This window comes from Leopardus geoffroyi, chromosome C1 (genome assembly GCF_018350155.1).
Source record: "Leopardus geoffroyi isolate Oge1 chromosome C1, O.geoffroyi_Oge1_pat1.0, whole genome shotgun sequence".
In the NCBI taxonomy this organism is placed as follows: domain Eukaryota; kingdom Metazoa; phylum Chordata; class Mammalia; order Carnivora; family Felidae; genus Leopardus; species Leopardus geoffroyi.
The window spans coordinates 164515875-164648791 of NC_059328.1; the positions used below are offsets into that span (position 1 = coordinate 164515875).

A 132917-nucleotide genomic window follows, 5' to 3' on the forward strand; every position below is an offset into this window, starting at 1 on the left:
GGGCTGAGGCGAGCCGGGTGCTGCGAATTTTCCAGGGCCTCGAGCACAGCATTGCCAGCCGAATCGGATAAATTGGAGAACCGCTTGCCGGTCGTGGGGCTGTGCAGCCCCCTCTCCATCAGAATCATCTCTTTTCTTATTCTTTCCATCATCTCAGCTTTCTAAAAAATGTCACAGTGGCCCGGCTGTCCCGTCCTAATGATGGGCTGCGCCTAGGGCTAATTCTCATTCAGCCCCAGCGAGCGCCTCTAAATATTATTATCTCTTTTGGAGGGAGGCGGAAAAATTGTGGGATGCCAGAGCGAGGGAATGACTGGTCAAAATGACCCATACATCCTTCCGAGCCCGAGATGTCATTCATCAAAAAGTAGCGCTCGCTCGTCATTAAGGTACGAATGACGCCGTTCGAATAATCATTTATTGTAACAGGTTTATAAGCAAATAAATACACGCTCCTGTCAGTGGGTAATGAAGGCAGCTTCGGAGCAGACAAATAGATCCAGGTAGGAGGCGAGAAGAGACAAGAAGTGAGGAGGAAGGCTCCGGTCCTTTGCCCGCTCAGAGCCGGTTCTGTTCGCCCGGGGGTTTGGCCTCGGGGGTGAAATTGACAGTCTGATTAATAGAGCGCGCCGCGGCACATTTCCCCCTTCATTTAGGGGCATCATTACGCTCTCAGTTTGCTGGGTTGCCCCTTAGGTCCTAATCATGCAGCGCCTTCCTCATTTTTCCTCGAACACAGATACGTGTTAAATAATAGATAATGCTTTGATTTTCCAGAGTAGATCGTCGGGAAGGTTTTTTTTTTTTTTTTTTTTTTTTTAACATTTACAAGCGGGAGGGGGTAAGGGAGGGGACAAGAGGGAGGATGTAGAAGAGTTGCGTAAGGAGAAGACCTTGCGCTCCTGTCTGGATTACTTATCTTTCGAATTTTAGAATCAAATATGTATTTTATTTAACAAATAGGATGCCTAATTTTCTCTCTCCCCACTGCTTCGCCTCATCGTGGCTGTTCTCCTCCCACCCCAGCTGAGAGAGAGAGAGAGAGAGAGAGAGAGAGAGAGAGACTGAGAGAGAGACAGAGAAAGGGAAAGGAAATATCATAGAGTTTTGAAAGCACTTTAGTGCTACGTGGCTGGGGAGGTGCGTTGGGCCCGCGCCTCCAAACGGAAATCATTAGGTCCTCTCTGATTTTTTAACACCGTTTGCAGAGTGAGTACTGAACTTGAAGTCCTGGGTTTTTTACTTTTATAACCCTGCTGATGGATAGGCTTCTCGCCTACGCATTTTCCCTGGGGGAAATGAACTCGGCTGGACGATTTCATAGTAGAATTCGACAGCTAACTTTAAACACAGTCGCGATTTACAACGCCATATGGGCCGCCCCAGATCCACTTTTTGCGTTGCCAACTTTCCCCCTCCCTCCTCAAATCGAATTATTTGTGGCAAAGTTGCCGAATTTCTAGGTCAAAGGGGGAAAGAAGGGACTTAGCCTCCTTCCCCTACCATCCCGCTATCCTCCCTTCTCCACTGCTCTTTCTTCTCTCCTTCCTCTCCTCCCCCAACCAGGCCTCTTACCTGTGGCCCTGAGTATTCCCGGTGCTGAGCCCGGGCGCGGAGAGTCGCGGACCAGCCTTGCTGCTGCTTCTTGCGGCCTGAGCTTGGCGGCTGAGCCTCTTGGCGATAACTTTGATGGTCATAATGACGCCGGTGGCAACCATTTTAACGAAGATCAATCTTCACTCAAGGCCCTTGCACATCTCCTCCTGCGCTTGCGCCCCACCCTGTCCGGACCCCCAATGCGTGCGGGTCTGCCAGCCAGCAGCAAAAGAGGAGAATCCGCGGCCACAGGCGGGAACGAGAAGATAGGGACAGGACACAGAGGTCGCCTGCAAGCTTCCGAAGCGGCCGAGAGACCCTGGCAATCTGGGCGCCCCGCGCGGGTCTTGCATCTTCGCCTCGGCGCCAATTCAGACCCCAACCCAGCCCCCCTTCTTCCTCCGTGCCGCCACACCCAGCACATTGGGGTGTGTTAGGGGCAAACCCAGAATCTATTTGCCCATCTCTCCGTTGGCGCTTTCCTTTTAACCTTGAACCCGTTGGGGGCGCGTCAGGAATGTAAGGGGAGACGAGGTGTTAAATATATTTATATACATTTATACACATAGTCAATGCCAAAAGTTTCTCTCCTGTTCCCCTCGGCGCCAACTTACTTCAACAACGCGAGCTTTGCTTAGAAAATCAATTCCACCTCTTTAGGTAATAAACGGAATTCTCCCCCAAGGTGAGAAATGGAAAGCTGGATAGGCACGCGGTGGCTACAGAGTTGGGGGGTGGGGCGCGGAGGGGGCGTCGGGAACCCAGAACATGACTTGACTCAGCGTCCGCCTCCCACCCTATCCTCGAGGCCACACGACTCCGAGCACTATGACCCCTCCTCGAGCCAGCTTTCTGGCCATTAACGCGGTCAAAGATTAGTCTTGTGGACACCCCCACCTCTCCCTCCTTGCTCCACAGTCCAGGCCCCCAGTTCTGCCACCTCTGGTAGGGTGCTCCTGGCAAAAAGAAGTCGCTGTCCCAGGAACCTGGGAAGGGTACCCTCTCCCTAGTCCCACTTGCTTAGGGAAATGAATGGGACATTTCGGTCCAGGCTTGGGTCCGTGGGTGGCCAAGGCCCTGGCGGGGGGGGGGGGGGGGGGGGGTGATCTGCGGAGGCGCGACCCGGGCGGAAGTCGCAGATGCCTTTATTGCTGTCGTTTGGCGCCCCCGTCTGTTTTATTCGCGGTTTCGGCAGCTGCGAGCTGCTTTCAATCGCAGAAGCCGCCGCTGGGGGCTGGGGTGCGGACGGCAACCCCTTCCTCCTTCGCTCAAGGCTTCTTCCCTTCCTCTGGGACCTCACGCCTCTGGTCCCAAAGCCTTCGCCAAACCGGACCTCAGGCTGTTGAAAAGGTAAAACACCGTTTCTAGGCGACACCTTCATTCATTAGTGGGTTTGAAAACTATTTTGCACCTTTTAAATAAAAGTAATATTTCATATTCTAGCACGTTTATTATAAAAGGTACACTGGAGACCATGTCAGAGAAACTATTCACAGTAAAAGACACATAATTTTCCCCTAAACCGTGTTTAGCAATGTTTCACGGGAGACAGTGAGCACTCCGTTACAATATTTAATGTTCCTTAATTTATTTAGATTCCATACCTACTAGTATAGTAATATTGGGCAATTCATTTATAGCTTTTGCACTCAAATTACACGTGCTTTTTACATATATTATCTCCTCTAAAGCTCACAGCAACTCTCCAGATCCACTCTATTACCCTTTTACTGAGATGAGAAACTTTCCACACAGAGAGGTTGAAGGACTTGCTGATTTAAACTTTTCTCTGATAATATCCAAGTTATATATCCAAGTTTAAAAGCTTTGGGGCAGCATTTTTGGTTGATTTTTTTTTTCATTTTACATATTTCTTCTTTAAATACAGGCCCATCTCAAAAGCATTGAGCGTGTATAGAGGGTAGTGAGAAGATTAACATTTGTTGATGTTTGTTAATGAAATGCCCAAACCTTGGACCTCTCTCCAGATTGCAGAGGTTGAAACTGAGAATGGGCCTCTCAAGTGTTCCTAGTTTTTAGACGTAGAGTCCGGGCTATATCAAGGCCTCCTACCTACTACCAAGGTACAGGACTCACTCAATAAAACAAGACAGGAACCCAACCCATGCCCCCGTGGTTTGGCAAGAATTTTTAAGGTGCACTGGGGGTGGGGTGGGGGGGGGGGAGAGGAGGGCCTGGGAAGGGCTTTCTCCAAATGGACTGAAAAAGCACTTTTTGGTCGAAAGGAGGAATTACATGAAAGAGATCTAATTTGTGTGTGTGTGTTAGGCTTCCAGACTAAATATTTGTTTCTTGAGCAGCAGCAGGTCCTCCGAGGTGAAGTGGTAAACACTTTTGGCCTTCGACTGAAGGTAATAAAAATTTGTCCAGGCTGCCCCAAGGGAGGGCGCCGGTAAAACCGGAGTTGTAACGGGAGCCCCGCGTCCGCCCGGGCCTGGCTTCGGTCTTCCGCACGGTAGGCTCCCGGCCAAGAGGGCCCAAAACCCGCGGGCCCGCAAGAGGACGCAAGCTCGTTCGGGGGCTGGGACCGCCTGGGTGTGGTGGGACCTCAGAACCGCTAAAGCCTGGGCTTCGAACCACTGGTACATTTTCTTTCGGGTAAATGCAGTCCCCGCGGCTTAAGGCTTGGAGGTTTCGGTTTATAAGGGAAGGAGCCTCGGCTTCGGCGACTCCAGGTCAGACTCCTTAGTGGCAACTTTTTGCTGCCATCCCTCGGCAGGTCGTCCTCACGTTGTCTCTTATAGGTCTCTCTGGCTGCTTCTGGTTGTCCTCTTCCCGCTACAATTGCGCACCCTACCAGGGATGACCAGGGAGTGGAGGTAGGGTACTTTCTCCCTGGACTCTGGGGCTGGCCGCCTGAAGCTTGTGCGCCCTCGGACGCGACAGGAAAACTTGCAGGGACATCTAGCGCCAGGCCTGAGGAACTGCGAGCTGCCCGGCCGGGAAACTAAGCCTGACCACTTGCCCCTCCCCCTCCCTCCCTGCGCCCCCCCCCCCCCAACCTTCGTAGTTAGGCATTTCCCTAACCTTCATCCCTTCTCCCTGCTGGTGACCACACGTGGATTCCTCATAGAGACCGCGGGCTCTGCGTAATAGACACACACACACACACACACACACACACACACACACAGAGACGGTGGGGAGAAAGAGAGAGAAACATTTATTTTCTTTCATCTCCAAAGGCCCACAGAGTGAGCACTTACAGGACTTTAGTTAACAATGACATTGCTAGAGAAGTGTATCCCTAGAACAATCCCACACCTTGAGATACAGGACAAAACAGCAGAAGATTGCAGTCCCAGCTTTTGTATTGTGGAAAAAAGCAGCAAGTCACCAGTATCCTCGAGCTCTGGGCCCACCCTCCAATGCCCTCTTCTCCAGGAGATTAGTGTTTCTCTAAGAGGGAAGACTCTTGCTGTGTTTAATTTTTGCCAGGGCTGAAGGTGTTCTCTTCATCCCAAACAAGGGCCCACTACCCTGTGGGAGGCAGACCTGGGTTCATCAAATAGCGCTTCAGGTTTAGAGAGCGTTCTGTTGTCGCTGTTGCAGACAACTTACATTTAATATAGACTGATTGTATTGTCAAATTCAAATGGAATACATCTCAGACATAGAAAGTGCCCAAACTGAGGATTCCACTGTCTGGCTTTTGCTAGAAACCCCTTTCTTTACCCTAGATTTGTTGTTTAAAATTAAAAAAATTATATATCCAACCCGAATGAAACTGGGTATTGCCTACAGAGAGAAAATTCACTTCAAAGTTGGCAGGGTACAGACTTGGTTGAGAGTTAGGACATTCTCCAGCCAGTTCCGCTGGATTTAAGACTTTATTTTGGAATTAAGACTTTATTTCTACACTGAATTGTTGGCTTCTTACGAGTTAATTAGGAAGGTGTCCTGCCTTTCCCGGTGTGACCATCAAGGAAAACACTTTCAAAGGAATTTCCAGCACCCCGCTCTGATGGGACTTGGTAATTGTTATCCTACCCTAATGGTCAGGATTATGTGGTTAATTGAGCTCACTGCTGTCTTGGCTAACAGAGGAACTTATGTTCATCAATAAATCTAAATCGCAGCCTTCACCCACCCATTCCCCAACCCAGGACAAGGACATGATTTGAAAGATCGTCTACAAGGAGGACAAGGGAGGATGTAACTTTCAGAACATTATTAATTCCCAAAAAGGGTGCCTATGGAAAGAGAGGAGAGAGAAAAGCAAGTGATGGGAAAGGAAGGCAGAGCTGACCTCTCTCTCCCTCTCTCCCTCTCCCTGCTGCTCCCTTCCCTCAGTGGGACCTTGGGCAATGAAGCGTTTCTCACTCAAATCGGGAAATGTGACAAAACTGGTTTCATTGAGTAACACATCAGTGTTTGGAGACATTTCTGTCTGGTGGCAAAGGATTTTCATTTAACAAAGATTATGCCTGTTGTTAAAGCCCCAACACGATGCACCTCCACACAGACACAGGGTTCAGTCTGTGCTCCTGGCCAGTAAAGAAAATTATTCCCATTAGGTTTAAACCTAAGATCAGCTCGGACACAAGGGTACACAAGCTAAATGAAATGTTTCCACAAATTCAGCCTCAAAATTCCTCCACTACCTAGCACCCCTGGCTTGTAACCTATGTGTCTTATTAGTTCATAAACACAGCAGCCCTGACTTTGCTTGGTACTCAACCACAGCCCTATGATCCAATAGTAGCAGCTGCCCTGGGGTGCTGGGTCCAGTCTGAACCTCTTTCCTAAGGGGAATCCCAGTAGGGTCCAGTCTGAACCTCTTTCCTAAGGGGAACTGGCTCCCCCAATGCCGCGACTTCGAAGGCTGTACTGGAAACAGGTTCAGCGGCAGGGTAGCAAGAGCCAAAGCTCCTTGTTGTTCAAAACCTCCGTCATCCCTGAACATCCGCTAGGATGGGCAGAAAAAACCCCAAATCCTGTGAAAGTCCCCCAGGGCAATTGGAGGCAGGGCCATCATTGAGAAGCCTCTTTCAATTAGAGCATTAATGTCTTTCAAAAAGAGCATGAAATGGGACTTTACTCCCAGTCCTGCACAATTTAATTTGCTGCATGGAAAATCAAACCAAAATTGAAGGGCTGTCTCAAATCAGCAAAACTTGACAAATTCTTCCTTCCTAGCTTAATTTCATTTTCTTCATTTTTTTGGCGTATAATCGGCTAATAAAGTGTATCAGATAGAATATGGCATAGAGGTCCCGGTGTGCAAAATCACAGGGATATTTAGTTTTAAAAGACTGAAAGTTCATTGGTGCCTGTTATGTCTTAGAAATTATTTCAACAACTTTGCTTTTTGAGGTCACAGGGGAAAAAAAAGCTTTTAAAGATGCCTGTATTTTCTCTCTCTGAGAAAAAGCAAGGAAGACAAAGGAAAAATAAGTGTTTCAGGGCAGCATTCCATGACTGGTTTGGTACCAAAATTGTTGGGTAAAGACGACCCAGCCAAACTCTTTCAAAAAGTCCGCAACTCTGTCACCTGGCCCCGCTGGTGTTTTAAAAACGCCAATTCAGCTTCCGTTACTAACTTTTGCCTCCTTGTTTCGAGTAACCAAAATTGCTCTCACCAGCAAACTTCTATTCCCTATGACTTTCTAAAAAGGTTCAGCCCCCTCTGACTCAAATTTGATCATGAACACATCTAGGACTTCAAAAAGGTCAAATTCCCCTGCTTTTCCTTTCCAGCGCCCCTCTCATAACTTTCCCCTTTATTTGAGCCTTTTATGGTTACTGCGTTTTGCGTGTCAACACTCCCAACACCAGCAGCCCACCCTGCAATGCCAGGCCAGGCCCAGGAGGGCCTCTTTGGCGTTTTTACTTGCCCCATCCAGTCATGTCTTGGGTCCAGGAATGGCAGGGCTGGGTGACAAGCTGGCTTCACCAATCAAGGCTCAGGGGAACAATTTTCTTGGAGATGGGCTGACCTGGGGAGTTGATGCTACAGAACCAAATGGGCTCACTCTGAGGGCTTCTGAACCCCACCCAGCACCTTCAACTCCTCAAATGAAACGTTGCTCCTAAGGTGTAGCCTTAAGTCTACAGCCGGACACATACCAGCTCCCCATTAATGGCTAAGATGGGGGGGGTGCGGTGCTGGGGCTCTGTGTCTGAGAAATGGCACGAAGGGATGAATCCGGTCAGGGCTGTGATGCTTGTCACAGGAGCCCACTTTATCCCGGGAGACCAGACCCAGTTGCTCTGGCTGCTCCTATCGGGAGCCCCAACTTTGCTCGCGGGGGAAAAAAAACTACCTTCCTAATTTGCCCCTCTCAGTTCTCTGCAGTTGGCAGCTTGGAAAAGAAAGCGAAACAAAGGTCCCTGGGAAAGTGAAGTTTTCAATTAATTGGTGTGAGTAATGGGCGGGGGCGGGTGGTGGCTGCAAAATGCAAGAGGCAGTTGGGCTGCAGGGGAGGCGCAGAAGTTTCGTGGCGGGCAGCAGAGTGGCTTTCTCCAAGAGCTTTCCACAGGGTCTTGCTGCTGGCCAGGGGAATCTGAGCAAGGGCCGGGGAGCCCAGTTCGGGAGGCGACTCCCGGCAGGCCTGAGTGTAGAGGCGAATAGTGTGGACCAGGCATCCGTCCTTTTCTCCCTGGGGCAGATCGTCACGTTCGCCGCGTCAAGGCCGAGTCTTTTCGTCCGCTTGACTTACTTGTAAGTCTCTGTCCCGGCACCAAGGGCGCTTCGTGGGCATTTTCCTGGTGGACGGGGTGTGTGTGTGTGTGTGTGTGTGTGTGTGTGTGTGTGTGTGTGTAGGGAGGGTCTGCTCCAATTGGTCTTAATTCGGAGGATCCTTTATGAGAACATGCGTGAAATGCCTTTGCCCGGTAGCAATGCTTAACGTAGGGAAAATTAGCTCCCTCGGGTTTGGGGTCTAGGTCAGCTAATCCAAGGGATTAAGCAACAGGGTCAAAAATCAGGCTGTTTTCACATCATTCTGACCATCTCTGTCCTTCGCCTTCGTTTAGTTGTACGGCTCGGGGATCCGAGGAGAGGTGGCAAAAACAGCCGTGGCCGAAACAAGAGGCAGGCCTCGGCGCCCTTCTCAGTCGCAGACGGGGCCTAGGATGGGCGGTCGCGCAATCAGCTCGTGGGGGTTGGCTTCGGCGCAAACGCCAGGGTCCAGAGGAGGGCGGGAAGGGGCGGTGGGCTGCGCTAGGGGCTGGGAAGGGGTAGGGGCCGGGGTGGGTGGGTCCAGCGGGGCCCGGGCCCGGAGCCAGACTCTCCCGCGCCCCCACCCCCACGTGGCCCCGTGCAGCCAATGGCGCGGCCCCGAGCGGGAGCCCTCGGGGAGGGAGGAGGCCCCCCGACCGGCCCAGGCCCCCTCCCAACCTGAACTTCGTTTTTATAAACGTCCCGCGATGAGCTAACCTGTTGGAGGGCGGGCGGGAGGCGGGAGGCTCGCAGAGGGAGAGAGGGCGAGAGGAAGAGGGCGGGAGCCAGAGAACGAGAGAGAAAGGGGAGGAAGCGCGCCGCGCCATGGTGTCCTGCGCGGGGCCGGGGCCGGGGCCAGGGCCGGGCCGGGCCGGGCCATGAGCCGCGCCGGGAGCTGGGACATGGACGGGCTGCGGGCGGACGGCGGGGCCGCCGGGGCGGCCCCAGCCTCCTCCTCCTCCTCCTCCGTGGCGGCGGCGGCGGCCCCCGGCCAGTGTCGCGGCTTCCTCTCGGCGCCAGTGTTTGCCGGGACACACTCCGGGCGTGCGGCGGCGGCAGCGGCGGCGGCGGCGGCGGCGGCGGCCTCGGGCTTCGCATACCCGGGGACCTCGGAGCGTGCGGGCTCCGCCTCGTCGTCGTCATCTTCGGCTGTGGTCGCAGCGCGTCCAGAGGCTCCCTCCGCCAAAGAGTGTCCCGCGCCCGGCGCGGCCGCTGCAGCGCCTCCGGGCGCCCCAGCTCTGGGCTACGGCTACCACTTCGGCAACGGCTACTACAGTTGCCGCATGTCGCACGGCGTGGGCTTACAGCAAAACGCTCTCAAGTCGTCGCCGCACGCCTCGCTGGGAGGCTTCCCGGTGGAGAAGTACATGGACGTGTCGGGCCTGGCAAGCAGCAGCGTACCGGCCAACGAGGTGCCCACAAGAGCCAAGGAGGTGTCCTTCTACCAGGGCTACACGAGTCCCTACCAGCACGTGCCTGGCTACATCGACATGGTGTCCACCTTCGGTTCCGGGGAGCCTCGGCACGAGGCGTACATCTCCATGGAGGGCTACCAGTCCTGGACGCTGGCCAACGGGTGGAACAGCCAGGTGTACTGTGCCAAGGACCAGACACAGGGCTCCCATTTTTGGAAATCCTCCTTTCCAGGTAGGGGCGACGGGGGAAAGGGGTGGCCAGGAGGGAGGGAGGGAGGGAGGGGAGGGAAGAGGGAGAGAGAGAGCGCGAGAACGAAAAGAAAGCGATAGTAGTGTATGCCCCTACTTGGGAGCTGCGCTAGTCCTCCTGGCCGGCCAGGGTTAACCTATGGAACAGTTCGTCCAATTTGCCTGAAATCTGTACATTTCTCCTTTGATTTCAACTGTCTTTCTCACAACCCTTTTCTTCTGCGTGCGGGTACAAGCCTGTTTTTCTCCCACAGTTGAAGGTCTTTGCGTGCCCTTTGCCCAGGCCTTGGCCCCTCCTCCCCAAAGAAGTGTCAGTGTTGGGCCCCACTTTTGAAGCACACGTCTGCCCCAGGGTGACCACTAAGCTTCTAAGAGCTCACAACCTCCAAACACAGGAACACAAGAAATCAAAGCTTGAACAACAACAAACTGGATTTTTAAAAGACTGTTTGTATGTATGCCACAGGCATTTGCAGAAACTGTCCTTGTAACTGTCCACAATAACCATGCCATAAAATTGAAGGCTTGTTAAGATGCTGGTTTGAGAAACCATGATGATCCATCAGCATCAAATGGCCTTCGCTTTGAAGTGTAAATAATCTTTCTTTAATAATGTGTAAATAATATGTCTGTGTAAACAATAATAAAATGCAAACAGCCTGGTTTTCTTTATTCTCCATACCCCTTCCGAATGTACACACACAGTCCCCAGTGGTGCCCCCAGAAACCCTGGTCTAATTTTTTTCGTGCTTTTTTTTTTTTTTTTTTTTTTTTAAATACCAGGGGATGTGGCTCTAAATCAGCCAGACATGTGTGTCTACCGTCGGGGGAGGAAGAAGAGGGTGCCCTACACCAAACTGCAGCTCAAAGAACTGGAGAACGAGTATGCCATTAACAAGTTCATTAACAAGGACAAGCGGCGGCGGATCTCAGCCGCCACGAACCTATCCGAGAGACAAGTGACCATTTGGTTTCAGAACCGAAGAGTGAAAGACAAGAAAATCGTCTCCAAGCTCAAAGACACTGTCTCCTGATGTGGACCAGATTGGTCAAAGAGAATTTAAATGCTTTCAGTTGTCTCCAAAAGACCTTCGGAAAGACTTGAATATGTATTTAATTCCTCCCACCTCCCTGCCAATCATGGCAAATTTTGTGAATTGTTTTTCTCTCTTCCCCTATCAGGCTCTAAAACCTTTTGCTACCCCAACCTGACTTTGTAGTTCTGTTTCTTACTTGCTTATTATTGATTTTGTTCTTGTCTAGGTTTATTTTTTACGATGTTTTTAATGTTCTGTTTCTCCCTCCAGGCCAGTATAAAGGACTTGAAGTACTTTTGAATAATACCCCCCCCCAAAGAATTTCAGACGTGCCATTATGATTTTAGGGTTTTATTCTCTTAAATTACTTCAAATGCCTGTTTCCAGCACTGATTATCTTCATAATCTATTAGGGCAGAACGATTTGCAGTCATTCATATCCTGTGATTGGGCAATTTAATCATTAGCTCTCAGCAGTCACCCTGAGGCAAGTGGAAACAGCTCTGGGCAGGCAGCGCTCTAAGGTCACTGGGAAAGTCTAAAAACAGGCGGCTGGAGGTACTCTGATGGCTTTAAAAGTAGCTACCTTATTCAATAGGGTTTGTATCGATATCGAAATGAAGACAATCTTCCCTACTTCGGATCTTTCATTTGCTGTTGTACTTCTATGTGTTTCGTATATGTCGTCGATTTGTGCTTTTATAATCTTTAATTTGAAAATAATTTGTCCTCATGGATGCCTTCATTTCCCCAGCTCTGAATGCAGATATTTAAATGGCTGCAAATGTGAGAGTAATCCATGGATGGTATAAATGCACACCTTCTCCTTGACCCTGGGTCTGTGGGACTAGAACTGAAGTGATCTCCTCAGTCCCTTGAAAGAGAATGAATCAATGTGGCCAAGGGTGGGAACTTTTGTCCAGAACCCAATGAAGAACTTGACTGTCTGAACAAATGTATTGAGCCCCTCTTGGAATTTTAAACCATCTAACAAATATGAAAATGTGGAGCTCTAAAGTTCAAGGTGGAAAAAAAATGATGTGATGATAAATAACTACTTTTTAAAGTGCTGCATATTTATACAACCAAGAGATATTTTTGTAGATGAAATGTCTGTGAGCTGGGATATGTGTGCAGTGCTTCAGGCATTTAAAAAATGATTTTTTTTTATTCCTAGGGAGATGCAAATAAACAGAACTCTCTTGTTTCTTCGTCTTTTATATATTTTCTTTTTCCAAGCTTGTGTTACCTCTTGTGTTCTTATTTATTATAAAATCTTGTTGTCCTCAACATTATGATGTTCGCTATAGATGAAGGAAACTCAATACCAGTTCTACTCTCTGAAACTCCACTCCATTTCCGCCACCCCTCTCCACCCTTTTCCCTGTGGCTTTAACATAAGTAGTGATGTCTTTAAATGAGAATATAATTTGCGGTGTCTAAAATGGTATTTTTTACCGGACAAAAAAAAAAAAAAACATCTCCAATAAAATTTTACTTCTCTTTCAATATTATCACTTTATTCAAATAGTTTTATTTTTTTAATCAATATGTATGTTTGTGTCTGGGTGTAGGAAATTGTGCTCACTTGAAGGTGTTCTTCCTAGAAAGGCTGTTATAAATATCTACTCTTGGAAGATCCTGAAATTAGACACATCCATATTTGGCAATTGAAAAAGAAACATTTCAGGCTGATCCCTTATCGCCCTTTCCGAGCAGCCTCCAAACAGCGTTTGAGGACTGAAAACCATAATTATACGCCCTAAACCTCTAGACGCAATTTTTAGGCCCAATGAACTTGCTTTTTTGAGGCCTTTTTGCCACTCAGGGAAATGGCCGCTGAGGAGCTGGGTGCCTCGTGTTGTTAGCGCCTAGGCACAATCAGTTTAGTGGTTGCTAACTTTTTGGTATGTAAGTTAAATACGCATGTTTAAAACCTCACACAATATGTAAACTCTTATGGCGGGAGGGCTCCCTTATGGATCCGCTAGAGAAAACGCAGAGACTCAAGGTCCAGAGCTACTTTCGTTTTCTCTGGCCCGGCTTGATTTCTTTCATATCTTGCATCGATGGTTGGCTATGGGCGGCCAACTTCGTTTTAACTGGCAGAGATAGAGAGACACAGAGGGAGACAGAGGCAAACAGAGAGAACGGACTACGACTCAAATTCTGGAGAAGTAACCCTGAACAGAACTAACCCTGGACATAACTACCCCGACCTTCCACTTTAAGGAAGAGTTTCTAATTAGCATGTTGCTTTCCTGGCAAGATGTGCTTTCATCTGAAGCAGGCCTGTTTTCCCTTCTTTTCCAACGTCGTTTTCCCTCCTTTTTGGTAAATTCCAGACTCCAGGGCCGCACTCCATTTCCCAGGTCCATTTCTGAGGTTTCCTGTCGGATGCGGGGATTGCCTGGAGGTTTTCCTTTCATCCGTAGTTTGCTGGTCAGTTTACTCTGCCTAGGAGAAATGGGGAGGTTTGCTGAAGATTAAAACTGCTCAAATGCTCTCCGGTGGAATTTGAATTGATGGCTAAATCAATAACAGATGAAGACGTTGCTATTTATATGCATTCCTTTTATATTCCGAATTGAGGAGGGAGGAGAGGAGCCGGTAGGTGGCCGGAGCGCTGGTAGGGAGGCCCACGGGGAGCAGAGGCGAAGGGAGCTTGGGAGAGAGGCCTTTCTTCGGGCGGAGACCGAGAGGCCGCAGGGAGGACGCGTCTGAAACCTAGCAGGTTTGGAGTGCCGCTGGTGGAGACTCCAGGCCCGCGCGTCTACGCGTGATCCAGGAGGAGAAGGAGGCGTTTGTAGCCGGGACGCACCGCCAGACAAAGGGGCGGCCGCGACACTTCCCCGTGTCTGGCAGCCTGCCGGGTGCCTCTGACTCCGCTGTTCCCGCCAGCCTTGCTGCCACGATCTCCGGCTTTCCGAGACGCTTGGCGGAGCCTGGCAGCGGGCCGTGACCGCACGGGCTGGCGACCCCAGGCCGGCTGTGCCGCCCTTCACTGTTGATCTTGACCGTGCGGCGGCGCCTCGCCAGGCGTGGAGCGCGCTCGCCATCTCCTGGGCGGTCGGCGGCATTGGCAGAACTCGCGGTTTAGCTCCGCGGCCAAATCCTCTCCCATTCTCCAGCTCACCAGCCAAGCCTCCTGCCCTTCCCACCAACACCCCCACCCCGCCCCCGCCCCCCGCCCCGCCCCGCCGCGCAGTCCTCAGCTCCAAGCTCTTAGCTCCCAGCGTACAACCTTGCCTGCTGGACCTCGGAAATTACAAACCCAGGAGATAAGGTGGGGCAGATGGACACCATTCTGAGCCAAAGAGAAATGGAGGGAATCTAATTGTTCTAGTCTTTCATTGCTCACTTAGTGCGTTTATGTCTTTAGTCCCCAGGGGTAAACCGCTGCTGTGCGGCTGCCTAAGGGTCCGGAGAAGACACCCTTGGACTTGGAAATACCGGAGCATCGCTGCATGCTGAGACGGGAGGAGATGAGACTCCAGGGATCCCTGGAGCTGGAGCTTTTGGGCCTGGGGAGTCTGTAGCTCCTGGAAAACAGGGAGAGTTTCCCAAAACGAGAGCCTGGATCCCTTAAGCCCCTAAGAACTGAGGTTGCAGCTTATGGCTACACCTCCCCACGCCCCCACCCCCAAGGACGGGGAGTGGAGTTTTTTTCCCTCTGTGTCTGAGCTGGTAAGGAAACTCTGACAGAACCCTGAGGAGTCTCGGACATCCCCATCCTCACCCCATACCCCCGCCCTAGAGCGGGAGGAAGAGACCGACTGCGTTCCCCAGAACCGCCCAGTTGGTCGCCATAACTCACAATAAAGTCGCAGCGCGGTGGTCAGCCTTGCCCTCCGGCGGCGCCTGTGTGGTCTCCGTGCCGGAGCTGGCGGTCTAACCAATTCCAGCTTGGCTCGGGGACCGCGAGGAGGGCTGCAGGTTGGGGTGGCCGCCAGTCACGCGGCTGCTGGGTTTCTTGGGACCGAGGCAGGGGAGGAGGACCCATAGCACTCTGGCCAAGCTAAACCGGAGGGCCTGCGGAGGGGGCTGCCGCATTGCCCCCGACGAGGGAGCGCCGCCGCTCCTGCTCAGGCCCCTGTTCTCCAGAACCCCGAACCCGCCAGCGGCCTTGGAGGCGTTGAGCGGAGCAACGCCGCTAGCCTGCTGCCTGGGCGAGCCGTGCTGTTCCTCGCCGAGTGACTCTGGCTCTTCTGTCCTTCCACACCAAGTCCGGGGAGCTCGTTCTGCTCTGCCCGCTACAGAGGAGTTGAACAGCTTGGAGTTCTGGTTGGCAGGACGTAGTCGCCAAGGTGACTCCTGGCAATAAAAGGAATGTAGCCTTTGGCCACGATTGGCCAATGCAGCTGCCCCTTCCTGGGCCAGCATTCTCCACGGACCGGGATGGCCGCAAATTTCCTGGGAGCAGAGGACTTGGCCATAGAGAAGCACACCAGAATTGGTTTGAAACCACCTTCCTGGGCACCAAACTTGGGCAGAGTTTGTGATGCATTTCTCCTCCATCAGCAAACCTTTGGAGCATGCCGGGTTCAGGCCGTGTGTGGGTCCTCGATGCAACATGACCAGTGCAGAATCCTCTCCAGAGGGACAGGGGCAGGAAGAAATCGGCCTAGGTGTAGCATAGCTCAGGCCTAGGGACAGAGCTGGTGGCCCCACCAGACAGTGGACTCTCTAGACAAGCCTAGCCAGAGGTGCACAGCGCTAGAAAAGGCCTTGGCTGCAACTTAAAGCTCGTGGAAGCAAGCCTGGTCTAGGTAGCCAGTGGGAAGGGGGAGTGCAAAGCCAATCAAGACCAAGAAGGATCCCAAGGGACATTGGGGCAAAGGCACCCAATGTCCCCCGCTCCTGAAGCTGAGCCCGGAAACTCACAGTGGTTTCACCTTCGTTCCATGTTCCTTGGTTCTTCTGCCTGGCAGCCTCCTCCTTCTCCATCGAATATTGCGGGAGTTATCATAATACCCTGAAGGGGGGGAAAACGGGTCGGGGGATGTAGGCGGTGCTGAAATGACCGGCTTTGAAGAACCTGCAGGCAAAGTTTCGTCCAATCGTCTGAGCCTGTCCTCTTATTCCCGGTTGTAACTAAATACTGCTGCGAGCGCAGCCGAAGCCCTTTGTTGGAGATGTGTGAGCGCAGTCTCTACAGAGCGGGCTATGTGGGCTCGCTTCTGAATCTGCAGTCGCCTGACTCCTTCTACTTCTCCAACCTGCGGCCGAATGGCGGCCAGTTGGCCGCGCTCCCCCCCATCTCATACCCGCGAGGGGCGCTGCCCTGGGCCACCACGCCCGCGTCCTGCGCCCCAGCGCAGCCTGCCGGTGCCACCGCTTTCGGCAGCTTCTCGCAGCCCTACCTGGCCGGTTCCGGGCCGCTTGGTCTACAGCCCCTGGGCGCCAAGGATGGACCCGAAGAGCAGGCCAAGTTTTATGCGCCCGATGTGGCCGCTGGGCCGGAGGACCGTGGCCGTGTGCGGCCGCCCTTCGTCCCCGACTCTAGCCTGGCCCCCGCGGCCGCTGCTCTCAAAGCGGCCAAGTACGACTACGCGGGTGTGGGCCGTGCGGCAGCGGGTTCCGCAGCCCTGCTCGAGGGGACCCCCTGCGCTGCCGGCTTCAAGGACGACACCAAGGGCCCGCTCAACTTGAACATGACAGTGCAGGCGGCGGGCGTCGCCTCTTGCCTGCGACCTTCGCTGCCCGACGGTAAACGGTGGCCATGCTCCCTGGGCCAGTCTGGGCTGGGCTGGGCTGGGAGGTGGGGTGCAGGGGAGAGTGTGCAGAGGGAGGGAGCCGCTGGGGGCGGGCAGACAACTGGGAGCAGCCGGCAGGGCTGACTTGGGTTGGGGCTGTGTTGCAGGCCTGCCGTGGGGGGCGGCCCCAGGGAGGACCCGCAAGAAGCGGAAACCCTACACCAAGCAGCAGATTGCGGAGCTGGAGAACGAATTCCTCCTCAACGAATTCATCAACCGCCAGAAGCGCAAGGAATTGTCCAACAGGCTGAACCTCAGCGACCAGCAGGTCAAAATCTGGTTCCAGAACCGGCGTATGAAAAAGAAGCGCGTGGTCCTGCGCGAGCAGGCGCTGGCGCTATACTAGCCCCCCGCGTGGCCGCGGCTGGCCAGGCCCGCCCTTTTAAGCCGAGGCCTGGCGTGGAGGAAGAACTGGGACTAGGGGCTTTTCCTTCCGCTCCTTCTCCGCGGTCCCAAGTACCCTCCCACTCAGTCCACAGCCCAGGAGCCCTGGCCAGTTGGGCCTCCACGCTTTCTGATCTCTGGGAGGGGCCTGCAGAAGTTGCAGCACAACCTTGGCCTTGAGGCTTCCCAAGTGGGGGCCTGGGGTCACCTGTCCTAGCTCTTGTCTGGGGCATTTACACGGGGGCTCACTCTAGCACCCTTGTACTTGGAATTCTGCTTCCACCTAGACTCCCTTTTCTCTCCTCCCCAGTTCTTTTTGAATTTAGCAGGCACCTCACTAGAGCGCAGAGTGGAATTGAATTTAGGAAGGCCTCCGGGAAGGAGTAGAAAGGGCGGCGGGCCCAATTCTCTTTGCCACCAAAGCCGCTTGTGGCAAAGCCAGAATCGTGGCTCTGGAGTGAGGAAAGGGTGCCGCCCCTCTCCTGTCTGCCCTGGCTGCTTGCAGAGGACAAAAGCTACCCTAGACCTTCAGACTTGGGGAGGAAAGGCAAGGGGAAGAAGGCTGGGGTGGCTGGACAAATTCATGGACACCTCCGAGTTTGGGCTGGGCTGACCCTTCCAGCTGGGCAGAATGGGGTGGATAGTTCCTTCCCATGGATTCGAGCAGGGAGGCTGAGGCTCCACCACAAACTGAAATCTCTAGACTGTACCAGTAAAACTCCCCTACGTCTCCTATCTCCTCATACACGCCTAGGCCAGAGCCCTGCACTCTGTAACTGGACTGAGCTCTGGTGAGGACAGCTGCTAGTCTGCTTTGAGGCTGGAGTGCACTAAGAGGTGGGGAAAATTTCCAGGGGGAGGAGAAGGGAGTGAGCAAGGATAAGGGTGTCCTACATTCCAACTGTAAATATGGCTGTCCTGTCCTGTCCTGTCAAGGGTGCGGACATGTCTTTCTTGAATTAGGATAATTAGGCAGAGGTGAGAGGGGTGAAGGAGGAGGCCCTTCAAATCCTCAGCCCCTGGTCGCTGCTCTAGACCAAGTAGAGAGAAGTTCCCCTCTCTCACCCTCTTCACCACCAGACAACCCCACTGGGGGCCTTTCTGTGCCTCAGCGCTATGCCCTTCCTGAGCCCATGCCTGGCCTGCCTCCATGGAGCCTGTAAGACCCTGGGCCCTGCTGGGCTTGCTTTGTTGCAGCTGGGGTTCCTGAATGCCAGGTAGAGGTGTTTTGCATGTGCTGGGGTGTCCTGTCTTAACCTCACTGAAACCGAGCCCCCCCCTCCAGCTCCTTCTACCATCCCCTACCTCTTTTCCCTCTCCTTCTGAGAAGTAGCGCCCCCCAACTTCAACTGAGATGTATGACAGCCAAAGAGTTGATTCCTTCCCAAAGTCGGATGACTTGTTTTTAGTGGGGGACTAGGCCCTAGATGGGGAGTGGGCACCCCACATAGCCCCAAGCCTCAGCCCAACTGACCTCAGTTGATGTTTTGACTAATTGCATTTTCTCTGCTTTCTAATAGTTGTTGTGCATGTTTTATGTTGTTTTGATTTTGTCAAAAAAAAAAAACCCACAATAGCTTGTACATATCAGATACATAGAAATGTTTTGAATGGAAATAAATATCCAAGTCCCAGCCAAGTTGTCAAGGGACTGATGTCAATTTTTCTAAACAATTCAGATTCCCTCCTAATGATTTTAGGCCACCAAATTCGTTTTTCTTTTCTGGTTGTGGTTTCACTGCGGGTGTTGACTGTTCATTAAATGAGAAAATGGCTTCCAAGTCGGTCAGAAAATGGTGCATAAAAGCCCATGAATAAAATGTGTATGAAACATCCAAGTGGGAGGAAAGGGGACTGTAGGCAGATTTGAGCTTGTCCCCAACCTTAAGGGAACTCTCAGCTTGTTGCACACCAGGGCTTCTGTATTTTGCCTAAATTCCCCAATTTTGAAGCTTGCTGTTATGGGGAGGGGGTGCCTGCCAAAATAGGAGGCTCCTCAGATCTCAATACAAAAGATCTCTCCTTGCCATGTTTTGGTCAGGCTTCTTTCAAACAGGCTATGCCCTGTGGAAATTCTCCATGCTGGCACCTTTGCCTGGAGCCCAGCATGGTCCCTTGGGAAACGTGGCCTCGGCACCCTGATACGCCTTAGGAGCCTCCAGCTGAGGCTGGGAAAGCTGCCATCCTCTTGCAGACCCCAACTCCCAGCTAGCTCTGAGATGGAAACTAGAGAACTGTTAGCTTTTAGCAAGTGGAAGAATTAGCAAGAACCACTAAATCTCTAAGACCAAGTGTTCATGGGTTCCAACTCCCCTTTCCTGAAGCCGGTTTGATGTGTATGTTAAAAATATTTTTAAAGTAGCTCCTTTAAGAAAAACACAATGGTGGGGGGGGGCGGAGGGCGGGTAGGAAGCCAGAGGCTCCTGAGGCCCTGTCTTTAGAAATGTTTTCCCACCTGATGGGGCTCAGGGAGGTGGTGGTACCCGGAGCTGGATCTCTCTCCCAGAACAAGGGAACAAAGGCGGAGGCCACACTCAGACCTCTCAGACCTCAGGTCCGGAAAGCTGGGTAAAAGACTAGGAAATCAGACTTAGATGCAGACCCTACAGTAACACAGAGAGACAGTTTCTTTCCCATGTATACCATTAAATCACCATGTTCTTTCTCTTTAGCCTGGGATGTGGGGTGGGAGGAGAAATTCATGGAGACCACTCCCCAAAGAGATCGAAAGGATTCTAAGTGTAAAATCTTGACTGTTTGTTGGGGCTTCAGCAGTGTTTTTTCAAATCTATCCCTTTTACTGACCCGCACAAATACAAAGGCAGTGGTGTCCTCTCTCCTTTCCTAGCCGAAGTCCTATCAGGGATTTGGAACCACGACGAAATTCGTAAGAAACAAACGCCGAGAGAAATGATGCTGAAATCTGAGTGCTCAACATTCCCTCGCACAAAGACAAATGCGTCCTCCGAAATGCGGCAGTCCAGGCAGGCCTCTTGATCAAGAAAAAGGGTTTTAAACGAGAAAAAATGGCTTCGTCTGGCATTCAATCGGCTGCGAGCTCAGAGGGCCGACCGGGGGACTCTTAAGGCCTGGGGGCTCTTCCCGAGGGAGGCGGGCTGGGGAGGCTTCGGGGAGGCTTCCGGGAGGCCGGCGGGTGGAGGAGAAATTCAGAACCGTTGTAAATATTCATGTCTGCGGGGGTGGGGGGGAGGGTGCCTCTTCACCCCGCCTCTCCCAGCTGCATTCACCACCACCCCCCCTTCGTGGGGGGGGGGGGCACAGCGCCTGTCCGATCGTCCTTGGACAAAGGTGATCTCCCCACATTTTTGTTCTCCGGTCATTTGACTTAGGGAGTCCATTCCAAAGGTTCTGCTGGGAAGGGACTGGCTCTGGGTGTTTTCCCCCTGCGTTTCTCCTCTTCTTTCGTTTCCTAAAAGAGCATAAATAATTAAAGTTTGGCAGGGAGGAAAAGCTTTCTTGCAGAACTGTAGTGGCAATAAATGAAATGACTCAGAATCCCTTCCCCAGTCAGCTTTTACGAGGGCTGCCAGACAGTGTCTGTTCACGTTCTCCAGATACCAGGGGCGCCCTGACAAAGTTAAGGTCAAGTTAGTGTCTTATCTTGGGTGGCTCAAAATTACCGCATCGCGTCTGGGCGCTGCGCGGAAAGCTACCACTCGCGGAGCAGCTGGATGTGCCGGGAGGGTCGGATGCGCTCTCTGTGCTTCGAGTGGGGCCGCGCAGGCAAGGACAAGGCCACAACGCCGGAGTCTTCATGGTAGGTTCTCGCGGGACGCGCGGGTCGGGAGGCTGCGGTTTTCCTTAGGTTTCGGGGTGAGGATCGAGGAGGGAGCTAGGGCAAAAGGCCGTAGCGGGCCGGGCGGAAAATGAAAGCCCAAGGTTGGGTGTGGGGGCGGGGGTCCGCGCTAACGCGCAGAGAGGGGTCCGCTGCCCCTTCCCCTGTGCACCCGCGCGCCGCTGCAGATGGCGCACCCTCCCCCGCCAAAGCGCGGCTCCAGCCGGAGCCGCCATCGCCATGTCGTTGAACTTGAATGGTTCCGTCCTCCCCATTTCCCTCTTCGGCGGTCAGCAGGCTCCGCTTTGGGGGCAGCAGGCTGCCTGCGCCCCACCCCGTACGAAGAGAAGGTGCGAGAATTTTCCGCACTCCCAGACCCATAAAGACTCGGCTGCGGGGGTGGGGGGGGGGCGCAGCCGCTGCCCTGGGTCCTGAGCGGCCGCAAGGCCAGTGTGCAGTGTCCGGGGAGCCATTTTAGGAGAGAGATCCAGGGGCGTCGACCACGAACGAGCCCGAAAGGGAGAGGCTTGGGCGGGGGATGGAGATAGGAGGCAGATAAGTGTGCTGGCGGTCTGGACTGAGGAGAAAGGGGCGAGCGGGAATCTGGGCGAGGGTGCCAGCTGGGAGGAAGGTGGACAAAACGATGGGTAGTTTGGGGGGCTGGGGGAGCCTCCTTGCCCTCCAGTCGCCACCGACCTGTTTGCGCAGCGTTCGGAGGAAAGCAGAGGTGGGAGGGGGGCGGAGGAAGAAGAGTGGGAGGGAGAAAAGGAGGGAGGAGAAAGAGGAAGAGGGGGGGACAACGGCCAGAAAATAGATATGAGCTCCGATCACCCGCCTTTTCTCTGTCTGTCGGCATGGTGGGCAGAGCTCACCACACGGGCACTGCGGCAGCCGGGGCCAGGGAGGGAACCAGCTTCTCAGCCTGCATCGCCCGCCCTGAGCGTAGGGTTGAGGCCCAGAACCCAGTTCTGGGATTGCCTGGGCAGAGGAATCTTGGGTACAGGGGCAACTTCTTGCCCTCGGTTCTGGGATTTGGGTTTGGGGAGTTTCTTTCTGAGAGACTGATTCTTTCCTTTGGAGAGCGCTGGCTCTCCCAGAGGCCGGAGTCCAGGCCTCGCCCGGCCCCACGAGCTAGGAAAGAGGGACACAGCGGCAGCGGAGGAAAGTGAGGCCTTGGGGCAAATGGATGGGGGGCCCTGGGGGTCAAGTGGTACAGGGAGGCTCAAGCAAGGAGGAAAGAGCTGCTGAGAGCACTCCCCCCTCCCAGAGCCACCGGACCACCTGGAGGAGCCCCTCAGTGATCATGCCGGCCCCAGGGCACCGCAGGAGCCTGGGGGAGACTCGGCGGCGTGGACGCGTAGGCCTTGGAGGGGCTCCGAAGCAAAGAAGGGGCTGGATGTGAGGCGGGCCGGTCCCAGTCCAGGTCAAAAAGCAGAGAGGGTGAGGAGGGTGGAGGCGCCAGTGGTTTGTCTCCGGTTGGTAGGGAGTGGGAGGCCAGGCACCTTTAGAGTAGGACTCCAGATCCTTTTGTTCACCAGACCCCCCACCTTCTAGAGGGGCATGGGGCGTCTCCGCTAGCTGAACTTCCTCCTTGCGTTAGCATTGGGAGAGAAAAGGCAGAGAGGCGACAGGGAGAGCACAGAGGTGGTGACACACAGCTAGGGGAAAGGAAGAGAGAGGATCAGGGGACAGAGAAAGGAAAGGAAACGAGGAAAGTAAGAGGAAGGAAGAAGGCAAGAGGATCGAGAGTCAGATGCTCTGCTGACTGAGCCAGCCAGACACCCCAAGGAGGCAAGAGGAAACAAGAGAAGGGAGTGGGAGAAGAGAAGACAGGAGAGAGAGATGTGAGAAAACTGAAGGGAGACGAAGGAAGGAGAAAGAGACACAGGAACACAGAGAGGAGGAGAGAGGGCGAAAGATCCGAGTGGGCACCGAGGCCCTGGCCTGGGTGAGCTCCTGGTAGGGTTTTGGCGTGGGTTTTTTTTCTGAGGCTGGCACTCGCGTTCCCGGGGTCAGGAATGGAGAGAGCCAAGTTATTCCGCGATAAACGCGCAGGGCTGAGAAATATGTAAATCAGGGCTCCTCGCGCCCCGAGAGTGGCGCAATTACGCCCCTTGAGCAAGAAGCAACAAGCTCCTGGCGGGCAAGCTGCAGAGGGTGGCGGCGTCGCGGGGGAGGGAGCGGCTGCAGGAAGAGGTGTGGGGGGTGGGAACCTCACAACCTCACACCTAGTCCCCTGTGCCCTGGGCTGGGGCTCCCCCCTCCGCTCTCCGCTTCTTTCCCTTCCCCCTTCCTCCCCCTTCCTCCCCCTCCCTCCTCCTCCCCGCCGGCTTCGGTCCGCGTACTTAAAGCGGCGCGGGCGGGCGGGCGCGGGCGGGCGGCCCAGCCGGGCGGTGGCAGATGCACCCAGCAGTGGCAGCCGCCGGCGGCGCACAGGTGACCGGCCTGCGGCGCAGCCTGGTCAGGGGGCGCCCGGAGAGTGCCGGCTGGAGAGGGAGACCGATCCGCCCCCAGCGCGCGCGTGTCTCGGCGCCAGGAGCCGTCCCGGGGCGTGTTGGCGAGAGCTGATATAGATATAAGGACATTTCTCTCCATGGCGTCACGTGACATAATTACCACCAGAATCAATCAAGATGAATTGCACGTCAGCGCCCGGTGGGGATTTTTGCTTAGTTGATCCTGGCCCAAGCCTCTTGTGCAATCGATGGCTCAGGTTGGCGGCGCGGGGAGCGGCCCGGGGCTCGCCGGCGCGCACGCCGCGGAGCCATGAACGACTTTGATGAGTGCGGCCCGAGCGCAGCCAGCATGTACCTGCCGGGCTGCGCCTACTATGTGGCCCCGTCGGACTTCGCCAGCAAGCCGTCGTTCCTATCGCAACCGTCGTCCTGCCAGATGACTTTCCCCTACTCTTCCAACCTGGCGCCGCACGTCCAGCCCGTGCGCGAAGTGGCCTTCCGCGACTACGGCCTGGAGCGCGCCAAGTGGCCGTACCGCGGCGGCGGCGGCGGCGGCGCGGGGGGCGGCGGCGGCGGGGGCGGCCCCGGCGGGGGCAGCAGCGGCGGCGCCGGGGGCTACGCTCCCTACTACGCGGCAGCCGCGGCGGCGGCGGCGGCGGCGGCGGCGGCTGAGGAGGCGGCCATGCAGCGCGAGCTGCTCCCTCCCGCGGGCCGCCGGCCGGACGTGCTCTTCAAGGCGCCCGAGCCAGTGTGCGCCGCGCCCGGGCCGCCACACGGCCCCGCGGGCGCCGCCTCCAACTTCTACAGCGCTGTGGGCCGCAACGGCATCCTGCCGCAGGGTTTCGACCAGTTCTACGAGGCTGCTCCCGGGCCCCCGTTCGCCGGGCCGCAGCCCCCTCCGCCTCCTGCGCCGCCACAGCCCGAGGGCGCTGCCGACAAGGGCGACCCCAAGACGGGGGCCGGTGGCGGCGGGGGAAGTCCCTGCGCCAAGGCGACCCCCGGCTCGGAGCCCAAGGGGGCGGCAGAAGGAGGCGGCGGCGACGGCGAGGGGCCCCCGGGGGAGGCGGGGGCTGAAAAGAGTGGCGGCACAGGTAGGCACCCGGTGCGGGGTGGGCGGCTGGGCCGGGGGGCCGCGGGCGCGGGGGGGCGGCGGGGGCCTCCCTCTGCTTGCGCCGTTTTATGTGCTGCTTTATAAGCGTTCGAAGGGGTTTATACATCCTATAAGATTTCCCGGGCCGTTGTAAAGTGTGTTTACGATAGGAAACCAATTTAGGTGGGCTTAAGGTAGACTTCGAGGGGACATTAATCGCTACAGAGAGCTTTTCCCCAGTTTGGGGGGGTGGGGTGGTGCTAGAGACCATGGAGTGAGGGAGGGGAGATTTCAAGCCACTTGGTGAGTGTGGACACTGGAGCCTCCTGCTTCTAAGGGGGGGTGGGGTGGGGAGATCCTTGAACTGGACTTTATCCAAGCCTCTGGCTGACGCGCGCTGCTGGCTGGAGTCGGAGCAGATGCCCCGGCGCGCTCGTGTTTCTCTCCCTTAGGGTTCCAACTCAGAGCCTGCCTTGCCCTCTGCTTCTCCGCCTCTGTGCCTGTGTGTGTGTGTGTGTGTGTGTGTGTGTGTGTGTGTCCGGGCATGTACACACGTCCACGCCCGCACTCTCCTGTGCCCGCCCATATATCATCCCCCACGACGCAAGCAGGGTCTTTCAGCTGCGGCAGGGGACGTCCCCAACGGGCCGAGGCCTGGCCCTCGCTTGGGCCTGGGCCGCAGGGCGGGTGGGGGTGGGCAGTCAGCGGTCTCTCTCACCTCTTGGTTTCTTTGCCTTGCAGTGGCCCCCCAGCGGTCCCGGAAAAAGCGCTGTCCCTACACCAAGTACCAGATCCGCGAACTGGAACGCGAGTTTTTCTTTAACGTGTACATAAACAAAGAGAAAAGACTCCAACTCTCTCGGATGCTCAACCTCACTGACCGGCAAGTCAAAATCTGGTTCCAGAATCGAAGAATGAAAGAAAAGAAACTGAACAGAGACCGTCTGCAGTATTTCACTGGAAACCCCTTATTTTGAGAGCTCCAGGAAGCACCCCTCTCCCCGAGCCCCACTCACCCACCCTCCTCCCCAGCAACCTGCCCTCGGCAGGCCCAATGTCCTTGGGTTTAATGACGCCTCTTCTCTGTGGAACTCCACGATTCCTTCCCACGGTCAACTCGGGACCTCCCAGCGACCACTGCTGCCTGCGGACGAGGCCGGGGACTTGGCCGAATGGATCCTAATAAGGGGAAAATGGTAAATGCAAACGTCCCTTTACAATTTTACCGCCAATGTGCTGTTGTTCTCCCTCCCTCACTCTGAGTCCCCGTGGGGACGCTGTGGGATCTGTAGAGAGTTTAGGCCGCTGGGTTGGTTGGAAGGCACTTGTTTTTGTTCTGAGTTTAAGGGACCCGACCTTCCCCCTTGGTGAATGCAGATTATTTAAACTCTGGGAAATGTACCTTTGGTCTGTCGTATCGAGGCATAAGTCACTGTGTTTTGTGTGAATAAATGGTTTCTAGTAAAATGGAGGTTACAGCTTCAACACACTATATGATTTTTTTCCTCTTTAAAGAAGTTTATTGTCTGATTAGGGTATTTTAGTAGCCAGAACCTTCTCCCATATGCAACTGAAAATCAAGTGAAATGCTTTTTGATCCTGCTGAAATAAGAGTAGCTCTCTCTCTCACCTTCTCTAGGTTACACTCATTTTAAAATTCACTCTAGAGATGAATTTCTGAATCGAGGGTGGGACCCAGCCATGGTGGTGCTCCTTCCTCCAGGCAATGAGGCTGGGAGAGCAGGACCTAGGAAGGGCGTCTCCTCCCCCCTATTTCCCAGCTTAGTGAACTTGGAATTTCTGAAAAGGCAAAAACCATTTAAAAAAAAACTTGTTAGACAATCCAAATTCACTCTTAACAAGCTGTCAAGGAGCCAGGGTCCCCCCCAAAAGAAACCAAGATTAGAAACCTTCATTGAAAAAAAAATAATTTGCCAAAAGGAAGTTACCAATGGTGGAGAGGGCTTGGGGTCCTTGCTAGTGTCACAGCGGGCCTGCAGGAGAGGAGGTAAGACCCCTCCCTGCAATAGGGCCTGAGGCTGCAGACCCACTCCTCACTGCATTTATCGCTTCAAGTTAAAGAATGTGGTGGGGGCTGAACAGCACTTTATGTTGCAGGGCCAGGCCAGGCTGTTTACAAAACCTTGAACTGTCTAGACAACACCATAAAAGCCAAAGTTCTAAACAGCTTAATTGGGTTATATTATACACCTTCTGGTGGGCCCAAAAGAGATTTCCGCAATGTGCAATAAACTGTAGGAGTGAGAAAAGCATCTCTTTCTCTGAAAAAAGTAAAGTGAATCTTATGACTCTTAACCTCTCCTAAGCCCAAAGTCAAAAACAAAACAAAACAAAACCATAAGGTGTACAGGACCCCATGCATCTTCAGAGGAGGTATGCATTTCCAAATGCAAAATTTTTTTAATTGCCAAAGTTTGGGGGGGGGGAAGGAAAAACATAAGTGCATAAGTGTATGCCTTTGAACTTCCAAAATGTCAAGGTCATCACCTTTAACCTTTCTGAATAATTAGGCGCCTTAAGGTTCTTCTGTGATATTCAGCCGCCACCCACTCTCACACACACACATGCTTACACATATCCAGACCCCCACATACATTTATGACCACACAGAATTATAACAGGGGCTCACCATAAATCTAAGCAAATTCCTAATTTCAGGATCAATAACCTTAATTTCCCTTCAAACATTTGTGTAATTCGATAGCAATTGACTTCTTTTTTAAATACTGGTTAGATTAAAATGTCTACCAGCATGCTTTTTATACAGCTGGTATATACTGAGGTGGGTTTTTTTTGGGGGGGGAGGGTGTCATAGATAGCAGTCCCCTTTGGTGTAATGAAGAACCATGACTTTAAAAGCAGGCGTCTGAAAGAGGAAGCTCTAGTCAGATTTACACCTTCGCTATATTTGGGGGGGGGGGGGACTGTTGCCCCGTCAGATAAATTATTGTACTTTATGGAACAAAACTAAAAATATTTGTGCTGTTTTCCAAAGTGCCCCCTCAACCTTTGGTGAAAATTGCAAGAGAAACAAAGCCTACAATTGAATAATTTCGTTCGGAAGGGGATTCCTTTGTGTGGATTTCTGGACGTCCGTTAAAATGTCAGTGCCCAAGTAGTATGATCGTTGCAGGATCTTAAAACTGGTTTATTTCTCTCTCTCTCCGTCTGTCTTCTTTTTTTTTTTTTTTTTTTTTTTAACTGCGTCTAAATGTAGCAAGCTTGTGTGTCCACCCTCTTAGGTAAGCCCAACCGAGAGATACCGTTTCCCGTTTGCATGGCCTTGGAGAGCCACACGGGGGCGTGCTCACGTTCCAGAAGCCGTGTTTGGCGGAATAGGCCGCGGTACCGTATCTTTCCAATACTGGATTCTAATAGGCAATCTCAGCCCGTTAGAAACCGGCGGCCCCTAAGGTATTTGTTTGCTGTTTGTTTGTTCTCAGCAGCCACGAGGTGTGGGAAGTTGTATAAAGATAGAGAAAAGGGAGCTACCCGGATTCCTGAAATAGACAATCACCTAATCGTTGTCTTCCTAAAGATAAGGCTGTCGCAAAGAATACCGTAGTATAACCTGGTGGTGTCGAGGAGAGATTTTTTAGAAGACAAATATGTGCATTTCGAAATAAGCCATGCCACTGTGAGTTAATGAAATTAGAGAAAATCCATTTTCTTGTTGGTTTGAGTATGAAGAAGGATACAGGGTAGGACCAACTCCTCCCCAAAACAGCATCCGCCTGGTACGCTCTCCGACCGCCTGAGATGATTAAAAGGCTTTTGTTTAAGACAGATGAGGGCGCCGGCAACTTAGCTGAGTGTGGTCTCAGAGAAAATGAGCCATGAGCCGCGTTGGGACTGAGGGGGTCGTTCTGGGCAAGGGAGTGCCCCCCAGTCGAGCCGTGCCTGGCGCCCGGTGATGGGAGGCTCTGGCAGAACTATGAGTTGGGGCGACAGGGTCAAGCTGGGCTTGGTGGCGGTGGGTAGCGGCAGACCATCCCGGGGAAACATTTACACTACAAGGTGGCAGAGAATGGGGGTTGCATTTGAAGCAAACGAGCTTTCCCTTTGACAGAATCCTGGACATTCTTCCCAGCCGCCTGCTGGCCTTGAGCACGGAGTTTGATTTTGGCACCAGCTCTTGGAAGCAGTTTTCTTGCTGCGTGTCCTCCTTGTGCCCCATCCCCCTTTTGCAAAGCCCCTGACTTTGGGGAGGGCCTCTGTCACCATCCTTGTCCAAAAGGGAGGTTCCAGAAGGGAGGGCTGCAGGACCTGGGCCGTTCTAAGGGAAGGTGGCTATGCCTTCTTTCCCGAAGTTCATTGTGAAGCGCCTCCATCCCCCAGAATTAGTGCTGGCCTCTTCGGCTCCGCTGTCTCTGTCTCCTTTCTCCAGACCCTAGACCAAAGGCCCTGGGTCCACCCCTGGGAGCCGGCATCGGCTTCAGCGGAGGCTGGGGCGCCACGAGCCCCCAAGTGAGGCGTCAGCCAGAGGCATAGGTGTTCCCCGCGGGCACCCCTGACTCCTGTCTGTCTGACCGCGGGTCGCTATCGTGAAGCGACATTTCTCGGAGCCTGACCTGGGCCTCAGTCCAGGTGGGGCGAGAACTCTCCTCCCCAAATGTCGTTGTGTTCCTCTTTAGGCAGCTGCAGCGGGGGTGCACGTGGCCTTTTGGGGGCGGGGGTCTCTTGGCCTTGGCTGGCAGCCTTCCTCAGACAACGGGTACTCGGCAGTCCGCAGTTCCCTTCCTACCAGCAGCGCCCTACATGGGCCTGAAAAAGGACAGAGGATTGGACCAGGACTTAGGGGGGCTGCAGAGCCAACCCCTCCTGACTGCTCAGAGCCGGTGGCGCTCGTGGAGTGTGGCCATGTATCTTGAGTCACCGAGGTCTCAGATCCTGAAGTGGAGGGAAAATGAGCCAAGTAGGAGTCTTTTGTGTCTGTAACGGAAAGAGGCTCCCCAGCGGCCAGCCTTTTTGCACAATCTCCACACACTCTTCATTGAGGTGGTGGTGGCTTCCACGGCCTCCCCACTTGCCCCCCTGATTGCTTTTCACGTTGCCAGGGAGGTGCACAGTGCAACCCGGAGGGGCTCCCTGGGGAAGAAGCCTTTAAAATTTGTCCCCATCCGCTCTGCCCCCAAAGAGTGACACAGCCCTGAGGCCACTCAGGGCCCGAATTCAGGGTGAACCTAGGAGTCCCCAGGTCTCCTCAGGCCCAGGGTCACTGCTCTTCTTTCTGGTGACAGAGGAGCGCAGATGCAAGCCACTTCTTGATTACAAATGCTAATTTCTTGCTAAAGCGACCCTATTAATTTTTCTCTGGGAAGAGCTGTGCCAGGGAGAAGGATGTCTCCGCACAAATATGGATATTCATCTCCTTTATAGCGCGATATTGATTTATTATTAATGGTAACTGCTCCAACTGATCTAAAGATGATCGAAAACAGCAGCTATGGACCTACATTAAATACTCGTAAGCAAAATACAGGCTGGCCCCGAAAGCCACTGCCTTTTCATTCCATTTGCTCCATGTTAGTTAGCCTTAGAGTCTTAGCCAGATGTTCCATCCTCCCAGGTCCAGATCATCCTCCTGTATTCTTTCTATTTTGCTCAATTTTTATGATAAAATCGCCCTGAAACACTGGAGTCTCTGGCCTCAAAGAACTGGTCTGAAGGCAGATATTTGAGAAAGAATAAAATAGAATTTTGTGATAATAGATTCAAAATTATATCTGATACACGTTTTCTGTGAATGAAGAGGACCTATTTAAAGCTTCCAGTGCGGGGGTGACTTAGAGCCCCAAGCCACTGAGAGTTGAAACAGAAAGGCCCCCAAATTCGGAAGGCAGATCTTGTTTGTTTTGGCTCACCGCTAGACCTACCCGCTCCGCAAGGAATTGCTGGGTTTTCGCCTAATGTTTTCTTCGTGTATAAATAAAGATTATGAAAGGGCATTTGATGGGCATAAAATTCCCGATTAGATTAAACAGTCTTGTCTCACGAGTGGGATAGGGAGAATTGGACATCCGAGTTCCAGGCAGCTCCCCTGGCTGAGATGCAAAGGGACGACAGTCCTGGAGCGCCAGGCTGGCGTCAGGGTGCCTGCCGAGAGTGTGTGCAGCGGGCACTTTGTCCAGCCTTGGGCACGCTTAACCGTGGCCGGGATCATGATCTCCACCTTGTGATAAAACCATTTTGGGGGTGATGGTCAGCGGCTGTTGGCTTTGAACAGGACTGTAGCAGGCTAGAGTGAAAAGTTGGATTTTTTTTTTTTTCTCCTGCTTTCCTCACCGCCACCTCCCCATCCTCAAGCTTAAAATCAGCCACCCCTGCGGAAAGGTAATGTTTAAACCCCGGACTTCGCCAGCCGGCATCCCGCAGCCGGAGCAGTTAGAGGCGCCAGGCTTTTAACCTGACAATGATGTTGTATTTGAACAGCTGCGTAAAGGTTTAAAAGGTCTGTCTCATTGCCACCGTGGAGTTTTTTAAAAGGGGTTATTGTTTGGGCGAGGGCACTTAGAGGGGACAGGCAAAGTGGTCCCAAGGCCGAAAATAATGTTCAGCGCCTGTTTCCACCAGGCCAGGGGAGATTCCTTTTGGGGAGGGGGGACAAAGGGTTTATTGGAAAAGGTTTTTGTGGAGGAGTGAGCAGGCTCCTAGTTCCCCAAGAATGCTGAGACGCGTTAATGAGCATCGGGCTCCAAAGAAATGTTCTGCTGAGGCGGAAACCCAATTTGCCCACAAGTTCAGTCTCTGGGCCTGAAATCCAAGGCCAGCCCGCACAGGGCGAGTGTGGAGAGAAGAAAACACAGACGCCTTCCCGGACCGAGAGAAACTGGTTCCCAATCAGGGTTTCTGGGGCCCTTTTCCTCTCTCAGATGCTGGGAAGGGGATCTGGGAAGCCCGAGGACAGCTCCTGTGCCCTGGCCCGGCCCCTCGCCTAGGGCAAGCCTTTGGAAATCAAGGTTAAAGCTCCCCGCTGCTGCCCCGAGGCCGGGGCTTCCGAAGGGCGGCTCACCCGCCTGCAACCAGAGAACAAGAAAGGAAGTTGTTGGAGAAGTTTCTCATAAAACTCTGAGTTTCCATGGTGGTGAGGGTGGTTGTTCTTTAATGAGCTCGACCACAACCCCAGACCAAATCCTCTTTATAGAACTTTCCGTCACCAAAGGAAACAGAGGACTAAGGTTCTCCCACCTCCTTTTTTTCTCCCTCCCCTTACCCAAGCAAACCGGTGTCAAATAATTTTAGGAATTGTCCAAAACTATAAAACTCAACTTCTGACAAAAGTATAGCTTTTAATATTTGACGATTTGTGTTAAAACAAAAATTGACCTTCTTGGTTAGTAGCGAAGGGGAAAAATCAATAGTATAATTTTCAATAATTCATAAAGCGAACGCCATTATGCTAAATCTTAACTATTAATCTTATCCTTTACAAAGTCTCGATTGATTTGTTAATAAAATACCTTCCCGTGTGTGGCAACAGCGGGTATAACTCTTTAAAAACCTTCAGAAGCAAGAAAATTACCAAGTAGCCCAAGAATGTAGATGAGAATTTTATTGATCGCCCTGATTCTTCTTAATATGTATTAATAAATTCCACAACCTTTTGTACCTTGCACTTGTCAGAAACCAATGCTTTTACAAAATCCATAAAAGGAAAACATATTTTTCTTTGCAGAAGAACCAAATGACACCTTTGCATCTCTCTCTGTCTGCTACTCGGCCCAGTCAGTTTTCTAAAACTTCTGGAGTCTGTGGGCGAGAGTTTTCCCCTTTCCTTGCAAAAAATTCTTTTCTTTCTCCCTCCCTTCCTTCCTCTTTGCTCATTATTATCAGGGTGTGTGGGGAGGGAAACCTCGGTTTCGTTCTCCCGCTGGGAACCGGAGGGACGCTTTCCAGGATAGCCCGCTGCTGGCGAGGGATTGTCTCCGGGCTGAAAGCTCCCAGCGGCCCGGCCGCAGAGGTCGGGGTGTGGTTCCTCCGACTGCCGAAGGCTCCAAGGCTCGGAGAGCCCACTGGGGCGCGGAGGGGCCGGGAGCCCGCATCTCCCTCGGGCCGGAGGAGGGAATGGACAGCGCCAGAGCCGGCCGGTCCTCGGGGCTCCGGGCTGGCCAGCTGCTTGGCCTCTTAGCCCTCGCGGCTCTTCTCGCCTCCGCTCCCCACCATAACTTGGCCGCGTCTTTGCGTGAGAGATCTTTACTGTGGCTCCCTGGGGTGGGGTGTCGCAGAGCCCGGGGAATCCGACTCACCTTCCCAGGCTGCCCGGGAGAAACTGAACCAGCCGGGCACCCACCCCCCGCCCGTGCCCCGGCTCTGGGGCGCGTTCTGCCTGGGTGTGTGCGGGGAATGCTTCTGTGAGCTGGCGCCACGGCACTGCGGCTTCCCTCCCCGCGCGTGTCCTCCCGGAGGCCCCTCTGGCCGAGACTTTCCTTCCGCCAGCGGGGCCCGGCGGCCGGAGCGGGGGGACGCGAGTGGGGCTGGCCGGCCGAACGAGCCCCGGGGAGGCTGGCGGGCGACGGAGAGCGCTGGGCCGGTTGTCTCCAGCGCGCACTATCACGGGCGCGTAGTAGATGTCGCTGTTGTCCGTGCTTACGCGGCCGGCCGGCCGGGCTCTGGAGCACGTGACCTGCGAGGAGGCTGCGGCTCAAGGCCATTTTCAAATCTCATTGGCTTGGTTGTCATGTGGTCGGCAGAGGCATCCACAATTACACGGGGAATGTTTTCCTAGAGATGTCAGCCTACAAAGGACACAATCTCTCTTCTTCAAATTCCTCCCCAAAATGTCCTTTCCCAACAGCTCTCCTGCTGCTAATACTTTTTTAGTAGATTCCTTGATCAGTGCCTGCAGGAGTGACAGTTTTTATTCGAGCAGCGCCAGCATGTACATGCCACCACCTAGCGCAGACATGGGGACCTATGGAATGCAAACCTGTGGACTGCTCCCGTCTCTGGCCAAAAGAGAAGTGAACCACCAAAATATGGGTATGAATGTGCATCCTTATATACCTCAAGTAGACAGTTGGACAGACCCGAACAGATCTTGTCGAATAGAGCAACCTGTTACACAGCAAGTCCCCACTTGCTCCTTCACCACCAACATTAAGGAAGAATCCAATTGCTGCATGTATTCTGATAAGCGCAACAAACTCATTTCTGCTGAGGTCCCTTCGTACCAGAGGCTGGTCCCTGAGTCCTGTCCCGTTGAGAACCCCGAGGTTCCTGTCCCTGGATATTTTAGACTGAGTCAGACCTACGCCACCGGGAAAACCCAAGAGTACAATAACAGCCCCGAAGGCAGCTCCACAGTCATGCTCCAGCTCAACCCTCGCGGCGCGGCCAAGCCGCAGCTCTCGGCCGCCCAGCTGCAGATGGAAAAGAAGATGAACGAGCCTGTGAGCGGCCAGGAGCCCACCAAAGTCTCCCAGGTGGAGAGCCCCGAGGCCAAGGGCGGCCTTCCGGAAGAAAGGAGCTGCCTGGCTGAGGTCTCCGTGTCCAGTCCCGAAGTACAGGAGAAGGAAAGCAAAGGTCGGTATGAGCAAGTTGCCACCCCAGCGGGGCGTGCAGCCCGGGAACCCGGCAGAGAGGGAGCGCCTGGGTGCCCAGCGTCGAGCCGGGGCAGCTGAGGCGGGGCCCGACTGGCAGGTGCTGCTCCTCCCGGCTTTTAGAGGGGCAGTCTCAGTCTCGAGAAGGTCCCAGCTTCTCCCCGGCTGCCCTGGCCCTCCTGGCTAGTCCTGGCCCCACGCTGATGGCGCCTGGGCAGAGGAAGGGCTTGCCGGGTTTATTTTTCCTGAGCTAGACCTGAAATGCAACAAAAGAGGGCAAATGAGACCTGCGGCTCGTAAACACGGCCCCAGAACCTCCTTTCTCCCGCTCAGATTTGCAGTCCCAGCTTTGCCTTTCACCCAATGATGATTTTAAGGTGGTCCAAGGCACCGTGTTCGTGTTCAAGTGTGTGCACCCCGCATCCTGCGAGCTTGGGGGCGGCAATGGGAACGAGATGACTGGGCTGATTGGCGCTTGGGCTGGGGAACAGGGCTCCCTACCTCTGCGGGGCTGGGTAACCTTGGCTTTGTCTGGGGAAAGTGCCGCAAGCTTTGCAATCCATTTGCAAAGGGGGCAAAGGCTGAAGGGAGGAGAATGGAATCTGCACGGGCTAGGGCAAAGAGCCAGGGGCTCTGGCTTTTTGAGGAGGAACCCTGCCCCAGAGCCTCTCCCCCAGTGTCCAGAGGTGGGCCACAGTAAGAAGCTCGGGGAATGCTTTTGTGTGGAGACAAGAAGGTATGAGAATTCAAGAAATTCTGGGGAGTACCTCAATGCCCAGGCAGGTCGGAGAAGGTGCACTCAGTTCCTTGGTTATCTTTTGAAAGAGAAGGGCAACTATAAACCTGGTTGTGGGGCTCCCCGCCTGCGCAGGAGAAGTGGGGAAGAAGTGGCAGCCTTGGGGATGTGAGGCAGCAGTGGGGTTGGCAGTCTTGTTCAGGCTGTGGTTTGTTTCTTCCCACTCCAGCCCTGTTGTGAGCTGACCACTTAGAACGTTGCTGGGGAGATCCTGAAAGTTTACTATCGTACTAATGTTTCGTGCAGGTCAGAAAGTTGAGAGAGAAAAAGAGAGAGGGAGAGAGAGACAACCCTACTGGCATCGAGGACGAGAGTACCCTCCATCGTGTCATTGTGGGCATTTAAACTAATCTGGCATCAATTACAAATCCCTTCCAGGGCCCACCTCATAAGAGGAATGTTTAATACCAGCATTTCCCAAAGCGGCCTGGCTGCCAGCGGGGTCATGGCCAAGGGTACATTTGAACAGGCTGCGAGAGAAAAAAAAAAAATCTTGATTTTTTTTTCTTCTTCTCCCTTTAATTTTGTTAGAGGAAATCAAGTCTGATACTCCAACCAGCAATTGGCTCACTGCAAAGAGTGGCAGAAAGAAGAGGTGCCCTTACACTAAGCACCAAACGCTGGAATTAGAAAAAGAGTTCTTGTTCAATATGTACCTCACCCGCGAGCGCCGCCTAGAGATCAGTAAGAGCGTTAACCTCACCGACAGGCAGGTCAAGATTTGGTTTCAAAACCGCCGAATGAAACTCAAGAAGATGAGCCGAGAGAACCGGATCCGAGAACTGACCGCCAACCTCACCTTCTCTTAGGTCCCAGGCCCGTCGGAGGCCAGGATCGGAGAGGGGGCACCGCGTTCCAGGGCCGAGTGCTGGAGGACTGGGAAGGCGGAAACAAAACCTTCATTGCTCTTTGTTTTTTGTTTTGTTTTGTTTTGTTTCCTGCTAGAATGTGACTTTGGGGTCATTCTGTTCGTGCTGCAAGTGATCTGTAATCCCTATGAGTATATATATTAAAAAAAACTAGCACGTGTAATTTATTATTTTTTCATCGTAATGCAGGGTAACTATTACTGCGCATTTTCATTTGGGTCTTAACTTATTGGAACTGTACAGCCTCCATCGGTCCATTCATCCATCCAGCAATGTGACTTTTTCATGTTTTTCCTAACACAAAAGGTCTGTGTGTGTGGTTAGTCCATGATCTCATGGCGTTTTGAATACATCCAGTACTTTAAAGTACTTAAATTACATATATATTTAAAAAAGATTACGAAAACCCACAAGCTTTGGGGGGAGGGGGACTAAAAAAGCACATTACAATGTATCTTTTCACAAATGAACTTAGCAATTGTCCTTGGTGAGATGGAATATTGACGACTTATGCCTTGTAGCCTTCCCTTGTGGTGCATCTGTGGTTTGGTAGAAGTACAACAGCAACCTGTCCTTTCTGTGCATGTTCTGGTCGCATGTATAATGCAATAAACTCTGGAAACGAGTTCGCTCCCTCTGCTTTCTGAAACGGATATATGTTTCGGTGGAAATGAAAGCCTTTGGTGAGATTATCTTCCTGTTAAACTGCTTGTTTGGGGGCAGTCGGGGGGGGGGGCGGTGATAGAGGGCAGGGGGAGGAAGATAGGAGAGGCTGGAGGAGGCCTAGGGCGCTAAAATTTGGCAGTGGCTGGGGGAATGATAATCCAGCCTGGGTGTGCTGGCTTCATAGTTGGGAAGAAGGGGAGTCTTCTCCCCGCCTCTCCCACCCTCCCCCCCCCACCTCCCCAAGGTAGTAACAGAATTGAATTCTAGATGGGTGTGAGTTCCCCTCTAACCAGAGCCTGGTAAGTAAGCCTGTGCCCACGCTGCTTTTTTCTTCACAGCACCTCATTTGTGTGTTTTCCTGTCTTTGGTTTTGGTTGTGTTATTTTTTAATACTTTTAGTGGGGTCTTGGCGATTTCTGGCTGGCACGCCATCGTCAGGGGCTAGGTTGAAAGCGGTCTTGCCCACCTGGAAGCCGCCGGGCCTCCATTACAAGAACAAGGACAAGCAGCAGCTAGCATTGCATCGGATCCAGTTCTGCTCCCCCTTCCCTCACCCCCACCCCTATCCCAAGCGCAAGACAAGCCAGGCCACAGCGAAGCCGAGGATGGGTGAGTTTTCCCATCCCACTTTGCCCTGGTTTCCTTGTGGAAGGATTTTATGTTCAGTCATTACCTTTTAGGGTCCCACATGAAATTTTCTTCAAGGAGGAAATTTTTTCCCCCAGGTAATGCTCTCTCTATTTAATTACAAAATGCTGGTTGGAGCCACTGTCTCTGGGAGGCAAGAAAACGTACAAAAGGTGACTGAGAGAGAATTTGCAAATGAACATGACTTCCCATGAAGTCCAATGTTCCAGCTGCCGACACAGCTTGGAAAACTCCAGCCAGCCTTCACCGAGAGAGTCCAGACTTATCTAGTGCTGCCTGGGAGAAGGGAGAAGAGCTGACAGAGAATTCGTTTCCCCAGGTTGTAATGTGGTTGCAAAAGCCCTCCACTAGCTTCAAGCAGCCTCACAAAACACGGCCTTTTCGCTTCTTCCTTTTTCTCCATAAAACTATCTATTGAGGGGCTCTAGGCCTTACAGTTCTCATCCAGGGAGTCAATGGGAGGCTCCGTATTTATTCAGGATTGTAAACCTCCTCCTGAAAACCAAGAACCTTCCCCAGTTCCAAGACAGAACCCTTTAGGGGAGCCATTTCCTAGGGGTGGGAGAGAGAAGGCTCGGAGTCAATGCCAGGTTGGGAACACTGGGATAGATTTGCCCAGACCTCCATTGGTTGGGCAGGAGAAGGAGGGCAATTTTAACTTATCCGTTTCCTCCCTGCAATGTGGGGAGCGCCATTAGTTGTTGACAGGGGGCCGTGTCTCAGAGGAACACCCGTGCTACAGGCAAAGGCATCTCTTCTGGAACAAAATCAGAAAGCCATTGGCAAAGGCAATCAATCAGGCCATAAGTAGCCATTTACCCCCTTCCTTTCCGGGGCTCGAGGTGGGCTGGGATCCCTCCAAGGGTGCTCTGAGCAACTTGTGGAGTGAGGAATATATTCTCGGCCGCCTGCTCTGGGGCTGCTTTTGTCTCGGCTCCCAGCGGCGCTTCCGAGGCTTTGTACCATGGATTTGGGAGTGACAATGGGCATTTCCCTCAGATTCAAGGCTGCCCAGCCTTACCTCTGGAGGGGGGGGTGGGGAAGGAAGAAGAAGAATTCAGAAGACAGTGGCCCAAGGACAACCACAAGAAGCGGTCCTGGCCCCGGGGAGATGCGGTTCCCGCTGGCCTCTTCAAGGCAGGGTTGGGGCGGTGGATGGGAGCGGGCCTGCGCTAGCATTTGGGTTCTGCCCTATGGCGTGTTCTCTTCCAGGGCCTTTCCGGCAGCCCCGGAGAAGACAAGGCACCCTGGCCGCCACTGTCTTCGCGGTGCCTACTCGACAGCCTGCCGGCACTTCCGAGGGCACACAGAAGCCCCACCGGTGGCCAGCGAAGCACCCAGTCGGCGGGCCAGGCCGCCCCAGCTCACCCTTCGGGCCGCGGCGTGTGCTCAGCCTCACGTCGGGGGTGTGTGTGGCTGCGCGGGCGTGTGTGAGTGTGGTAGGGGGAGGAGGCCCTCGAGCTGCTCCATCCGTCCGTTTTATTAGGGACACATTAATCTATAATCAAATACACCTCATAAAATTTTTATTGAAAGGCATAATATCATTACAGAGGTCTTCCACCTGTTTTAAACAACACGACAAGCTGTGAGAGAGCGTGTGTGGGTATGTGGAGGGAGGGGCGGGTTTGGGTAGGGAGAGAGGCACAAGGAAAAAACTCCCCTCGGGCGCCAGGGGGCCGCCTCGGAAGGCCGGCCTGGCTTGGGCCTCATCCCGCCCTGCGCTCCCCGGGCTGCTCCGGGCCCTGGCCAAGCGCTCCGTGCGCCCTGGACACGCTGCCGGTGGCTCGGAAGTCCAGGCGCTAGGGAGGCAGCGTCTCGGTTCGAACTGCAGGACCGAGGACGGCTAGAGGAGATGAACAAATAGTCCCCAGCGCCTCCTCCGGCCACGGTCGGGCGTAGTGGTTCCAGCCACCGCCCGGCTGTCCGAGCCCGGCCGGACCGAGCCGGGCGCACGGACCGGGCTCATGTGCTCTAATTGCGGCGTTTATGTTGATGATGATATATATATATATTTTTTAAATCACAGCAGCCCCCAGTTTAGCGGACTGATTTACTCCCGGTATTGGTAAATATGATCACGTGGGCCGCGCGACCAATGGTGGAAGCTGCAGCCTGCGAACTAGTCGGCGGCTCGGGCGCCGGCGGGGAGCGGCGCCGCGGCGGGCAGTGTAACCTTGGGTGGGAGCGCACGGCGCCTCAAAATGTCCTCCAGTGGCACCCTCAGCAACTACTACGTGGACTCGCTCATAGGCCATGAGGGCGATGAGGTGTTCGCCGCGCGCTTTGGACCGCCGGGGCCCGGCGCGCAGGGCAGGCCCGCAGGTGTGGCCGACAGCCCGGCCGCCGCTGCCGCCGAGTTTGCCTCGTGTAGTTTTGCCCCCAAATCGGCCGTGTTCTCCGCCTCGTGGTCCGCGGTGCCCGCTCAGCCCCCGGCGGCGGCGGCGATGAGCGGCCTCTACCACCCGTACGTGCCCCCGCCGCCCCTGGCCGCCGCCGCCTCCGAGCCCGGCCGCTACATGCGCTCCTGGATGGAGCCGCTGCCCGGTTTTCCGGGCGGCGCGGGCGGAGGCGGTAGCAGCGGCGGCGGGGGCGGAGGTGGCCCGGGCCCTGGTCCCAGCCCCGGCCCCAGCGGCCCACCCAACGGGCGCCACTACGGGATTAAGCCTGAAACCGGAGCGGCCCCGACCCCTGCCGCCGCCGCCGCCACCTCCACCTCCTCCTCCACTTCCACATCTTCCTCCTCCAAACGGACTGAGTGCTCCGCGGCCCGGGAGTCCCAGGGGAGCGGCGGCCCCGAGTTCTCCTGCAACTCGTTCCTACGGGACAAGGCAGCAGCTGCGGCTGGGGGAACCGGGCCCGGGGCAGGGATCGGGTCCGGGTCTGGGGCAGGCGGCTCCTCGGAGCCCTCGGCTTGCAGCGACCACCCCAGCCCAGGCTGCCCACTGAAGGAGGAGGAGAAGCAGCATCCGCAGCCGCCGCAGCAGCAACTTGACCCAAGTAAGTGCAAAAGAAATTGCCCCCTGATTTATTGCTGAAACCTGTAAGGCTCGAATGTGCAAAACTGATAGTTTTACTAACCTATAAAAACGTCTAGACGCCTACCCTAGCCTAGGCGAGCAACACGCATCCATAAAAAGCTTCCCATAACCACCTACCCTAGGCGCGCGGTTTGTACGGTAAACAGAGCGCGGGCATTAAGGCTTTTTATGATAATTCCCCCCAAGTTGTGAAAAGCGGCCATCCTTGGTGAAATTAATTTAACGACCTCTCTCCCCCACCCTGTCGTCTCTCCTTGCCTCCCCTCCGCCCTCGATCCCCTTCTCCAAACCCCCCTCTTCGTAGACAACCCTGCAGCAAACTGGATCCACGCTCGCTCCACCCGGAAAAAGCGCTGTCCCTACACCAAATACCAGACGCTAGAGCTGGAGAAGGAATTCCTCTTTAACATGTACCTCACCCGGGACCGGCGCTACGAGGTGGCAAGGATTCTAAACCTCACAGAGAGACAAGTCAAAATCTGGTTCCAGAATCGTAGAATGAAAATGAAAAAGATGAGCAAGGAGAAATGCCCCAAAGGAGACTGACCCCGGCGCGCCGCTGGCGGGACCACTCTGCGCTGCAAAAGCAGCGGGTTTTTTTGTTTTTTTGTTTGTTTGTGGGTGCTTGATTTCCAGAAACTCTCCAGCGATTCGGACATTCCCCCCCCCCTTTTTTTTTTTAGGTAGAAGTGACTGTGCGGTTGGTCTCTGTGAGGTATTTGGGGGACTCTGTATTTGCTCGCTTATGTGTTGGAGAAACGAAGTGGCTTTGGGGTTTCGCCTTTTCCCGCTCCCTCCCTTTCCTGACCCGTTGGTTCCATAGGAAATGCTATATTTTGTGAGTGCACGCTGGATTGAAGAGCCCTCTCTTGTGTAAATGTCCCCTATGTTTCTGAAAAGTGCTGTAGTTTAGCCCCCAGAACTGCTCAAGCAAGGGCCAAGTGCGCCCTACTTCTGAGAATGAAGGCAGAGCGACAACCGTGGGGGGCCCGCCCAGGTTGCCCACCAGTTAGTGAAGTCCTCTTCCCTCAGAGAGCCCGCGGGCCCTCCGCTGAGACCTGAAATGAGGCCGAGAGAGGAGCCCAGGGCCTCTGGTGGGTCGGGGGTTTATTCTCAGTGCACTGGAGGAGCCGCTCTCTCCTGGGGAGGGCTCACCTCGCATGGGCGGCCGCGGGTGTGGGCCCTCCGGGTTCCTGCCTGAGGACCAGTTGTAAATGTTACCGCTTCCTACCAATAAATGCTGACCTGATCAAATGGAGCCCAGACGCTGGCCCTGAACACTGTGTGCCTGCTTTCTCTTTTTCTCTGCAAAATATCACCCTCACAGGACTTCTCCCCCATCTCTGGGAGGGAGACACTGCTAAAAATCTGGAGCCCTTACACCTGAGAGGTCTGTCTGATGTGCCTCTGAGTCTCCCTTTGTGTGGGCAGAGGCAGCCAGAGCACAAGCCTCTGGGGGGCCCTTGGCTGCTCTGTCTTTCCCCCAGCCTGCTTCCAGCTTCTTGGCGAACTCTGTGCCCTGGGCCCAGTGTCAGCCTCACGCAGTGCCCAGCAAAGCCCACAGCCCCACCCCCCCAAGCCAGGCACCCTCTCGCTGGAGCTTTGGCACACTGCACCCCACCTCTCCCGCTGCTGATGAAGTACCAGCCATCCACTCTCCTCTCTAAACAAGGGAAAGGCCAACTCTGTACTCGGGAGCAACTCCCCCCAGCTCGTCAGGCTGTCTGGCTCCCGGAGGGCTGAGCCAGTTAGGCTGGGAACTTCCGCCCTACCCTCAAGAGCCCCAAAGTGACCTTAGCAGATCGAAATGGTCAAGTCTCTCCTCCTCAGCTATCCCCACCCCTTCTCAACGCCCCCTCCCCCCCCAACTCAGTTTCAGTGACTGTTTAGCCCCCAGCTTGGCCCTCAGAGGGCCGCCTTCAGAGACTAAAATGAAGGTCATTGTAAGTGAGGGTTCGGGCCCAGCACAGCCTTTGCAGGCCTGAGGGGCGGCGGCGCCGTGTGGCCTGGGCTGGGTGGAAGGCGGGGGGCAATGGCAGAGTTTGGGGGGATCCTGATGAAAGAGGGGACTTGAAGAAAAAGCAGAGGGGGGCTGGGAGGGAAAGCCAAGGCCCAGATCCGGCAGAAGGTGCTGCTTACTCCCGCCCCTGCGGCCAACCCGATACCTAGGGCTCTTTGAAAACAGGAAGAGCCAAGGTGTCATAAAGCCATCGAGCCGGCGAGACGTCTGGAGGTAATGAGTTTACGACAGGCTCGGCGCTTCGCTTTGAAACCATCTCATTTTGATGTTGTGTTTGTGGGAGGAAGGGAAAAATGCAGACAAAACTGGGTCTTAAAATCTGGACAATAAAATATAAACAAGACTGTGTCGGACCAAGAAGGCAGGGGCTTGGGAGCCCCCGGTGAGGTGTGAGCACCTAGGAAATAAAAACGGGGGAGGGTAGGAAGGAGGAGATGATGTAGTTCTGATTTTTAAAATGGGCCTGGTATTAGAATTAGCTTATGGCGGGTGTCTCTTTACAATATTTCACTGTGGTCTCCGTCTAGCTCGTTCTTTTCTTTCTTTCCTTTTTAATTGGCCTGTTATTTGGAGGTGTGAGAGTTCGTGATCTTGAGTCATTTACTCCGGCCGATGGGTCTCCCAGCGGCATGGTTGCAGAGCCGGCAGGGAAAAATGAAGTTACTTACGTGTCCTTTCATAAAAATACCTGGCCCTCCGCTCCAAACTTTGCTGCAAAAGTACTGTTGGAAATTATATCTACTTGCTTATAGAAAATGTAATTCTTACAGCTGAATTAGAAGAAAACATTTTTGAAATTGAGAAAAAGACTAACCTGGAAGGAAACAAGCTGATTAAAGCTTTGCTTTAACAAAAATTCAAGTGGAATGCTTAGTCAATTCCTTTCACTCTGTGACTTTTGATGTAAATTTAAAATCTCATTTATTGTGTATAGAAATTCCAATAAACACAGCCCAACAGGGCCTTTCCAGATAGCTGCTCAGAGATCCAGCAGAAAGCTTTTAAATTGGTTTCTATTTCTGCCTCTCCTGCCCCCAGATTGCCCAGCGATATGGGCCTGAAGGATTAAAATTAGGAAGTTAAAGTAGCAAATATTCAGGTTTTAATGCTAAGAGTAACAGCTTTAAAAGAAAATAATAAAATGAGCTTGGGTCATTTCTTCGTTTTCGAAGTGCTTGGCTCCTCTGACCAAAAACAAAAACACAACATGTTACAGTTAATATTTAGAAAGTTGTAATTTGTTCGGTCTAGCCCGTGCTATAATTGTGGGCGATTACGGAATGGGGACCTACTGTGTCTGGCAAAAGAAGGGCTGGAAGCTTTTGAAAAAGACTATTGGAAGCTCTCGGGAGTACAAATATCTTTGGCGTTCAGAAGCCCCAGCTTGTTGCACTTGACTTGTTGACAATCAAAGGGATGAAGCATTATTAGTGTCAGCGATCCAAGCCCCAGTCAAACTAAAGAACAAGATTAGAACTGCTTTGAGTCGAATAAAGGGAAGTTAAACTCGGTCAGTTGGAGGCGGCATTTTGCCACTAGAGGGCGCTGTTGCTCCACTTTGTGATCTCGTAAAGCTGGCGTTGCGGCGGCGGATGGTTTTGATTTAATATATTTACAATCTTATTTTTAATTCCAAATTAGGATAAACTTAAGCAAAAATAAGCAATGTACACTATTAAGTTCTCCAGTCTTGTTTTTGTTAGGTATAAAATTTTGGATTAGTCAGGATTTCAGAAAATTTGGACTACGGCACGGCTGAAACTATAAAATGTTATGGTTAAGTTAATGCATTCTATCAAAACAAACGTGTAGAAGCATAGATCTTTATTTACAAAGTTAATCGTGCCCTTTTCCCATTCAGATTATGAATAGAATGCTTGGGGGGGCGGTGAAACTGTTTTGTCCCAAGAGTAAATGTTAGTTTGTAATGTTATCTTAATTAGGCCAGAACATGTAGAAATGAATTTCGTAGTGCTTGTGTTTCTTTTTCGCCCCCCACCCCGAAATCACACAGTTCTGGAAGGTGCCTTGTATAATTGACATCTGGGCTCGTTCTTCTTTTTCCCCATTCTATTCCAAAACCCACTCACTGGTCCAGAGTTTTAATACGCATACACACACATGCCAAACACTGAAGTTAAAAAAAAAAAAAAAATTACAAAGTTGGTTCCAGGGCTTTATTGAGAATAATTCTCTTTTAACTGGGTATTTGCAAGATTGGAGTACAAGTCGTTAACTATCAATCTATTTGTTCGCCTTCGGATCTCAAGGAAGTTTTACCTGGCGATATCCAGCAGAAAACAACCCCCCCCTCCCCGCCCCCAGTCTCCTCCACTCCATGCTAATTTAAAAAATAAAGCTTGCCCTTATCATCTGGAAATTCATTAACAATCCGTTTACCTTAACCATTTCCAGGCATTCCCAGTAGAAACAATTGAATGAGTATTACATACTATCTTGTTATGCCTTTCCATCTCGACTTCATTTTCTCCATTTGCAAAATATGATTCAGTCCTTTTGCAAAATATGATTCAGTCCACAAGGACTGACCTCAGGATCGCACTCCCAGACTGGACCAACCCACGAGTAGGGGGTAGTTGAAACGACTCGCCTGCTGCGCTTTTGGGGGCCGTCTCGGGTTTTTAGACATTTGTATTTGGCGTGAAAAGCCGGCGTGCTGTTTCAGTTTTAGCCGGAGCGTCCTCGGTGAGCTCGGGGCGTGTTTCCGAGGAGGTCGGTTCCCAAGGCTGGTGTGGGCCTGGTGCCCTCACAACAATGGGTTAACCCTAAGGGAAAGGGGTTCGTCCGTCACCCAAAGAACCCACGGAAAAGGCCGAGCAGGCGAGGGAAAACTCACTCAGCATAGACTCATTACATTTATTGGACATTAAAAAGGGAGTAGAGAGGGGAAAAAAAGAGATGTGGAGGTCAGAAGATAGTTGGTGGTGTAACGCCAAGCGGCTTTAGACTGAGCTTCTAAAATCAGGAATATTTTGCCGATTCACACTGGACTTGCCCACATGACTCGGGACGGTTCTCTTCCTCACCGCTCACAAGCTAGGATGAGCCTTCTCTTTCCTTGCTTTTGGAAAAGTTAGTAACTTTTTAAGCTGAGTCTAGCGCCCGCTCTCAGCAGAAAGTTCACAGGCTTGGCAGATGGACTAGAATCGTTAGCAGACGATGGGCGCCGCCTTCAGCTGCCTGGAACCGGCGCGATCCGAAAGCCGGCCCGGAGGTTCGATGGGGGGAGGGGGGGGAGGCACTTGCAGGCGTCGGCCCCCTGTGCTCCGCCCGGGGCCACTGCCCGCCCTGGTCCGCTCCGTGCCGGGGCTGGGACCCCGGAGCCGCGCGTCCTGCTCGAGGAAACACCACCCACCCCAGCGTGAGTTCTCCTTCCCGCCTCGGAACATTTCTGTCCGCTTTTCTATTTACTCCCTCAGCAATGCTAATGCCTGCTCCCCTCCCCCCCGCCCCCACATTCTTCAGCTTCCCCCCTGAGCCTACTGCTGACGTCTATCAAGGGTGAAATGATGGAAACTATATTCATGGGCATGATTTCCATTAAATATCAATTAACCTGGGAGCCTCAGCCAGGCGTGCAGTGCGTCAAGGGTAAATGTACATCTCATTTCCACAAGGCCTGCTCGCCTGGAAAAGAAGGGACTAGATTCGCTTTGATAATGCCAGGTTTTGGGGTCACCCTTGTGGCCTTTAATCAAACCACTTAGGACCCAACCCAACTGTACGCGGTCCGGCCTGTCTACACCGTTTGCCCTTGTTCCCGGGGCTGCGCCCGCGTGTCCTGAGGTGCAAAAGCCACGGCCAACCTCTGGGGGGCTTCTCTAGGGGCCAAGGGAGGGAGTCATTTGCTCCTGTAGCCTCTTGGGAGTGGCCTCCCTGCCTCCCCCAAGTGTAAGGTTCTCTCGCGCCCCCGCCTCGCCGGCCGCGGGCCGCTTTCCCCAGGCCCAGGGGGGCAAGACGAGCCCTTGGCAGTGCGGCTTTATGGGCCCCCTTTAAGGCCGGCGGAGGCATCTCCCGGCCAGCGTGAGACGTCCCGTCGGGAGCGACGGTGTCGCCTCCGCGCGGATCCCTCCGCGCGGTTATCTCGCCCCCATCTTCTCCTCACAGTGGCGTGGTGCGAAAATGCCTCGCCGGGGCGCACCGGGGCGGCAGCCTCGGCGGCGGCGGCGAGAGCGGTGGGAGGGGGCCGCGGGGGGGCCGAGGTGAGAGGTGGCGGCGGGTAGAGGGTGTTTTTTTCTCTTCCCTCCAGAGCGGGGGTTTGTAAACCGAAGCCAAAGAGTGTCCCCGTGGGCCGGGCGCACTTTTTTTTTTTCTTGTCCCGGTGCGCTCAGGGCCGCCTGGTGCCTGAGAGGAAACAGTGGAGGCAGCGGGGCAGGTCACCCGGGGCGTCGGCGATTATATTGTGGCCCAGCCGGCGCGCGCCGGGAAAGGCCGGGCGGGCGTGAGCGCGGGGGCTGGGCGAGGCCCTGCGACCCGCGAGGGAGGCGGTGCGAGGCCGAGTCGGCGGGCGCGAGAGCCGGGCATGAACGCCCAGTAGCCAAGTGCCCGCGGCTGCCGGGCCTCAGAGGCGACGCGCGCGCAGGCGGGCGGGTGGCAGCAGCAACGTAGCCCGGCGGCCCCGGCGGCGGGAACAGCCGCCCCAGAGGCCCCCGCGGCAGTGCGGCCGCGCTGAGGCGCGCTCCCTGCCAGCTCCGCACCGCCCGCCCGGGGCCGCCCTACCTCGGCCCCTGGCCGCCGCCGCCGCCGCCCCGATGAGCTCTTACTTCGTGAACCCGCTGTACTCCAAGTACAAGGCGGCGGCCGCGGCGGCGGCGGCGGCGGCCGCGGCGGGCGAGGCCATCAATCCCACTTACTACGACTGTCACTTCGCGCCTGAGGTCGGCAGCCGCCACGCCGCCGCCGCCGCCGCCGCCGCCCTGCAGCTCTATGGCAACAGCGCCGCCGGCTTCCCGCACGCGCCCCCGCAGGCGCACGCGCACCCGCACCCGTCACCGCCGCCCGCCGGGCCGGGTTGCGGTGGTGGGGGCGGCCCGGGCCCCGGCCAGGACTACTTCCACCCCGGCGGGGGCAGCCCGGCCGCAGCCTACCAGGCCGCCCCCCCTCCTCCTCCGCATCCTCCGCCTCCGCCTCCCCCCTGCGGCGGGATTGCCTGTCACGGGGAGCCCGCGAAGTTTTACGGATACGATAACTTACAGAGACAGCCGATTTTTACGACCCAGCAAGAGGCCGAGCTGGTACAATATCCTGACTGTAAATCGTCCAGTGGTAATATTGGCGAGGACCCAGACCACTTAAATCAGAGCTCGTCTCCTTCTCAAATGTTTCCCTGGATGAGACCACAAGGTTGGGATGCATTTTTTTTTTTTTTAATGCGGGGAGAGGGGGAGAAATCTGCTTTCATCTCACGTTCTAGCTTTAAAAACTACCTTTTCCTCTCTCTCTCCTTTTCCTTCTTGTGTAGCTATAGTGGCTCTTATTCATAAAGTAATACTTTTTTTTTTTTCCCTTAAAGTAGAAACCGCGTAAAGATGATGGGGACGGTAATTGTGAAGATCTTCCCTCTGTTGCTCTTGCCTGCATATCCTATATATATCAGAGCTAAAGAGACTTGTGTATGTTTCATCCTTTAGACCTGTTCCAGAAAGCTCCAGCAACCTGCAGAGGCACCATTTCATTTCTAAAACGTTTATTTTCCTCTTTTTTTTTTTTTTTGGTTTGTTTATTTTAATCAGCAGCTCCTGGTAGACGAAGAGGAAGACAAACCTACAGTCGTTTCCAAACCCTAGAGCTGGAAAAAGAATTCCTTTTTAACCCTTATCTGACCAGGAAGAGAAGAATTGAGGTCTCCCACGCCCTAGCCCTCACGGAGAGACAGGTAAAAATCTGGTTCCAGAACAGGAGAATGAAATGGAAAAAAGAGAACAACAAGGACAAATTCCCAGTTTCCCGACAGGAGGCAAAGGATGGAGAAACCAAAAAAGAAACCCAAGAGCTGGAGGAAGACAGAGCCGAAGGCCTGACAAATTAACTTCTACCTTTAAATTTTTACCACAGACTATTAAAACTAATGATCAACACATGCTGTTGGACACCATCTATTTTCTTTGTTGGAAAGAACTTTACCTGTATTTCAAGCTACCTTCATGTCACTGCTCTTGAGGTTTCTGCGCTTTGAGAGGGGCTTGGGTGTTAAAAAAAAAAAGTTTCTAGTATCGAATAGAAGCAGCCCTTGAGCTGTCCTATGTAAGGGTAATTTGATACTGACCTTGTTGCTATATTTTTATAATGGTAGTTTTTAATGTCTGAGCTGGTGATTTGCCTCAACAACATAAACTTCCTAATGATTAGCACTAAATAATTGAATATAAAATGCTTTATTAATCAAACAAGTGCACTTGAACACTTAAAATCATTTCTTTATGGTGAGTAAATTAAAAGAGATCTATTAATTTTTTTAAGAATTATGCCTGCAGAATATTTACTTTATGTTATTTGATTAAAACATATTTATGTTTTATTTCTGCTTTTATAATGAATGGTTCGGGTGCCTTTTGTTTACTCCTTAAAGGTTTCTTTGGGTATTTTGTAAATGTAATATCTCTGGGAAAAGTCTGGGCCAAATATTGAAAAAGCACATGTTAGCTGAAAAGTGTAATGTGTAGTTCGGCTCTGCAGCTTCCTTAAACTTGGGGAAAACGTTGGGCCAATGAGAAAAGTTTCAGGAAAGTGTCAACGTTGACATTTGATAATTTTTCATAGTGTATACAAATTATGGCAATTTAATCATCTAGAGTGAATGAATACTTGAAAAGCCAATTATAACATTTTCACTCATTAATTTTTCACTCTGGCTAGTCGCCTTGTGGAATGCCCCTCATTTCTCAACTTGCTTTCGTTTTGAACTGCGCTTGGCATCGCCTGAAATCGCTAGGTCTCTGTGTTGTGGCCGCTGCTGTGATTCCGTTTCTCTGAATAGGTGCCATATTTATTTGTATTCCCTTCGCTCTGTTTGCACGCCCATTTTGAGCCAACTTGTGTGCGTCTCAGATGTCGGTTGGTACGTCCTCTGCTGTTCTCCAGGATGGCCTCACCTATTGAAACAAGCCCCGAGAGCAAATGCAGAAAAATCTTGAGTGTAAACAACCGCTCTAGAACATAGCTAGCTCCTTAATAAAGAAATGAATCTTTTTCTAGAGCTAGTGTCTTTGAGCGCCGCACATAACCCTTTCCCTGAGTCAGGAAATACCTCCTGGGCTCACTAGAAGCTGTAAAGCTTCTGTTTGATTTAAAAAAAAAAAAAAAAAAAAAGTGGGATTACAGGCACTGCGCTGCTATAAAGATAAATAAATAAATGCAGGGGATGGGGTCTCTTTTTCATTCCAAACAGGGCTGGCAAGGCTATCCTAGCTTCCTCTTGCTGTAAATAACCTTGCCAAGGTACTGTGAAAGCTTTGAACTTCGCAAAGGATTCAGAGTTGTGGGCCCAGTGGGGGAAGACCCAGAGTCCAGGTTACACCACAGCTTATTCCGCTGAGCCTGTGCTGATGCTGGGGTTTGGGATGTGTTATTAACAAGATACCCATTTTCCATTGGAGGCTTCTCCTGCAGCTGCCATTTTATGAGGGAAGAGGAGGGGGAAGAGGGGTAGTGGAGAAGAGAAATTCAAGTATACCAGTATTTCTGCCCCCCAAACGGACAGCACCTCATCAGATAAGACATTGAAGAGCTCTTTGCTTTTTCTAGATGTTTTTATTTTTAAGGAGGTACATTTTGATTTCCAAAGTGGTTTTTATTGCACAGGTGAAAAAAAAAAAAAACCCGGAATCTGTTTTGGGCCTGAATCAGCCCCTCAGGCATTGGGGGGCTATTTGCCTGCCACTTCAAGGACCGGGGAAATGTCGGCATGGGTGGGGCCAGAAGTGAGGCACCACCTAGCTTTCTATCCAGGGAAGAGGCCGTAGCTGTGGCATTCGCTGACCTGAGCCAGAAAAGACAATTTTAAGTCACGGGCGGCCTGCGGCTTAAGAAACATTTGCACAAGAGGAGACAGCTGCAAATGTCCATGCTGGATTTGGAAACGTTCTGCTGTGTGCCGCCTGAGACTCTGCTGTTGGCTTCTACAGAGCAAGGGTGCCAAGCGCCTGAAAGCGTGGCTAGAGAACAGCCTGTGGGGTGGGGGTGGGGGGGTGATGGCGGTGGCGGTGGCGGTGGCGGGGGTGGTGGTAGCAGCGGCAGTGGTGGTGGCAAGCTGGCTAGAGCTTCTCGCTGGCTAAGCTCCGGTTGCCCTCCATTTAGGGGATTCCTCTGTTAGCAAAATTCGTGGTCTCCTGCTCAAGAATATTCCCCAAATACCAGTTTTAGAGTCGCTGATTTGGGGCAAGACTCAGGTAGGAGACCTGGTACGTGAATGGATGTGGAAATGAAGGAATGAAGGGGAAGTAGTAATGTCCTCATTTCCTCCGTATTCTGTGTTGCTCTGGAAGTGTTGTACCTTCTTGTCCCATTGGCCCCAAATCCACAGTAAAATTGTAGCTCTTGTACAGAAAAAAACTCTGTTGCAGTAATTGGTGCATTAGAGAATATTTGTACATACACAAATTTGGTATTCTGGGGGTATATATTTGGTGTATTTGTACATAAACATGGATTACATATTGCAGAAAGTATTGGTCATAAATGTAGGTATATATGTTTCTTTTTGTAGCTGGGAAAATCATAGATCTGCTTCCAAATAAAGAGTTTGAGGAATTACACATCTGTCTCTCTCTGTCTTCCTCTCTCTCTCTCTCCCCCCCACACACACACCCCACTGTCTTTCTTACAGTGGCTAGAAATCCCCCCCCCCATCATGGTATTTCATGCAGCCGAGCACAGAAGATACCCTTCTAATTGGCTCAAATCTGTAAACATCCGAGGGGTGCAGCAAAAAGCGAGCAAACATTTTTGCTGCAGAAATTTGCATAAACCTTCAGAGAATCCTTTGCAAACCCAGACGATGCTTTTCAGCCCTGGATTGCTTAGAGTCTGCTTAGAGAGGTCTGTAAACCGTTCAGAGAAAAGGACCCTCCAATGTTAACACTGAATGAAAGAACCAAGCCTTCGAGATGATTTAGGTTCTCTGTTTTTGAGAACCAGGAACACACAAAAGAGGGTGTGGGTCTCAATGGTTTCTAGAGAAAAGTCAGTTCAGGGACTGCCATTTTGTGAGGTTCCACAAAGCCCAGCACACCCGCTTACCTCTGCACAGGAGAAAAAGTACAAATATGGCTGCCTATTCAACAATGCAATGTCTTTTTCCCATCCCTCCTTCCCCAAGCTGAAAAGGAGGGTCACAAAGCTCCGCTTTTATTTGGGCAGGAGGAAACTGACAATTGAGATTATTTCTTAGAATATTTTAGAAGTGAACAATCTCTGTTCAGTTCCACATGTACAGACCAGTATAAAGTGTTCTAGCTTAGAAAGGGCCCCCAAAACTTGCCCCACGTATTTTTACACTTTTCTTACACATTTTCTTTTGTAATTAAAAACATTGTTTTATTATTCTTCAGTGCAGAAGGTGTTGCTATTTCACATCCAAGCTTGTGTCCTCTGTTTCCCTGGTGTTTGCTGAATGTTCCGGCATCTGGGGGTAGACAGGGGAATACAGAGAACATTTTAATGGACTTTGGCTACTGCTATGGTTCCCTCCAGCAAAACTAGAGCACACTGTTTCTAGAAGGAATATGACTTTTGCTGACAGATGGCAACAGAATTCCTTTAATAAAAAACATCCAAGGTCATCGGAACCTTTTCAAGGGATACAAATGGCCTGCTCCAGAGGGTGCTATGTATTTCCTGCTTAAGTCTACGTCCACTGAGGTACTTACTGGGTGTGAGGATGTTAATAGCAGAGAACCTACACATACACATCCAATGCAAATATTTATAAATGCATTACTAGAAGTTCAAAGACAGTGTCCTTGAAAGCTTGGAGGGATGGGTTACCTCTTTCACACAGGTTCTGAAGCCTGGATGGCCATGTCTATGAATGCATTAATGATGAGGAGAATGCTGGGGACCTCAAGGACATTTACTTTCAGCTGGTGTTCTCTGCAGCAGCTCCTATCAGAAGTGCAAAAGGAATGTGATTCCTGCCTTTGAAGAAAAAAGACTATTTTTTCCCCCAAGGTTGAAATGAGGATCAGCTCTTTCCCCGAACAAATGGAACCCCTCTCCTCTTCAGTGTTGCATTGCGCAGGCTTTCCAATGGTCAAACATTTTGGGGACAAGGCAAGAGGGGGAAATTTAATTGCATAGAAATAAGAAGTGCACTTAGGGGAGACACAGCAAGGGGTTTCACAGGGGATCCAGAAAGACTGCTTCTCCTTTAACCCGGTACTGTCCAGGAGGATATTTCTGCCAAGATAAATTGCCAAGCATTGGGAGTTCAGACTGTTATCTTGGAGAACCTGACAAGCAACCTAAAACCATCACCAGGATTTGAGCTGGTTGGTACCTCTCCTACCCCCAGAAACCCAAAGAAATGGGAGGGACCCCAATTTATGTTGGAGAGGGAAAAGGGGACGGCGGGCTTTCTTGGCCTGCAGAGCCCAGGTTTTCTGCGCAAGATCGCTGGGCGGGGGGACTCGCTTGCCTGCAGATAGATGAGAGGGGCAAAAACCGAAAGTGCTTGGCTGCCGTTCCGGAGCGGGCCTTTCTGCGAGGGGAGGGGAGGAGAAGCCAAGTGACCCGCGCAAGGAGAGTCAGAGGGGGGTGACTGCCAGGATCAACTCCCCGAGCGCCTGGGCAGTACACCGCATTCATTTCCCCTCTAACACAACGCCCTATTCAGCAGAGGTTTCGAGCCAAATCAAAAAAGAGCAAAAGAAATACTTCCTAGAAGAGGTGAGAGTCAGGACCCATGGAGGCAACAGACGCAGAGACAACAGAGGGGAGCAGAGAGGAAGAAAGAGGAGAGGAGGAAGGAAGGAAAAGGAGGAGGAAGAGAGAGAACAGAAGAGAGCGGGGAGAGAAAGAGAGGAAAAAACATGGCGCTTGCGAGCTGTATGTGCAAAATCCGCAAGGAATTGCAGCAAATTCCTTTTTGTTTGAAGAAAATTTACAACTTGGTAATAGACCTTTTTATGACCTATTTGCGGTCGTCATTGGCTGCGGCTGGTCATGTGCAGGCGCCGCTCGCCTTCACGGCCTTTTTCCTGATTTCCCAGGCGAATTTCCCCCCGCATTCTGCCTTCCTGGAGCCTCACCCCCTCTTTTTCTAACCTTTGTCTCTGCAGAGGTGGGATCCAGTCGCCGGCTGCGGGATTGCGGGGTCCGCGGCGGCCTCCGCTCCCGCCCGGCGCCCAACGTGGCCCCACCGCCGCTTCGCTCGGGCCGCGCCGCTGCCGCCTCCGGAGCCGGTGGGGAGCCCGGCGGGCGGGAGAGCCCGGAAATAGCCCTGGGCTCGGAGGCCCCCGCCGGCGCCGACAACGCTCGCCGGGAGCGGCCGGCCTGCTCCGGGTGACTGCAGCCGCGCGGTTCCGACGCGACTCCTTCCCCAACACGAGCGGATCCCTGCCGCCCCGAGTGCGCGTAGCCCGGCAGCGCCCAATGGATTACTGCAGCCGCCCCGGCCGACCGCCGCCTCCTGCTCGGCAGCCTCCGGGTAAGAGTCGCCCCTCCCCGCGCCCCTGCACTGCCACCGAGGAGCTCCAAGCGCCCACCCCCTTGGGCAGCCCAGTGAGCCTGCCCCGACTCCCTATACTTCTCCGGGACCTTGGGGTGACTGCGCCCCCGGCTTCCTCTTCACTCCATCTCTGAGCAGGCATCCCCTGGGGCCCCGGATGGGGTCCAGCTGAGCTCAGAAGTCGAAGGGAAGCCCCATTTCCTCTCGAGCTTCCGAGAGGTGGAGAGCCGCAGATAGGACCCCACTGCCTGGATGGAGAGCTCCTCAATCCCCACCCTGGGAAGAATGGGTAGATGGTTCCTGGACGGTTTAGCTTTGCTGTGGATCACTTGAAGGCATTCTATAGTACAGAGCAGTGTTTTGCGGCTTGTCTGTGGTCAAAGGTATCTGGGAGGCTAACAGGTGTTTTTTGAGGGTTGGGGCTTGGGGTGGGGGTGGGGTGGATTCTGTATACCCAAGATGTGTTTGGTTTGTTAATCTAGGCTTTGGTGAGTGATGCTGGCTGGTTTCTAGGCTTTATTGAGCTTTATGTATGAGATGGAATTTTAAATATTTTAAACCGTTTCTCTAGTTTTTAGAGAATTTTTGTAACGAGAACGTTTCCCCCCATATCTAATAATCTGTTAGGTGAAATTGGATTATTTTATGTCGCAAAATGTATACATGTTTTGGGAGGTAATAGTATCAGAAAAGCTGGTGCAGGTCTTGGGTAAAAAGCAATAGATATTTAAGAAATGCAAACCATGTCTAAGTTCAAATATCGCGTGTCTTTCTTATTTGCCAGAAGAGGAAAAGAGTAGATCTTTTGCTTTCTAAATGCACTGTCGTGGTGTTTGCCTACAAATAAACGTTGTATAGCAACATTTTACCCTCTACTTCAAAATTACTGAACTGAAACATTATCTATGCATCAAAAGAAAATCCTTTGCAGAAAAAAAGAATGCTTTTATCCCACCCATTTTGAACAGTACTTAAGGATGCAGTTCTCAAAATCCTCTTGACTCTTCCCTCATGAACACCTTGCGAAATATTAAAACCTGTGGACAATCTGCCGCATTGCGCATGGGATGGACCTGCGCACCGCTGAATATCTTCCCCAAAGCACCCAGCGGCGAGTCCTAGTAGTCCAGATATTCCTTTGTAATCGTTTTGGCCATAAATGTATTTCTAAACAATAAATGACATCTTTGTAGAAAGGTATTTTTAGCAATTCACGATGGAATCACGCTGGTTTCAAAATGGAGGGCCACTATTTGTGGCCAGTTGACGTCTGAGGGATTGTGGTGGATCACTATGATCTCACAAATAAGAAACTGAATGATATTTTTTATTTGGAATGTATGCATTTTGTAACTATTTCGCGACTACGGTACAATGGCTGTCGAGATCATTGTTTCATATTGGTAAAAAGCATTGCCTATTGAAAAGCAGGCCCCTGGTCAGGCACGTAGGCCTGTCCCCTGGCCGAAGGAGCCCCCTAGGTGGGCTGGGACAAGTGTGGGGGTGGGGAGGAGTTGTGGCTGTGATGTCCAAGCCCTAGTGTTCACTTTTCCCTGGGTTCGGTGGCTGAGTGCGCCCAAGTGACTAAGAACTTAGGCGGGCTGCAGGTCCTTTTAAGAAGCAGAGGGTGAGGTCATGGGCAGATATGGAGGACTGAAGCGTTCTTTGTAACTCCTGTGGTAGCATTAAGAGTTTACTGGAACTAAGTGGTCGGTTGCATTTAAGGGAGTAAATAATCTGCAAATCACATTTGAACTCGGGCCAGAAGGAGACCAGTTAACGCTTTTGCTACTGCCGGAAATGCCCCCATTGTTCCGGATAACCCAAAAAATTAAACCCAATTTTTTTTAATTAAATAAGAAACACTTGGATTGTAAGAGCTCACAAGCCGGGAAGTGTAACTCCCAGCGTATTCAGTGGGAACCTCCATCCGTTTATAGTTCAGGCAGCCGGTGGCATGTCCGGGCCTTGGTGTTTACCGGTCAGGCTGTGAGCTGGGCTTGCACTCTTCACGGGGACCAGCGAAAAGAACGAAGCTCGCTCTTATAAATGTGGCCAAGCACCAGGGCTAAAAACCAAACGTATTTTCTTATCAGATGCTCCTCCAAACAAGTATATTTCGCCAGAATTCTTTCTGAACTAGAGAAGCAGGGGAAAATCGGAACAAAGACAGTATTTCACTCTGGGCAGGCAGGCAGCTGTTAGAGGTATTTACGGCCTTGCCGCAGTGCGGCCGCGGGGCAGGGCACGCGAGGGCACCGGAAGCTAGGGAGAAGCCACCAAGAACTCGGAATTCCGATGTAAGTCCAATTTGGGGCCACTTTTCCCGGAATTGGTGTGAACAGATACCCTCTTTCTAGGAAATGGTCCCTTAGACTTGATGGCTGTGCAGAATGAGGGATAAGTTGTGCTTTCTGACCATAGGGGGTGATCCCCCCCCCTCACCCCGCCTTGATTAACGACTCAAGAGAAGCCGTGCAGTAGATGTGAAATCGCTAATCCAAATGACAACCTTGAGAGTGTTCGTTGACAACATGGCGATTTTGTTGGTTTGGCGGAACAGAGCTTGCAAATCAGAAAGGACCGTTGGGGGTTTTAATACAGGTTTTGCTGAAGAAAAAAAAAAAAAAAAAGGAAGGAAGGAAGAAAAAGTACGTTTTCTGCCTCTCTCAGACGGGGTGTCCGAGCTGCTCTGCAGGTAAGCACGCAAGGAGTGCGCGGTGGCACACACCGCAAAGCGCTGCGCACGCTGAGCTTACCGTTCAGGGCTCTAAGCGCCTGCCACGCACGCTCGTTCGGCGTGTGGCGCATGTGCAGTGAAATAGCCCAGCCCGGGGATCCAACCATAAGGCGCAGATGGGGGGAGGGGTTGAGCGGACTCTAAGCAGGAAGATATAACCTGATCTCGCCACTCCTCCCTCCCTCAGAATTCGCTACTCATCTTGCCTTTATTCCTGCCTTCATTCTAAATATAGCCAACCACATTGTCGTTGATTACGTTATTTTCAAGCATCTTGACTCACCACCCCATCCCAATTTAAGTCTGTACTTTAGAAACAGCCTGCAAATAGGAACTAGTGGCCAAAGGGAAGCCAAATCTTTCAAGGTGTTAAAAGAAACACACACACACACACACACACACACACACACACACACACACTCTTTTAACACTTAAAAGAAGATTTATATGTGTGATCCTCGGGGAAGTGTATAGATTTTTTTCCAGCCTGGTGCCTCTGCTTGGGAAAAGGCCTTTCAACCGCCAAACTTCGGGCCAGTCCTTCAGGCGGACCATTCCCGGATTTTGTTACTCTAGAGCAGCACGTTTGAGGGCTCTGAGGGGGCCAGTGGCTCAGCATAGAGCGGCCAAATAAATAAATAAACGACAAACTGGAGGGATTTTCCGCCTGGACTCGCCTAATTAATAAGGGATGCACTCTCCTGGGCCACACTGAGGGACCAGCTCAGAGCCTTTGGTGCGGAAGACCTCCACCCGCGCGAAGAAGCCTCAGAACGCGGTTTCCCGGGCAGGCTCAGTCCCCCTGCTCGACTGTCGGCGCCTTGTCCAGGAGGAGGCGCTGTAGGACAAGCGTCTCGCCCGCTGCAGCGGCGCCGGAGATGCCCCGGGCGCGGGCGGGGGTAGGGAAACACATGTGACTCCCCTCCCTCCTCTTCTAATCGCAGGGTGCTTTCGGCCTCGGAGGAGGGTCGGAGGTACGGCACCCACCCCCAGAGGGCCGCTTCCCTGGAGGGGCAGCCGAGGCAGAACTGAGGCCGCGGAGCCTGAAGGTAGTGGTGGCAGGCCACCTCACTTCCTCCGCCTTCCCGGAGGTGGCGCGATTTCTGCGCACTGGGCTAAGAGCAGGAAACCAGGGTCCCGCGGTTGGACAAGCCGCGTTTAACCAGCCCCCTGAGGCTGGGCTGCTGTTCTTGCCACTTTTCCTTACTGCGATCCCTGATACCCAGAACGGACAGCCTTGAAAAGCACTGTGTTCAGCGCCCCCCATCCCGACGCGGTCGGAAGGGCCTAGATTTGGCTTTCCTACGACCGGGCTTGGGTTCCGGGATTCCCTCTGGCCTTCCTTGAGGCTCTCAGAGGGAGAATCTCATTGACTTTGCAGGTTGAGGACACTGCAGATTGTCATCTCTACTCTCTTCCACACCCTTTTTTCACCACTGCGCCCATTTCAGGACTTTGGTGGGCTCCACTGGGTGTTTCTGGCACCATTGTGACACCCACCTTCAACATCGGGCTCTGATCCAACCCCACTGATCCTCCATGGCAATGCAGTCTTTTTCTTCCCTCTTTTCCCTACTTTAGGCCAACGATTCTTAATGAAGGCCTGCATTCAAATTGTTAATAATTTAGGTTTCTGGGTCTCAGGCCAGACATTAAATCAGAATATCTGGGACCTGCATTTTGTAAACACTCTCTCCCAAGGCAGTTAAGAAGCATGCTTACATTTGTGAACCGCTGGTCAAGAGTCTCTCCTGATTCTTCTATGGTTCTTTGGTGTCCAGGCACCAAGTTCCCTTTACTGCTCAGCACCCCCATAGTTCCTGGGGCTCCCTCCCTAATCAAGTTTTTAAATGTCACTACTCCATAGGCTGATTAATTGCTCCCATTTAGGGAAGGGGAACATTGACTTCTTACTAAGTAAAGATTTTAAAGAGAACAAAAATGTTCTCAGTCCGGACTGCTTAGGTTCAGTTCTTTACTACTAACCTGCTATGTAACCTTAGGCAAGTAAGGCCTGTTCCCTCATTTGAAAAGCAGGAATAAGAGTACCTTCAAGGGTCGTTATGAAGATTTTTACTTATACGGCAATGCTATGTACCATGCAGTATTCTCACCACCTTGCATACATTAACTCACTGGTTAAGTACTTAAAAACAGTATTTTGGCACATAACAAACATTCAGTATGTGTTACTTATCATCAGTATCCTTTTCCTGCTCAGCAATCAGGCCTAGACTTTTAGAGCTGAAAGAGACCTGGTTCATTCACCCAATTCTTGAATTCTACAGAGGAGAAGACAGGCCTAGGCTGGCTCACCCAGGAGAACATAGATCTGGAACTCTTCCTATTGCTGTGGTGGGCCTTGTAGGCCCTGCCCCCCCTTGGGTCTCAGTATCTGGCATCTGCCTATGGGTAGACTTCAGGGCCACATTCAGAAGGAAAGTGCCCCTAGCTCCTCAGTGGGCAGATGTCAGGTTGAAGAGGCCTTGCACCCACACAGGCACATCTCGGGCTTCTACAGAAGGCTGTAGGCCTCCCACTATGCAGCTCCTAGAGTCACCTTCTCCACCGCCACCTATCACTGACACCCACCAGAGCAAGTCTCTTCTTTCTAGTCTCTTGAAATCTGGGGCAGGATAGAAAAGCAAATGGCCAGTGGGATGTCAGAAGTGTTCCATTCCCTCTTAATCGGCTTATGTTTCAAGATCTTGGCCTCCGGGCCATGGCTGAGCCACAGCTCCCAACTTGGGCCACAGGGATGCCAAGGTAGATCTTGGAGTGGCCTTATCCCCCCAGATTTCCATCAGCTCTTGCAATCTTTTGAGATTGCTTATATCTTTTAAGAAGAGCTATGTAAGTGCTACTTCACGCTACAACCCATGTACACGCACACACCCCTTGTAACCAGGTTCCACCCCCTTAGTCCTGGCTTCCATGACTTATACTTACAGATTTTTCCTAACAGGGCCTCCGAAGCCATTGGCCAAACTGCTTCTCTTGGCTTAACCAGGAGTTCATCTGGGTCAGATTTTCTCTCAAAACACACATGGTCTCTTTAGCTATCAACCACGTCAGATGAGGTTTGGCCCATGGCATAGGGCAGTGCTGCATTCCCAGCCACACCCAACACCTGTGCCATCTAACCTCCACTCTTGTTTCTCAAAGTACTAAGGTGACCACCCCAGACCCTCCCTTTCTTGGGACCACTGGGGGCTTTGTCGCCCCCGGCTCCATCATCAGAGATCCTGTCTCAGGGCCCATTCTTTTGGATCCCATCTCTCACTATTGGAGTTTTCTTCTGGGGTCACCTTTTCTTCCCAGAGGACACCAAGCCAGACCTCCAATGAGAAGACTCCATTGTAGGGGGTAGGGGTGAGGGTAGTGGGAGAAGTGTTCCTCTTCCAGTGATAGAATACAGGGCCAGGAATATGGGATCATATTTCTCTCCTGCTCGGGACTTCCTGCTCAGCCCTTCTCTGGCTCTACCCCCATCCTGTGTTCCTAAGTGCCAGGCCTGTGTAGTCTCCTTCTTCCAACTGCCCCCCATCTAGGGATTTCATTCAAAGTCCCATGCCTACCTATCCTGGTTATGCAGACACTTAGCTTAAGAGGAGACAGGACACCTAGGTGGCTCAGTCAGTTCAGCATCTGACTTTGGCTCAGGTCATGATCTCATGGTTCATGAGTTCAAGCCCCACATTGGGCTCTGTTCTGACAGTGCAGAGTCCGCTTCAGATCCTCTGTACCCCTCTATCTCTGCCCCTCCCCCCATTCATACACACACACACACACACACACTCTCTCTCTCTCTCTCTCTCGCTCGGTCGCTCAAAAATAAACATAAAAAAAAAGAGGAGTGCTCAACAATACCTCTGGGCAAGAGGCCTCTTAAAAGTCAATGTCAGAATATTCTTTCCTGGAGCCACATAGCAAGGACCGTTAGGGTGGGCAGAGGGTAGGCCTCATTACATTTGGACTATAGCTGACACCTGCTGGTGCGCCTTCACTTTCTCCTCCTTCCTGGAAAAGCTGCTCTGGCTTCTAGGTTGGTGGAGTCCTACACGGGACCCTACCTCATGGGAGCTCTCTGGGCAGGAATTCCCAGGACTGGCTCTTTCTAGCCAAATGGGGAGGGGTAGTGCCCAGAGTCCCACTTTCCCCCAAAACTAATTCCTTACAAGTTGTAAAGAAGGCTTCAACCTCTCCTTCCCCACCTCTTCTTCCGTTACCAGCACCAACACCACCATTGAAACTCCTTGAGAAAACTCCAGCAAACTGGCCCAAGTTAGTATGTTGTTACCCCTGATGCTCAGTCTTTTTATTAGATCAAGTTTGTCCTTCCCTGTCCCCACTCTCTCATTCATTCACAGACGCCCGGGACACTGGGGGCCCTGGGGCAAGCAAAGACAGTAGGAAGGTGGACACTCTCTCCCTAATCATGTTCCTGGCTGCTCTAAGATTAGAAAGTAATTGAAGATGTCTGCCTTAATGTCTTCCTTTCCTCCTTTTCTGTATGCATAGCTAGTTACTTTCCTGTTATTATCTAAATATACAGAGTAGTCTGTGTCATTTTATTAATCTTCCTGTGTAAGCCGCAGTAAAGACTGCAAGCCCAGTCACCATCCTTCATTACCATTCATTCAGAAAATATCTACTGAGCCCGGATTAGGCGCCCGGCATTGTTTCAACCACCTCCTCAGCCTGGTCTCCTCCTTATATCCCACCCCCCATGAAAAGCTCATCACAATTGCCTGGAAAGTCATATATCCTTTGATTAATTCTGTTTTATTAACCTAAGGAGAAATAAACCTTTTCTCAACCTCTCAAATTCTAATTATTTTTTTACAGTGGATTAACTGGGACTTATTTTGAAACTGCTCACCTAGTCCTAACAGAATCAGAAATCAGTTTTTAAAGGGTCGATCTTTGCTCATACTTTAAAGACAGATGCTACCAACTGTAAAAGAAAAAGGTCGTCCTGAGTGGCTAATGGGGGAGGAGGGGGAGAAAAAATGTCCTACGGTAGGTAGGTCGGAGCTAACAGCTCCTGCTTTCTAGCTAATGAAAGTCAAACCAGGAAATGGGTTTAGAAATACACAGCGAATGGGTAGAAATTAGGATGCAAAGAGATCTTTGTAGAGAGGGGTTTCTTTCAGGGGCTTGGTTGGACTTGCTGATGAGAGCTTTTGCAACTGAAGTTGACTTAGAAATCATATGTGTGTGGGCTTTACAAACCTACACATAACACCTATGCTTTTTTAACCAGAATAGTCAAAAACACACGTATTTTCACACTGTTTGGTGGAAACTCTGGCGGGCTATGGAAGGGTGCTGGGGTCACTTCTCGTTTTATTTACCCCCCTTGGTAGGAGCTGGGGGCATCTTTCCCACCCCCACCTTGCCCAGCACAGAATGTCACATCCTCCTGGAGAGCAGCGCTCAGGCCCAAGCTCCTTTTCTGGGCTTTCTCAGCAGGAAAGTGCACTCCCTCCTCCTCTCTTAGGCTCTCCCTCCAGTGGGAGTGGCGGCGGCGTGGGGGTGTAGCTTTGTGCTCAGGTTTGGGCTCAGGGACTCTGAGCCCTGTGGGAGTAGGGACATCTGACTTCCTGGGCTTGGGTTCCTTGAGAGCCTCATTTGCTTCCTCACACCCTGTCCCCTTCACACCAGGGCTGTTTTATTGTTTTATAACCTTCTTTAGAGCTTCAGTTGCCAAAGATTCCGATGGGGCTATTCTCCAGTTTCTCACTTTACCAAACCCCAAGTCTTGCTGTTTTAAGCAGTTTGGTCACTTGCAAAGGCTCCCCTTTCAGATCTAAGCAAATTATAGAAACCTCTAGGCATGTGGCTACCTTCACCTTTCTCACTGAGTCCATCCACAACAATACAGATCCAAGTGTTAACTCCAACTGCCCCCCACAAGCCCACCCAGCCTCTCCCTCACCACCCTTTTTCTGTTGAAGTTTGAACAAAATCTCAAATAACTTCTGGTATAAACAAGTAAGATGTAACCTTTGATTTTCCTCTTTATTTACCACATCTAGAGCTAGAAAATGATTGAAATAAAGGAGCTGATGGTACTCACAGTGAATGCAGCCAAAGAATCATAAGACATGCCCACCAACCAGTCTTTTCGAAATAGCACTATCTCCCAACTTAAACAGACTTCTCTGAAAAGATGCTATTTGAAAAGCCCAGGGTATTGATATGAATATGACCCCCCTTGCATCCTGAATATTTGGAACTATTTAAGTGTGAGAGAACAGTTTCAGTGAACCTTTATTTAGTGAATAAAAGTTTAAAGCCGAAGGTTATTTATGGTTGTGCAGAGATGAGACCTGAGTGGCTATTTACGAGCACGTGATTCCAATAAACTTTGTTTTATGGCTTGAGAGTTGACAAGCCAAAATATAATTCCCACCATAAATTAGGTTAAGAGCATACAAGTGCAGATGCTTGGTTCTTGGAGCAGCGATAGGGAAGTGAGAGGCTCCAGCTAGCGCCAGGCTCAGAAGGAGACAGTTCGACTCCCAGTTCCCCTGCCCACTGGGAGAAAAAAACAGTAAGTCACTTACTACTTTTTCCAGGACAACTCCAGAGCTGGGGGATTTCTCTGCCTTGTCTTTTCTGCCTGGGGTGAGGAGAAGTCCCATCGAAATTAATGTTCATTTTAGCCTAAACCTAAATTAACAAATAGAATGGGACTCCTGGGCTCTTCCCCTCCCTTCGGGACATAGAAAGAAAGTTAGGAACTGAGGGTTCCTACCTCACAAAAGGGACTGACTTACTGTCTCTCTCTCTTCCTCATAATGGAGCATCTGCTTCAGACGGGAATGAAACTGTGGTAGTCTAGGTGGAGAGAGTGGCGGGGGGGAGGGAGAGAGAGAGAGAAAGGATAAGGATGGAGATGGCTTTGCCTCTGAGATTTCTCAGAGAAGACTGCCATCATAGAAGGGATGAAAACTTAAAGCTGGACACCAGCCCCTGTGAGGATCACCGCTTTGCTTTGTGGGCTCTCCAGAAGCAATACTGACAAAATACTGCCCGGTCCATAGAGCTGCATAACAATCTAAAGCATTGCCATTTACCTTCAAACCCATCGATTTTCCTCCTCCTTCGTTATCATTTGAATCCTCATTTCCCTTGGAAATTGCTCTTTGTTTTGAATTGGAGCAGGAGTGGGAAGGCAAGTCCCAGTCATGCCTGGTCCTTCTTTGGGAAGGAGAAGACAGGTTTGGGGGGCGCTAGTTGGGGCTGAGGAATTTGAAACTAATCTGAAACTGGCAAAAGGGGTTGAATTGCTCCCAGCGCGAGGCAGACAGGGCGCTGGGGCAGGGGACAGATGCAGCGGCTGCCCCCTCCCCAGTGGACTTGCGCCCACCCGGCTGATTGTGCAGAAGGAAAAACACAAAGGCCCATTTTCTCCTCGCTTCCCGTTTTCCCACTGGGGAAACCCTGTTACAGGCAGCCCGAGTCTGGCCAAGCAACCAGTAAGGTTTTGCCCAAGGGTGCATGGAGTGGGGGAGGTGTTGGGGACCATACTCTGCTACTCCCCGGGTCTGCCCTTGAGGACTGCGGTCTCCCGCTCCGCTCCGCAGAGAACTTGGCGCAGTTCCTGGGGGCGGCACCCGAAGCAGGGAGGTCTGGGTATTGGTGGGGTGTCTGGGCCTTGTCATTTTTCTGTGTATCCTCTACCTCTGCTTCATTATCCTGTGGAATTTAAGTGACCCCCGTTTTCATTGCAACAGGTTCGGGACCATGAGAGGCTGCGGCTGTAAGTACCTTCCCGTTTCTTCCGAAATGCGAAGAGGCGGTATTGATAACTGGGGAGGTGTCGGCAGAAGGGCCGCGCCAGAAGAGTGGGCGGGTGGAAGAAGGGCCCTGACTGCCCTGGCCGGGCGGTGCAAGGGAAGCTCTCTCCGGGGTTGGAGGCTCTAAGTTGATTGAGCTCCTGGATGGATTTTCTGGGGCCTAGTTCACAGTCACCTATCCAAGAGAGCACACCGCAGGCTCTCACCCTTGTCTCCTTGGGCCTCTCTGGACCTTCTGGGCCTCCCCGGGCCTCCCCAGCTCGCACAGGTGCAGCTCCGCAGCAGCCTATGCTTCTGTTAGGAGCTTGCAGCTAATTAGCAGCCCGCTCTATTAACAAGTTGCGGCGAGCATCGCTTTCTGCTCGAACCAACCTGCTAAACACCAAAGCAATGCGATTCTCTTCCGCCCCCCCCAGCCTAGCTTAACCCGTTCCAGCCTGGCGCAGTCTTCTCTTTTCTTCTTTTGTTTTTAATAAAAAGACGAAGGAAAGAAAGAAAAACGTAACCCTCTATGGCTCCGGGTGTGTGCAGTTGGCCCGCTTCCGGGAAGGAAGGGCTGCGAATTCTGAGCTGTAAGTGGAAAATCCCTCCTCGCCCCTCCCCCGGCCACAGCTCCAGACGTTTGGGCTGTGGGCTGGGGACACGGGCTGAGCAAGGAGGGAGAGATACGAAGCTTCTGGTTCACTTCTGCTTCTCTGTAACTGCAATTCGAGAATTTTCGCGCCAGAGCCGCTAGTGTTGCAAGCAAACGTGGTTTTGGTGGTGGTAGTAGTGGTAGGGTTGCGGTGGGGGCAGAGATTCTTGGGGTCCTGGGCTCAGAACTTTGGATCTTTCTGAGTTGCATGTGCGGCGGAAGACAGGTACATTTCTGAGGAGGCCTGTGGGGTCTCCAGGAAGACTGGAGAACCAAGGAAAAGATAGTGACCCTTCCCTTACTGCAAAATGGAGATGACTTTATTTTAATGGGAGGTGGAATGAAGGAAGGCGGTAGGAGCCAGGCACCCATCCTCTCTGGTGAGACACCCTCTCCTCAGGGTGGAAGAAACTGGTGCTTGGCTCTGGGCCAGGTTTCTTTGCCTTCCAGGATGGGCAGCCTAGTTGACTTCCCGGGGGCTGTGTTCATACCCAGGAGTGGAGATACCGCCCAGTTCATAATTCCTCTCTATTAATCAGGCTGGCTTAAGTGAAACTGACTCTGGGCTCCAGGCTGGAAAATCTGGTGTCCCCAGGACACCCTGGTTTTGCCCCCTTCCTGCTGCTGCCCCTGCTCTGGGTGCTTATCTCTGCCAGGGCTCTTCGCTTGCAAACCCATTCGGCACCCTGTAGCTGAACACAGCACAAAAAGCCCGAGAGATCAAAAGCATTTGTATGGGCAGTTGAGCGGGAGGTGAATATTTAACGCTTTTGTTCATCAATAACTCGTTGGCTTTGACCTGTCTGAACAAGTGGAGCAATAAGGTGAAATGCAGGTCACAGCGTCTAACAAATATGAAAATGTGTACCCTTACCCGGGTCCCCACCCGGCCCAGCAGGCTCCCCCAATTTGTCTGGATAAAGCCTAGGCCCAGTGTCCCCAGGCAGGTGGGTATGTGGGAGCACTCGGCATTAGGGGCAGTTGGGGGGAACCACCTCCTTCAACAAGGAAATTTGGCTTGGGGCAGCCTCAGACTCTGGTTAGAATTGGCACCCAGGAAATCCCTACAAAATAGCCACAGCACTGGAACCAAAGGATGGGGGGTGGGGTGGGGAGCATGCAAAGTGCAGAGTAGAAGCAGGCAGCCAATTTTGCCAGGCTGAGAGGCAGAAAGGCGTTTCTCTGCTCTACCCCACCAGATGAAGGCTGAGGCTGAAACTAATTTTTGAATCACAAGGAGGAAATTAAAACAATCAAAAAAATTTTTTTCTAGCACCTCTGGCCTATGCTCACAGATCCAAAAGCCGGACTTGAGCCCGGGGCATCCTTCTGCCCCTGAAATCCATCCCGGCCCTGAGTGAGTCTGTGTTCTTGGTGCCCTAAACCGAGGGGTGAGCCCTAGACAGCGCTGAGGCACTGGGGCGGGCGGGTGCAACTCATGAACTTTTGTACTCTTGTGTGCTGCTGTCGGCAAAGCAAAAATAATGAAACTTTGTGATATGTTTGTAAATGATTTCGAATGACCCCTCGCCCTGCCCTTCACCATTAGCACGCCGACCCCAGCCCAGGGCAGCTTGGTGCCTGCAAGCAGTGCCTGCCGCAGGGTCTGCAGCTCAGGACGGAGAGGCCAGCCCGGCACAGGGCCCAGGAAGGTAAATGCAAGACCTCTTGGGGAACTAGCTTGGTCAGCCAACCTGGCTTGCCCCTGCACTGGGAAGAAGAATGGGCAGAGGATATTCTCCTCTTGCATCTTTTCTCCTGCCACTAAGGGCATTTGCTCCTTTCTGGAAAATACCACTTGATAAGGGGGAGGGGGTGGATCTAGAGAGGAGGGTAATAAAGCCCCCATTTCTGGGATGGATTATTTTTTCTTCTTTTCTTTCTTTCTTAAGAAGAGTGTCCTGTCTCCTTGGCTGCTCGGTAACTCCGGCCCTGGTGCAAGGATGGGGAACTCGTTGCTGCAAATTGTCACCGAGCTCTTCAAGCTACCTGAACCCTCTCTGAAAGTGCGAGTGGCTGCGTCGGGCCGGTGATGGCTCCGAGGAAGAGGCCGGGGCTGGCAGCGGTCTGGGTACCCACTCTAGGTGAAACCCGGAGGTAGTAACGTTGTCTATATATACCCTGTAGAACCGAATTTGTGTGGTATCCACATAGTCACAGATTCGATTCTAGGGGAATATATGGTCGATGCAAAAACTTCATGTTTCTCCGAAATAGCCATAGTCGGAAGCTGAGGCCAGAGGCAGCCGGGTGCGGGTCAGTTTCCTTTCTGTTTTATTACCTTAGACTCCAGGAAGATGGACTGAGCCTGCTGACACGGGGGGAGCCTTTTCCCCGAAGCCCCTCACGTTTAAACAGAGGTTCCCCTGTAAACCCTTAATTGGTTGCATGAATGCAGGGCCAAAGGGCTAGCTTTTGGGGAACTGGGGAGCAAGGTGGAAAGCCAGGTAGCCCCAGCCCCAACTCTGCCCTCAAGGAGCATGAAGTGAGGTCAGAAGGTGCCCAGTGAGGAGGCTCACAGATCGTTGACTGCCACGTGGGAAAAGGGAGTGCAGGGTCCTTTGGAGCCTATCTGGGTGAGGTGGGGGTGCCATCCTCACCTTCCAGACCCACCCCTCAGCTCTATGAGCTGGGTGGAGGGCAGTCTTGCCATACCTGTAAGACCGACTTTGGCTAAAAGCACTCCATCCTGGGCACTCACAGCAAGCTTGGCAGTTACTCATCGCCTGATTTGATTCGGGCCCGCCAGACTGTTGTAACTTTTGGGTGACCCTGAGGAAGACAAAGCCGGGACTCGGCCTTTGTATGGCAGAGTCCCCGTTCCCGCGGGCGGGAGCCCTGCCTGCCTGGGGTACTCTGCCCAACTCAGAGGCTGCCTCACCCACCGGCCTTCTGGCATTCTGCAGCCTGACAGAGTTGGGGTTTCATTCCCCCTTGAACTGTACCCATTTTGGGGGGCTGTGTTTCAGCGGGGGTGAGTGGAGAGGACACTGGAGGTTAACAAAGTCAGTGGCAGACAAAAGCTGGGATTACCTGCCAGGAATGAGGGTGCGGGGAATTGGAGAACTACACTAACATCTGGCGGGGGCCCTCAAATGTGCCATGGCGAGTCACTTGATTACACGTATGTTATTTAGTTAAATTTGTGAAAATTATGAGATGCTCACCAACCCGGTGATAAACTCGCTTCCTCGCTATTGGCTGGCTTGGTCACATGGCCGCCAACTTTATTCAGTTGACAGCAAGTAGGAGGGCCCTATGGAAGGAGAAAAAAAGACAACACGAGAAAAATTAGTATTTTCTACCTTCTGAAATTAATGGCCATGAGTTCGTATATGGTGAACTCCAAGTATGTGGACCCCAAGTTCCCTCCGTGCGAAGAATATTTGCAGGGCAGCTACCTAGGCGAGCAGGGCGCCGACTACTACAGCGGAGGCGTGCAGGGTGCAGACTTCCAGCCCCCGGGGCTCTACCCACGGCCCGACTTCGGTGAGCAGACCTTCGGAGGCGGCGGGCCCGGGCCCGGCTCGGCGCTACCCACGCGGGGTCACGGGCAAGAACCCGGCGGCCCCGGCGGCCACTACGGAGCCCCAGGAGAGCCGTGCCCCGCGCCCCCGGCGCCGCCGCCCGCGCCTCTGCCCAGCGCCAGGGCCTGCAGCCAGCCGGGCGGCCCCAAGCAGCCGCCCCCCGGGACGGCACTCAAGCAGCCCGCGGTGGTCTACCCATGGATGAAGAAGGTGCACGTGAATTCGGGTAAGGCATGGTCCAGCGACCTCTCAGTCCCCACCCCAGCCTGGAGGCCTGGGCCCCCGAGAGGGGGTGCGAGTGGGTGGGGGCTTGTGGGGCTTCAATGGGCGCCGCAATTACTCTCTCCATAAATTTTTATAGCTGAGGGAGCAGGCCGGGACCATGTGGCTGGCTGCTTGGCTGTGGGCGAAAAAGGGGGTGGAGATGGGGGTGGGGTGGGGGAGGACTCCATTTTCAGAGCGGACGGAACCTGGTAGAGGAGGAGAGGGGGGTTTTCCAAAATGCTAGGGAATTCCGGAGCTCTCGGTGGGCCAGGGAGATGGGAGCACGTAAGGGGATCCCCGCCCCGGAGCCTGGGGGAGTGGGTGGGTGGGAGTGAGCGGGTGCGCAGGGTACAGAGGACGAGAGGGCGGGAGGGAGGAAGGGAGCGAGCGGGCTGGGGAGTGCGCTGGGAGGGCCGCGGGCCTCGGGCACGCCAGGAAGTGAGCGGCAGTGGCGAGGGCCCTAAGAGGAGCCAGGCGCTGACCTGACCGTGCTGTCTGTTTTGTCTCGCAGTGAACCCCAACTACACTGGCGGGGAGCCCAAGCGGTCTCGGACGGCCTACACCCGGCAGCAAGTCCTAGAACTGGAAAAAGAATTTCATTTTAACAGGTATCTGACCCGGCGCCGTCGGATTGAAATTGCTCACACCCTGTGTCTCTCTGAGCGCCAGATCAAGATCTGGTTCCAGAACCGGAGGATGAAGTGGAAAAAAGACCACAAGCTGCCCAACACCAAAGGCAGGTCCTCGTCCTCCTCCTCTTCCTCCTCCTCCTGCTCCTCCTCAGCTGCCCCAGGCCAGCATTTGCAGCAGCTGGCCAAGGACCACCACACGGACCTGACGACCTTGTAGAAGTGGGGACCCTGGGCCCATTCCTCCCTGCGCTCCCGGCTGAGCCGAAGCTGCGGGGGCAGGCCAGGCTTGCTGTCACCTCCCTGGGCTCTAAGGTACTGTGGGGTGGACCTGGGATATGCAGGCCGCCCTCGGACTAGGTTAGCATCCTGCCCGAGGGCAGCCCCCTCCCTGAAGCGGGATGGGGGTGGGAGGGGGGCGGGATTCTCTCTCTAAGTATATTATCATATGGCAGGAGCTACTGAGAACATAAACCTTGGCGAGTCATTAAACTTATGAAAATCTCTGCTGTTGGATTTTGAATTTGCAAATGAAGGTTGGATGCTTTATCCCAGTGTGAATTTGAACATCCTCCCCCACCCCACCCCTCCAGGGATCTTGGTGGCTTAATAAAGTGGGGGAGTTGAGGCAGCAGGTTGGCCATCCCTGTGCTAGGTGCTTTCAGTGGAAACAGGAAAGCTGGGCCAGGATTTCTGAACTTTCTGGGTTATCTGTATAATTTCCGGTGTGAAAAAAATATTTTGCTCCCGGTGGCCCCATGCCCAAAGAAATGAGTCTAAGAAGGAAGTGGAAATGGGTTGGGTTATTTTATGTTTAGATTATATTTGCTTAAATATTTATTTGTTGGGGGATGGGGGACAGAAATAACTGACATCTTAATGCCAAAAATCTTAAGAAGGTGAAAGGGGCTGAGTTTCAGGGAGAAGAATCAGAGATGTGTGGACTAACTTCTGGCTCTAACCGGCATTTTGAACTCCACCCCTCCCCACTCCCCGGAAATGTGTGTAGGGGGCCCTTAACCCTTTTAGAGGGAAGCAAAGGGTCCACTCAAAGTTGAGTTCTTGAAAATATATTTCCACATGTGCTTTTTTCAGCACTGTGCTTACAACTAGTTCTGGGTGATTAAAGGAAAGGGAAAAGAGAAAGAAACAAATGGTCCAACATTTTCCTTCTGGGGAAAGAAAACAACACCTCTATGTTCTGGGTCATTAGATAGTGACTGAATTTTCTATTCCAACTGGATTCCAAATGCTGGATTCCAAATAACCCATGTAGCAGTATTTTATAGGAATTGGTGTACGGCCTATATGGGAGAGGGGGTGTGTGGTGGGGAGAAAGTGGGAAGGTGGGGAAATCTTGCTGTAAAAAAGAAAGAGAAAACTAATTGAATCTAGAAGCCCACAAAAGTTGGTCTTAGGGTTTTTTTCCCTGAAGTTTTTTTTATTTTTTAAACAAGTGTAAGGAAGTTTTTCTCAACCCATTGATTAGAAGCAGAGATTGTAAAAGTATAAAAGTTTTAGGCCCTCCTCCTTGCCTTAAGAATAGTGGTTTCATAACAATCACTCTCAAACAACAGAGGAGTGATGTTCTTTAGTCATTTTTCTTATGCCTTGCCTGAGGATTCAGGGCTCATTTTTCTAAAATGCTGACCCTTAAGGCTAAGGGGTGGGGGTGGGGGGGGGAAGAGTCAAAGGGAATGGCCAGAGTTCATATACTCAAATGAAACAGACTTTGGAAGTTTAAACCCCAAAGCTGTGGGCTCCAAAAAGAAACCCCTGGTTGTAGCTACCAAAAAGTGACAAAAGAGGGGAGGGAAAAAGGATGAGCTTGAAAGAGAGATTAAGAATTGGAGCTATTTTTTTTTTCAGTGCTTCAGAATGCTTTATAAAGTTCAGAGATAATTTTTAAAATATATTTAAGTGGAGGGAGAAGAAAAAAAGACTTTTTCTGCACGCATGTTCTTTGGTGTCTCCTGAGAGCTGAGAGCAGGTATTCACTGGAGTCCCTAGGCTGAAATTCCACTTCTCTAAAGTATCTTCCAAGCCTTGGTCTTTTGTATTAGACCCTGGGGACAGCTCTTTGTTCCTCCTTGGGGTGAGCCTGGCTCTCAGACTTGCACATGGCAATACTTGAATATCGCCACGTCGGGATATTAAAGATGGATATTCCTGCATTATTCGCATCATTGTTTCTATGACAAAAAGCAAAGAGTTCATACATAGTCAAGACGTCTTTTTTCTGACGCCCTCACGTTGAGAAGCTGAAAAGGTATTTTACTGAAGTTCGGCTAAATTACAGAATCAGGTTCATCCAGAGGACAAATTTTCTATTCGATTAGCTGTATTTCAGCCGGGAGGACTGACCTCTAAACCCTTAACCTTTTGGACTCTAACTACCCTTCTCTTCTTTTTTTCCCCCTCTAATGGGGAGAGCAGTCTTTGGATGTAGCATTTGAAAAGAGCCGCTATCGTTAGAGGCAAGTTGGAAAGTTGCTAAGATTCTTTCCTAAAGCCCAAATCTGTGAATTTATTGAACCTTCTTCTTGGGAGGGGGGAAAAGTATATATTTTCACGACACCCAACTACATATATATTATAAAGATTATTATATAGATTTCCCCATTCCCAGAAGTTCAGGTTATCTACCCCAGCTTCAGACCAAATGCCAAAACTGCTTCACTGACTTCACCCATGTCCCAGAGGAAAGCCAAGAGGCATGTTTTGATGAAGAAAACCCACCTTCTTCTCAAACATAGCTTCACTACTTTGAAAAGTAACTTAATCAGAGAAACAACTTCTTTGTTTATAAGTCTCAGTTCTCCTCAGTTTCCAGGGATTGTCTTTTGAAATGTTAATGGAGCTTGGATGGCCCAGGGGGCAGTCCTCAACCCTGTGGTCCCAATCGGACCCCAGCGTCCATTTGGGCCCACAGGAGTGGGGCAGGGGAGAAGCAGCAGCACCGCCCCCCTCCCTTCTCAAAACCACCTAGGGCAGGGAAGGAAATGAGTTTCCATCTGGGAACATACTCTGGAGAAACCTAGATGTGGAAAGGCTCAGTGCCCATTTGCTTTCATTTGTTTCCAGTTTGTTCCCCCAAATATGAGCCAGAAGTGTTTGTTTTGGTGGTGTTGTTTTTTTTTAAGCTGTGTTGGGGTCGTGACTGGGGAGGAGTGAAGTGTTTACCGAGGACATTGCTCCTCAGACTCCCATCTCACTTTGTCCATTGCAGCCTTTTGTTGGGAGATGACATTGTCTGTCAGCCCCATGGTGTCTGTTCACACAGGATGCTTTTTTAATAGAATTGACCAATGTTCTGCTGCCACTGATTAAAGTATTATTTATACTAATTGTTGCCTGTAGTTTTGATGTAATTCATTGATCTATATTTGAAATAATAAAAGGTGTAGCGAAACTTCCATCCTGTTTGGTGCCTCCAAAGAAGCATTCTTCATTAAGTCTTCTAAAAGCTAACATTCAATATAAACAATTTATTATTTTCTGCATTGTGCCTGACATGTGAAGGTTAAAGTGTGTAAGGGTTAGCAAATCTGTCATTAACCTCTCCCCCACACATACACAGTCCCAGTTTGGCCACCATGTTTTGTGAGCATTGGGAAGCCTAACGTTGCATTCAGGCTGCAGGGCGTTATTTTTTGGAAGAAAAAATAAGTAACTTCCCAGGCTAAAAGGAGGCTCCAGGTTGGCCCCGGTTAGCTCCAGACACCTCCAATCTCTCTTTGTCTTGTGGTGGGTGAGAGACCTCCCTGCCCCCCAACTCTGGGAGAGTGCTGGGTTCTGGACCAAGCTGAGACTGGCCAGTGGCTGCTGGGACCAAACCCCTCTGGTCTCCAATCTTGGACTCCTACTTTCCTTGTGCTATTTAGTCCCACTGGGGCCTCCAGCACCTGCCCCTCCTTCCCCCAGAGCCCCCTCTGCCCTCCAGACGACAATAAACACTCCCCACCATAAAAAGTGGCGTGCGCTATTTTTTTTTTTTTTTTTTCTGCAAAGGCTTTTTCTCGTCTTTGCCTTGCCTTGGAGAGTGGGCCAAGACAGGAGTCCCAAAATAGCTGGGGGGGGGGGGGGGGGGGATTGCTCGCGACAGGAAATGAGCAGAATGCATAAAATCAGACATGTGTCCTTAATATATGGAAGGGCTCGCCTCAGACGCGTGGACATGTGTATTTATAAGTGCGCAGACAGAAGTTTAAATATTCAGACACATTTTATGATTGTCCTCTGCCCGTCTTCTGGTTAATGGCTCCTCCTGTGCCCACCAATACATCAATACCGTTGTGTGTATTGAATCACGGGCAGGGACGAGGAGGAAGCGAGTCCATAGCCGAGCCCGCTTGAGTACAGTACAGTAAATCGGGACCCTCGGCAGAAGGCGCTTCCCGCCCGCCCGCCATGTTGGGGAGCCCTCCCTGCCCCCCGCGCCTGGCTGGGCGGCCGGGGCTCGCCGGCAGCCGGGGGAGGGCCTTTCATAACCCGGAGAATTTTCAAAGTGCGAGGAAGATGATAAGAATAGATTTCTACAAGTCCCGACCACGTGATTGGCGAAATAATTAATTCAGCACGTCCCTTAAGAAACACGGAGTCGTCATTAATCTGCCACGCAAAGGGCTCTCTCCGACTTGGAAAGTGCAGGGATCCCAAGAATATCACCCGCCGAGGGGGGCTGCGCGGCGCCCCCAGCCCTCCACCCTCGGCCCCCAGTGGCGGGCGCGGGAGCGCGGCCAGCAGGTAAATATTTTGGCGACTTTTATTTCTTCGGATTTAAATCCTTAATGAACTTAGCTGTCAGGGCCGCTGACAAATAGTTCCCTTTGCTTCCTGATTTGGAACCGCGCGCCGGCGAGAAGTTGTTAGTGGCTTGGATGGTGACCTTTGGTTCAGCAAAGCTTTGCACTTATGAAAAATTACTGAGAGCGGCCGAGTGTGTGTATGTGAGCGAGAGAGAGGGTGTGTGTGAGCATGTGGGGGTGGGCGAGGGGCGAGGGGGCGAGGGGCGAGGGTGCGCGCGGGCTGCTCCGAAACAACAGGAGTTGTTTAAAAAAAAAAAAAAAAAAACCCGCCCGGCTGGGGGACGCGCCTGGCGCACGCGGGCCGAGGTTGCCCGGTCGCCTGTGTCTACCGGGAACAATGGTCGCTGTCACGGCATCTGCTGCCTATTCTTAAACCGGTGAGAAAAGGCCCCGGCCCTCTTTTCAAGCGAGGGTCGTAAATTTTTCTTTGCGTCATAATAGAAGGCTATAAAATCGAGTTGAAATTTTACCCCAGGCAGGTTTTAACCAACAGATAATGATTTCCGAGTTGCTTCTCCCGCTCCCCTCCTTTCCCACCCCAGCTCTGCTGTTTCGGCCACCCCAGCAAGGAGTTTCTCCTTCTTCCCCTTTATTTTTGTATTTTTAATTTGGGGGAAGATGGAAAATAAAGGCGCGGGTTAGAAGTCCCTGCCGGCAGGGTGGGAGACCCTGGGGCGAAGGGGAGCCTGGGGCAGGGATGTGCGAAGAGAGGCCAGGGAGAGGTGCAAAAGCTGTCTGTCCGGTTGCCTCCCGGTTCAGCCTTTCTTCTCCCACACTCCAAGGAGATTCGAGGTCCCACTCGCTACTACGCTGCCACCCCACCCCACCCCCAGCTTGCCGGGGTCTGGGTCGGGGCGGCAGCGGGCATTCTCCTCCAGCTTGAAACTCAGGGCCGGTACCGGGGAGGAGAGCCTCTTTATTCGCCTCCTTCCCTGTCGTTGGCTTTGAGGATGATTTCCGCTAGCTGGGGCTGGCTGCGTTGGTAGTTGTTGTGGGATTGTGTGTATGTTTTGATTTCTTTTTTGGTGTGTGTATATTTCCCCGTCAGGACAGAGACAAAGTTTCCTCCGTTATGAATTATACATTCAAACAATAATACATTAATTCAATTATTCAAAGATGACAAATGTTTATGTGCTTTGCAAGTGACTCCGACGCAGATTCCGGGCGCTTTCTTTGAGCTGCTTGCGTTTTTCTCAATGAGAATTGGCTCCCCTCCCACCCCAACCCCACCCACCCCAACCCACCACACCATCCCCTGGTAGGCCCAGAGAAGGAACCCACAAAAAGCCTCCCCAGCCCCGCTGGCAGCCCGGCAGCCAACAGCCTCCCAAGTCCTGGGCTTGGCGGGCACCGGCCCGGGCTATTTTATCAGTGTGACAATTGCCCGGGTTGATGTGATAAATCATCGTAAGTAATTCCTGAAAGGGTGCGAGGCTGTTGGGGGCCGGGCGAGGACTGTAAATCTTTCCGGTTTATTGCTCTATGAACATATGCTCCGATTGAAGAAGGCTTAGATCCTTTCCTGGAGACAAATTCCCGCAAAGCGGCCCCCCTCTTTGGCAGGAGATTAACACTTGCTGCGGGCCCGTTGCTCGGCCCCTGGCGGGAGGCTAGGGGGCGGGATACTCCGGTGGGGGTGAACTGGGGGCACCCACGGTCCGGCTCCAAGAGGCGTCCCGAGTGGGCCTCCAGCCAGGCCCGTCCAGGTGAACAAAAGGAGGAGCTCCCTCACAGGTCTAAAGGGCTCTGAGCAGCCTGTGACCTGTCTTCCGGGACTTCCTGTGCCTCTGCAATGGGGATGAGGAGGACTTTACCCCCTTCTCCCCGGCTCTTCTGGGGCTGCCGAGCACATTCACATTCGCCTTCGTCGCTCAGAGACCTCGCCGGCGGCGACAGGGCATCTGCTCCGTGCCCGATGCCGTTGGGAAGCAGAACTGGCCATGAAAACCAGACTTCGGGGATGGGGTGGAGACTTCCGCATGGTGCGGGATTCTGGGGAGCGGGTCGGGCTGGGAGACGACCTTGGGGACTCGCGGCAGGCCGGGACCTGGAAGCCGGTCGCTCACCCTGGCTGGGAGCTTAACTCTTTCTCACACGCAGAATTGTTACCGTAAATTCCGCCTGACCACTCGGAGAGTGCTGGGAACAGGTCCCGATGTAATATTTCTAAAATAGAAGCTCTCAGGACTCCCAGATAAGCCCGGCTAGGGCTGATTTCTCAGCCACCTCGCCTTCTTGGAGGCGCCGCAGGAAGCGGGAAGCCGCGGCCTGGCAGTCGCCGGGCCTGCGGATTCCGTGAGCCCTGCCCAGGTTTGGAGGCGCGCGCTCTCGGCAAACAGCAGCTCGGCGCCTTGGCTGCTCCACGCCGCGCGGAACCCGAGTGGAGCGCGCAAGACGCAGAGCAGGGAGACCGCTACGGGTCCGGTCGGCTGCTTATGCGCCCTTTCTGGCTCTGGGGAGTGGCGGCTCCTCTGCCGCGTCTGCGGAACGAGCCAGAGCCCCAGCGGGGTGGGGGTGGGGTTTCCCCGAGGTGACCGGCCCCGGTCTGGGAGCTGGAGTCACCCACCTTAGGGCTGGAGCCTGCGCTGTGCCACAACTAATTGCCTCGACCGGGGAGGGGGCGAGCAGCCCGTCCGCCTAGGCGGAGCCTGGCCCGGGTGCGTGCGGATGAGAGGTATCGGGCTCGACTGGGGAGCTAAGGGAACCCTGGGCCTCCGAAGCTCCATAGTCACCTCCGGAGACGCCTCTGAAAGGCAGCCTCTAAAATTTCCAGTCCTCGGGCTGGTCCGGTGGAAGGCTGGGCCAGGGTCAGAGGTCGTGGGGGGTGAGACTCTCAGCGCCCCTCATGCCACTGCCGGTGGCCGGACTGGGGCTGGGTTGGACTCGAGCTGCGAGATGAGGGTTTTCTTTCCGCTCCATACCCACTCATGCCTGCTCCGGGGAAGGGGCCCGGATCCCACGCTTCCCGCCCCTCCTCCTAGCCCCCAGGCCTGGCTGCGCTCCGGGGCTGGATGGCGTGAAAGTTTCAGCCTCAATCAGTACAATCTTCCCTTGGGGTCACGTGAACAAATATGCTCGCATTTGAAGGCAGCGTCTGTATTTCCCGACCATGAGGGGGTTTCCGGGGCTCTCTCCAAATCCAGAAAGGGCCACATTCCGAAAGCAAAACAAACCCCGAGCTCTGGGGGGTCTGGGAGGGCTGGGCAGGAACCCAGGAGTGGGTGGGGGCGCGGGTGGCCGCCGCTCTGGGCCTGGGAGCGGACAGGCGGGCGGGTGGACCGACGGGCGCGCATCGCAGGCGAAGCCAGCTCGGGGACTGCGAACTCGTTCCTCCTGCGTTTATTGGTAGTTGAACCTCAGCCTGGTTCCGTTCTACCGGGAATTCCGTGTGCTCGGGTATATGGCCGCGTCTGCGAGCGCGCAAGACCAGGGTTGGGACAGTGTTGTCTGCAGACAAAGGGGGAAGGATAGCTCTGCCCCCCACTGGCGCCCACTCTGAGGCCGAGGACACCAGGTTTATGATAAATTGGGATCCAGGTAAGCAATTGCATGACAAAATGGAAATCTTTGGGCACCGGGCTGCTTGCTGCCCTGAGCGGGATACTAAATATGATTTATTTTGTGTAATCTGTGATCTTGATTATTGCCAATTGGTGAGGCAGTCCGCGTAGACCTAGATACACTTCTACATATACATTGAGGATGGTGATTAATCGTAAGGAGGTGCGCTTTGTGGGGATGCTCCCCGCCTACCCAAAGGTTAGGAGGACACACTAGCTTGCCAGGCTTGGGGGGTGGCTGATGGCATGGTCGGGGGGGATGTGGCAGTTTGAGGAGAGGGTCAGTGAAGGGGTTGGGGGCTGGAGGAACTATTTTGGGGGTAAATGTGCAGTTATGAAAATGGGCTGGGAAATGAAATGAATAAAAAGAAACTTTTTTTACACTGTCACTGCCAAAGTAAGATGGAGCGTCATATTAATTCTGTGTCTTGGGCTGCCTGGCTGGGCATAGGCAGGTTGATTTATATGTATTTAAAATAAACTCTGTGACCAGCCAGCTCCCTGCATTGTTCTGGGAACTAGCTCCATATACGCACGCCTTTATCTCTTGCTGTTGGCTTAATATTTTTTTCCTTTAGAGGTTAAAGTGCTTCTCAAGCTTCTCCCCCAAATTCAAGAGAACCCCCAAACTACTCAGAAGAGTTTGAGAGGCTCCTCCAGTACATGCTCCCTCAGTAATCTGGGTTTTGACTTCCAGAGTGGCAGAGAAAAAAGGTTTAGGGCTCCTGGGTTCTTCTCCCCAAAGAACCCAGGATGAAAGCTAAATCATTATTTTGGCTTCTGCGTCCCATCCATCCTTTTGTTTATGGGATCCTGTGGCTCCTGGCTGGAGGAGGACAGGACAATTCATCCTGGATTTTTCCGGGGCCAAAGCCCAAGTAAGCAGCTCCATGAGTCCGAGGGAGCGGCTCTAGGCTCATGGGAGCGTCACACAGCCGGGCCAGACTGGGCCTCTGTGGGGAAGGGTCCCAGAAAGCAAGGAGCAGTCCCTTCACCTACGATGGGACAGGCCCCAGCTGGAGAGGGACCGACTTCCAAGAGGACATCGCCATCAAAGGAGAGCAGTAAAGCTGTTTTGTCAATCGCCTGCTCTTGGCTCCATCAGAACTTAAAGTCACTGGACATTTTTCTTCGCCTGCTGCCTTGGAGCAGCGCGCCTGCCAACTTAGTCAGCTGAATCCAATTACCGCGAGCAGCATTTCATTTGGCCCCGTGGAGCACTCACTTATAACTTCCCCGAAAATTTCAATAATCCGCACCAAGGCTCCCTATCCTAAAGACTTTTCCCGGGGATGCTGGTGGGGGCTGGGGTATAGGGCCCGGCCTGCCGCGGACCAGCTCTCCGTTGACAGCTCCCCGATGGGTCTCCCTCCCGCTACCCCAGTTTCTGGCTGTGGAAGGGGTACTTGAGCTGATGGCCCAGAGCCAGCAGGGTTAAGCCCACGATTCTGGTCAAGCAGGAGGCTGAAGTTGGGCTTGTGCTGGAGGGTGGGTGGGCTGAGCAGGGAGCTCGAGAGAAGGCAATGGGGACTCTGGGTGGCCTAACGTTGGCCACCTTGGGGTCCTCTTTTCTTTTCCCTTCCCAAGCCTCCTGAGCCTAGAGCACAGGGTGCACAGGGCATCCCAGAATGCCCAGGAGCAAACTTACCCTGATCATCCACGGCTGGAAAAACAAAATCTAGCTACAGGCATCGTGGGATCAGCCCTGGTGGTCTTTCAATTTAGCCCTCTTCTGAGGGGGAAGATCCTACTTTTAAAGAACCTCCTTTTTTTAAAAAAAAATAATAAAACATAGTCAAGCGGCGAAAGTTGATGTCTGTTCACGTGAACGTATCATATAAAGTAGCTTCCGGCTCGCTGATCAGGTCTGAGTACCTGCGTACATCGCACACCCACTGCACAGCCCTCAAGGCGGGCCTAGCGGCCTGGGCCCCCTGGGCCCAGACCGGCTGGGAAGCTGAAGCCTGGGCTCGATATTAGGAGCCCTACTGGGCTGGGATCTCTCCGAGGCGCTTCCGTTGGGTGTTCATTAAGGGGTGAGTTATTGCTGTCTAAGCCAAAGGTCACTTCAAAGGCTTATGGCTGTGCGCTCTGGTCTTTAGAAGGGACTGGAATGCTTTGTGTGGGGCTTTCTCCTGCCCGGTTTAGTGTTTGCAAACTACTGAGTCGACAAATTGCACAGGGCAGATGCAAGAGGGGGGATTGTGTCTCTCCTTTCACCTGACCTGCATGGGCACCCGCTAAGTGCCCGTAGTGGTGGGCAGCTTGGTCTGTTGGGTGGAAGGGATGTGTGTTTCTTAGATTGTTTGCAGCCTAATCCCGACCCAGGAGTGGGCAGCCCAGGCCAGGAGTGTGGTGGGTACCGACTGGAATAAAATAAATTTAGAGGAACCGTGCAAGATATAAAGTACAAATCAGGAAATAGCGCCCAGCTCCCTTTCCACTGGGGCTGAGTAGGGCCGCCATTGACTAGGACCCACCCAGGCCCATCTTTTTCAGGTGCCCTATGCTGTAGCCTCCCTCCCACACCAATTTTGTACAGTCCTTCTCTTTTACTCCTAGGAGGTTTGGGCTCAGCCTGGGAGACTAAGGCACCTGAAGCACTAAGAGCTTGGCTGAAGCAGGGGGAGAGGACAGATTCCCCTTGTGCCTTTGACCCACTTGGCTCACCCGTTGCTTGAGGGTCTGGCACTTCCCTCTGGTCTGAGCTCCTCCTTCCCCCATCCAGCCAAAGATTTGGTGTTAAAGGCCACTCACTCCCTAGAAGCCAATCAAGTCTCCCTTTCTGCCAGGGAGAAGGTGCCTGGAATGGCTTCGGGCAACATATACAATAGTCACATTGATTATGACACCCGTAAAGGGGAAAGCCTCTCAACATGTGTGCGTTAGAAGCGGCTGCCACTGAGAGTTTTCCATTTTGTTCCAGATCCGCCTCAACAGAATATCAAAAGGATCCTGAAGAACCTAAAAAGAGTTACAGACAAAATTCGAGAGCTTGCGCGGGCACACACACACACACACACACACACACACTGTGGTGAGTAGTGTGATTTAAAAAAATAATTTCCACTACATTTCCATCTGTCCTGCAACTCAAGGTAGCCATCTCAGGATTCATACATCAAGACATAAAACAAAGGGCGGCTTTGAAGTGGATCACCTCCGTGTGAACTGCTGCCCGTTACATGATAACCGATCATCGGCCTTCAAATTTATGGCGCTTTAATGGGGTGAGCCCAGTGCCTTAAATGGAGGGTGTATTACGTATTGAGTTATCTGGGCTAAATAAGAATGATTTAGAAGGCGCGTCCAGGGCTTCCCATAGGGTAGAGGAGGCTCAGGCTGAGAGATCGAGAGAACTGGGGCAGAGAGCGGGCCCAGCTCTGCAGCAAATATATCCCCACTGAGCAAACCCGAAAAGGAGTGGTTTCGGAATCCCCCAATAGTAAAGCCAACAGGGAGTGAAGAATCGTTGCTATGTTCCAGTGAATTAACGGAGGTGCCCAGCACAAGTCTTGTCCGCCAGAAAGAGATGTGTGGGTTTCCGAGGCCCTGGTTTAGGAAAAACAAAAACAAAAACAAGGAGAGGAGCCAACTACAACCTTAGAAACATTTGAGAGCAACAGAAGCAACCGGCACATCATCGCCTCCCCCTTCTCTTTCAACTTGCCCTGACTCTACCGGCCCATAATTTACTGCGACTGCCGCGCTAGTCACAGCCCAGCGACTGCCGCCCCCTCCTTCCCCGAGCCCCTCGGTCTTTCACGGCCCCGGCGGGAGAGCGAGCGCCGGGCCGGCTTCTGAGCATCCAGCGAGCTTCCCGGCTTCCCCAGGCAGCGGCGGGCAGCGGGTCTTCGGCCCCGGCGGAGCTGCGCGCGTCCGGTCCTACGTCTGGCCGTGCAGCGGAGCTGTTCGGAGAGACCGGCACCGGCCACTTTATATAATCCCCCAGCTCGCGGGGCGCGGGGCCGGGAAAAGTGCGGAGTAGGGAATTCTTTTGCCGCTCTTCCTCCTACGCGGAGCCTGTTTTCCACTTCTGAAAAGTGCCGGGCCTTGGGAAGTGTTTTTCTTTTCATTCCTTACTGAAGCGTTTACTGCCGCCGTGCTTGCAGTCATAAATTTTGTTACAAACCACAATGACAGGTGCATTGATATGCACCGTGAGAGCTCCAGCTGCTTAATAACCCCGTCCCCTGGCCGCTGTGAGCGCCTTTTATTTATTCGGTATCATATTAGGTATTGATCCCGGGCAGAATTAAGTGCAGTGAGCAAGTATCAGGGTTCGGCTGTTTCAAAGGCGCGGCGAGTGTGGCGGTCCAGCGCAGCCCAGGCGGCGGGCGGTGGTCGCTCTGAGGCCGCCTTCCTTCCGTGTGGCTAGGAATCCTTTGGCCCTACATTCCCAGCCTGCGGTTGGGCCTCCAAGCTGAGTTGGGCAACTTCCCGGGACCGCAAGAAAGGTCGAGTCAGACCCTGTGTAGTGCCCTTACTCTAGAAGGGGCCAGGCTTGGTGCCGGCGGGAGTTCTGGGGAGCCTGCCCTGGCCGGTGCCCTGGGGGTTGAGGGGAGGAGGAATGAGAGAAAAGGGCAGCTGAGGACTTCGAAGACTGCCCCTCCCCCGACGCGGGCTAGTCTTCACCCCAAGGCATTTGGGTCCCCGAGCAAAAATGAGCAGAGATACCAAAGGGCCAGGAAAGAAAGCCTTTAAAGGGGGGGGGGGGGATCGAAAAGATGAGCCACTGAACAGTTGACCATTGTCCAAGTGATTTATGACCCATTCCTGCTTTTTAGGTTCAAGCAGAGTTCACAAGGAGTAGGGATTTCTAGAAAGAAATAAGCTTTTTTATTTTTTTAAAACCAGTTTTGTAACAATATTCTCAGGTTCTGTTTTAGGAGAGGTGGCTTTTTGGGGGCATTATACTGCGGAGGTGGGGGGAGTCTGCAAAGCCCTTCCTGGTGAGGAGAGGGCTACTACCCTTGCTTCTGGGGCAAATAGACATTAGAGTGGTGGATCATCACTGAGTGGGCCTTGAAATTCCTTAAGACAATGAAAACAGAGGCAGAACAGACGCTGTGGTTATTCACGAAGCTGCCACATATTTACACTTTTAAGGCCCAGTACACAGCTTTTCCTAAGAATATACCATAGGAAAAATATATATGTAAAGCCATCTGTTTCAAAAACCTGGTCAGTTCCTAAAGAAGCTATTTTAATGTGACTGGTCCACCTATCAAGATAACCTTGGTCAACCTGGGAGGCAAGAGGGAAAGTATTTTTGCTTCCACACTTGTAAATGAAATGACAGAAGCAGCAGTGACTTCTGGTGGGTTGAGTGTCAAATGTGGCCATTCTGGTATCCAGAGGGCCCAAGGTCTAAGACTGGAAGTAGGATCCCAGAAAAGTCCAGAAACAGCTAAACCAGTCCTTTGGCTTGGGGGCAAACATATATAAATGTTAGACAGAGGGTGAGGCTGTAACTTTCCATTTGATATTCAGGAACTTTAATAGTCAGAATGACATAGAAATTGAATGAAAGAAAGATTAACATCAGCTTTGCTAGGTAGATATCTTAACCGCATACATTTCAGAACAATAATAGAAACAATTCCTAAAACATAACATCCTAGTATTCTATTATCCCATTGAAAAGGGTCTGTGTCTTATCAAGATAAATGCCATATTCACTTATTCTTTGTAACAAAATGGGCAACAGTACTACCAAACAAAGGCTAATATAAAGGATTTTAAAAATTGGGTTAGGCTGTTTGGTGAAAGTGGAGGGGAAATGAGTGAATGGCAGAGTGGTTTTGGTAGCAGTGGTCAAATCCTTTAGGCCACGTAAGTCGTCTAGACAATGTGGTCCATCATGATGACCATGATGGAAGCCCAGGGAGTTTTGAGGAAGGAAAGGTGCCTGAAAGAGGAGATCAAGAATTAAGACCAGGGAGCTGACCTATGAGTTTTCTTTATCAAGCACACAAAAGTGGTTGAATGCTATTAGTTATACTTTAACTCCTTAGGAGCCTTTCACGAGATGGGGGTGGAGTGGTTGACAAGGAAAACTTCCATCAAGAGTCAGAGGACACAAAAGGGAAGAATTTTTTCTTAGGTTTTTTTTTTTTTTCTTCTTCTTCTAATTCTGGGTCCATTCATCATGCCATGAGAGGTTCTCTCATTGGTTGTAGAGTGGGTGGAGGTGGGGTGCAGTGTATGATCCAGAGCAGAGGTCAACAATAATATCTGTTCACACAATTAGATGCAGGATAAAAACGATAAAGTTGTAACATGAAGCATTCTGCATTTACCCATGCAACATGCATTTCAAATTCTAAACCTCTTTACCAAGTTTCTAGTGGTATCCACTTAAAAGTAGTGGAGGACAAAGAGTCTAGAAAAATGTAGATGAAAGAGAAGAAATATCTTTCTAACCTCAAAATAAGTTTGGGAGTCTTTAAGTGTTCTTGGTTTTTATCTCCTGGTAGATTTCACAGTGCTGACACACAGAGTTAACTGGGTGGATTCTCATCCCGGCACCAGAAAGTGGACTGTCTGGTCTCCATGAAAGATGCTGTGATTTTGAAACCAGGTGGGGGAGATACTTTTCTTCTTCTCCTCCTCCTTCTCCTCCTTCTCCTCCTTCTCCTTCTCCTCCTTCTTCTCCTTCCTCCTCGTCCTCCTTCTTTTGAGAGCTCTGGCTGTTCTGAACTTTCTTTTTTCATCAAAACTGTGGGATGACCCAAAGATTGATTGATAGGTCCATTTATTCACTCATTCAACAAGCATTTATTACACTTACTACATGTAGGGCACTGGGCTGGGTGTTAGGAATATATAGATGAATAAGACACAAGGAGCTCAAAGTCCAGTGGGAGAATCAGCCATTAAAATGTATGAGTCCATAAGTGCTTTCCTATGCCATATCAAAAGCTATTTGACAATCTTGAAGAAAGAAAACATTATCTAGGTGGGGGGTGGGGGAAGCCCCTTCTCTTGGATGGAGTTGAGCTAAAGAGTGGGAGTGGTCTTTTCATGTTTATAAGAAATTCCTTCTGACTTTTTCAAAGGTTCAAATAAGTTGAACTTCATAAAATCTCAGCTCCTTCCACTCCGAACTGGGTGGGCAGCAGAGAGCCTGGGCTAGCTAGTCCTTATACATCGACTGTCCTGTCAGTTACAGTCTCTCTGGGGCCTTTCCGCTTTTCTTCTCCACAGGTCACCTGGTGCCTGCGGCTACCCCAGCCCTCTCGGGATTCGGCAGACAGTGGAGGTGGTGGTGAAGGAGACAGTGGTGGTCAATGTTATTTGAGCAGGGTCAACAGACCCTGGAACTTCCTGAGTGCACGATGCAGAAGGCTGCTTACTATGAAAACCCAGGACTCTTCGGAGGCTACGGCTACAGCAAAGCCACCGACACTTATGGCTACGGCACTCCCCATCAGCCTTACCCACCCCCTGCCGCTGCCAACTCCCTGGACACTGATTACACGGGCTCCGCCTGTTCCATCCAGAGTTCCGCACCTCTGAGAGCCCCAGCCCACAAAGGAGCTGAACTTAACGGCAGCTGTATGCGTCCTGGCACTGGGAACAGCCAGGGTGGGGGGGGTGGCAGCCAGCCTCCCGGCCTGAACTCAGAGCAGCAGCCACCACAACCCCCTCCTCCGCCACCAACCCTGCCCCCATCCTCGCCCACCAATCCCGGAGGTGGAGCGCCTGCCAAGAAGGCCAAGGGTGGGCCCAATGCTTCTGGCTCTTCAGCCACCATCGGCAAGCAGATCTTCCCCTGGATGAAAGAGTCCCGACAGAACTCCAAACAGAAGAACGGCTGTGCCGCTGCAGGTAGCTCTCTGAGGGGGCTCATCCTGGGCTAAGTCTCCTCCCCCTCCTCCCCCCCCCCCCCTGCACTGAGCCCCAGAGGCTAGCTCAGGCTCATCTAGGAATCAAGAGACTGGGGGCTAGAAGCGCAACTTTGGAGGCCACATGTCTAAATTCCTACTCATGCAGAAATGTCCTTTCTTTTTAGTGTCCCTGATTGGACCCATGCCCTTACAGTGACAGGGTGTTCCATTCCGGGCTGTTGGTGCCATTGCTGGACAAGTCCCATAGTTATTAATAGATAGCTCTTCCATATATTGACCTAACATTTGTTTTCCTGGGTGGCTGGTCATAACTTGGCTCCTTCTACCATCCAATAGCTCTTCGAAACTTGTGATTCCCCAAGCCTGGGTTTTTAGGTATCTTACATCACACGAATCCCGTTCCCTTAAATTAATAAGAACTAAAGTCTGTGAAGGGCTATGTTAAGAACCATGGTAAGCGCTTTACAAGCACTATCTAATTTTCCAAAGAACCGTTTGAGGTAGGTATAGCCCCATTTTACAGATAAAGTGTTAGACAGTTGCGCAAGATCACAAAACCACAGAATGGGGCACTCGAATCCAACCGGAGCCTGCAAGACAGCCAGACTCTACTTGGTCCACGCCAGCCCAGTTCTCCCCATCCCAGCAAATCCATAATGGGGAGGGGCATATCTTAAGGGAAGGGGATATGCTCTAAAACAGGAGCAGCCTTGGATTTCTCTCCCTGAAAAGGGAGACCCCAGAGTTGGGAAGATCTTCTGTGGGTCTATTCAGGGTGGGCAGAAGAAGATGGGCAGGGCCAGGAGCTCTGAGGCCTACTGCCTCTCTCTGTTTAGCCTGCCTGGTCCCTAAAATTTTCTGGCCTCGTGTCGTTTGATGCAGTTTATCTTCAGATAGATGAATATGCTTCCAGGTCCAGGGCCAGTTTGAGGCATGGGATGTAACTACCTTGTTATCAAATCTCTGGTTTGCCTGCAACTCTCTGGGGCTGCTGCTCTTGGGGGAAAGTGCCTTCCAGCCGGTAAGCTCCTTCTCCTGCCCCTCCCTCCCAGCTGCAAGTCCAGGCCCCTCCCTCCCAGGAGAAATCCATTTGTGTAACCAAGGAGGGAGTGGACAAGCTGCGGAGAGGTGGCAGGGGTAGTGGAAACCAGTGTTCAGACTGCTGCTCCTAGCACTGCAATACTCAGAATGCACCCAGGCTGGCCTTGGAGCCCCTGAAACTCTGGAGAAGTATTTTTATGGCTTATCACTTCCCTGGGTCTGGGTGCAGCTGAGCTGGGGTGAGGTGCCGTGATCTCTACCCTCATTCCATGCTTCCTGGGGTGCCTTGCCCAGGAGCCAGCCCCTGAGCAAGGCAAGCTGGGGCTGCCTTCCTTCCCCAGCCCGGCAGAGGCTGGGAAGAGTATTCAGAGAAGTCTGTTCCTTCTTTAATGGGGGTTGGAAGAGGGGGTAGGCCCTACCAGCTGCTACTAGTTTCTCATTAAACTCCTCCACAGCCTTAGCCTTAGGGACAGGATGATGGACTAGGCTGAAGGGGAGGGGGTGGCAGAGTAAACCGGACCTCAGAAGGCAGATGTGTGTGTGTGTGTGTGTGTGTGTGTGTGTGTGTGTGTGGCGGGGGCGGGGGGGGGGGGGGCTGGAGTTCAGGTGCAACTCATAGGTATGGCTGGGGCCTGTGAAGTCCCGATTGGAATCTTACGTCTCAGACGCCCCTCCCTCATTCCAGCCAGCATTAAGGTGGGAGGAGAGGGGGAGGAAGAGTAGGGATCCAGGGAAGCACCCCGCTTTGGCCCTGGATGTCCTCCCCATCCCCCGCTGCCGCTCAGCGTCCCCTCTGTCTCCCTTCCTGCCCAGGAGAGAGCTGCGAGGATAAGAGCCCGCCGGGCCCAGCGTCCAAGCGGGTGCGCACGGCCTACACGAGTGCGCAGCTGGTGGAGTTGGAGAAGGAATTCCACTTCAACCGCTACTTGTGCCGGCCACGGCGCGTGGAGATGGCCAACCTGCTGAACCTCACGGAGCGCCAGATCAAGATCTGGTTCCAGAACCGGCGCATGAAGTACAAGAAGGACCAGAAGGCCAAGGGCATCCTGCACTCGCCAGCCGGTCAGTCCCCGGAGCGCAGCCCGCCTCTGGGCAGCGCCGCCGGCCACGTGGCCTACTCGGGCCAGCTGCCGCCCGTGCCCGGCCTGGCCTACGACGCGCCCTCGCCGCCCGCCTTCGCCAAATCTCAGCCCAACATGTACGGCCTGGCCGCCTACACGGCGCCGCTCAGCAGCTGCCTGCCACAGCAGAAGCGCTACGCGGCGCCCGAGTTCGAGCCCCACCCCATGGCCAGCAACGGCGGCGGCTTCGCCAGCGCCAACCTGCAGGGAAGCCCGGTGTACGTGGGGGGCAATTTCGTCGACTCCATGGCGCCCGCGTCCGGGCCCGTCTTCAACCTGGGCCACCTCTCGCATCCGTCTTCGGCCAGCGTGGACTACAGCTGCGCCGCGCAGATTCCCGGCAACCACCACCATGGACCGTGCGACCCTCATCCCACCTACACAGATCTCTCGGCCCACCACTCGTCTCAGGGACGCCTGGCCGAGGCCCCCAAACTGACGCATCTGTAGCGGCCGCCACCGGCCCGAACTCGCGGCGCAATTACCTCTCTTGCTTTGGTAGCGGGGGTGGCGGGCGGGGCCCGCAGGGCAGCTCTGTGACCCCCCCTCCCTCGCTCTGGCCCGGTTGCCGCCTCCTGGGTCTCGGGCCAACAGCGGCCGAGGCTCAGGCGACTGGGCCTCCCCTCCAGGAGCTCCCTCCTTTGGGTGACTCGCCATAAATCAGCCGCAAGGATTGTCCTCTGTAACCCTGACAGTGCCATATACTGCGGACCGAGGGACTCTAATCTGGTAATGGTGTCCCGAAGGTAAGTCTGAGATCCACCGGCGGCGCGCTCTGCAGAGGGACCAGAGCCCGGACAGCCCCGGGCCTGGCCCGCGTCTAGCTTAGTTGCGGAGACCTTAATTTATATGCTCCTTCCCGTCCCGTAAGGATTGCATCGGACTCAACGACCGTATTTATTATTTGAAGCGAGTCATTTCGTTTCCCTGATTATTTATCCTCGTCTTAATGTATTTATGTGTATATTTGTAGAATTCTCCAGCCGAGCTTAGGAACGCGCTCCCAGGCCGCGGGGGCCACGTCTCACCTCTTTAGTCCCCTTGCTCTGAACTAGTTGAGAGAGTAGTTTTGAACAGTTGTAACCGTGGCTGGTGTTTGTAGTTGTAAAGGATTAAGACCGCAAATTGTCCTTCATGGGTATAGAGTCAGGCGGCCCCGTGGCGTGGCACGACACCCGTTACTCATTTCTCAACAGCCGCAGCCCTCACCACTCGACACAGTTTATTGATTTCAAATTGTCTGGTACCATTTGAACAAATATTTAGAATAAAAAAAATTTCTCAGTCGGAAGTGTATCTGTGTTAATCAAGCACACTTGGAAGTAGATCGCTCTGCCTTTTATCTTTTGCACAATCCCAGCAGAAGGCCCCCGAATAGGCTGACTCTTTGATATATCTATTTTTCATTTATTTGGAATCTGGTATACGAATTGGTTCTGGGGATACTTGATTACATTGCAGCTATTGACATTGGTGGGGGGTGGAAATCTGAGGATGCAAACCCAGAAATGCCCCGGGGAGGAGGGGGGGATAATCTGGGTAGGGCTTTGTGCTGTGCCTGCTATGCTATTTCCACCACCTTCTTTTTAGACATAAATCGACTTTTTAAGGTTGCATTTACACTGGGGAGGCCAGCTCTCACGTTTCTGCGCTAATAAAAAATAAACTTTGAAAGAAAACTGACAATCAAAGAAAAGACACAAGAGAAGTTGTAAGAAGAACTGAGCTCTGAAAAAGCTAAGGTGCACAAAAAGAAACGATCATTTGGAGACACGCACCTAAGCTTTTTCTCTAGGAAATGCTGTCAGGACTTTTTCCTTTATGATGGTTGGTGGTTCATTTCTCAAGTAAACAAACGTTCCCCACGATGTAAAGTAATAAAAGTTTAATTAATGGAACACAACAAGCATAAACACCTTGTTTATTCCGGTTTCTTTGTACAACACGGGCAAAAATGTCTTCAAGGATTTATATCCACTTTGTAAATATTAGCCTGGCTTCGGCTAGGGGTGGACAATGTCCACCCGCTTCTCTAGGAGGAGACACTTGGAAAGCGCCTTCAGATAAGGTTCAAGTCTTTTGTATTTCAGCAAAGTCAGCCCACGCATCTCTATTCGGTTTGACAAATAATACAGCTCCTACTACATCCCCCCCGTGACACGAGGTGAAATTCCCATTGTGTGGAAATAATTTAACTTCTAATCTTCTGGTGGAAACAACAATCGTTTCTATTTGGATGTTTGTGTTTCGCTAAATAATGATAGCTCAAATAATATCTAGTTCCCTTGTTCCTTTGTTTTTAAAATGGCATGTTAGACCGGGGGTGGTAGGGATTATCCTTTTGCAGAATTTCACTTTATCTGAGGTTTAGAGTATACATGTTGTACAAGTGTATCAACAGAATAAATGACTTCAACTGAAGGGATAGTTTACCCATTTGCAAGGTTTAAAATTGTTTTCTATGAAATTTGCATCCATAGGCAGAATTTCTAATTGTCTTGTAAGAAATTATTTTTTAAGCTATTAGGGAAGTCAAAGAAGAGCTTGCTGCCTTGCAGGGATTACAACAACCTTTCTTAACTGGCTAAATATTAAATAGATGAATTATCAGGCTGTTTAGATTCAGCCCGGTTTTCCCTCATCTCCTCTTCCTACCATAAATAATAATAAAAATACATAATGCATTATGGCTCCAGGCGTTTTCCAGCGCGGTGTGTTACCGCAGGAGTATCTGCTGAGTCTGCGGGTGTCTGCAAGGCCCCAAGTGTCATCTGCGGCTTAGGTCTCATGGATTAGACTTTAAGCGGTGTCTAGGCCGGCTGACATCAGCTTCCTCTCACACTGATGCTCCAGAGAGGTGCGGGGTCGGGGGCTCCCTCTCCGGGCAGTTACCCGGAGGCACCCCTCTCTAACGGGGTGGGGGAGTTCGCTTGGGACAAATTGACTTTCTCTCACCTTTGGTGACAGGTTTCCCCGAGGCTTCCTAGAATGGCTTGGATTCTTTCCTGCCCTCGGCGTGTCATGTGATGGGCACACTCCGCCGCTCCTGCTCCTGGCGCAGGGAGGAGGGCGCGGTGGCGAGTCTGGGGAGGCGCTTCCCGCGCGGCCGCCGGCCAGGGCGAGAGGAGGGCCTGCAGCACAGCCATTTAAAACTTCATAAATTATAAACAAGCCGCCTTGGCCTTCGCCATAAATTCTGCTCCTTTTGAGCCCGCAATTAGTGTTAGGAAGCACCGGAGTCTAAACACAACCGAACGCCCTCTGAAGGGCCCAAATGCCCAAGGTTGCAAACCTTTATTTATTTCCCAGTACCACCCCCCTCTGCACCCCGAGGTCTGCGCATACAGTCGCCTCCTCCCCCGCCAGCGGTACACTCGGTTGGGTTCCCGCTCGGCGAGGGAAGGTCACAATAGCTGCTCTATCGGCGGAGGCGCCCGCCTCCTCCCTCCCGGGTCTCGGGAAAGCAGAAAGAAGAGCGTGGGGGAGGGGAGCACCGGCTGGGCAATGGCGCTCTGGGCCCAGGCCTCTCCTTCCCGGGGAAGTGGGGGGAGTGTGTGACCTGGAGCGGGAAGGGGCAAGCTGGCAGGAGAAGGAAACCTCCACCCCAGCCCGTGACTTTTGCCCGAGACGGCCGCGTGGGGTACAATGGGGGAGCGCACAAGGCCTCGACTGTCCGGCGCTAGGTTGAGGGCGCCGAGCAAGCCGGGCTTCCAGGAGTGGCTGCGCCTTTGTGTGCGCAGCTTCCCCAAGGGCTCCGCGTCGGGAAAGGCCTCACAATGGCACTGTTGGGCCTACGCCTGGAGGTGGGGAAGGGCCGGGCCTCGCTTTGGGCATTGGTCTCTGGGAGGTTTACCCCGTTTGCTGCTCCAGAGGAGGAAGTGGCTCTCTGGCTCAGGCCTTGACCAGCTCGGCTTTTTTTTTTTTTTTTTTTCCTACAGAGGCGGCGGGGAGGGCTGGGGGAGGGGAGGGATCAGCGAGGTTGTGGGGGCTCATCCTGAGGCCTGAAGAAAGGGTCCATGGATGGGGGTGGCAGCGGTTTGGGAGCCCCTGGTTGTTCTGTCCAGGCAATCAAATGTTAATTAAAGCTGGGTAGAGAGGAGGCTGCAAAAATGGCCCGCAGTAGAATGGGAGGTGGGAGTGGGAAAAGATTTAGCCATAAGGAGACCTTGCCGTGGCTACCAGGAGACACTCAGGCCCAGCCAGGAGTGGGGTAAGAAGACCCAACTGAGCTAGCCAGGGGTACGGGGACGTGGCAGAGGAAAGGTCTGAAGAGCAGTCCGGGCCCCTGGAAAGGCGGTAAGAAAGGGCGATTAAGTAAATGTTCTGCCTCCTGGCTTTCAGACCTCAGCCTCATCCCGGGTCCTGACAGAGAAAAATCCGCCTCTGATGGAATCATTAAGTTAACCATCCATTTGTACCATTTCTTTGTACAGGCTTTCAAATGAGAGAGAATGATAGAATATAGAGTGAGTACTTTCCCCCTGGTGCAGCCCCAAGCCTAGTCCCTATCACAGACACATCAGCCAAATCGGTTTCCCAGGCCCCAGAGGCTGCTAACCTTGCGGAACAGGATTTTTTGGATTTCTATCTGTAAGGAGTATTAAAAGACAGTAATTACCTATACTAGCTTCCCATTTCTTCTCTCTCCCCCATTCTGTACAAGCCAACCCACCCTTGAGTGAAGTGCATCTTCTCAGCCATAAGTCTTGGGAGCCTAGGCTCTCCATCTGTTGAGGTTTGTTCATTAGGGAGGGACAAGGGGATGTGTGTGTGGGTGTATGTTTGAATAACAAAGAAGAAACCCAACATTCTAATGAAAAGTGTTCCTCTGCTTGACCTGGAGGAGCCAGAAGCTTGTTTACACTGTCAGTGTTCAAGGGACAGTCACAGGCCTGTTTGCTTTTATCCTGAGGATTAGTTGAAACTTTCTCTCCCAGTAAAGAACTGGTTAATCCCAGTTACAGATCCAGGAAGGTCCTCTTCATCTGGGAGTTCTTGGTGTTACTTCGGTCCTTCTTTCAGAAACTGTAAGGGAAGAAAAAGGGGGGGGGGATGAAGAGAAGTTTGTGAGTATTAAATAAAAATAAAAAGAGGGGCAGGAGGCCCCAGTTCCCACAGGCCTACAGCCTCACCACTTTAGGGCGCTGTGCCTTCCCAGAGAGGATATAGCTACCGGTGAGCAGACTCCTCCCTAGACACTTTGGACACAGTTGAGACACAGTTGAGACTGAGTCACCAGCCATACCCTCAACCATCTCTGAGCACTGGCTCACTCTTGCAGAGGGCCCGGATGGAGAGGAAAAACGACTGGGTAGGTGAATCCTCTGTACTTACAGCATTGTTGGTACCGGTGGTGGTGAAGATCATCACAGAGGGTGAAATTTTAGTTTTCACTGTTCCCTTCTCTTCTGGTGCAGCTACACATGCCCTTATCCTTGGGGCCCAAAGTTGGTACCAAATGGATTTACACACCTGGCCCAAAGTCCACGCCTAAACACCTCCCTCAGGTCTCATAACCACCTTAGCAAGTTGGAATGGTACAAGGGGAATTCAAGGACCCACTTTCAGGCCAGGGGCAGCCTGAAGCACAGTGAACAAAGTTTCCTTCCACACATGAAGAAGAGGAAATGTAAATGGATGTCCAATCACTTGCAGTAGCAGAAGCAGGTGAAAGGTCCCTAGGAGATTTGCAAGGTGGGCAATAGAAGGTAAATCCTCTTGTCCTAGATCTTGTGGCAAAATATCTTGACTGGTTCCTATGGCTAGTCTGGATCAATTTATGGAAGAAATAATATCTGGAAAATAATGAAAATGGGATGTTTACATCAGTAAGAGTCCAAGGAGGAGATTTTAATTAGGATTCGTGGAGAACAGATGAAGTGTTTTTACTGGGAAAGCAGGCCTAAAATCAGGCCAAGAGGACCTGTTGGGCCACGGCCTTTCTGAAAGAAGGGAGAAGAGCCTAGCTGCCTTGGGAGGAGACCAGGGAGAAGGCCTTTTGATGGCTCTATTGTTCCAAGCGCTTGCCCTACAAATACCACATCCCTCCCCGTCTCTTCCGCAAGGGCAGAGCGGGAAACTGGGTCGGTCGGTTGGGCCGAGCTCGAAGTAGCGACAGCGCTGGCACCAACCTCTCGGCCCCTTCTGCGGCCCCTTGGGGCGGCAACGGCGCGCCATTCCCGTCGCAGGCCCAAAACACACAAAGGAAGCCCCCACCCGTCCTCAGATGTGGGGACACTCTGGGGAGGAGGCTGGCGTGGACCCCGAGTCTGAGCACCTCCCTCCCCCGCGGGGAACAATAGCCGCCGCCTCCCCGGGGCGGCCGGGCGGTCGCGCGGCACAAAGGCCGGCTCCGGGCCGCGCCACCATGTGACGCGCGCGCTCGTTCCGCGCTCTCCGGCCTGCAGCCGGGCGCAGTCAGCAGAGAGCCGGAGCGGCCAGGCTGCCTCAATCCACCTGGCACACTTTCCGAAAGACAAACGGTGAGTTAATCACCCAACCGGCTGGCGGCCGCGTCCCCTCTCGCCGGCGACGAGGCCTGGGGAGGGGAGGGGGGGTCGGGGGGGGCTTGGGTGAAGGATTTCTCAGTGTGTGTCGAGGGTCGGGGGGGGGGGTGGCGGGAGAGGTTAGTCCTATTAAGAATTCATCAATCACCCGGTGTGCACTTTTCACTCGACAGCGGTTCCTCCTACTTCAGAGCAAGTCTGGGCCAGCTGGGAGCCGACCAGAAACCGCAAGCAGAGGAGACACAGGCACCCGGGGTGAGCGCTCACGGAGGGCGCGACCCGCCGCCCCAAGCTCTGCGGCGCTAGGCCGGACACCCCCCCACTCCCCGTCCTCCCGGCCGCCTGCCGGCCCCGCCTCCGGACCCCTTGCAGCCCACGGCTCTCCTAAGGGGCGGCCCCCGCGCCCGCCCCAGACGCACGGAGACTGTATACCCTGCCCCCCCTCCTGCTCCCCGCCCCCCGTCACACCCTTAGCGCAGCTGTACCCCTGGAAAGGGAAGAGGAAAATCCCAGGTTTTGCAGACACTATGTAAGAGTCTTAAAAAAAGAAAAAAAAGAAAAAAAAGAAAAAAGATTCCCAGGGGACTAGAATTCAGGGATGGGGCGGAGCTAGTTTAGTTCTCTTATTTACCTGCAGGAGTCATTTATTTGGAAGCAAGCAAGGGTATCCCTGTTAAACTTGGAACTAAACCTGAATGCCATATAAAAAGAACAATTAAAATACACGTAAAATGCCAACCATAATGATATGCCTCTCCTCTCTTTTCAAGTGTGAAGGAAGGACTGGAGTATTTTTACGTCAGCTCTTTTGGGGTTCATTTTAGAAATACCAGAAAGGGATAGACTGAAAACTGTGAGCGTTGGTGGAGGGAGAGAGAAGGAGGTCGTTAGCATTAGAGCTGTTTGCAGCAGGAGGTCATGGGTAAAGTGGGTGGTGAAGCGTTCTTATGGTGGTGCTTGTAGTCCTCGGTAAGTTCTAAGAAAGTTTCAGGCTATCCCCTCTTTTACCCTCTTTTTGAATGACATCAGCTGAGAAATTTCTGACGTTAGTTAAAAGTTGTTGCCTCAGCCTATAGGAAAGAGCCCCTGAAAGACAAAATCCCAGCTCCTCCCTCCCTGTCTTCTCTCTCAGCATCCTCTCAGGTGGAAATTAACTTGCTTTGGAAAGATGTTCTACTATCATTTTACTTTAGATAGATAGAAGCTGTAGCATTAAGTCTTGCACAGTGTCCTGAATTCTTTAAGCAATTACAATACTGGTCCTCTTGCCCTTGGGTCAGAGTCTCTCTCTCCTTGCCTTTCAGCAATACCTGCTGAACAGCTCCTGTGTGCACTGTGCTGGGCTCTGAGATCTAAAAATGGGTCACTAATAGTGTATGCCTTTTGATCTACTAGGGAAGAAAAAGAGTCCTAAAACTGTGACAGATGCTAGAACAGAAGTATGGCCTAAAGGTTCCTGGAATAAAGAGAAGGAGCCACTGACACAAGTGTAGTGTCAGAAAAGGCTTCTCAGAGGAGGTGAATTTTGATTCCTGAAGTATGAGCTTTTTAGGTCTAGGAAGGAAGGACATACTCGGTGGAAAGAGCAGCACACGCAAGCAGGGAGGGAAGAAGGAACAAGGTCTAGACCTGGAACAAAGAGAGTTTGGAGTAGAGCATCTGGCTGGCAAAAGAGGTTGTATGAGGTCCGTGGAAAGGAGTCTGGAATTAATCTGCAGGCAGTGAGAAGCCACTGAAGTTTTTAAACTGGGACATGACGTTATCTATTTGGAAAGCTTGCTCTTTGGGAGGGATGCTGTGTCTGACTGGAGGAGGGATAGGAGGCAAGAAGGAAAGAAGGGGAAGCTGCTGCAATAATCCAGCCTAGGGGGGGAACTAAGGTAACGAGGATGAAGAGGGAAGACATTTAGGAGGACAAATTCACAGGACTTGCTGACAGTTGGACAAGTGAAAGAGGAGTTATGGATGTTAATCCCTAGGCTTCTATTTAGAGGCCCTGATTGGGTAGCCAGGTCATTCACCAAAATGAATACAGGAAGGGGAAAAAGAAGATTTTGCAGGGGGAAACTAAGGACTTCTGTTTTAGGTCTACACTGTATTTTCTGTTTTGCTGATACATTGTATGACCCTCAACAATACACTTAATCTTTCTGGCCTTCAGTTTCATCTTCAGTGAAACAGTCAGTAGATATCTACCTCATAAGTTTATCAGTAAAGTTGCGTGCGTGTGTGTGTGTGTGTGTGTGTGTGTGTGTGTGTGTTATCTTCACCAGGTATCTTCACCAGGTCTAAATGAGAATCACAGGCAAAGCTAAAACCGAGGGAAAACATCCTCTTACCCACACCATGCTGATCAATAACTTAGATCCTGGATGTCCAGTGAGAAATAAGTCTCAGGAAAATTAAAAACAACACCTACTGCTTCCCAGATATTGAATACAGGCTAATGCTTAGGACTAGGTCAGATCATATTGCTAATTAGAGCTCCTCTGCTTCCGGAGGGTACTCTCCAGGGACACATGCAGAAATGTGGTCTTGGTATCAGACCACTAAGGAGGAGGCCTCTTAGCAGATGTCGGAAAGCTTTTTTATATCATGTGTCTTTCAGGGAATGCTTGAAGCCACCCACTCTCTCTGAATCTCCTTAGGCTTCCTCAGGGCACAGGGCAGTACAGGAAAGAGTGCTGAACATCTGACCTTGGCCATTTACATTGGGTGTGACAACGACCAACAGTTTATCTTTTCTGTGTCGCCATTACCATTTGTAAACAGAATTATGAAAGGATCAAACAAGATAAAAAAGAATGGCATTTTTGGACATGCTATAAGGATAAGTAAAAGGTATTATTCTTTATCAGACTGGCAAAAATAAAAACTTTTACTATCCCACTGACTTGGCAAGGGTACGAGGTAACAGGAATTCTCATATGTTGCTGGCAGAAGCATAAAGTGATTCACATCTAAGGAGAGCAATATGGCAATCTGCGTCAAGATTGCCAGCGCACATACTTTTGACTAAGTAATTCCATGTCTGGGGATTTTTCTAATAGGTTAAAAACTTGGAACATGTGTTTGTAATGGGAAAACAATAATAATAAGCGAAATATCCATTAATAGGGGATTAGTTAAATAAATTGTGGTAGGTGTGTACAGCAGAACAGCATGAAGTTGTAAACATAAGCCAGGAAGTTCTGTACGCATTTATAGGAAATGATCTTCAAGATACAACAGGGGAAAAAACATGGTGCGAGAGAATCTGTCTGGTACACCATCATTTAAGCAAAAAAAAAAAAAAAAAAAAAAAAATGTGGGGGGATTTATAGATAGATAGAAACATATAAGGTATCTCTGGAAAGATATGTAAGAAACTCTTAACTGGTGCCTATGTGAAGGAGAACTAGGTGATGGGAGAAAGATGCTCACTGCATACCACTGTGTACCCTTTGAATCTTGAACCATGCAAATTTCAATGTATACCCTATTTAAAAAATAAAGGAGAAAAAGATTAGTACAAGTGTAACCGACCTGGGTATACCTGTGTTCACACGGTCCTAAATTTGTACTATCCAGTTACATTAATGGAAAGACACCTCTGGTTTTCATCCCCCAGGGGTCAAGCTCAGCAGGAAATGAGGGGATCCTTAACCCTTGCGTGGTGGAGGGGGTGGGGACCCAGATCCATCTCTGCCTTCTCTAGGAGTAGCTCAAGGTTGGGCCTCAGAAGTCTGGAGCGCCAGTTCAGCAAATTGCAAAGGGAGGCCAGCAAGCCTCCCAGTCAGTCACACTGCCTGTGTGGCCTCCCGGAAACAAGGGTGTCTCCTTCAACACTGCTCTGCCACAGTGCAAAGGAGGGGCTGTTTTACTCTCTCCTCTTCGTACACTGTGGACAGGCAGCAGACTGTAGACAGTCGGGAGACCCAAGTTAGTTCCCTCATTTTTTGCAGGATAGCTTTGTCTTTTTTTTTTTTTTTTAATGTTTATTTATTTTTGACAGAGAGAGAGAGAGAGAGAGAGAGAGAGAGACAGAGCATGAGTGGGGGAGGGGCAGAGAGCGAGGGAGACAGAATCCAAAGCAGGCTTCAGGCTCTGAGCTGTCAGCACAGAGACCGATGCGGGGCTTGAACTCACAGACCGCCAGATCATGCCCTGAGCCAAAGTCGGACGCCCAGCTGACTGAGCCACTCAGGCACCGGATAGTTTTGTCTTTTAACCACTGAGTAAAGTTACTTCCTCTCTGAAATGAGGGGTTCAATGTCACTCATCTCTAAGGGGCCTTCTTGCACTGACATTTTATGACATCTTGATCTTTAATCAAAGGAAGAGTTACAGCTTAGGCCAAGGGACATTTCATCCCCTCTGGCTCCCGGGAGCTCAGATGTTCATTCCAGACAATTTGGGAGAGGTGGAAGGAAAGAAGAGTTGGCTCCGCCCTCTTGAGACTCCTATTCCTACTCCTCCTTCCTTCTTTCCATTACCTCAGAACTACTCTACATTTTCTCTAAGAGACTGGAAGAGACAAACACCTTTCACTTCCTACCTTACTGGCATCCCTAAAGCCAAGTTAGGAAGGTGACAAGGAGCGGAAGCCAGGTCTCTGCAAAGCACTATTTTATCAGCAAAACTTGGGAAAGTTCTACTGATTACTACTTAAGGATATTTGATAAAACTTCACCCCAACTAGACTTAGGCTGCCAAACCAAAATGTGAGAGCCATTTCACATTCTCTGCCCCTACCACCCAAGAGGCTTCTGGGCACTGTTCAGGTATAATGTTCCCGCTAGCCATGAGCTCTCAAGATGCTAGCCAAGGGCCCCTCCCACCGAATTACCCCTCTCTTCCCACATTGCCCACCCCAATTTCTGAGAGGCAGAAATTCTCAAAATATGGTTCCCAAGAACCCTGCTTGAGAATCACTCAAGAGGCTTATCACAACTCCTACCGGAGTCAGGCATAGTAGATAAAAATCTCTTGGGTGGGCTCAGGAACCTGCACTTTTAAAGAAGCTTCTATGCTGATTTCCACCCACATGAATTGGTTTTGGGAGCCGTTATCTAAAGATATCTTTTATCCGATATTAGTCATGGTAAAAACACACCATTCTGTCTATTTTTATTTCTGTCCAACAAACATTTCTTGTATGTTTACTGTGTGCCAGGCAAGGGCTTGACCCATGAGCCTTTCATTCACAAAGCTCGCAGGGAAAGGCACGGCACTCCAAATTGTTTTCCTCAAGGAGGGTCCTGTTATCAGGCTTCTGATAGGTTTAGAATTCCTGTCCTTCACCCCCACTTCCATCATGGGATGACTGAAGGCTTCTGCAGAGAACTACAAATCTTGCTTGAGAGAAAAGCCCGGTCCCCCCCCCATTTATCCCCCCCCCCCCCCCGCTTTTCACCCCAACAAGCAAGAGCCCTTCTACCCTTTGGGGCTGTGGAGCCAAGAGTCTGCATGTGCTCAAAGCGTCTCCAAGGGGTAACATGAAGAGGCTCGTGGAGAGGGGTTGCAAGAGGCTTCTTAGGAACAACTGTAAACATACAGAAGACCAGAGTGTCACCCTCCCTCACTTCTGTCTTCTGTCTGCAGGAGAAAAAAAAGTTTGTTGTTTGAATGAGAGACAAAGGTTGTCATGGGGGGTGGGGTTTCAGGGTGGCTGCCCTGGTTAGCAGTATGGGAGAGATTTCAAAGCATTCCTACATCAAACACAACCTGGCAATCAGGCCCCTCTGCTGTCACCTCCTGCTGAGAACTCACAGCACCCGGACCTGGCAGGGCAAGTGACCCTTGGGAATTCATGACTTGAACAAGCAATAAAATTAGTAAGACATTTCTCCCATACTCTGTGAACATCTAGGAGACAAACTTTAAAGTTACTCAAAATATCCTGTGTTCACATCTTTCTGCATATAGCTCCTCCAATAATATCTTCCAATCTCTCCTTAGAGAACTATAGATTCACATTCTTCTGGAGTAGATTTATAGCATAGTTGAGACCTGTGCCAGAAATGAATCCCTTGTTCCTTTGGTTTGAGAGTATCTTTTTTTGTGCAGCCTAGACCTCCCCTAACAAAATGTTCTTACACAGAAGGTCCTTGGGAAATGATGAATCTGGGTCTGAGATGACCAGAGTCTCGGCTCCAATATGAATAAGTCAAGGACCAGTCCAGGAGTTGAGATGGCAGCTCTTGGCCCCAAGGTGTAGGATATGCCAAAGCCTGAGAGGTTAAAGGGAGTAAAGAGAAGGACGAACAGAATGTATCTCTCTGTACGCAATGATCATTGAACTGCAATTGGGTCTGAACAAATATTGAACACCCTCCTCCCGGCAACCCTCACTCATAGTTCTGAAAACAAAACAATACAATTTTAAGAAAAAAATCTCATTCTCTTTTAGGACATTTTCTTCCACCAGCGAAAGTTCAATCTCCAAAATTTTGCTTCAGAGAAACAGTGTAGACAGCTCATGGGTGGATCAAAGTCAATGCTTAATTGTGACAGGAAGGACCCAACCTTTGCCCCAAGTGCTTAGCAGCAGAAGCCTGGTCTCTGTTGCAATGAAGTTTGCCAAGGCACCTAGGCTGCCTGTTTTCCCTGAAACCTTAGAGCAAAGGCCCTTAGTGTGATAGGTTTTGGTCAGATCTGCCGGGCAATTAGGCTTAGTTTTCTGTCCTACATCCTGAGTTGCAGCCTGCAGGATGCCTTCTCCAGAGAGGTTTACAAGGCCATCTTCCTTCTTGACCTGCTGGGGCTTCTGGGCCTAGGAGTTGTGATTAACCGAAAACCTTTCGAGAGAGAAAGACTGATTTAGACAGAGGTGTGCATGCTAGGTCACTATCCTGGTAAAAACTGGCTCTTAAAGTCTAGCCAGGGGTGCATGAGGTGTTATGTGAACTCAGCAGCATCTGGGTCGCTGATATTTTTGTATGGCGATCAGAGTTGGGGACAGCAAAAAAATGTTTCTACATATGAAGTCTCAGCTAGGTCTGAAGAGCTCTACCATTCCCTGTCCAGAGAGCTAGAAAAGAGGCTCTATTTTTCTCTTTCAAAGAACTACTTAGGACCTTTGTCATCTGATTGGCTAAAGGAAAAGACTGAAGTAGCAACATCAAGTTTGAAGGGCCATCTTCAGCACAGGATTCCATTTCCCAACCAAATCCCAGAACTCCAGCAGTGCCGCAACACCAGAACTATTAGCTTTGTGCTCACTCCTAGCTGGGTACCCTCCACCTCCCCCCTCCCCACCTTGGCTCAACTTCAGCCTCACCAGGGTTAACACTTCTGGTGTGGCTCTGTTTATTCACAGGTTCACATCCCTGCAAGGAACTGGCTCCCCGGACCGTGATGGCTCCTATTTTCCCGGCTTCCTCAGAGTGGAATTTTAGGCAAGGGCTCAATCGCTCTTGCATGACAAGTGGATCAGTGAAACAATAATAAAACCTCCGTCACCATAACTAAGAGGCTATAATAGATCAAATTCTCAAGGGCACTTGAATAAGTCAAGAGTAGACCGTATTCACACAGTTTTAGGAAGCCACCCTCTCTCATGACTGCTGTGTGTAAATAACATTTATTTATATAGTTTTGCTATTTTCCTGCAGCCCCAAAGAAATGTTCAAGGAAGTTGAAAAGTTTGTCCATGTAAAGCCGGTCTTTGTAACCTTTCTACTCTTCATTTCCTGTGCCAGTTGCACTTTTATTTCCCGTCTCTCCACACTCAGTAAACAAAACCGTATTATCAAGGGAAAGACGTGAGCCCATTAACATTGTGAGCCCTCAGATTTCACTCGCAAGAGACGACGCAGCACTTATCTGATGGAACAGAAGCTTTAATTGCTTCAAGGTACAAGACCGTCCAAACCTCTGAGATCTGACGGCTCCCTGGGAAGCCTCTGCACCCTCCAGCCAAGCGCCCCAGCCACAGCGTGCGCAGCCCGGGTGCGGGAGCCAGCCTCCCGGAGAGGAGCACGAGCGTTCAACCACAAGCGCAGATGCTGTATTTGGATAACCCAGTTATGGGGGAAGCCTGGTAAACTTTTCCGCAAGGCAGAAACCTTATCTTTTGTCCCAATCAAAACCTGGCGCTCCAACACTCGCCCCCACCTTGACTCCACAAACGGTAAGAGCGGAAACTGAAGGGACTCTGCCGAAGTAACGTGAAAATCTAGTCTAAACGTGAAGATCTGATGCCGCCCCAGGTACACAGCGCCTAGGGCACAACATTTAGTCCGGTGAATCGGAGGCAGGCTGAAAGCGAGGGAAAAGTAAACACGTCCTCTAGGTTTAGGAGAAGGGTAACACCAGTGCCAGGAAAACCGAAAGCGCATAGGACTCTCAACAGTGCCCACGGGTCGAACTCCACGCTCCCTTTTAACCCCTTCCCCACCTCAGTGCCCACTATCCGCACCCGAGGAATCAGCCAGCACCCACCGATCCAGAAGAACAAGCGTCTCGCCCTCTATCCTCTCGTCCTCACCCGAGCGGCTAGTCTTGCCTTTCTCCTCCCGCTTCGTCCAGTGCCCGTCCCGGGGGGCAGGCGTCCGGCGCTCTCGCCCCGCCCTTCTCCACGCCGCCCCGGGGCCGCGCCCGCTCTCCCCGCGGCCCGGGGGCGCTGGACGGCGGCCACCCGCAGGTTTGGCAAAGTTGGCGGCGGGGCAGGCGCGTGGAGCAGCGCGCCAGTCGGGACCCCGGCCGTGCGGGGCAGGCGCCCATTGGCCGGCCAGCGCCACGTGGCCACCCCCGCTGCTATATTAGGCCACTATTTACCTCCGGCCCGCTCGCCATGGCTCGGCGAAGGCAGTTCGGGTAGAGAGGAAAGGCGGAACGGCGCAGCCCGCGGCGGTCCTGCCCGGCCCCGCGCTCGGGCCCCCGCTCAGGCGGGTGGGCCGGAACCATGAGCTCCTACCTGGAGTACGTGTCGTGCGGGGGCGGCGGCGACGCGCTCAGCTTCGCGCCCAAGTTCTGCCGCGCCGACGCCCGGCCCGTGGCCCTGCAGCCCGCCTTCCCCTTGGGCAGCGGCGACGGCGCCTTCGTCAGCTGCCTGCCCCTGGCCGCCGCCCGACCTGCGCCTTTGCCCCCGGCCACCCCCGCGCCACCCCCCGCGCCGCCCTTGGCCGCGCCCTCCTACGCGCCGTGCACCCTGGAGGGCGCCTACGAGCCGGGCGCCGCACCTGCCGCGGCAGGGGGCGCGGACTACGGCTTCCTGGGGCCGGGGCCGGCGTACGACTTCCCGTGCGCGCTCGGGCGGCCGGCCGACGACGGCGGGGCGCACGTCCACTACGCCACCTCAGCCGTCTTCTCGGGCAGTGGCTCCTTTCTCCTCAGCGGCCAGGTGGATTACGCGGCCTTCGGCGAGCCCGGTCCCTTGCCGGCGTGTCTGAAAGAGCCAGCCGACGGCCACCCTGGGACCTTCCAGACCGCATCCCCGGCCCCTGGCGCCTACCCCAAGTCTGCGTCGCCGGCCTCCGGCCTCCCCGCCGCCTTCAGCACCTTCGAGTGGATGAAAGTGAAGAGGAACGCCCCTAAGAAAAGTAAGTATCTGGGCCTTGGACGGACGCGACTGGGGTCGGGATCGGAGCCTCCTCCGCAGAATTGTGCTGGGAGCGCGTTGCAGCTGCCCCTCTGGACGGCGATTTAGGACTTAGGAAGGAAATGCGTCCCGCAGCGCTGTTAAAGTAGGCGCATTCCATTGAGCGTGCCCCAAGTACACGCTCCGAAAATGTGCCAGGCATTGAGGAAATTTCGGGAAGGCGCTCTCCGTGGGGCGTTTCTTCTGGCACAACTTGCGTCTACAGAGACCCAGGAGAGCTGAGCTGTGATTTTGATTCTCACCGGCCCCGCTGCTCGCCCGCGTTCCATGTCCTCGTCCTCTCACCCCACCGATGCCCTGTCTTTATGTTGCAGGCAAACTCTCCGAGTATGGAGCCGCTAGCCCCTCCAGCGCGATCCGCACGAATTTCAGCACCAAGCAACTGACAGAACTGGAGAAGGAGTTTCATTTCAATAAGTACTTAACTCGAGCCCGACGCATCGAGATAGCCAACTCCTTGCAGCTGAATGATACGCAAGTCAAAATCTGGTTCCAGAACCGCAGGATGAAACAGAAGAAAAGAGAACGAGAAGGGCTTCTCCCCTCGGCCACCCCTGTGGCTTCCCTCCAACTCCCCCTCTCAGGAACGAGCCCCACCAAGTCTGACAAGAGCCCAGGGAGCCCTTCTCAGGCCCAAGAGCCCTCATGAGGTTTAGTCTTGGGGCTGAGAAACCTTGGCCTGCAGAAGTCATAGGTCACCTCACCCTTGTCTAGACTTACTAGCTCAGTTTGGGATAGAGGTTTCACTTGGGAAACGAAGTATCCTAGTCGGCTTCTGAGTTCTAGGCTGTAGGTGTACAGATATCAATTTGAGGTCTCTTAAGCCACTCGTTTGTGTTTTATTTGTGTCTTATCAGGGAAAAGGTGCCCAGCTGCCAGCCCAGCCCTGCTGCTATGTCGCCTAACTTAGTCATATGCAATTCTTGGGTGCCCTAGTGGCAGAGTTACTGATCTCTGACAACCCCTGATGTACTCAGAAGAACATCTACCCAAAGTTTTCCAGATTTTAATTTAAAGGACGGGCTACATGTATTCAGCTTGAGATGACCAAAGCTAGTTAGGGCCTCCTTGATGTAGCTAAGCTGCTTCAAAGATGATCTTCACATTTGCACTCCAGTTTTGTTGTTTTTTTCTTTAAAAAGCAGTTTCTACCTCTTCATGTGCCTGAGTGAAGATACAATCGCTGTTTAGTTAGTAGCTGAACAAATCCACAGGGTGGGTGAAGATTCGAACCTGAACTACACCTTGACACCAACTACTCAGACTTGAATGTAAATATATACAGTATGTATATTTTTTAAAATGTTTGCTTGCAATGAACTTCTCCATGGCATTGAATGTCATAGCATGTAAAGAGTTCGAACTTTTTTTTTCGTAATAAAAATTACAGAATCTGCTACTCTCTGTCTTTCCTTACGCTTTCATTTCCATGATTTTTCTTAAAAGCTAATGGGGTTTCTTCAATTTGGAATGTCTTGATTCTGCTCTGGGAAATTTTTGACTGTAATAACTTTAAAAAGTAACACATTTTTTATAGGTTGTTTACACAAACAAGTAACGGACAATTAATTATCTGAGCAGTTTAAGGGTGAAAAAATACTCTGCCAAATATTCAAGTAACTAAGGAAGTACTATACTTTAAGTGCCTGAGTTTTATGGTGAATACAGAGACTGCACATTAACTCAAAGGTGTCCACTGTGGGAATGTCGTAAAGCCAAGAAAACACTGCAGAAAGACCTCCTTATTCTTTTACCTCTTGCTCTCAGGCAAGGAAAAGGCAACCTGAAGATTTCGTTAGTTGGTTTGCGTTCTCTGAGAAAGGCAGCTGCATATCAAAAAGTTCTCAATGGCTGAATTGCCATTTCCAAAGTCAGGAATTACAAAGGAAGCTGGCAGAGACTTTCCACTTCCTGTAACCCAGACTAAGCATCTGGCCTACTAAGACAGCACAGAGGTGTCTCCGTTTTTAAAGGTGAAATATTTTCAAAGAATTCTTTGAAAGAAGCACAAAATTTGAAAGTTGGCAAGAGGGTGGGTATGTGATAAACTTCTTGTTTTCACCCAAACTCCTAGCTTCTAACCCTGAAAGCACTCATGGTTGACTAGGCTTTTATGCAACCTTACAGAAATACTATGTGAAAAAATGCAACAGTCATACACAAAGCCAAGTGGATACTTGAGACAATTGTCAGGGCAGGTCCTCACTTTATGAATAGTTATAGCTGTATCTTTAAAATCTCTATAGTTCAACCAAAAAGCATAAAGGCCCAGATAATCCAGATAAGAACTTTTAAGCTCTCCTTTAACCTAGATTTCTAAATTCTAATGTAGTGCTTTGTTTTTTTTAATGTTTTATTTATTTTTGAGAGAGAGAGAGCACAAGCGGGGGAGGGGCAGAGAGAGAAGGCGACCAGAGGATCCAAAGAGGGATCTGAGCAGACAGCAGCCAGCCTGGATGTAGGGCTCAAACTCATGAACTGCGACATCATGACCTGAGCCAAAGTCGGACGCTCAACCGACTGAGCCACCCAGGCGCCCCTAGCGTCACGCTTTAAGTCCAATAATTCAGAAGTCTAACAGTTGTGGGTGATTACTATCCCTGTAAAACTGTGATGCGATTGTCTTAGGAGATTGAAGTTACACTTAAATTCTTGTCTTTTGCACCCACGGTTTAGTGGAGTTGAAGAGATCGCATAGAACTCAGGTCTGTCAATATTATTCTTTTTTTTGGTTTTCACAGTTTCACCCTCTTTTTTAAAGGTTTTTATTTAAATTTCTGCTCGTTAACATACAGTATGATAGTAGTTTCAGATTGTTGATATTATTCTTGTGTTTCACCATCTGCCCTCCATTGACTTGATGCTAATCAGATCTTGTTTGAAAAACAGCCCCACCTCACCCTTCCACTCCCAGCTTTGTAGCTATTTGAAAGGACTTGTTACAGGAGCTGTGATCTCCTTGCTCCAGCCACCTCAGGGCTTCCCCTGCAGCGGTCTTTGACAAGACAATGTTTCCTTTTTGATAAGCATTAAATGTATACCTAAACAACAACAACAACAACAACAACAGTAAAATACCAACACGCTTGGTCATTTCCTTAATCTACCACCGTTTTCTCTGAGAAAATAAAGCTTTTTCCTTTTGAAGCTGTAGCTAGCACTTAACCCTGATGGATGTCTTCCTTGATAAAGGTGGCTGTTTTGACATATGTATAATGTTGTTCTATGAATCAGACCAATATTAGCTATTTTTTGACCAACCCCAGGGATCTTTAAAAGCTTTCTTAATGCAGATCACTACATAGCTATATTCAGTATTAGGGAGAGTCCTGGCTGGAGATCGGGATGAACTAGGTGACCTCTGGAGGTACCCTCCAGCAATGAAAATGATACAGAAACAGTTCAAAGATTTCTGCATATTTTATTTTAGGCCTAACATTGGAAAAAAGTTCAGCTCTAAGAAAGTAAATGCAGTCCATGGGAAAACAGTGATACTGTGTTTGTATAGGAAAAGTGGATTGAAAAAAATTTTTTAATGTTTATTTTTGAGAGAGAGAGAGAGAGAGAGAGAGAGAGAGAGAGAGAGAGAAATAGAGCACAAGAGCAGGGGAGGGGCAGAGAGAGGGAGACACAGAACTGGAAGTAGGCTCCAGGCTCTGAGCTGTCAGCACAGAGCCCCATGTGGGGCTCGAATCCACGAACCCGTGAGATCATGACCTGAGCCTAAGTCAGACGCTTAACCAACTGAGCCACCCACACGTCCCTGGGAAAAGTGGGTTTTAGAGTTTGTTAAATATATCTTGTCAGTGGAGGTACCCAACCCTTGTGAATTGTTTATAGAACATTTCCCCTTCCCATTATTCAGAGCCTTGCATTATTTTGAGTCAAATCGTCCATGGAGTATGATGGTAGCTATGCACCCTGTGAAACTGCTAGAACAATCCCATCTCTATTTTATAAAAAATTCAAACTAAATATGCTAATGTACCCACCAGTGTTCCATTACAAGAATGAATACACAGTGGACTGTTCTGGCTGTTGTATAATTTACTGTTCAATGTTCTTTTGTCTTCACAGAATGACCATGTGTCTGTCTGTTTTTCTGGATTCAGGATAGTTAGGAATAAGGAAGAAGAAATAAAGCATTTAATAATATTTAAAATTCCATTACTTGAGTACTAGCAAACAAAGGGCTTGCTAATGTAAAAACCTAAAGCAATGTCACCTAAATCCTCAAAAGATTAATTGTATGTGAGTCTTCTGTCCCAGTCTTATATACGGTGAGGCCTGGGACCAGACAAGGTTATGTCCGATTATCATCAGAAAAGAGGGGCAGACTCAGGGAGACCTACAGTAGCTCTGGAGTTCTTAATTATTTCTTATGGCCTAACAAATGCTCTATATTTGCTGAATATTGAATTTAAAAACCTCAGGACCTAATCAGGTTCAGAGAGATATTTAGTCTGACCACAGACCTCTCAACAAGAAAAATGCCGATTGTTAAAACTTTATTTGTGGTTTTAAAGTGAAATCATACTGGACATAGCTCACAAATAATGATAAATCTCCATCTAAATAGAAATCTAGTTTTTCATGGTTTTGACCTCTAAAGCATATTGCCAGAGCATGAACATGCAACAAACATACAAAATAGTTCTATTTGACATCTCACTTATAACTGCTTCTGAAGGTATAATTGTTATGCAGAAATATAAATTCAATAGAAACTTTAAATTCAATAGCAAACTAAGAGGAAAGAATTCCTAAATATTGGCATAAAAGGAAAGTCAATTACTTAGATTGTAAAGACTTCAACATTATCTCTTCCACTTCTACTAGTCTTATTGATATAATTTAATACATACAAAGGGTGGCCAAAGACTGGTGGTCATTTGGACTTGGAAATAGTAATACAGCAGGTTACTGACCCTTTTGAGGCATTTCTAGAGAATGCTAGACTATAGCACCTTCTTATATTCCACTCTTCCACTATATTCCCTTCTTAGGGGTTTTGTTGAAACTAAACTACAATTTGGGGGAATATCTTTAAGAAAAAAAATTACGAATACAAAATTGCTAGGGTATCTTTCAGGACCTGAAAGGGCCCAAGTTAGTGAAGCTCAAGTTTTTTTCTTTCTTTTTTAATTTTAATATTCTTTTTTTTTTTTTTTTTTTTTTTTTTTTAGTTTTTTAATGTTTATTTATTTTGAGAGAGAGACAGAGAGTGAGCAGGGAGGGACAGAGAGAGAGGGAGACACAGAATCTGAAGTGGGCTCCGGGCTCCAAACTATTAGCAGAGAGCCTGATACGGGGCTTGAACCCACCAGCGGTGAGATCATGACCTGAGCCAAAGTCAGACGCGTAACCAACTGAGCCACCCAGGCACCCCTTAAGATTCTATCTTTAAGTAATCTCTACACCCAATGTGGGGCTTGAGCTCACAACCGGAGATCAAGAGTTGCATGGTCTACTGACTGAGAGCCCAGGCGCCCAAAGTTTCTTTGGGTTCAGGGTCAATCGCTATCTTCCCCTTCCGGAAAAGGCTGCTCCATTCCTAGTATCCAGGATTATTTGCAAGGTGATAGCAGTGATTGCTTCTCTCCAACATCTTGGAAACAGAAGGTCTGTTTGCTCCTCTTGAAGTACATCAAGTAGTGGCAGATAATGCAGACAAGAATAGGTTGGGCCTTTGTCCTCCACACTGAGTATCTCAATCCCACTCTGCTCTTCTGGGCTACTGGCTGGCTGAACTATCTCACTGTCTTGGAAGGAGAGCTCTGTCTCACCCAGGAGGCTCTTTTCTGTTGTATTTCCTTCTCAGTGTTATAAACAGAAGAGAAATACAGAACTAGATATGACACAGCTACACAGTTGGCTTCTAAGCATTTCCCAGAAGGATGGAATCACTGAAGCTTAGGTAAAGGACTGGGAAAAAAAAGAACATTATTCTTCAGGGAGGAGATGCAGATTTTAGCACCAGTTGTGTTTTCTTTCGTTCTTTCTTTCTTTCTCTTTCATTTAACCCTTTTCCTTTCTTTTTGTTTTCTATTTATCTATTTTTTTAAATTTAATTTATTTTTTAAAATTTACATTCAAGTTAGTTAGTATATGGTACAACAATGATTTCAGGAGTAGATTCCTTAATGCCCCTTACCCAATTAGCTCATCTCCCCTCCCACAACCCCTCCAGTAACCCTCAGTTTGTTCTCCATATTTAAGAGTCTCTTATGTTCTGACCCCCTCCCTGTTTTTATATTATTTTTGCTTCCCTTCCCTTATGTTCATCTGTTTTGTATCTTAAAGTCCTCATATGAGGGAAATCATATATTTGTCCTTCTCTGACTGACTAATTTCATTTAGCATAATACCCTCCAGTTCCATCCACGTAGTTGCAAATGGCAAGGTTTCATTCTTTTTGATTGCCGAGTAATACTCCGGTGTATATATATGCCACATCTTCTTTATCCATTCACCCATCAATGGACATTTGGTCTCTTTCCATACTTTGGTTATTATTGATAGTGATGCTATAATCATTGGGGTGCATGTGTCCTTTTGAAACTGCATACATGTATCTCTTGGATAAATGCCTAGTAGGGCAATTGCTGGATCATAGAGTAGTTCTATTTTTAATTTTTTGAGGAATCTCCATACGGTTTTCCAGAGTGGCCGCACCAGTTTGTATTCCCAACAGCAGTGCCAAAGAGATCCTCTTTCTCTGCATCCTTGCCAATATCTGTTGTTGCCTGAGTTGTTAATGTTCACCATTCTGACAGGTGTGAGGTGGTATCTCATTGTGGTTTTGATTTGTATTTCCCTGATGATGAGTGATGTTGAGCATTTTTTCATGTGTCAGTTGGTCATCTGGATGTCGTCTTTGGAGAAGTGTCTATTCATGTCTTTTGCTCATTTCTTCACTGGATTATTTGTTTTTTGGGTGTTGGGTTTGATAAGTTCTTTATAGATTTTGGATACTAACCTTTTATCTGATGTGTCATTTGCAAATAGCTTCTCCCATTCTGTCGGTTGCCTTTTAGTTTTGCTGATTGTTGCCTTCGCTTTGCAGAAGCTTTTTATTTTGATGAGGTCCCAATAGTTCGTTTTTGCTTTTGTTTCCCTTGCCTCTGGAGACGTGTTGAGTAAGAAGTTGCTGTGGCCAAGGTCAAAGAGGTTTTTGCCCGCTTTCTCCTCGAAGATTTTGATGGCTTTCTGTCTTACATTTAGGTCTTTCATCAATTTTGAGGTGTTTTTTTTTTTTTTTTTTTTTTTTATATGGTGTAAGAAAGTGGTCCAGATTCATTTATCTGCACGTTGCTGTCCAGTTTTCCCAGCACCACTTGCTGAAGAGACTGTTTTTATTCCATTGGATATTCTTTCCTGCTTTGTCAAAGATTAGTTCGCTATACATTTGTGGGTCCATTTCTGGGTTTTCTATTCTGTTCCATTGATCTGAGTGTCTGTTTTTGTGCCAGTACCATACCGTCTTGATGATTACAGCTTTGTAATACAGCTTGAAGTCTGGGATTGTGATGCCTCCTGCTTTGGTTTTCTTTTTCAAGATTGCTTTGGCTAGTCAGTGTCTTTTCTGTTCCCATACAAATTTTAGGGTTGTGTGTTGTAGCTCTGTGAAGAATGCTGGTGTTATTTTGATAGGTATTGCCTTGAATACGTAGATTCCTGTGGGTAGTATTGACATTTTAACAATATTTGTTCTTCCTATCCAGGAGCATGGAATATTTTTTCATTTTTTGATGGCTTCTTCACTTTCTCTCATAAGCTTTCTATAGTTTTCAGCATATAGATTTTTCACCTCTTTGGTTAGATTTATTCCTAGATGTTTTATGGGTTTTGGTGCAATTGTAAACGGGATCGATTCCTTGATTTTTCTTTCTGTTGCTTCGTTATTGGTATACAAGAATGCAACCAATTTCTGTGCATTGATTTTATATCCTGTGACTGCTGAATTCATGGATCAGTTCTAGCAGTTTTTTGGTGAAATCTTTTGGGTTTTCCATATACAGTATCATGTCATCTGCAAAGAGTGAAAGTTTGACCTCTTCCTGGCCGATTTGGATGCCTTTTATTTCTTTGTGTTGTCTGATTGCTGAGGCTAAGACTTCCGATACTACGTTGAATAACAGTGGTGAGACATCCCTGTCTTGTTCCTGACCTTAGGGGGGAAGCTCTCAGTTTTTCCCCGTTGAGGATGATATTAGCATTGGGTCTTTCATATATGGCTTTTATGATCTCAAGGTATGGTTTTTCTATCCCTACTTTCTTGAGGGTTTTTATCAAGAAAGGATGCTGTATTTTGTCAAATGCTTTCTCTGCATCTATTGAGAGGATCCTATGGTTCTTGTCCTTTCTTTTATTGATGTAATGAATCACATTGATTGTTTTGCAGATATTAAACCAGCCTTGCATCCCAGGTATGAATCCCACTTGGTCGTGGTGAATAATTTTTTTTTTATTTTTTTATTTTTTTTTTCAACGTTTATTTATTTTTGGGACAGAGAGAGACAGAGCATGAACGGGGGAGGGGCAGAGAGAGAGGGAGACACAGAATCGGAAACAGGCTCCAGGCTCTGGGCCATCAGCCCAGAGCCCGACGCGGGGCTCGAACTCCCGGACCGCGAGATCGTGACCCGGCTGAAGTCGGACGCTTAACCGACTGCGCCACCCAGGCGCCCCTGAATAATTTTTTTTTTAATGTATTGTTGGATCTGGTTGGCTAATATCTTGTTAAGGATTCTTACATCCATGTTCATCAGGAAAATTGGCCTATAGTTCTCCTTTTTAGTGGAGTCTTTGTCTGGTTTTGGAATCAAGGTAATGCTGGTTTCATTAGTTTTTCCTTCCATTTTTATTTTTTGGTATAGCTTCAAGAGAATAGGTGTTAACTCTTCCTTAAATGTGTGGTAGAATTCCCCTGGAAAGCTGTCTGGCCCTGGACTCTTGTTTTTTAGGACATTTTTGATTACTAATTCGATTTCTTTACTGGTTATGGGTAGCTCCAGTTGTGTTTTCTTTTTTTTCAACGTTTATTTATTTTTGGGACAGAGAGAGACAGAGCATGAACGGGGGAGGGGCAGAGACAGAGGGAGACACAGAATCGGAAACAGGCTCCAGGCTCTGAGCCATCAGCCCAGAGCCTGATGCGGGGCTCGAACTCACGGACCGCGAGATCGTGACCTGGCTGAAGTCGGACGCTTAACCGACTGCGCCACCCAGGCGCCCCTCCAGTTGTGTTTTCTAATTGAAAGGGAACATAATTTCCCTGGTCTCAGTTTCTTCTATAAAACAGAGGGGTTGGTCTGGGTGATCATTAAGTTTCCACATCACCCTATTATTCTGCTGGATTCCTTATCTTGCTGGTTATTACTGAAAAGTTTATTTAACAGCAATGTAGCTGTGTAAGATTAGCATCAACAAGAAGCTTTAACATTTTCATCTACTTGTGTGTGTGTATGTGTGAACTAGATGATGTTTCTCATTGGTCTTAACTGGAGCAAAAGAGCTAACAATGGTGATAGCTACCCCCAAAGTTACCAATTCCCTTTGAACAGATAAATTAGGGTCTAATAAACTTTTCAAATGTGTGTCAGTGCCTCAAGTTAGGATTCTCAATCTCCTTATTCTTAATACTTCAAAGTAGACAGCTTTCAGAACAGAGAAATAATTTGGAATTTCTCCTCCTTTAAGATATGTGGGATTCCAAAGTAAATACTCTGTTCTGTTCAGGAAAAGAGATACAAATATCCAACTTGCTCCTGCTTTCCATTAGTCACCAAGCCCTACTTATTCTTCCTTCAAAATGTCTCATGCCTTCTTTCCTTCTCCATTGGTTCAGGCTTTATCATCTCTCAATCAGCTACGCAATGGATGCCCAGCTGACCTCCTTGCCTCCGGTCTCCTTTCCAGCCAATCCGTTTTAAAGCCCTGTCTTCATGTTGTCCATTTTAAATTCTTGGTAGCTCTCGGTTGCCAGTGGGAAAAACTCAAATGTTTTAACCTGAGACCCAAGTCTCTCAATGTCTGTGTCCATTCATGTTAATCTCACACCTGACATAGAAACTTTACCCTAATTAACGTTATCTCTTCATTCTTTTCCCCAAGGAAATTTATGCTTTTTCTGCCTCTGCACCTTTTCTTATGCCATTCCTTTCTCTTCTGCCTTTCTGCCTATCCAAGGTCATCCTTTATGGCACAGCTCGAATGTCATCACTGTGACATCTTTTTGCACTACCCAAATTTAAACCTTTTTTTTTTTTTAACGTTTTTATTTATTTTTGAGACAGAGACAGAGCATGAACGGGGGAGGGGCAGAGAGAGAGGGAGACACAGAATCCGAAGCAGGCTCCAGTCTCTGAGCCATCAGCCCAGAGCCCGACGCGGGGCTCGAACTCACGGACCGCGAGATTGTGACCCGGGCTGAAGTCGGATGCTTAACCGACCGAGCCACCCAGGCGCCCCATGCACCACCCAAATTTAAAGTGAACTCCTCTGAGCTTCTGTAGCATTTGTTTGTATTACTCATTCAGCACTTACAATATCCTGCTGTATTGCAAGATCGCTTTCTCTCTTTCCCTATCCCTCCCTACCGCTGTTTCCCTCTTCCCCCTTCTCCATTAGTTTTCTCTCCATTGTTATATATTTTATCTCTCACTGAGTACCTGTTACATAATAGTGATTCTGTATTAGTTGCTGAATGTTGAATGCAGTTTTATTACATCATCACATACAGTGCACTGTTATGCCCAGAATTCGTGATCCCCAAAGACAACCAGGGAGCCGAGTCCGATGCAAAAGCAAGAGCCTTTATTCGAGCTAGCTCGAGCTCAGTCCCCTACCTGCACCGACGCAGTGGTGAGATACCAGGGAGAGAGAATTTCAAAAGCACAAAGGTTTTATAGGGGTCTAGGGGCAGCCCATTGGCTGGGGAAGGGGCGTGGCCTCGGCCGATTGGCTGGGGAAGGGTCAGAGTCCTCTTACGCAGGTCGCTGGGCGTGTTTTGATCAAGAAGTTTGAATGGGTGAGCGGGAGGTTACTTAAGGGGAGGAGGCGTGGTCTAGGTGAAGGACACAGAACAAGATGGAGTCGGCAGGCATAGGCCCACCCTTTCAGCACCTCTTCTGCCAGGAATATTATAAACAATTTGTTAAGTATTCCTTTTCTTTCTTTCTTTCTTTCTTTCATTTATTTATTTTTTAAAGTAATCTCGGTGCTCAATGTGAGACTCAAACTCAGGATCCTGAGATCAAGAGTCATATGCTCTACTGACTGAGCCAGGCCGGAGCCTTGTGCTAAGTATTCTTTCTTTCTTTCTTTCTTTTTTTTTTTTTTTCAAAGTTTATTTATTTATTTTGAGAGAGAGAGAGAGAAAGAGAGAGTGCACAAGCATGAGCAGGGGAGGGGCAGAGACAAACGGAGAGAGAGAATCCCAAGCAAGCTCTGTACTGACAGGGCTCAATCCCACGATCATGAGATGATGACCCAAGCTGAGATCAAGAGTTGAACGCGTAACCAACTGAGCCACCCAGGTACTCCATTATTCTTTATATTTCATTATTCACAGAAGAACATGAGCTATTCTTGGCCACACAATAAACTACCAATAGGAGGTGAGGAAGTGAAGGAGGAACTATGAATTTCCCTTCTTGAGCTTCAAGGCACATTTTTTTTTCCAAGTTTTTTTTTTTTTTAATTCATTTATTTTGAGAGAGGGAGAGTGTGGGAGGGGCAGAGAGAGAAGGAGAGAAAGAGAATCCCACTGTCAGCGCAGAGCCTGAAGCAGGGCTCGAATTCAGAAACTGAGAACATGACCTGAGCTGAAAACAAGAGTCAGACATAACCGACAGAGCCACTTAGGGGCCCCAAGGCACATTCTTTCAATTGAATATATTGTAAACCAACAGAGACTGTGAATGTTATCTAAAACTATCCCTTTTATCCTTATAGAATATAATGTATAATGCACTTTGGTTGTTATTTGGGGCTTTGTAATATACTGTATTGCATTCATTACTATAATTACTTGAGTACCTTGTGGGAACTTGAGTACCTTATGGGAATAGAACCATTGGAAGAGGAGTTTTGAAACCAAACGAGGTCTAGTATGGGGTTTCTCAAGAATGGTCTGGAGACAATTAAACATAGTGGTTACAAGAGTGCATCTTGGAGGCAGACAGTCTTGGGAGCAAATCCTAGGATGGATAATGCAATGTCACTTAGCCCTACGTTCCTCCCTTAAAGACAGGAATAATAATATCCTTATTTCTTTTTTCTTTTCTTTTTTTTTTTTTTAACGTTTATTTATTTTTGGGACAGAGAGAGACAGAGCATGAACTGGGGAGGGGCAGAGAGAGAGGGAGACACAGAATCGGAAACAGGCTCCAGGCTCCGAGCCATCAGCCCAGAGCCTGACGCGGGGCTCGAACTCACGGACCGCGAGATCGTGACCTGGCTGAAGTTGGGCGCTTAACCGACTGAGCCACCCAGGCGCCCCAATAATATTCTTATTTCATTGACTTGTGAGGATGAACAGAGGTCATTCATGCATATTGCTTCACACAATGTCTGATGCTTAATAACCATTCACGAATTATTAAAACAGGATGGATGGATTATGAGAGTTGTAACAGGAAGCTAAGATGGAAAGACACAGGCTGAGGGAGAGAAATATTCATGTATATATAAAACATATATTTTTTGAGCTCTTAGGTGCCAGGCACAGAGAATTAACAACTAGAGTTGAAGAGATATTGAGAAGGGAACACGAATTACAGGGAATCAGGGGCGCCTGAGTGGCTCAATCAGTTGAGCATCCAACTCTTGATCTCGGCTTATGTCAGGATCTCATAGTTGTGAGACCAAGCCCTGAGTCAGAAACCTGCTTAAGATTCTCTCTCTCTTTCTCTCTCCCCCTCTGCTCTCCCCTCACACTCATTCACTCTCTCTCTCTTTAAAAAACAAAACAAAACAAAACAAAATTATAGGGAATCAGGTTGGAGTGAATAAGTAAAGGTTTAGGGTTATTGATAAAATTAACAAAATATAGGTGGTTCATGATAACAGACTAAAACAAAATGGTAGTTAATGAATACTCGATGAGAGCCATGGCTGAGCACTCACTGAATTAAGATCCCAAGACAGAAGATCCCAGCCTAGGAGAAATAAAGGATGAAAGGGGCATTAGACCATTGACCTTGGCTTCCAATTTACTAGATCATTCCAAGCAATGCAAAAAACTTAAGTCCATTATACTCAACTTTTCCCTATCCAAACGGACATGTGAAATCACATGCATGGCATTTTGAGGGTCGGGCATCATAAATTAGATTGCAGTGATAATTTACATGAGTTTCCTACATTGTGGCACTTCCCCAGGTTTGAATTTATCAACCTTAAAAATAGAGACTCTGGTTGCTGTGTTCTGTTGACATCAAAGTTAAAATAGGATCAACCTATTGATTCTGTTGCTGCAGAAAGAAGAAATTCCTCCCTCTACCTACTCTGGCAGTGGGGAATCATGAATTTTCTTAACTGTGCATAAACCTGTAACTATTTCCATTGTGGGTTTATGAAAGACTGCCATTAAATTGGAAAAGAAAGAAAGAAAGAAAGAAAGAAAGAAAGATGAAAGAAAGAAAAGCTTGCTGCAGAGGGGACATTTTAAGGCAAGATTATCCTATGTAAATAGAAAGTATCTTATTTTTCCTAAATGCCTATGACCTAATTGTCAAAATAGTGTTAGTATTCTATTGCTTGTGTGAGTAATTACTCTATCATATATAAATGTTTATATCTCCTCTTACATTTGAAACTTGAGCTACGTTTCAAATTCATGAAGTGTTTTGGCTTTACTATGGGGGCAAGGAAAGAAATTACTAGCTTATAAAAGAATTGTAGAAAATATAGATTCAAAGTAAATAAATATAACAAGCTACAAAGGACAAGTTAAAAAATATAATATTTCTGAGGTGTCTGAGTGGCTCAGTCGGTTGAGTGTCTGACTCTTGATTTCTGCTCGGGTCATGATCTCATGGTTGTGAGATTGAGCCCCTTGTCAGGCTCTGTGCTGAGTGTGGATCCTGCTTAAGATTCTCTCTCTCTCTCTCTCTCTCTCTCTCTCTCTCTCTCTCTCCTTCTGCCCCTCCCCTGCTTATGCTAGCTCTCTCTCTTTAAAAAAAAAAAAAAGTTTAAAAAATATATAATATTTCTTTTTTTTTTTTTCAACGTTTATTTATTTTTGGGACAGAGAGAGACAGAGCATGAACGGGGGAGGGGCAGAGAGAGAGGGAGACACAGAATCGGAAACAGGCTCCAGGCTCTGAGCCATCAGCCCAGAGCCTGACGCGGGGCTCGAACTCACGGACCGCGAGATCGTGACCTGGCTGAAGTCGGACGCTTAACCGACTGCGCCACCCAGGCACCCCTATAATATTTCTTATTCAGGCAAGGATAACATACTATTTGTCCCTAAAAATCTTTAATCAACTTTAAAAACAATTTAAACTTCCTTGGGTTAACCTGCTAAGAAGCCCAGTTTATTCCTCTGTTTTGACTGCAAGTGAAAGCCCACATGCAACCAGAATAATCTATTTTTCTAGTAGCATATGGTTTCTTTGCAAACTTCAAAACCAGCTGTGTTTGTGTCTCTAAAGAAGCTTTGGAATTTGTTACATGGTGATGCTATCCAAGAACTGTCCAAGTCTACTTTTATTGAAAGTTTGTGATTTTTGGCTTGGCCCTGAATTTTGAAAATTATATAGGTTATAAAAAAATGTTAGGGGCGCCTGGGTGGCTCAGTCGGTTAAGTGTCAGACTTCAGCTTGTGTCATGATCTCACAGCCCGTGAGTTCGAGCCCTGCATGGGGCTTTGTGCTGACAGCTCAGAGCCTGGAGCCTGCTTCAGATTCTGTGTCTCCCTCTCTCTCTGTTCCTCCCCTGCTCATGTTCTGTCTCTCCCTCTCTCTCTCTCTCTCTCTCTCTCTCAACAATTAAGAATAAACATTAAAAAAAGTTTTAAAAAAGTTATAGATTTCTTAACTAGTCTCATATGAACAAAACTATTATAAGTTACATATTTTATTATACCAATAAACTGAAAGAACTTCAGTCTGAATGATCAAAGATGAATAAAAGTATGGCTTTATACCTGTCCCTGACGTCATATGTATCACAAAGACAAAGGTGAGCTAGCACCAGATTATTTGTAAGTAAAAGTTTCAGATTTTCCAATTCTGTTCCCTTCTAATTTTAGTTGTAAAACACAATTAACATTTTGAACTCAGAACAAATAGAGTTAGCTTAAAGCTTTCTGAGTTAAGATTATGTAGTATTAGGGACACTAATAAAATCAAAAAACACATTTGAGTTGCTAAAATGTCCAGACTTTTAAGTATTTTCCCCCCTTAGTGTCAGAAGGCTCTTCTAGAGACTACTCTCTTAGTGAAGAAGAAATAGTTACGTGTCGGGACACCTGGGTAGCTCAGTCGGTTAAGCATCCAACTTCAGCTCAGGTCATGATCTCACCATTCACGAGTTTAAGTCCCACATCAGGCTCTGTGCTGACAGCTCAGAGCCTGGAGCCTGCTTTGGATTCTGTGTCTCCCTCTCTCTCTGCCCCTCCCCTGCTCACACTCTGTCTCTCAAAATAAAAATAAACACTAAAAAAATTAAAAAAAAAAAAAAAAGAAATAGTTACCTGTTAGTTTCATCTGTTTCTCATTTCTTAAATTCAATATTTTTATTTTAAAACTAACACGCACGGTATATCCCCAGTTTTAGAAAATTATTTCTGTGTACTAAGCTATCTCTGCATGTGTTCATCTATCATTCCTCCTGTCTGTGTGTCTACATAGATAGGAATGTCAAAAAAGATGTTCACCTAATGTTGACGATGGTTGTTTCTACATGGCAGGAAAATTTTGTTGATTTTTTCTTTGTAGTACTTTTTTATGTTGCTTAAAATTTTAAAATAATGGATCACTAAATGTAGAGGTAATACAGTCATTGCTCTAAAATATATGAAAAAGGGAAAATTGCATTGGACAGTCACAGTCTTTGCATTTATTTTTGCCAGTGGAAGACCCCAGAGGAATTAGGTAATGCATCTCATGTGCCAAATCCTGAATAATTAAATAAAAATGTCTGTCATATACATGGGTGTACACATGAGTCGAATAAATGATAGATAAGGTCTATCATTCATTTCTTCAACAGGGAATTCAGCACTTGGGTGTCACATATGTTCAATTTTCATCCTACCAGTTGGAAACAAGCTCTGAATCATGCTGATAAAAGCAGAATTCGTGATTAGCAGAAGAATAAGAAAAAAATACGTTTAGCTTAAGTAAAATGGAGAACCAAGAAATATGGGAAACGACACTCTATTCTATTGTATGGAACATAGTTTTTAAAGGGAAGTATGGTTGACACACAATGTTGCGTTAGTTTCAGGTGTACAACACAGGGATTGGACAATTTTTAAAAAAATTTTTTAACATTTATTTATTTTTGAGACAGAGAGAGAGAGAGAGAGAACATGAACAGGGGAGGGTCAGAGAGAGGGAGACACAGAATGTGAAGCAGGCTCCAGGCTCTGAGCTGTCAGCACAGAGCCGGACGCGGGGCTCGAACCCACGGACCGCGAGATCATGACCTGAGCCGAACTCGGACGCTTAACCGACTGAGCTACCCATGCGCCCCATGATTGGACAAGTTTATACGTTATGCTGTGCTCACCACGAGCGTAGCTACCATCTGTCACCACACCTTGCTATTATAATACCATCGATTATATTCCCTGTGTTGTGCTTTTTATTCCCTTGACTTATCCATTCCGTAACTGGAAGCCTGTATCTCCCATTCCCCTTCACCCATTTTGCCCATCCCCCAAGCCCCCCCAAACTAGACTCCTGGTTATCATTTTTCCATACGTCTAAAGCAAAACTGAGGAAACGTTGCTTTTTATGTGAAAACCAAGTTTCCGAAGACGCGAGCAAACTTTTGACAAGAAGGAGTATTCTTAACTTGCGTTGCATTTTTTTCTGGAGAGCGACACCAAAATATCCTTTGGTATCCATCGTCCATTCATGTTGTAGAAAGACTAATGAAATGTCACGGTGGTCTCTGAGAGAGACCCACCAAAAACTCAGGTCCAGTTGAGCCTCTGGGAGACTAGTGCAAGGTCCAATAACTACCGTGAGAAAATGCTAGCTCTTTCACTGGCTTTATTTCGGGTTGGCTTATTTTGTTAGCAACTTGATACCTCTAAGTTTTTGTGAGAAAATTTAAAATGGATATGTATTCCAACCGTATGAGGTGTCTTCATGTGGCCAAAAGTATTAAAATTCTGTGGAGCACCTGCATTGCGGCTGCTAGTGGTCTGGTCATTTTGGCTGACCTTGTGCCGCCTTCTTCTTTCTCCAACAGCTTTCTACTTTTTCTGGGGGTAAAGGAACAGCTGATTGTCCTGCCCACGGCAGCGAAGCCAGCTCTAGGACGGGTGCTGGCTTATACTGAAGGAGGTGTTCCTGGCTGGCTGGAGAGCCTCCTCTGAGTGAAGGTCTGTGACCCTCCTGGAGGAACCACACCTAATCATTTTCCCACCCTGTTTCAACTAACTTGAGTGGGTCCAATGTGTGCCTCTTAGAACCCTGTGTGATGCACTGCCCTCAAGGAACTTAAAAACTGAGTAGTAAGGGAGATCAGACAAGTCCAAAAATAACTTTAAGTGCCTTATCGGAGCTTCACATGCTTAGGACTGTGTCTACACAGCACAAAACAAAGTGGCAGTCTGGCACGCGTCCAGTCGCTTTAACAAATTTGGCAGCCCACTGGATACATGAGGCTTCAGATCTATCATAAGATCTCTGGAGAAGGGATTCCACAACTTCCACTGTAAACTCATTGTGAGTCGCTTCATAGACTGGCGTTAGAGAAATGGAATAGGTTTTTTCCATCCATCTTTTTCGGTTTCCAGGAAGTTTCTCAGCTCAAAGTGGGAATTTTGAACTAAATGATGGCAAAGATCCCATTGCCAATTGCTTCTTGCTTTGTTTCATAGTTCGATTAACTTTAATTCTATTTCTAAATCCTTCTGTCTTCCACTTTGCATTTTGAATTTTTTTTTTTCAACGTTTATTTATTTTTGGGACAGAGAGAGACAGAGCATGAACGGGGGAGGGGCAGAGAGAGAGGGAGACACAGAATCGGAAACAGGCTCCAGGCTCCGAGCCATCAGCCCAGAGCCTGACGCGGGGCTCGAACTCACGGACCGCGAGATCGTGACCTGGCTGAAGTCGGACGCTTAACCGACTGCGCCACCCAGGCGCCCCCCACTTTGCATTTTGTACACAAAATGTCGCAATGATCTGCATCGGTGTTTGTCTCCTCCAGGAAAGGAGCTGTAGTATTCATCTTCCTAACTCTGGATTCCCTACCTTATCTGTTTAGTGTTACGCTGGTTTTACACACCATAATTACTGAAGAGATTTTTGTATTTTTTATTTTTAAATGTTTATTTCTTTTTTTTTTTTTTTTCCAACGTTTATTTATTTTTGGGACAGAGAGAGACAGAGCATGAACAGGGGAGGGGCAGAGAGAGAGGGAGACACAGAATCGGAAACAGGCTCCAGGCTCTGAGCCATCAGCCCAGAGCCTGACGCGGGGCTCGAACTCACGGACCGCGAGATCGTGAGCTGGCTGAAGTCGGACGCTTAACCGACTGCGCCACCCAGGCGCCCCAAATGTTTATTTCTTTTGAGAGAAACAGCGTGAGCAGGAGAGGTGCAGACAGAGAGGGGAACAGAGGATCCCAAGCAGGCTCTGCGTTGACAGCAGCGAGCCCGACGCGGGGCTCAAACTCATGAACCATGAGATCATGACCTGAGCTGAAGTCGACCACTCAACCAACGGAGCCACCCAGGTGCCCCTGAAGAGGTTTTTCTTTAAAGGAGTTGTCCATGTGTCCCACTCTGGTCCTGTTAGAAGGTTCTTTCGCCCATGCTTCGGTTAAGATGATAAAGTAAGAGAAATTTGTCTCTATATCTTCTTTTTTTGAGGCACTCTCTGCTACTCCTCCATTTACCCATGCTATCTAGTCAGTTAGCAACAAGCAGTAGCTGGCAATATTCTGTCGCAACCAGGTTACATGGGTAGTTGAAATTACACACGAAAGCTTAACGTACCCTTCTGCCTGTATGCTATATTTCACCATCAAAATAAGTGAGAGGTGCCTGACTGGCTCAATTGGTACAGCATGCGATTCTTGATCTTGGGGTGGTGAGTTCAAGCCCCACGTGTGGTGTAGAGTTTACTTAAAAATAAAATTAAAAAATAAGTGGAATAATGCTTGTTAGAAACGGGTGTCCAGCCTGGGTTTCCCTCTGAATGAGAGAGAAGACTGTTTTAATATGTGTGAAGCTTCTTCTAAGGCAAGAGTGAGGCCCTGAGAGAGTTAAACTCTCGGATGACACAGAAACCAGTGCTGTGAGACAGATTGGATGGGATGAGGCGGTATCCGTGAGGCCATTTAACGGGTTCATTTCAATAGACTACATGAGAGATGATGACGGCTTGAGGCAAGGAAGAAGATGGAAAAACATAAAACAGACACTTTGGAGGAAAAATGGGAAGGAGTTAGTGAGACCAGATATAGACCTTGGAGCTCTAGCAACAGAAACGATTAGAAAATAAGTTTTTTGTTACGGTAAAAGATACATAAATTAAAATTCACCATTGTACGCACTTTTACGTGACAATTTGGTGGCATGACGTGCATTCACATTGTTATGTAGCCATCACCACCATCCGTCACCAGAACTGTTTCATCTCCCCAGACTGAAGCTCTGTGCCCATTAAACACGAATTCCCCATTCCCTACCCCACCCGCCGCGGCCCCAGCAACCACCATTCCCACTGCTGTCTCCACGAATTTGTCTCTTCCAGATACCTTCCACGCGTGGAGTCATGTGTTATTTGTCCGTTTGCGTCTGGCATATTTAAGTTAGCATGATGTTTTCACAACAGGAACGAATGTTGTTGTGCCTCACCTCTAATACGAGGCATTTAAGATAAAATCGTGTTTTTCAAAATCACACCAAATTATACGTACCCTTAAATTTAAGAAAGCATATCTCTGGGTTTTCTGGTTAAAAATTTTGGATGATTGAAGCTAAACTTTTCCCCCTTTCTCCCTTTCTCGGGGGTGTGGGTGGGATGTGCGTCTGCTCACCTACTGGGTATTCACCCGCTCAGGGGCCTTCCAACACCTGGAAACGCTGCATTTTCAGATCTTTCTCAAATGTTCTTTAAACATTTCCCAGTTAACATTCAAATTGTAATTAGGGATTTATTTTTATTTTTATTTTTTTTTACTAGACCTTAAAAATTCCTACAGACAATCTAGAAAGGGAAATTCAGCAGAGACGATGGGAGACTTTGGTCAGAGCAGGCTTGGGGCTCTCCCAAATCTCACATGCGGATGAGCACCTGGGATGGCTCTAGGGCCCCAGGACAGGCCGCTAAAGGTGGCTGGTGCTTTAGGTGGCAGGAAGCAAGGAGGGGAGGAGGAGCTTTTCACAACCCAGAACTCACAACACACAACTCTGCTCGGGCCAGAAAGAGACTTAGTGATTTTCCGCTCCAGTCCCAAAACATGGGCTTGGAAATCAGAGGATTGGGGTTCGAATTCTGACTCTACTCCTCACTCTTTGCCCTTGGGCAGGCCGTTGGACCTCTCTCTTCTGTGCTTGAGTTACCTTACGGGGAAATGAACAAAATGGTATCTGCCTCATAAGACTGTGGTAAGGATTAAATACAACAATATATAGAAGGTGCTTATATGTTTATAAAGGCAGTGGTTTATTTAAAGCAACAGCAATCACCCGTGACCTCACAGTTTCTGCGTCTTGGGAATTCTGGAGTGGCTTGGCTGGGTTGTTCCGGCTCAGGATGTCTCACGAGGTCACAGCCAGATTATCCGCTGCTCTTTTTCTGCTAACTTCAGTTTTCAAAAATACCCAAAGGCTACGTTTATTACAGGGTAATGGACTGCAAAATCGTATTTAATTGCAATGAGCATATATATTTAGTGGAGTTACAAAAAAGAAAAAAAATACGAAATTCTGTGAACATCCATCAGTTTAAAAGAATCAAAACCACTGTTCTCACTCTCCTTTCCCACTCCTTCCATCCTCGTTCACTCCGACTTCACAGACCTTGAGAAAGCAGGAGACCCTGGGCCTCTACATTCAGAAGGCCTTAGAGACCCATGGCTCATGGAGTTGGATGTATCTAACATGCTTCAGGGGTGATTCTGATACAGGGCTTTTGGGTGGCTCACCACCAGCAATTTCCAGAACCTTCCTCCTCTGCAGACTGAGAATGCTCAGCAGACAGATTGTGTTGGGGGGGACCCTTGGGCCACAAGCAGTCCCACTGTCTATGAGCTATTCTGGTGCATTCCCTACTTACCCTGAAGACAGTGTGAGCATTTTCTGAGGTGATTAACAGTGGCCTCACACCAACAGTCTTATTTACGATTCTCGAATTGGAAGCTATTTTAATGGAAGAATTTCTCCAGACATTTAAAAGCAATAATTAAAGATAGATAAAACACACGAGTTTGGGAAAAGTTACTTCACTCAAATTCTTCTAGCAGATCCTGGTGCTATTACGTATATGAGTATATTTAATTCAATCTAAGATGATTACTTCAAACTGGATTCTCCTGCTGTCTATATCTGGTTCCTCGGGGATCCTGTGAAAAATCTGAGGAAATTTCTTGCTGATTGGGGAGATATTAAACGGCAACATATGGCCCACACATGTGATTAGTATTCCTCTAAGGAAAAATGTAAAGGATTATATTTAGAACACAGGGTATGTGTTCAGTGGTTCTGGATGACCCGGGGGATTATTAGGTTCTTCTTATGGAATTTTCTATAGTTAAAAGATGAACCCGGAATTCTGACTGTTTGGTGTGGACATGGGAGCTCATCTGTAAGATTTTGCAGGTGTGAGGCCTGCCAAATTTTCAATATCGTGTAGTTTCTTGAAAGGTATTTATACTGTTCTTCAGAGATTTTCTGAGTTTAGCATCTCTACCATGTATTTTAGAGGAGTCTTCTCACACAGGTGTCTTCTGAAGGAAAAAATTAATAATTCATGAACAATATGTTATTGGCCCCCAAGTAAAATGGGTTGAGCCTGTACTGGCATGACCCGTTTTGTGCCTACAGTACCTTAAATGAAATAATCCCAGATCTCATTCTTTTTTGTTCTCACGTTTCACCACAAATGTGTTTTACCACATAGTTGATCATGGAACTAAAGAATGGGACATGATTTCTGATAAAATTCTGACACTCACATCATGGTCCTGGGAGGCTGCAGGCAGATATCAAGATGGCCTGCTGCCTTGGTCCAAGGCCATGGCTAATCTGACCATCTCAGAAGCTCCATAGTCCCTTTTCGGTCTTCTGGTAAAATGTTCTGTATTGTAATATGAACTCCTTGTTTTGTATGTGTCCGACTTCAACCACAAAAATCCTAAAGAACAAAAGGGCTTCCAACCACCTATATGAGGCCTTTCCCGCTGAATATCCTACTACCAACTCAAAATCATATCGCACACCCAGTATGCCCCTCCAGGAAACTGGTTCTCCTTCCTGGTTACTCAAGTCCTGTCAGTTTAATGGTACCACCTTCTCCTCATCTCCAGTCACTCAGGTGAGAATTTTGGGGAAGTACAATTTTGTTCATTCTCTTACACTAATCTCTTTCTAAGTTCCTTTATTCATTTTTCTCTTCAAGCATTTGGATTCATTTTCCACATCCCCCTCCTTTGACATCACATGGGAAGCTCTGATTATAGATATTTTCCATAACTCCGGTGTCCTTCCTGTCCAGTTCAGCCTCAATCCTGTCCAGTGATTCTTCATGAACCATCCCTCTCTCAGTTGTGCCACTGCCTTGGGCTCCAGACATGGACAGCAAGCTCACACTATTTTATCTCAAGGGTGCTTCTAATAAGAATCTTCATCTGGCCTGATTTCCCACCGTCGCTAAAAAAACCTTCTACTTCAATCAGGTTAATTTCCTTCTGTCTTTTCCCCTTTTTTTCATATTAAGCTCTTGTTCTGTTTATTTTTTTTTTCTTCCTGGAATATTTCTCTTCCCACCTTTCAAATCTCCATATTCAGACCTCTGATAATCCGGCCTCCCAGTAGCTTCTTCTTTCTCTGTACTTAAAATCAACAAAAACATGCTTCAGAGTCTGTGTCTTATTCTTTCTCTGCGCCTCCCCCACTTGTGCTCTCTCTTTGTCTCTCAAAAATAAATAAATGTAGGGGCGCCTGGGTGGCGCAGTTGGTTAAGCGTCCGACTTCAGCCAGGTCACGATCTCGCGGTCCGTGAGTTCGAGCCCCACGTCGGGCTCTGGGCTGATGGCTCAGAGCCTGGAGCCTGTTTCCGATTCTGTGTCTCCCTCTCTCTCTGCCCCTCCCCCGTTCATGCTCTGTCTCTCTCTGTCCCAAAAATAAATAAACGTTGAAAAAAAAAATTAAAAAAAAAAAATAAATAAATGTAAAAAAAAAAGGGGGGGGGGTGCCTGGGTGGCTCAGTTGGTTAAGCTCTGACTTTGGTTCGGGTCATGATCTCAAGGTTTGTGGGTTTGAGCCCCGCATCGGGCTCTGGCTGACAGTTCAGAGCCTGGAGCCTGCTTCGGATTCTGTGTCTCATTCTCTCTCTGTCCCCCCACCCCCCAACTCATGCTCTGTCTCTGTCTCTGAAAAATAAATAAATGTAAAAAAAAAAGATTTTTTTTTAAATCAACAAAAACAAATCAAAACCACAAAAATGTGTTCATATTCTTTAATCTAGTAACACCATTTCTAGAACTGTATCCTAAGACATTAACACTAATAAAGTAGTGATCACTCTTGTGTGAACGAAGTTCCTCCTCCCCTCTGACACTATTGATACTATTGAAGAAATGGAAACAAATTATATGTTCAAGGATAGAAATAAATAATTACCATACATCACTCTATGGAATACACAAAATGAATATTATAAATACTATGTAATTATATAAGATTTTAAAAAATATAAAGGTAACTGGACAATAGCAAGAGAATATTGTGTGTATATAAACATTTAAAATCAGCCCTTAATATGCAAATTTTAAACAAGTTTGATTATGAAATGGTGAAAAGAGATAAATTAACCCTAAAGACATTACTGATATATGAGAAAAAAACCACAATAAAAAACCGCATCTATTTACCAGTTTCTATGTAAATAAATTTGGATTTTTGTTAAAAAGAATCTAACATCTCTTATGTACCTATGACATTCTAGTTTTCTTATATTTCATTTAATCCTTACAACACACACCATGAGGGAGGTATTGTTGGTCCTATTTTACAGATGGATGAAACAGGCTGGGAGAGGTTAAATAATTTTCTGAGGATCACACAGCTAAGAAATGGAAGGTTCTGGATTTCCACCTGATTTTGCTGCATGGGAGTCTGAAACAAACTTAAACACTTCTTCATTCCTAATAAAATTTCTGTTATTGAAGACTTGATTATTAAATAATGTGCTTATTGTAAACTTTAAGAAGTAGGGGACAAGAGAAAGAGAGGAGGAGTTTGGGACTTCTTCCTAAGAAGGAGTCAAAACAACACAGAAGTTAATGACAAAGACCATGCTGGTGGACCTTCTGGGTCCTTCTGGGAGCTCTGGTTCACCATTTTTAGCTTTAACATTTATGATTCAGAGGTGACAATGATAAAACTGCGCAAGCACTTAAATGATTTGATTTGATGAGGATGCAATCCACCCTCAAAATCAGATAGAAGAAAGGATGCTACCACCTTTCGATAGACTAGAGATTCAGACTCAGGTCTGTTTCTGGAGTGGAAGAGGATCCTGTAGTCATCTCCCATACATGGATCATAAGAAGCTATGAGATTTTGGCAATTTCTGACTGCAAGTAATAGGTCAATCTGCAGAGAATCTTGTAAAAATAATGTTGGCAAAAACCTAATTTTACTAGATTCGTGGAATTGGTAGCCACCTGGGAAAGGTTAATTTCAGAGATCCATCCATTTTCCCCTGGGACTTGAAAACTGAAATCCCAAACAGGTTTAAAAATTAAAATTCTTCATGTGAACAGCTTTCGCAGACAGGAAATGCTGAAATTAGCAAAGGTGCGTGGCATGACTAAGAACATCCACCAAGCCTTCTATCTGACCACCTTAACTGCGTGATAGAGAAATAAATAAATAAAATAGATAAAAACATTACAGAGAGAGAGGGACAAAGAACTCCAATGGGCTTTCTCTCTTTAATGTTTTTATTTATTTTCGAGAGAGAGAGAGAGAGAGAGTGTGTGTGAGCGGGGGAGGTGCAGAGAGAGAGGGTACAGAAGATCCAAAGGGCTCTGTGCTGACAGCAGACAGCCTGATGCAGGGCTCGAGCTCATGAACAGCGAGATCACGACCTGAGCCAAAGTCAGATGCTCAACTGACTGAGCCATCCAGGAGCCTCTCTTTATCTTTTTTTACTTTTAAGCCTGCCTAAAGTCTCTTTTTTTTTTTAAATTTTTTTTTCAACATTTTTTATTTATTTTTGGGACAGAGAGAGAGACAGAGCATGAACGGGGGAGGGGCAGAGAGAGAGGGAGACACAGAATCGGAAACAGGCTCCAGGCTCCGAGCCATCAGCCCAGAGCCCGACGCGGGGCTCGAACTCACGGACCGCGAGATCGTGACCTGGCTGAAGTCGGACGCTTAACCGACTGCGCCACCCAGGCGCCCCTAAAGTCTCTTTTTATGTGAAAGGTTAGAAGCAGTAATGGCTTCTCATCTTCAGAATTCTATTCATTTGAACGATTTTCAAGGTAGATAACTAGTGATTCATCTTGGTATTTTCTTAGCTTATATTTTCTCAAAAAGAATTAAATACTTTACTTTTGATGTACATCACATGAGCAGAGTATAGGTTACATGCCTTAAGTATACTGTCTAGGGATTCTATTATGAAGAAATTTTAGAGTTTATCCTGTCATTTTGTTGTTACATGAATGATATTATTTTTAATAAAAGCATGGCTTTTGGCTGTCGTTTTATTTCCCCTTCACTAGGATATAAGCAGCATCAGCCTTTCTTCAGATGGTGAAGAAAAAACCCTATTATTCTATCAGTGACCTTTGGCAAGAAACTGCTCTCTTGAACTGTTCATGTCTCTGGAGTGTTTGACTAAGGTTTCTCCTGGTCAGGTCATCGACAATCCAAATGTCAGACAACAATGTGGCCATTTTTCATCTTGAGGTAAGTGTTTCCCCAATAAGATGATCAATTAGTCTTATTCACATTACAACACACCTCCCCATGTGTTTTTATAACATGCAAAGATCTCTGTGGTCCTATATTACCTTCTTCTTCAGTTAGATTTTAGGCTGTTAGAATGTACAATCAATGCAAACACACCCCATGTATGACCTGTGTGTATTGATATTCTTTATACCAATGCATCCTCCAAAGGTGGTATTAATGAAGAAAAAAATCTCTATTCTCAAGGTTATGAACTAAAATCTTTCATAGCAAATGTCTCACTTTTGATAGAACTAATGCTCTGGAAATGGGCTCTTCACTGAAGCAAAACTTGTATTTAATTATAATTCCTTAGGGTTTTTTTTTCACTTGGAAACCAGGCATTTCGTGGAATGTTTCACATGAAAATTCTAAAATTTGTTTGGTTTTTGCTAGAAGACACTTAAGATGCCATACTTGCTTCTAAAGAAAAGTCTAATGTGGGAAACATTAGGTGTACGTCTTGAGAAGAATTCTCAGAGCACCATTACATATAACTTTGGAAAGTTTTAACTGCTGTCTGGGGTTGTGTCCATAGAGCTGCTTCAAATACAGCCAGACTTTAAATATGAACTACCGCTTTTTGCTTAGTTTCTGTTAATGGCAACATCCTCCACATCTACCCACATTTTCAAAAGTATTTTACATTACAGTCGGCCAATTTGTAAGTCCTTCCCAAGAGATACCTGCAGTTTAGAGAGACCTATGAATGCTCTCATTTTTAGAGATCTTATTTTTAATTAATGAAAATTTAAAAGGCCCTTTCTGAGAATGTTACTTGGAGCTCAGAGTGCTCATACCTCTGAATATACTGTTTTAAATAGTTTTGGGGAGCATAAGAAAAATATAGCACTACAGCAGTGCCTGGGTGGCTCGTTCGGTTGTGTCCAATTTTGACTTAGGTTATGATCTTGCGGTCAGTGAGTTCGACCCCGCATCAGGCTTGCTGTTGTCAGCACAGAGCCGGCTTTGGATCCTCTGTCCACCCCTCTCCCTCTGCCCCTCCCCCCCCAAAAATAAATGAAACAGTAAAAAATATATAGCACTACATATATATGTGTATATGTGTCTGTATATAGTGAGGAAGAAAAATCGCTCCATGTTCAGAATCAGTCTTTAGTAACACACTTCAGAAATTTGGAATATTTAACATCATCGAAACAGCTGGCTTAAATGATAACAAAATACTTTCCTACATTTGAAAGTGAAACAGCAGTTCCAATAAGCATTATAAATAGAATAATCTTCATTGGTTTATTAATTCATTTTCTTTTTCCTATGACAAGCCAGTGACAAGCACCTAATCTGGGTCAGGTAAGTATAAGGCACTGGAAATACAAAGATAAATGACAATCTGTGCCCTCCTGGAGATATTTTTCCTCCTGGAGTTTTAATGTTTAATTTCATTCGTGCTTTTATTAGGAAGGAAAGGCAGAAGAGGAGGAAAATGACTGTCTGAAAAAGGGGAGTTTGAGTCAGAAGCTATTATTCAGCTTTTCTTGGGAGATTCTGAACTCATTCCATTATTATAATGGTCTCACTTACTTTTCTATCTGAAATGAAATATACACACCCCTTTTCTCTCACACAAAGGTGGAATGAATAGTAACAAGATAAGAGCATGGGATCTGGAGTCAGATAGGTCTGGGCTGGAATATTCATCCTGCTACCAACTTGATTGTACCTTTCCATAATTTACTTAATTAGCCTCTCTGTGGATTGGTTTTCTCACACAGAATGGGAATAAAAATATCAGCTGGTCCTTGCTAAAAAGGTTGTTTCTTTCCCCTTCTAGTCCTTTCCTTTCCCTTCATGCACTGAATATTATTGATCTGAAAATGAGGCACCACACAAAAAATTTAAAATAATTTGAAACCTGGGAATGTATCTTTCCAATGATGTAGCATAATCACTAACCCTGATGTTTTATAAGGCACTGGAGTAAAACTGATGTCAGGGCTCCCTAATCCCTCGGTCTGGCTATGCATGTTTGGCACAGATCCCAGACTAAACATAGCAAGTCTTGCTTCTTGGGTCAGTATAATTTCTAATCCCTAGGTTGAATGAGCAAATCTTCCCAGACAAGATTTAATTCACAAAGGCATTTACGTAGACACTGGATATACCTAACAGTACATCATCAAGTGAAAACAGGTCATCAGCATTAGCTTGGCTAACGGAAAAGAAACTTGCATTAGGAAACCGGCAATCTCACCAACAAATCCTGCTGGGGATTGACTAAACATAACTGTTAATTGAAAAAAAAATTAAAAATAGAGTATCAGGGAGATATACTGCCACTGATAGTTGTACACAATTCCCTGAAGTGTTAATGGAAGCTTGGCAAGTGCATCATCAAGGAAATCTACCTCTTAACATTCACGTTCATCTGTCAGTCTCCATCCACAGACTCTTGAAGTGGAGTGGAAAGCAAAAGAAAAAAAAATCCCATGGAATTTTCAAGGAGAAGTCCATCTCATCTCTTTGCACTTACCAATTCACCACACTGTAGCCTTAGCTTTAAAATGGGTAAACTATTTGGAATCATGTGTTGCCATCCCTGGAGGATGGACTTTGCTGTCTTTTTCTTTCTAGAATAGATAGATTAATGGGGTCCCATCTAACTTAACCCATGAAGGACAAGTTTTCAGCCAGGCCCCTCTTACTTACATGGAAATGAAAGGATTTTCCCTTCCTCCCTCC

The 132917-nt window shown here is 49.8% G+C and overlaps 10 protein-coding genes and 3 long non-coding RNA genes across 19 annotated transcripts in view; 10 read left to right on the top strand and 3 right to left on the bottom strand.

The window, feature by feature from the left end:
• The window catches only part of EVX2 (even-skipped homeobox 2), a 9628-nt gene extending 7324 nt beyond the window's left edge, over window positions 1-2304 (bottom strand). The window contains exons 1-2 of the mRNA XM_045480281.1: window positions 1576-2304; window positions 1-591 (exon numbers count right to left, since the gene is read on the bottom strand). The exon at window positions 1-591 is cut by the window's left edge and continues 275 nt beyond it. Coding sequence (XP_045336237.1) covers window positions 1-152 — 152 coding nt within the window. The 5' untranslated portion in view covers window positions 153-591; window positions 1576-2304. The remainder of the gene's footprint in view (window positions 592-1575) is intronic.
• A 6855-nt stretch (window positions 2305-9159) lies between these two features.
• On the top strand, window positions 9160-12189 carry HOXD13 (homeobox D13). The gene is made up of 2 exons (XM_045480283.1): window positions 9160-9928; window positions 10729-12189. The coding sequence occupies exons 1-2, from the start codon at window positions 9160-9162 to the stop codon at window positions 10977-10979; spliced, it is 1020 nt and encodes a 339-aa protein (XP_045336239.1). The 3' UTR covers window positions 10980-12189.
• A 2012-nt stretch (window positions 12190-14201) lies between these two features.
• On the top strand, window positions 14202-18756 carry HOXD12 (homeobox D12). The gene is made up of 2 exons (XM_045480286.1): window positions 14202-16691; window positions 16846-18756. The coding sequence occupies exons 1-2, from the start codon at window positions 16118-16120 to the stop codon at window positions 17082-17084; spliced, it is 813 nt and encodes a 270-aa protein (XP_045336242.1). The 5' UTR covers window positions 14202-16117; the 3' UTR covers window positions 17085-18756.
• Window positions 18757-23338: 4582 nt separating this feature from the next.
• Window positions 23339-25949, top strand: HOXD11 (homeobox D11). Its single transcript, XM_045480285.1, has 2 exons — window positions 23339-24465; window positions 25206-25949. The coding sequence occupies exons 1-2, from the start codon at window positions 23685-23687 to the stop codon at window positions 25439-25441; spliced, it is 1017 nt and encodes a 338-aa protein (XP_045336241.1). The 5' UTR covers window positions 23339-23684; the 3' UTR covers window positions 25442-25949.
• A 1805-nt stretch (window positions 25950-27754) lies between these two features.
• On the top strand, window positions 27755-36314 carry HOXD10 (homeobox D10). The gene is made up of 2 exons (XM_045480284.1): window positions 27755-34007; window positions 35352-36314. The coding sequence occupies exons 1-2, from the start codon at window positions 33053-33055 to the stop codon at window positions 35627-35629; spliced, it is 1233 nt and encodes a 410-aa protein (XP_045336240.1). The 5' UTR covers window positions 27755-33052; the 3' UTR covers window positions 35630-36314.
• Window positions 36315-38129: 1815 nt separating this feature from the next.
• On the top strand, window positions 38130-41322 carry HOXD9 (homeobox D9). The gene is made up of 2 exons (XM_045480288.1): window positions 38130-40003; window positions 40349-41322. Exons 1-2 carry the CDS (start codon window positions 39208-39210, stop codon window positions 40588-40590), a joined length of 1038 nt encoding a protein of 345 aa, XP_045336244.1. The 5' UTR covers window positions 38130-39207; the 3' UTR covers window positions 40591-41322.
• Window positions 41323-44706: 3384 nt separating this feature from the next.
• On the top strand, window positions 44707-49278 carry HOXD8 (homeobox D8). Of its 3 annotated transcripts, XM_045480293.1 has the most exons (3): window positions 44707-45446; window positions 47281-47428; window positions 47818-49278. In XM_045480293.1, the coding sequence occupies exons 2-3, from the start codon at window positions 47404-47406 to the stop codon at window positions 48111-48113; spliced, it is 321 nt and encodes a 106-aa protein (XP_045336249.1). In that variant the 5' UTR covers window positions 44707-45446; window positions 47281-47403; the 3' UTR covers window positions 48114-49278. The 3 variants fall into 3 exon arrangements, with proteins under 3 accessions (XP_045336249.1, XP_045336248.1, XP_045336247.1); XM_045480292.1 differs by lacking the exon at window positions 44707-45446 and having other exon boundaries at window positions 45497-47428; window positions 47821-49278; XM_045480291.1 differs by lacking the exon at window positions 44707-45446 and having other exon boundaries at window positions 45502-47428.
• A 2136-nt stretch (window positions 49279-51414) lies between these two features.
• Window positions 51415-59674, bottom strand: LOC123599118. Its single transcript, XR_006712981.1, has 2 exons — window positions 53348-59674; window positions 51415-51707 (listed from the first exon to the last, which is right to left on the bottom strand). It is a non-coding gene; the product is annotated as an uncharacterized LOC123599118 (long non-coding RNA).
• Window positions 59675-60273: 599 nt separating this feature from the next.
• HOXD4 (homeobox D4) lies at window positions 60274-84306 on the top strand. Of its 4 annotated transcripts, none has more exons than XR_006712979.1 (3): window positions 60275-68685; window positions 69235-69667; window positions 84203-84306. XR_006712979.1 is itself a non-coding variant. In XM_045480294.1 (3 exons), the coding sequence occupies exons 2-3, from the start codon at window positions 68250-68252 to the stop codon at window positions 69570-69572; spliced, it is 774 nt and encodes a 257-aa protein (XP_045336250.1). In that variant the 5' UTR covers window positions 60275-66584; window positions 66825-68249; the 3' UTR covers window positions 69573-72768. The 4 variants fall into 4 exon arrangements, 2 of the variants coding, with proteins under 2 accessions (XP_045336251.1, XP_045336250.1); XR_006712980.1 differs by lacking the exon at window positions 84203-84306 and adding an exon at window positions 80650-81531; XM_045480294.1 differs by lacking the exon at window positions 84203-84306 and having other exon boundaries at window positions 60275-66584; window positions 66825-68685; window positions 69235-72768.
• Window positions 84307-84944: 638 nt separating this feature from the next.
• On the top strand, window positions 84945-89029 carry HOXD3 (homeobox D3). The gene is made up of 2 exons (XM_045480287.1): window positions 84945-85556; window positions 87431-89029. Exons 1-2 carry the CDS (start codon window positions 85016-85018, stop codon window positions 88186-88188), a joined length of 1299 nt encoding a protein of 432 aa, XP_045336243.1. The 5' UTR covers window positions 84945-85015; the 3' UTR covers window positions 88189-89029.
• Window positions 89030-89646: 617 nt separating this feature from the next.
• LOC123599119 lies at window positions 89647-102935 on the bottom strand. Of its 2 annotated transcripts, none has more exons than XR_006712983.1 (3): window positions 102715-102935; window positions 93073-93533; window positions 89647-92763 (listed from the first exon to the last, which is right to left on the bottom strand). It is a non-coding gene; the product is annotated as an uncharacterized LOC123599119 (long non-coding RNA). The 2 variants fall into 2 exon arrangements; XR_006712982.1 differs by having other exon boundaries at window positions 102669-102935.
• On the top strand, window positions 93541-95512 carry LOC123599122. Its single transcript, XR_006712984.1, has 2 exons — window positions 93541-94220; window positions 94418-95512. It is a non-coding gene; the product is annotated as an uncharacterized LOC123599122 (long non-coding RNA).
• Window positions 102936-103021: 86 nt separating the features above from the next.
• HOXD1 (homeobox D1) lies at window positions 103022-105226 on the top strand. The gene is made up of 2 exons (XM_045480289.1): window positions 103022-103768; window positions 104142-105226. Exons 1-2 carry the CDS (start codon window positions 103132-103134, stop codon window positions 104474-104476), a joined length of 972 nt encoding a protein of 323 aa, XP_045336245.1. The 5' UTR covers window positions 103022-103131; the 3' UTR covers window positions 104477-105226.
• Window positions 105227-132917: the final 27691 nt, after the last annotated feature.

What these genes read in the sequence shown, in the direction of transcription:
- HOXD13 (XM_045480283.1), top strand. Translation starts at nt 9,160, where the DNA reads ATGAGCCGCGCCGGGAGCTGGGACATGGACGGGCTGCGGGCGGACGGC. An exon ending in TTGGAAATCCTCCTTTCCAG is followed by an intron (nt 9,929 to 10,728) that starts GTAGGGGCGACG and finishes TTTAAATACCAG; the next exon opens with GGGATGTGGCTCTAAATCAG.
- HOXD3 (XM_045480287.1), top strand. Translation starts at nt 85,016, where the DNA reads ATGTTATTTGAGCAGGGTCAACAGACCCTGGAACTTCCTGAGTGCACG. An exon ending in GAACGGCTGTGCCGCTGCAG is followed by an intron (nt 85,557 to 87,430) that starts GTAGCTCTCTGA and finishes CTTCCTGCCCAG; the next exon opens with GAGAGAGCTGCGAGGATAAG.
- HOXD11 (XM_045480285.1), top strand. Translation starts at nt 23,685, where the DNA reads ATGAACGACTTTGATGAGTGCGGCCCGAGCGCAGCCAGCATGTACCTG. An exon ending in TGAAAAGAGTGGCGGCACAG is followed by an intron (nt 24,466 to 25,205) that starts GTAGGCACCCGG and finishes TTTGCCTTGCAG; the next exon opens with TGGCCCCCCAGCGGTCCCGG.
- HOXD9 (XM_045480288.1), top strand. Translation starts at nt 39,208, where the DNA reads ATGTCCTCCAGTGGCACCCTCAGCAACTACTACGTGGACTCGCTCATA. An exon ending in GCAGCAGCAACTTGACCCAA is followed by an intron (nt 40,004 to 40,348) that starts GTAAGTGCAAAA and finishes CCCTCTTCGTAG; the next exon opens with ACAACCCTGCAGCAAACTGG.
- HOXD8 (XM_045480291.1), top strand. Translation starts at nt 46,837, where the DNA reads ATGAGCTCTTACTTCGTGAACCCGCTGTACTCCAAGTACAAGGCGGCG. An exon ending in TCCCTGGATGAGACCACAAG is followed by an intron (nt 47,429 to 47,817) that starts GTTGGGATGCAT and finishes TATTTTAATCAG; the next exon opens with CAGCTCCTGGTAGACGAAGA.
- HOXD1 (XM_045480289.1), top strand. Translation starts at nt 103,132, where the DNA reads ATGAGCTCCTACCTGGAGTACGTGTCGTGCGGGGGCGGCGGCGACGCG. An exon ending in GAGGAACGCCCCTAAGAAAA is followed by an intron (nt 103,769 to 104,141) that starts GTAAGTATCTGG and finishes TTTATGTTGCAG; the next exon opens with GCAAACTCTCCGAGTATGGA.
- HOXD12 (XM_045480286.1), top strand. Translation starts at nt 16,118, where the DNA reads ATGTGTGAGCGCAGTCTCTACAGAGCGGGCTATGTGGGCTCGCTTCTG. An exon ending in GCGACCTTCGCTGCCCGACG is followed by an intron (nt 16,692 to 16,845) that starts GTAAACGGTGGC and finishes GCTGTGTTGCAG; the next exon opens with GCCTGCCGTGGGGGGCGGCC.
- HOXD10 (XM_045480284.1), top strand. Translation starts at nt 33,053, where the DNA reads ATGTCGCTGTTGTCCGTGCTTACGCGGCCGGCCGGCCGGGCTCTGGAG. An exon ending in ACAGGAGAAGGAAAGCAAAG is followed by an intron (nt 34,008 to 35,351) that starts GTCGGTATGAGC and finishes TAATTTTGTTAG; the next exon opens with AGGAAATCAAGTCTGATACT.
- HOXD4 (XM_045480295.1), top strand. Translation starts at nt 68,250, where the DNA reads ATGGCCATGAGTTCGTATATGGTGAACTCCAAGTATGTGGACCCCAAG. An exon ending in GAAGGTGCACGTGAATTCGG is followed by an intron (nt 68,686 to 69,234) that starts GTAAGGCATGGT and finishes TTTGTCTCGCAG; the next exon opens with TGAACCCCAACTACACTGGC.